At 35.6% G+C, this 144,179-nt stretch overlaps 1 pseudogene; it reads left to right on the forward strand.

The window, feature by feature from the left end:
* The first annotated feature begins 132,688 nt into the window (after positions 1-132,688).
* Positions 132,689-136,717, forward strand: LOC128052891 (etoposide-induced protein 2.4 homolog; annotated as a pseudogene).
* Positions 136,718-144,179: the final 7,462 nt, after the last annotated feature.

Here is a 144,179-nt window from a genome sequence, read left to right on the forward strand (position 1 = left end):
TAAAGCCTTTGACCATGTGAGTCACAACAAACTGTGGAAAATTCTTCAAGAGATGGGAATACCAGACCACCTTACTTGCCTCCAGAGAAAATTATATGCAGGTCAAGAAGCAACAGTTAGAACTAGATATGGAACAACGGACTGGTTCATAATTGGGACAGGAATAAGACAAAGCTTATATAACTTCTATACAGAGTAAATCATATAAAATGCCAGGCTGGATGAATCACAAGCTGGAATCAAAATTGCTAGAAGAAATAGCAACAACCTCAGATATGCAGCTGACACCATCTTTATGGTAGAAAGCTAACAAGAACTAAAGAAATTCTTGATGAAGGTGAAAGAGAAGAGTAAAAAAAAAAAAACTGGCTTGAAACCCAGCATTCAAAAATCTAAGATCATGGCATCTGGTCCCATCACTTCATGGCAAATAAATGGGCAAACAATGGTAACAGTGACAGACTTTATTTTCTTGGGCTGCCAAACCACTGCAGATAGTGACTGCAGCCATGAAATTAAAAGACACCTGCTCCTTGGAAGAAAACCTATGATCAACCAAAACAGCATATTATAAAGCAGAAACATTACTTTGCCAACACAGGTCTGGCTAGTCAAAGCTATGATTTTTGCAGTATTCATGCATGGATGGGAGAGTTGGACCATAAAGAATGCTGAGCATCAAAGAATTGATACTTTTGAACTGTGATTTTGGAGAAGACTCTTGAGAGTCTCCTGGCCAACAAAGAGGTAAAAGCAGTCAATCCTGAAGGAAATCAGTCCTGAATATCATTTGAAGAACTGATGCTGAAGCTAAAGCTAAAATACTTTGGCCACCTGATGCGAAGAGCTGACTCATTGGAAAAGACCTTGATGCTGGGAAAAATTGAAGGCACGATGAGAAGGAGAGGACAGAGGATGAGATGGTTGGATGGCATTACTGACTCAATGGACATGAGTTTGACCAAGCACTGGGAGATGGTGAAAGACAGGGAAGCCTGGTGTGCAGTCCATGGAGTCGCAAAGAGTTGTACCCAACTGAGCAACTGAACAACACATTGAAAATAGTTAAGCTGCTTCCCCACCTTACTGAATTCAATCTTAGGTATGTGACTTGCTTTCATCAGTGGAATATGGAGAGTAGTCACAATGTGCTATTTCTAAGCCTAGATCTGAAGAGACATCATGTGGTCTATCAATTTTGTATTATTTCAATATAAGAACAGGATTTGGGTAGACTCTTGAACTGGAAGAATGAAAGATATTAAAGCAGACATGTACTTAATCCTCAACTCAGAGCAAAGCTCAGCCAAGTCAGCTTCAATCATGTACACTTCACCCAATCTGTAGTTGGGTAAGTGAGAAACACATATTTCATGTTGTTTTCCTTTCAGCTTTGAGTAATTTATTATAAAGCTTTTTGTAGCTACCAAAATTACTACAATCTTCCTTTTTAGTTTGGACATTTTGAAAAATGTCTGTTGATTCTTATCTGTCCAGTCATATTTATGAACCAGGCAACACATGTTGTTTAGGATCTGTATTTCTGTTTTGGGTAGAAAGGTTGAAGGACCTAACCTTGTGGATTTCACTGTCAGGTCATAAAGCTATTGATGATTTTTTCTTTGTTATTCAAGTTTCTCCAACATGAGTACTTTATCAGGTCTTTTCTTTTTGTGAAGTAATTTTAACAAATGAAAATTGCTTTACAATGTTGTGTTGGTTTCTGCCATACAACAACTTGAATCAATAACAATTTTATATCCTTTCCTTCTTGAGCTTCCCTCCCCCTAACCCACCCCTCTGGGCTCCCTGTGTTATAAAGCAACTTCCCACTAACTATCTGTTTTACATATGATAGTGTATATATGTGAATGCTTCTTTCTCAGTTCATTACACTTTCCCCTTCCCATACTGTATCCACAAATCTGTTTTTTCCTAGGTTCATCAGTACCATTTTTCTAGATTCCACATATATGTGTTAAGATACAATACTTATTTTTCTCTTTCTGACTTACTTCACTCTGCATAAGAGGCTCTAGGTTCATCCATCTCACTTTATCTGACTCAAATGCATTCCTTTCTATATATGAGTTGCATTGTGTATATATATATATATATAATATCTTATCAATTCATATGCTGATGGGCACATAGGTTGATTACATGTCCTTGCTATTGTAAATAGTGCTGCAGTGACACATGTTTTCAGTTCAGTTCAGTTCAGTCATTTAGTCGTGTCCGACTCTTTGTTACCCCATGAATCACAGCATGCCAGACCTCCCTGTCCATCCCCAACTCCCGGAGTTCACTCAAACTCATGTAAATCAAGTCAGTGATGCAATCCACCCATCACATCTTCTGTCGTTCCCTTCTCCTCCTGCCCCTAATCCCTCCCAGCATCAGAGTCTTTACCAATGCGTCAACTCTTCCCATGAGGTTTCCAAAGTATTGGAGATTCAGCTTCAGCATCAGTCCTTCCAATGAACACCCAGGACAGATTTCCATCAGAATGGACTGGTTGGATCTCCATGCAGTCCAAGGGACTCTCAAGAGTCTTCCCCAAAACCACAGTTCAAAAGCATCAATTATTCGGCACTCAGCTTTCTTCACAATCCAACTCTCACATCTATACATGACCACCGGAAAAACCATAGCCTTGACTAGATGGACCTTTGTTGAAAAGTAATGTCTCTGCTTTTGAATACACTATCTAGGTTGGTCATAACTTTTCTTCCAAGGAGTAAGCATCTTTTAATTTCTTGGCTGCAATCCCCATCTGCAGTGATTTTGGAGCCCCAAAAAATAAAGTCTGACACTGTTTCCACTGTTTCCCCATCTATTTCCCATGAAGCGATGGGACCAGATGCCATGATCTTCGTTTTTTGAGCTTTAAGCCAACTTTTTCAATATCCTCTTTCACTTTCATCAAGAGACTTTTTAGTTCCTCTTCACTTTCTGCCATAAGGGTGGTGTCATCTACATGTCTGCTAAGTCGCTTCAGTCGTGTCCGACTCTGTGTGACCCCATAGACGGCAGCCCACCAGGCTCCCCCATCCCTGGGATTCTCCAGGCAAGAACACTGGAGTGGGTTGCCATTTCCTTCTCCAATGCATGAAAGTGAAAAGTGAAAGTGAAGTCGCTCAGTCGTGTCCGACTCTTCTGCGAACCCATGAACTGCAGCCTACCAGGCTCCTTTGTCCATGGGGTTTTCCAGGCAAGAGTAGTGGAGTGGGGTGCCATCGCCTTCTCCGCTACATATCTGAGGTTATTGATATTTCTCCCAGCAATCTTGATTCCAGCTTGTGTTTCTCCCAGCCGAGCGTTTCTCATGATGTACTCTGCATATAAGTTAAATAAGCAGGGTGACAATATACAGCCTTGACGTACTCCTTTTCCTATTTGGAATCAGTCTGCTGTTCCATGTCCAGTTCTAACTGTTGCCTCCTGACCTGCTTATATGTTTCTCAAGAGGTAAGTCAGGTGGTCTGGTATTCCCATCTCTTTCAGAATTTTTAGAGTTTATTGTGATCCACCCAGTCAAAGGCTTTGGCATAGTCAATAAAGCAGAAGTAGATGTTTTTGTGGAACTCTCTTGCTTTTTCCATGATCCAGCAGATGTTGGCAATTTGATCTCTGGTTCTTCTGCCTTTTCTAAAACCAACTTGAACATCTTGAAGTTCATGGTTCACGTATTGCAAGCCATTGCTATATGTATAAAATAGTCTCCCATCATATGTAGTCTGTTCCACTGTTTATATTGTCCAGTGCAATATACAGTAATGGTTACTAAATCATATCTTGCACTTCAACCATTGTCTTTTGGTTGAAGTGCTATACCATAGCCTATTCATGTTCTATATATACATGTCCTCCCTCATACAAGTGAGCAGGTATGCCTCGTCTATGGGGCATTAGTATGCAATCCGAAAATGACTCTACTGATTATGTACTCATTAGTAAGTGCCTAAAAGTTTGCCTGATACAATCTTTTGTCAGTACAAATGGAAACAGAAGAAATTTCACATATGCTTTAAGAAACTAAGAAATATATAATTCTTGTTATTGTTATTGTTTAGCTTCTAAGTGTTGCCCAGCTTTTTTGTGATCCCATCGACTATAGCCCACCAGGCTACTTTGTTCATGGAATTTCCCAGGCAAGGATACAGGAGTTGGTTGCCATTTCCTTCTCTAGATGATCTTCCTGACCCAGGTATTAAACCCGAGTCTCCTGCATTGGCATGTGGATTCTTTAGCACAGAGCCACCTGTGTGTGTGTATATATATATATATATATATATATGTAAAATAAATAAAACATGGATATAGTTCACTTAATTTTAAAATGAAAAAGAGCAAATATGAAGGGAGGAAAAGCTAGAATTTTAAAAATCAATTTTATTATATCATAATCAAAATTCATAAAATGCAATATACACCTAGAATAGTTGTTGTTTAGTTGCTAAGTTGTGTCCAGCTCTTTGTGACCTCATGGACTGCCAGGTTCCTCTGTCCATGGGATTTCCCAGGCAAGAATACTGGAGTGGGTTGCCATTTCCTTCTATAGGGGATGTTCCTGACCCCGGGATTTAACCCACATCTCCTGCATTGCAGGCAGATAATTTTTTGCTGAACCACCAGGGGGAAAGGTGGCAAACCTGGAATAATTCAGTATATCTAAATTTTTCTTCCTGTCTTCTTATATAGAAATAATACCTGGGGTTTTCATTAGTACATCTCTAGATACACACACACACACACACACACACACACACACACACACACACACATATATATCCATGCAAAATACCAATAAGAATAGCAACTTGAAATAAACAGAAATACTGTATCTTAGCATTTTTGTTCAACATCATAAATATTTCTTACCAATTCTTCCCAATTTGCAATGTCACTTTGTCCCACAGAATTAACACACATATGCTACAGGGTTGTTGTTTTTTTTGTTTTAAACTAAACTTGTATTTTAATAAGTAGCCTGAATCTTTTGATATAGTTTCTTCTCTTTGGAGAAATTATGTTTTGCTGTGAATACAAATATTGAAAAATATTGAGGAAATCACAAATTATTAATTAAGATCTTCAATTTACTGTATTAGAGAAGTGTTCAGCAATCAAAGTATCTGTACTTGATAAATACTTTATTAATATGTAGCATGCAAAAAATTTTGTATAAGATGAGAGTTGATTGTGAATTGAATTGGTTCATATAAGCACACCTGTTATGTTAGCATTTTACTGAAGTTTTAGTTCAGCAAAGCTGTATTAACTACTTAAGGTATCTTCCAATTTACTATCAGAATAATCTCCTGGAAAGCTTTCCAAATATACTATTCAGCAATAGCTAACTGAAACCAAATAGCATTCAACATAATTTTTTAATCCTAAATCAATCTGATTACTTCTTGAAAGGCCTTTACAATGTTCCCTGATAAATTTAGCAGTTAAAAAAAAGTTACTATCAGGGACATGAAGCTTGCCTGGAAAACATTCATCACCCTTTTTTAGAAGGAATAATAGGAATGTCTGTCATGACCTTAAAATATATTTAAGAGAGAGAAATACATTTTCTAGAGTTATAAGGAGTCATTAATGAATTATAAAAAGGAAGATTATAAGATTTTTCTAAAAAATTCTTACGTGAAGACCCATTCTACTTTAGCAAGGAGAAAGTAGAAAGAGTGTGAAAAACATTCAATATAAATGAGGACAATCAATAACATCAATTACTTGCTGCTTCTGCAGATGTATATATTAGAAACACCAGGCCAGACAGATTTCACTAAAACAAGACAAACCTCTTTATCATATAGCCATGAAGAGCAAGCTATATGATGGAACCAGTTAAAACGGACTTTTATCACCTTAAGATAGACATACAACTGAATCAAAATGCAAATTATGCAATCAGTGCTGCATTTTTAGACAGCACTGTTCAGAGGAGAGCTGCTTTATGTACAAAGAGGAAGTGGCAGATGTGAAGTCTGTGAAACATTCCGTGCATTTCGGAAACACATCCAGAGAATAATGCTGTTAGTGATGATTCACATACTTAAGTAACTAAACATTTTGTACTTTATCCCCTTCAAGATCTTGTATATAACAGATTTTAAGAATGCCTTTTAATATTCTTCCTAACTTATATGCTACCAAAATCAACCATTTTTGTTGTTGAATTCATTGTGAATATAAGGTGGTAATATTTTACTCTGTTGATTTAGACTTAGAGAAATACATCCAGGTTAGTTAGTTACTATATTTATCTAATAATATCACAATTAAAGAGAGATATATCTGTCCCCTCATGCAAGAAGATAAGCATAAAGCAAATAATATTTAAAAACATGATAACATCACATTTTTTGAAGCTGCAGAGAAGATGAATAATCAGTTGCTGCATGAGGAGACCACCAACAGTGAAACATATTTTTGCCTCAGTTTCCTCACCAATAAACAGGAGTATTAATAATACATAATACACATGTTGTTGGGATACTTAAATAAATTAGTAAACATATATAGCTGTCAAAATAGTGACAAATAGTTGTTGCTACATAAATGTTTGTTGATATTACTTTGACTGCTAAAAGTTATATCAAAAACATTTAAATAATTGCTAGATTCCATTCTTTACTCCTGTACCATCAGGACGACTACACTGCATGGCATGTGTATGTGTATATGTGTGTACTCAGTCGCTCAGTTTTCTCAGATTCTTTGTAGCCCTCTGGACTGTAGCCCATCAGGCTCCTCTGTCCAAGGAATTTTCCAAGCAAGAATACCGAGAAGCCACTGAAATAGAAAATGCAAGAAGACCCAACCAGTCCATTCTAAAGGAGATTAGTCCTGGGTGTTCATTGGAAGGACTGATGCTAAAGCTGAAACTCCAATACTTTGGCCACCTCATTCAAAGAGCTGACTCATTGAAAAAGACCCTGATGCTGGGAGGGATTGGGGGCAGGAGGAGAAGGGGAAGACAGAGGATGAGATGGCTGGATGGCATCACTGACTCGATGGACATGAGTTTGAGTGAACTCTGGGAGTTGGTGATGGACAATGAAGCCTGGCATGCTGCAATTCCTGGGGTCACAAAGAGTCGGACATGACTGAGCAACTGAACTGAACTGAATGGTGGTTATCCATAATGGTAACAACAACATAAGAGGAAAGAGATGGAACAGAGAGTGTTAGAATATTTGGAAGTGAGGTGTGAGAAATGGAATGGACCAGGGCCATTGTTTTAAAGACATGATGGCTTTTGTTTTGCTCTTTATGGTATGTAACATTTTTCAGTTATAGTAAGAGATGTTGCTGTTTTATTATTGTTACTCATGTTGATTTTGCATGTGCTAGCATTTCTATTTATCAGTTCTTATTAGTTTCATACAAATATTACCTACTCTGTTCACCTTACCTGATAAGTGAATTTTAGCAGGTATATTTTCACAAAAATATTTAATAAAATCACATCTTACTGAATGGATGCTAAGTTGCTAAATACAAATTGAGACATTTCTGGATGAGTTAATAAATACAACATATGTTTTGGAAAGATCATTTTTTGATAACTTTAGGGAGATCAAACTGAAGAATCAAGAGTAGAAATACCAAGCTCAAATACCAACTGGTGTGAGGAAATTAATATGAGGGTTATTTCTTATAAGAACACATTGAAGAGATAGGTTGTACTTCTTGGTAAAAGATAGTTGTAAGAATTTATATTGAGAAAATTCCCAGTGAAATTTCTACTTCATTTCTACTATGGTGGTTCTGTTTGTTATTTTGTTTTGTTTTACTTCTTTGTTTGTCTTACATCCATAAACCTTGCAAAATAGGATAATCCTGTCAACTTATTTTTTTTTCTTAACATAATGACTACCTTTGCTCCATATGAATTCCAAAATTTATGACTGGACTTAAAGGTGGATTCAATTGACTTCTTTATTTTTTAGTTTTTCTCTTGCTTTATTATGGAAAGAGTTGATATACATCACTGTATAAGTTTAAGGCATACAGTATGGTGGTTTGATTATATACATTGTTAAATGATTATTACAATAGGTTCAACTATCATGCATCTGCTCATACACATATGATTAAAAGAAAAAAGAATAAGAAAAGAATAAAGGGATTTTTTTTTCTCCTTCTAATAATACAGGGTTCACTCTCTTAACTTTTCTAACTATCATACAGCAGTTTTAGCTATTGTTATCATAATGTACCTTATATCCCTAGTACTTGCTTACCTTATAACTAGAAGTTGTAGCCTCTGACAACCTTCTTCCAATTCCCTTCCTCCTACTCCCCACTTTTGGGAATCAAAAGACTAATATCTTTTTTTCTGTGAGCTTGTTTTTATTTTGACTGTTATTACTAATACTGCATATTAAGAATTTATTAATCACCTTTTCTAAATTGAGCTATAGTTGATGTACAATTTTAGCATCAGGTACAATACACAGTGAATTGACCTTGCCATAAATAATGAAATGATCACTATCAGAAGTCTAGTAACAATCCATCTCATTATGAAGTTATTACAATATTATTGACCCTATTCTTTATGCTGTATATTACATCCCAATGGCTTATGTACTTTGTAACTTGATGTTTGTACCTTGTAACCCTTTTCATCTGTTTTGCTCCTTCAACAACTTTCCCTCTGGAAATCATCCACTTGTTTCCTCTATCCATGAGCCTGTTTTCATTGTGCTTTCTTTGTTTTGTCTTTATGATTTCATAAGAGAGATCAATAGACAGAGGCACCTAGTGGGCTAGAGTTCTTGGGGTCACAAAGAGTCAGACACATCAGTGACTAAGCATGCATGTATACAAGTGAGATCAAACAGTATTTGTATTTCTCTGACTTATTTCACTTAGATTAATACCCTCGAGATCCAATTGAGTCATTGAAAATGGCAAGATTTTATCTTTAATGACTGAGCAGTAGTCCACTGCACATGTATATACACAACTTATTTATCCATTCATTTATAAATGGACACAGGTTGCTTTCATATCTTGGATATTGTCAATAGTGCCACAATGAACACTGATGTGCACATAACTTTTTGTAGTAGTGTTTTTTTCTTTTTTTTCTTTGTTTTATTTTCAGGTAAATACAAAGATGTGAAATTGCTGGACCATACGGGCTTCCTTGGTAGCTCAGTGGCTTGGGAGCCAAAAAACGTAGTTTGTCACTGTTTTCATTTTTTCCCCATCTACTTGCTATCAAGTAATGGGACCCAATGCCATGATCTTTGTTTTCTGAATGCTGAGTTTTAAGCCAACTTTTCCGAGAAGGCAATGGCACCCCACTCCAGTACTCTTGCCTGGAAAATCCCATGGTTGGAGGAGCCTGGTGGGCTGCAGTCCATGGGGTCGCTAAGAGTCGGACATGACTGAGCTACTTCACTTTCACTTTTCATTTTCATGCATTGGAGAAGGAAATGGCAACCCACTCCAGTGTTCTTGCTTGGAGAATCTTAGGGATGGGGGAGCCTGGTGGGCTGCTGTCTCTGGGTTAGTACAGAGTTGGACACAGCTGACATGACTTAGCAACAGCAGCAGCAGCAGTAAGCCAACTTTTTCACTCTTTCACTTTCATCAAGAGGCTCTTTAGTTCTTCACTTTCTGCAATGAAGGTGGTGTCATCTGCACATCTGGTGTTACTGACATTTCTCCTGGCAATCTGGATTTCAGCTTGTGCTTCATTCAGCCAAGCATTTAACATGAGGTACTCTGCATATAAGCTAAATAAGCAGGGTGACAATATACAGCCTTGATGTACTCGCCTGATTTGGAACCAGTCTGTTGTTCCATGTCCAGTTCTAACTGTTGCTTCTCGACTTGCATACAGATTTCTCAGGAGGCAGGTAAGGTGATCTGGTATTGCTATCACTTTAAGAATTTTCCACTGTTTGTTGTGATCCACAGAGTCAAAGGCTTTGGTGTAGTCATTAAGCAGAAGTAGATGTTCCTCTGGAACTCTCTTCTTTTTTGATGATCCAACAAATGCTTGCCATTTGATCTCTGGTACCTTCTCTTTTTCTAAATTCAGCTTGAACATTTGAAAATTCATGGTTCATGTATTGTTGAAGCCTGGCTGGAGGATTTTGAGCATTAGTTTGCTAGCGTGTAAGATGAGTATAATTGTGTGGTAGTTTGAACATTCTTGGGCATTGCTTTTATTTGAGACTGGAATGAAAACACTTTTTTCCAGTCCTGTGGCCACTGATGAGTTTCCTAGATTTGCTGGCATATTTAGTGCAGCCCTTTCCCAGCATCATCTTTTAGGATTTGAAATAGCTCGACTGGAATTCCATCACCTCCAATAGCTTTGTTCGTAGTGACGCTTCCTAAGATCCACTTGACCTCACATTCCAGGATGTCTGGCTCTAAGTGAGTGATCACACCATTGTGGTTATCTGGGTCATGAAGATCTTTTCTACATAGTTCTTCTGTGTTTTCTTGCCACCTCTTCTTAATACGTTCTGCTTCTGTTAGGTCCATACCATTTCTGTCCTTTATTGTGCTCAGCTTTCCATTTTCCCTTGATATCTCTAATTTTCTTGAAGAGATCTCTAGTCCTTCTCATTCTATTGTTTTCCTCTATTTCTTTGCATTGATCACCGAGGAAGGCTTTCTTATCTCTCCTTGCTTTCTTTGGAACTCTGCATTCAAATGGATATATCTTTCCTTTTCTCCTTTAGCTGAAGCTTTTCTTCCTTTCTCAGCTATTTGTAAGGCCTCCTAGGACAACCATTCTGCCTTTTTGAATTTCTTTTTCTTGGATATGGTCTTGATCCCTGCCTCCTGTACAATGTCATGAACCTCTGTCCACAGTTCATTAGGCACTCTGTCTATCTGAGCTAAACCCTTGAATCTATTTGTCACTTCCACTGTATAATCGTAAGCAATTTGATGTAGGTCATACCTAAATGGTGTAGTGGTTTTCCCTACTTTCTGCAATTTATGTCTGAATTTGGCAATAAGTAGTTCATGATCTGAGCCACAGGCAGTTTCCGGTCTTGTTTTTCCTGACTGTATAGGGTTTCTTCATCTTTGGCTGAAAAGAATATAATCAATATGATTTTGGTATTGACCATCTGGTTTTGTACATGTGTAGAATCTTCTCTTGTGTTGTTGGAAGAGTGTGTTTGCTATAACCAGTGTGTTCTCTTGGCAAAACTCTATTAGCTTTGGCCTGCTTCATTCTGGACTCCAAGGCCAAATTTGCCTGTTACTCCAGGTGTTTCTTGACTTACTACTTTTTCATTCCAGTCCTCTGTAATGAAAAGGGCATCTTTTTTGGGTGTTAGTTCTAGAAGGTCCTGTAGGTCTTCCTAGAAACGTCCAAATTCAGCTTCTTCAGCATTACTGGTCGGTGCACAGAGTTGGATTACCATGATATTGAATGGTTTGCCCTGGAAACTAACAGAGATCATTCTGTTGTTTTAAAGATTGCATCCAAGCACTGAATTTCAGACTCCTTTGTTGATTATGATGGCTATTAAATTTATTCTAAGGGATTCCTGCCCACAGTAGTAGATATAATGGTCATCTGAGTTAAACTCACCCATTCCAGTCCATTTAGTTCACTGATTCCTAGAATGTCAACATTCATTCTTGTCATCACCTATTTGACCACTTCCAATTTGCCTTGATTCGGGGACCTAACATTCCAGGTTCCTATGTAGTATTGCTCTTTATCGCATTGGACCTTGCTTCTATCACCAGTCACACCCACAACTGGGTGTTGTTTTTGCTTTGGCTCTATCCCCTCATTCTTTCTGGAGATATTTCTCCAGTGATCTCCAGTAGCATATTGGGCACCTACTGACCTGGGGAGTTCATCTTTCAGTGTCCTATCTTTTTGCCTTTTCAAACAGTTCATGGGATTCTCAAGGCAAGAATACTGAAGTGCTTTGCCATTCCCTTCTCCAGTGGACTACATTCTGTCAGACCTCTCCACCATGACCCATCCATCTTGGGTGGCCCCACATGGCATGGTTTAGTTTCATTAAGCTAGACAAGGCTATGGTCCAAGTGTCAGATTGACTAGTTTTCTCTGATTGTGGTTTCAGTCTGTCTGTCCTCTGATGCCCTCTCTCAGCACCAACGGTCTTACTTGAGCTTCTCTTATCTTGGACGTGAAGTAGCTCTTCATGGCTGCTCCAGCAAAGCACAGCCACCACTCCTGACCTTGGACATGGGGTATCTCCTCTCAGCTGCCCTTGGGCCATGAAGCCATGGCTCCTGAATACCAGCAAATTCGGAAAAGTCAGCAGTGGCCACAGGACTGGAAAAGGTCAGTTTTCAATCCGATCCCAAAGAAAGGAAATGTCAAGGGATGCTCAAACTACTGGACAATTGCATTCATCTCACACGCTAGTAAAGTAATGCTCAAAGTTCTCCAAGTCAGGCTTCAGCAATACGTGAACCATGAACTTCCAGATGTTCAAGCTGGTTTTAGAAAAGGCAGAGGAACCAGACATCAAATTGTCAACAACCTCTGGATTATTTAAAAATCAAGAGAGTTCCAGAAAAACATCTATTTCTACTTTATTGACTATGCCAAAGCCTTTAATTGTGTGGATCACAATAAACTGTGGAAAATTCTGAAAGAGATGGGAATACCAGAACACCTGACCTGCCTCTTAAGAAATCTGTGTGCAGGTCAGGAAGCAACAGTTAAAACTGGACATGGAACAACAGACTGGTTCCAAATAAGAAAAGGAGTACGTCAAGGCTGTATATCATCACCCTACTTATTTAACTTATATGCAGAGTATATCCTGAGAAATGGTGGGCTGGAAGAAACACAAGCTGGAATCAAGATTTCTGGAAGAAATATCAATACCCTCAGATATGCAGATGACACCACCCTTATGGCAGAAAGTGAAGAGGAACTAAAGAGCCTCTTGATGAAAGTGAAAGAGGAGAGCAAAAAAGTTGGCTTAAAGCTCCACATTCAGAAAATGAAGATCATGGCATCTAGTCCCATCACTTCATGGGAAATAGATGGGGAAACAGAGTCTGACTTTATTTTTTGGAGCACCAAAATCACTGCAGATGGTGATTGCAGCCATGAAATTAAAAGATGCTTACTCTTTGGAAGGAAAGTTATGACCAACATAGACAGCATATTCAAAAACAGAGATATTACTTTGCCAAAAAAGATCCATCTAGTCAAGGCTATGGTATTTCCAGTGGTCATGTATTGATGTGAGAGTTGGATTGTGAAGAAAGCTGAGCACCGAAGAACTGATGCTTTTGAACTGTGGTGTTTGGGAAGACTCTTGAGAGTCCCTTGGACTGCAGAGAGATCCAACCAGTCCATTCTGAAGGAGATCAGCCCTGGGATTTCTTTGGAAGGACTGATGCTGAAGCTGAAACTCCAATACTTTACCACCTCATGAGAAGAGTTGAATCATTGGAAAAGACTCTGATGCTGGGAGGGATTGGGGGCAGGAGGATAAGGGGACAACAGAGAATGAGATGGCTGGATGGCATCACTGACTCGATGGACATGAGTCTGAGTGAACTCTGGGAGTTGGTGATGGACAGGGAGGCCTGGCATGCTGCAATTCATGAGGTCGCAAAGAATCGGACACAACTGAGGGACTGAACAGAATTGAACTGATAAGAGGATGTGGGTCCTTATGGAACGTCCCTTCCATCAGTTTTGTTTGATTCCTTCTTAATGTTTTTAGTTGTGGAAAATATGTTTTGTGAGTCTTCAGTTTGTTCTCATGGATAGTTCTGGTGTAACTAGTTGTAATTTCTGTGTACCGGGGAGGAGGTGAGTTCAGGGTCTTCCTATTCCATCATCTTGGCCACATTTTTTCTTAATCATATTCTGATAGTAAGAGTAAAAATGTTTGGGTTAATAAAAACTTTGTCAAAATATATCTGTGTCTTTTGTATACCTTAATTTCATAAGTTATATACAGCTGATTTTTGAACAAGCTGGATTTGAATACACAGGCCCACTTATATGTGAATTATTTTAAATGAATACATTTAATACTACATGATCCATGATCAGTTGTATCCAGATATGCAGAACTTGGGCTTCCCTGGTGGCTCAGAGGTTAAAGCGTCTGCCTCTAATACGGGAGACATGGGTTCGATCCCTGGGTTGGGAAGATCCCCTGGAGAAGGAAATGGCAACCCACTCCAGTATTCTTGCCTGGAGAATCCCACGGACGGAGGAGCCTGGTGGGCTACAGTCCATGGGGTCACAAAGAGTCGGACATGACTGAGCAACTTAACTTATGCAGAACTAGGGTCTTATGCAGACCCTCATACAGAGGATCACCTATGATACTTAGGAATCCTTTGGTTTTGTTATCTGGAGCAGGTCCCGAAACCAATCCCCCACAGATACAGAGAGATATGTCTGTGTTCATTAAAACAATCAGCAAAATGGTAAAAGCAACATAGAAAACATCCAAAAAAAATTTTTAATCTGTAAAAATTCTCCAACATTTTTCTCCCTCTCTCATCTGAGACATAGAGAGAATTGCCATCCACTGCTATAAATCAACATTTATTATGTATAGCTGAGAAAAAAACTATCCCCAAAAGTGAACCGCTTTAAATAGCAAACATTTATTACATCACAGTTTCTATACATCAGGACCCCTTGTACAACTTAGCTGAGTCCTTCAGTTCAGGGTTGCTTAGAGAACTACAGTCAGACTTTTGAATAAGGCTGTGATCATCTAAAAAGCTCACTTCAGGGAAGATTGACTTCTAATTTCTCTCATGTGGTTATTGGCCAGAGATGATATCAGTTCCTTGATACATGGGTCACTCCCTAGAACAATTTACAGAATGGAAGCTTACTTTCTTCAGAGCTGGCAGTCAATAGAATGAGATAGAGTGCCCATGATGGAAGCTATCATCTTTTTGTAGTTTCTGATAACTGTTTATTTTATTTTTATAAATCTAAAATTTATGAGTATAACTTAACATTGGAAGTGATAGCCACAATTCTTGCCATATGCTATTCATTAGTAGAGATTTAATCCTTATTTGAGGGAAGCCATTATACAGTGGCACTGAATAGGAGATAACTATTGCTGTTACCTCCATGAGAGGTAATTATTGTGGTCCATTTTGGAGATCTTTCTCTCCCTCACTAAGTATATCAGATTATGTAAATTGGATTAACAAACATCAATTCCCAAGTCACCTGTTCCCACAACTTTTATGAAAATTACAAAAGTTATGTATTTCCAGTTAGATGTGTCAATGTCACAATTTTAGTCAATGACATATGGGCAGGATTCTGCTTGTGTTTTCTGAGAAAATTTTGCATTTTTTATACAAGGAGAGATATATAGATATAATTATCTCTGTTTCCTCTTTTTTTTTTTTTTTTTGAAAGTGGACATAATATGTGGCACTTTAGAAATCACCTCAAGGTGAAGAAAATAAACATGATGAAAAATTTTCACACACTAAAGAAGGTGGAGCAGAAGGACTGAAGCAACCAATGCCTCTGATGATGATCATCCTTGATACATTGGAACAAGTCAATAACTACGTCCTTGTTAAGTAAAAAACACCTCTATATTTAAGCAGCTCAGCCATGTTTTTATCATTACTTCTGGATAGACTTTCCAATTAATGGAATATATCTTAGGGAATGGCTACCCATGCCAGTATTCTTACCACAGAGGACCCTTGCAGGCTATAGTGCATGGGGTCACAAAGGGTTGGACATGACTGACTTTCTCTTCACTCTTCATCTTACATTAAATGGGATTATATGACAGAAAATATTTTCCAAGATCTTTTGTTTTAACTCAACCGCATTCCTACTATCTCCAAATTCACTTTAATGAATTTATACATTTTAATCAAAGAGATATACCATGTTTTATGATCTGATTGCTCATTGTGTGACACCAACTTTCTGCTAATAAAAACAATGCTATAATAAAATCCCAGTAGCTTACTTATGAATAATATCCTTAAGGGCTTACCTGGGATAAAATTTTAGAAGTATTTCTGGATCAAAAGATAGGAATATTTTAAAGTTTATTTAGGACTGTTTCTTGGTTTGTTTTTTGATCAACACCTTGATAGATGGGGAAACAAATTGTATGCATGTTTCTACTCACAATTTAGTATATAAAAGAACCATTTAAAAGTACCTTTTAGTATGAAGTGAAGTGAAAGTGGCTTAGTTGCACCTGGCTCTTTGTGACCCTATGGACTATACAGTTCATGAAATGCTCCAGGCCAGAATTCTGGAGTGGGTTGGCATTCCCTTCTCCAGGGAATCTTCCCAACCCAGGGATCAAACCCAGGTCTTCTGCATTGCAGGCGGATTCTTTACCAGCTGGGCTACAAGGGAAGCCTTTGACTTTATTATATGTGTCTATGTAAAAAATTATATTAGTTTAGAACTATTTTGATACAATGTATGAGGCAGGGGGTCTATTTTTATTTTCAAAAAGGTTAACAAATAATATGTTATCATAAAATAAGTATATAAACACATCCAACTATCTACACACACATGAAGTTGATCTAAAATACAACTAAAGATATTTTTTCCATGTTATTCTTTCAGACCAGTGCTATTAATTTGATGTATGTCTTTATGAAGCTTGTAGCAAAGTATTCATTTCACTAGTTTAAAATTATTAAAAAATTGTTGCATCTAGTCAGAAATCAGGTATAATGTTCCACCTATTCATAGATTATGTGTTGTCTCACACTTTATAGAATAAGTTCTTATAATTTTATTTCCAAATAAAGTTAATGGCTTGTGAATATGCTCTCTTACTGAACATTCAAGAATAATAATTATTTTTTCTAGTTGGCTTAACTGGATTTTTATTGTTATAAAATAAAACAACCTGCACATAATTAAAATATTATCACATTGTTCTAGTAGATAATTGTAACATATATTTGTTGTTATTACAATGGCTTGAACATAGCATCCTATATATTATGTCCTTATATGTTATCATCTTCTGACTTTTAATGACAATTACTTTTTTTTTTTTAATCATGAAAGCAAAAAGTTTATTCATGTTTGAAACTACATATAACTACCACGAGGAAGACTTTTTCAATCCAGGGTGTAATCCAGTTAGGAAGGAACACGACACGTTTTTAATACATTAGAATCACCGCCACAAATTATTTTCATGACTCAATCAGTTTCAGAATTGCATACAATACAAAAAGAGAGAAAGGAGAGGGGGCCCTGTTACACAGGGTGAAATATACAGTACTGAATACTGAAATCTGAATGCATCACAATTAGTCATCGCTTTTTTTTTTCTTTTTCTTTTTTGCATGGATTAGTAACAAGATGAAGAACATTCAAAATGCTTCTCAGTATTTACAACAGTTTTACTGATCCTGTGTTAATTTAAGACCCAATGTTTCCACTCTCAGTTTTTTAAAAGTTGCGAATGCAACCCTGATTTTTCTTTTAAAAGATTATAATGTACATTACATTTTATGAAGAGAAACAAAGAGTTAATTACAAGATGCAAAAAGATAAGGAAGAGACAAACTACAGCGTGAGTATTGTTCAGAGGTAGTAAGTGAGCACTCTAAGCTACAGAACATGTTGAAATTCTGTTGGTTCGTATGAGTTCGCATGAGGTAATAAAGCTGTGTTTTGATTGGTGAGATGTATAAATACTCTTTTGCTACACTGTATACAACACTCCAGAGAGCAGGGCCTTTGTGTGGATGCCCAGAGGATGTAGCAAACCTTGACAAGTCTGTGCAGCACCCAGCGCACACCGTAAAACCCCCAGATGGATCTCGTGGTCACCTGTATCAGCAGCAAGGATCTTCATCTCTCAGAACAATCTGGATCCATAATGTCATTACCGAGCAGACTCTGGGCACTGGTGCTTTCAGAGAGAGAAAAGATGCTACCGGTCTCTGATCTAATTATAACATAAGAAATCGAAACACAAGTGTGACGAGGAAGATTCTTAAACACAACCATCATTAACAGTTAGCCAAACAGCTCCTTTATTCCAACTCCATTAGTGATATGAAAGAAGGACAATCCAAGTCTGCGATGGAAATATGCAAGAAGTTCAATTTAGGTGAGGTGAGTCTTTGTATCTGCTTTAACGATTGAGGTTTAGCATATATGGTACTTTTTTACCCTTAAGGCCAAGTAATTGGCAAGTGAGAAACCATTCATGTAAAATATTGATAATAAATTATGATAAAATAGCTACAGGACTGTCAACAGTGTTAAACCTTGGCCTAATTGGATAAAGTGCTTTTTTAACATTGTGTGTTTTTTAAGTATAAATACAAATGATTATGATTCCTTAAAAAACAGATTTACCAAGTTCTCTAATAAGACAAGGTTTTACAGTGAAGCTGTAGATGGTGGGTTACAAAAAGCGCTTTCCTTTTCCTCCTATTGCTCTGAATGCACGGATCAAGGCATGTCAGCTCAGGGAAAAGTGTTGCCAGAGATTAGTTAGAGGTATCGGAGTGAACACTTCCTGGGCCTTCGGTAGGAGAAGTCACAGAAGATGGAGTTGTTGCGTCCTGCCAGCCTCCATTAGCATTTAAATTATGTGGATTGTACAGTGAGTTTCCTCCAAGGCCGTCACTGTAGCCTCCCGTCTGATTGATAACATGACGGAGGGTATCCACCAGAATTCGGCGTGGTGGGAGAGTTGGTCTGGTTGTTCTGCACGGCTGCGGCCACTGCGTGCGCGGCTGTCACGGCTGTCTTTGCGGCATAGAGGTTGGCTTCTTCCTGAAACTTGCCAATATTCTTCTTGTACCTGATTCGTTTGTTGCCAAACCAGTTGGATACTCTTTTGGCAAACCTCTCAACACTCTTGGAATAAGACCATTTCTTGGAGTTACTAAAATGGCTGGAAGTGTTGTTCATCAAAAATATTCAGTTGGTATATACCAATTCATATATAAATGATTAGTCCTCCCCCCATCCCCAAAGGAGCTGAAAAACGAAAGGGAACGTTTGTTAAGTTAGGTAAATAATAAGAAACACTTGTGAAAGAATGACTTGTTCTTTTGGGGTCTGGAATAATTTTGGCAGCTGTAGAGTAGAATCATGCTGAAAAGAGTAACATCAATTAAAAATGGATGAAAAACCCCTTTGTCTCCCGCCTTAGAAGATCGACAATTACTTTAATAATCAGCAATTAAGTTTGAGAGTTTCTGTTGATTACTACTATATTAGTACATATCAAAGATATGTGTTTAAAATATCCTATTATAGCATTATCTATTTTAATTAGCTTCAAGCAGGGCTGTAAATTAATTAATTAAATTAATTTTTATTATCTACTAACTTTATGTGTAACTGGTTGACATTTCACCTTTTTCTATTGCTCTTAATGTAATATATTTGGTAGTAAATTTTCTAACCTTGATCTATTTTGCTATTGAAATGCATTTCACTTCTTTATTTTACCTTTCTAAAGGGCTATATTTTGCTGAATTTCATTACAATATTTAGCTATATTTCATAACCCAAAGTGCTCTATTTATGACTTTTTTGCCTGAGTCATATGTTATGTAGGCCTTATGCAGAACACTTTTTATAACCTGGTATTCTTTATATACTGTTGATAAAATGAGTTTTATCTAAGGCATATAAGGAACGCTTCATATTAGAAAACATACTGGTGTAATTCCCACATTAATAAATTAAACAAAAAACGCATGTAAATATCTCAGACATGCAGATAAAAGAATAAGATACAACAGTGAGCCAAGGAAGTACCAGAGGGGGTTTACAAGAGAATCCCAGGATTCTCTCCTGTCAATAGCCAGAATGACATATCATACTGTGGTTTAGGGCAGAGAAATCCATCTCCCTTTTCTGTGGGTCAGCCACCCTTAAAGCATGAAGAGATTGCAACCTCTGTGCTAAGATGCTCTCCCTACTTGGATCAAAGGATAAGTGAGAGGGTACCTCTAGAAGAATCTTCCACCAAAACTGTGACACTGGTAGCCTAGGGCAGCAAAAAGTACCCATACTGGGACTTTCATCCTTCTCTGTGCCAGAGTCCAGGCCCTGGCTGGGGATATCTGGTGACCACAGTATCCATACCTCCTCTTACTGGTACAATTCAGTTGCTGCCCCTGAAGGATGGTGGCAGGCATCTTGGGGCATGGCCTTTAGTGTTAGTCAAGCTACAACTAAAGAATGTGAGTGGATGAGGGCTGATGTGCAGAAGGACAGGGAGCAGGAAACGAAGAACTCATCCCAAGGAGAGGAGATAGGAGGGTGGTGGAATACAGGGTGGCAAATGAAACTAGGCTTCAAGCCACTCTCTGCTCCGTTCCCCCAAATCCCTGAAAATTTAATCCATAAACTCCATTGGAAAAATCATAATTCAAAGATAAAATGAAGAATTTCAATATAACAGCCACAGAGAATTCAAATTCCAGTTGCAGAGATGTGACACTGCACTGGTTTTAACATGAAACCAGTGCTGTATGTCTTTTCAACAGGGTGACAATGAAATCACAGTTTACTTTCACTCACCAATATGTTCGACTTTAAAAAGTAAAGCATATGGCCAATCTATCTAAAACTGAACAATTCTACTCCTATTAGACATGCAAAAGAGATTTAACACATGCATTTCTACAAGAATCCATGTTCAAGGTATTCATTGCACCATTATTATATATTACAAGATGCTTTCATGTACATCAATGCAAAAATGAATAGGAAAAACATAGCGATGTACTCTCTGGAGTTTTAAATGACAGATTATAGCTGCCATAAAAACATGAGTAGATCATAAAATCATAATGGAGAAATATTAAAAATATAATAAGGTATATAAGACAATATTGAGCATGCAAGTTTAAAATTAGGTATATATAATACAAAAATACATATTTTTCAGGCATGCAAGAAAGGAGTATATTGATGTAAATTACAACAGTTACCTCTATGGCATAAGCATATAAAGAATATTGTACAGATTTAAAATGATCTGGAAAGGAAAAATAGGGGAAAGGAAGAGAACTCAATCTAAAATTGCAGGAAAGACTACAGAGGTAAGATACCATTCTCATTATATCATATCAAGTGTATATACCGTTAACATTTCTGACTGTTACTGATATTGACCTTGATCCCCTGGCTGAGGCAGTATTTGTCAAGTATATCCTCTGTAAGTCACTCTCTTTTGTCCCACCCTACACACACACACACACACACACACGCACACACACACATATCCACACACACATATATACAGTCTTTGGAAGGAAAGTCATTATGTGTGGTCCAACTCAAGTAGTCGTGCTCCACTATATTCGAGGCCAAGGTAAGCTACGTAAACTTTTTGAAATTTTTCTGTATGAGATAATTACCTATTCTCCCCCTATCTACCTATTTACTTATTTTATCTGTAAAAAGAATAGATTCAGGAACATTTATTCTATATGTAATTACAATCTCTCATTATATTATTTTTTGCTCAAATTGTTTCAGTATTGACAATTGAGAGCTCCTTTAGTTTGTTCCTATATGCCATTAATATACAGCAATAACCATGATTTAGGTGTCTTTTGCTTTTTTCCCTCTTTCCTTTCCATTTTTCTTTTCTTTTTCTTTTTTTTAAAGCTATTTTTGAGAACCTCTTTACTTTCTTGCACTGCAAGAAACCCAGATTCATCCCTTGTCTTTCCTAGAATCAGCCATTTCTCCAAGCAGACCTGGTTGCTTTTATTGGAAAACCATAATAGAAAACCAAGATCTGAAAACCAGACACACTTACAGCTACCAGGATATCATTGCATCTAGGTCTTCTCTAATGACAAGAAAGAAAGAAAGATAGTGCCAAGTTGTGTTGACTCTTGTGACCCCATGGACTATAGACTCCCAGGCTTCTCTGTCCATGGAATTCTCCAGGCAAGAATAATGGAGTGGGTTGCCATTTTCTTCTCCAGGGGATCTTCCCGACCCAGAAACTGAACCTAGGCCTTCAGCATTGCAAGCTGATTCTTTACCAACTGCACTGCGATGTAAGCCCCTTAATGACAAGGGAGGGAAATAAATATATATACACTAAGCCATGTGTGTGCACATATCTGTAATTACTTCTATACATAATTGTGTACATCATACTGAGCTAAATATAATTCATACATATGTCTCCAACTTTAATCCATTACTATATTATTCATTTTAACCTTTTTTCTTGCCTATCTACAACATTTCACTCTATCAGTGAAAAGCATGGCTCTCAATATCTGCCATATACTTACTTAATTGCACGGTTCCAGTATGCAGATAGTTTCAGAATCATGAACTCACAATCCCAATTGAAACCTCTTTTATCAATTTGAGAGAGTGCCTGTGGGCTTCCCAGGTGGTGTAGTGGTAAAGAATCTGTCTGCCAATGTAAGAGATGCAAGAGAAGGGGATTTGTTTCCTTGGTTGTTAAAATCCCGTAGGGGAGGAAATGGCAACCCACTCCAGTATTCTTGCCTGGACAATCCCATGGACAGAGGAGTTTGACAGGCTATAGTTCAAAGGGTTATAAAGAGTAGGACATGACTGCTGCTGCTACGTTGCTTCAGTCGTGTCTGAACCTGTACGACCCCATAGATGGCAGCCCACCAGGCTCCCCCATGCCTGGTATTCTCCAGGCAAGAACACTGGAGTGGGTTGCCATTTCCTTCTCCAATGCATGAAAGTGAAAAGTGAAAGTGAAGTCGCTCAGTCGTGTCCGACCCTCAGCGAACCCATGGACTGCAGACTACCAGGCTCCTCCGTCCATGGGATTTTCCAGGCAAGAGTACTGGAGTGGGGTGCCACTGCCTTAGGTCACAAAGAAGGAACTAGAGTGGTTATATCCAATCCTTTGTATATTCAGTTCCATTTGCCTTTAGACACACAGACCACTCAATTCAATGTGGTAATTACTTAGGTCAGCACTCTGTCCCCTATCCCATCAATGCATGTGCTTCCATCTGTAATTCAATTAGATTTCTTTTGTTACAATTTGAATTTCATCCTAGGGGTCATCAGCCCTTTAAGTTACATTTAAAATTTTTCATAAATTAAGGTAAAATCTGCATGCAGTAGAGTTCTATGGGTTTTTACATCATATATAGTGTAATGTATACATTGCTACAGTATAATACAGAATAACTCCCCTGGCTTAAAATTTTTTCCTATGCTTCACATATCCAACACTCAGTTTTTTACTACCCTGAATCCCTGACAACCACAGATTTATTTAGCAACTCTACAGAACTGCATTATCTACAGTGTCATATAAATGTAATCATATAATGGGTAGCCTTTTCAGACTAGCTTCTTTCATTTACCAACAGTTACTCAAGATCCAACTATGTCTTTGCACATTTTACAGCTTATTATTTGATTTTGCTGAATAGTATTCCATTATATGAGTATACCTAAAGTTATTTATTTAGTCATCTTAGTGAACACCTTCAATGTTTCCAATTTTGATGATAAAGCTGCTGAAAACACTCACATGAAGATTTGTGTTTGGACATAAATTTTTTTTAAGGTGTTAAGCTTGAATTTTTTAAAATAAATTTATTTATTTTAATTGAAGTATTGGACATAAATTTTTAAATCATTTGAATATATAAGACAGTAGGATTGCAGTTAAAGTGAAAGTGAAAGTGAAGTCACTCAGTCGTGTCCAACTCTTTGTGACTCCATGGACTGTAGCCTACCAGGCTTCTCCATCCATGGGATTTCCCAGGCAAGAGTACTGGAGTGGGTTGCCATTTCCTTCTCCAGAGGATCTTCCTGACCCAGGGATTGAACCCAGGTCTCCCGCATTGTAGGCAGATGCTTTACTGTCTGAGCCACCAGGGAAGTCTTTGCCACCCCATGGACTGTAGCCTACCAGGCTCCTCTGTCCATGAGATTCTCCAGGCAAGAACACTGGAATGGGTTGCCATTTCCTTTTCCAAGGAATATTCCTGACCCAGGGATCGAATCAGGGTCTCCCGCATTGGAGGCAGATGCTTTAAGAAATAGACAAACTGAAAAAAAAAGAAAGAAAGAAAGAAAAAAAGAAATAGACAAACTGTATACTAAAATGTTTGCAGCATTTTTCATTTCCACTAACAATATGTTAGAGTTCTGTAGCCTTGCATCCTTGCCAGGAACTGTCTACACTTGAATACTCTGCTTGAAATTATACTGCAATATGATTTATTTTCCCCATCCAACATCTAACTCTAGAAAGAATTGTTCTGTTTATAACAAATGTATGAGTACTGATCAACTGAGTAAAGTATATACACATTGTGATTCTTAAAGATTTTTATGTATTTCTGCTACAATACAATGGTTTGTTAATGCACAAAACTCAAATCTAAATATGGTAGTGAAAGAAAGTGAAAATGAAAGTCGCTCATTCATGTCAGACTCTTTGCAACCCCATATGGTCCATAGAATTCTCTAGGCCAGAATACATGAGTGGGTAGTCTTTCCCTTCTCCAGGGGATCTTCCCAACCCAGGAATCAAACCCAGGTCTTCCTTATTGCAGGTGGATTCTTTACCAGCTGAGCCACAAGGAAGCCCAAGAATACTGCAGTGCATAGCCTATCCCTTCTCCAGTGGATTTTCCTGACCCAGGAACCAAACTGAGGTCTCCTGCATTGAAGGCAGATTCTTTACGAACTGAGTTATCAGGAAAGCCCATAAACATGCTAGTGTTAATTGATAAATATTGCTATCACCCCTGCATTATTAAAAGGTGCACTCAAAGGTATAAAACACTGCTAGAGATAGAAGTGTCATTTGAAGCTAGGGGTAATAGTTACCAGATAAAAATCATTCCATTTTCTCAGTGCTTGGATTTGTGATACAATTACCATTTGTTCCAAACATTCATTCAGTTCAGTCTCTCGGTAGTGTCCGACTCTTTGCAACCCCATGGACGGCGGCACACAAGCTTCCATGTGCATTGTCAACTCCCAGAGCTTGCTTAAACTCAAGTCTATCAAGTTGGTAATGCCATCCAACCATCTCACCTCTGTTGTCCCTTTCTCCTCCTGCTTTGAATCTTTCCCAGCATCAGGGACTTTTGGAAGGGGTCAGTTATTCACATCAGATGGCCAAAGTATTGGACCTTCAGCTTCAGCATCAGTCCTTCCAATGAACATTCAGGACTGATTTCCTCTAGGATTGATTGGTTTGATCTCCTTGCAGTCCAGGGGACTCTCAAGAGTTTTCTCCAACAAAACAGTTCTAAAGCATCGATTCTTCAGCACTCAACTTTCTTTATGGTCCAACTCTCACATCCATATATGACTACTGGAAAAACCATAACTTTGACTAGAAGGACCTTTGTTGGCAAAGCAATGTCTTTGCTTCCTAATACATTGTTTAGGTTTATCATAACTTTTCTTCCTAGGAACAACTGTCTTTTAATTTCATGATTGCAATCGCTATCTGCAGTGACTTTGGAGCCTAGGAAAATAAAGTCTGTCACTGTTTCCATTGTTTCCCCAGCTGTTTGACATGAAGTGATGGGACCAGATGCCATGATCTTGTTTTTTTTGAATGTTGACTTTTAAGCCAGATTTTTCACTGTCCTCTTTCACCTTCATCAAGAGCCTCTTTAGTTCTTCTTTGCTTTCTGCCATAAAGGTGGTGTCATCTGCATATCTGAGGTTATAAATATTTCTCCCAACAATCTTGATTCCAACTGCACTTCATCCAGCACAGCATTTCGCATGATGTACTCTGCATATAAGTTAAATAAGCAGGGTGACAAAACACAGACTTGATCTACTCCTATCCCAATTTGGAACCAGTCTGTGTTCCATGTCCAGTTCTAACAGTTGCCTTTTGACCTGCCTGAGATTTTTCAGGAGGCAGGTAAGTAGTCTGCCTCTCATTAAGAATTGACAGTTTGTTGTGATCCACATAGTCAAAGTCTTTGGCAGAGTCAATAAAGCAGAAGTAGATGTTGTTGTTGTTGTTGTTGTTTTTCTGGAAATCTCTTGCTTTTTCTATGATCCAATAGATGTTGGCAACTTGATCTCTGGTTTCTCTGACTTTTCAAAATCCAGCTTAAACGTCTGGAATTTCTCAGTTCATGTACTGTTGAAGCCTAGCTTGGAGAATTCTGAGCATTACTTTCCTAGCATGTGAAATGAGTGCAATTGTGAGGTAGTTTGAACATTCTTTAGTACTGCCTTTCTTTGGGATTGTAATGAAATTTGACCTTTTCCAGTCCTTTGGCCACTGCTAAGTTTTCCAAATTTGCTGTCACATTAAGTACAGTAGTTTAACAGCATCATCTTTAAGGATTTGAAATAGCTAAGCTGAAATTCCATCATCCCCACTAGCTTTCTAAGGCCCAGTAGACTTCACATTCTAGGATATCTGGCTCTAGGCGAGTGATCACACCATCATGGTTATCTAGGTCATGAAGATCTTTTTTGTATAGTTCTTCTGTGTTTTCTTGCCACCTCTTCTTAATATCTTCTGCTTCTGTTAGGTCTATACCATCTCTGTTTTTTATTGTGCCCATCTTTGCATGAAATGTTCTCTGGGTATCTAATTTTCTTGAAGCGATCTCTAGTCTTTCCCATTCTATTTTTTTTCCTCTATTTCTTTGCATTGATCACTTAGGAAGGATTTCTTATCTCTCCTTGGTATTCTTTGGAACTCTACATTCAGATTGATTCATCCTCCCTTTTCTCCTTTACCTTTCACTTCTCTTTGTTTTTGAAGCTATTTTTAAAGCCATCTCAGGCAACCATTTTGCCTTTTTGCATTCATTTTTCTTGGAGATGATTTTGACCACCACATTCTATACAATGTCATGAACCCATATACCATTCAGTTCAGTTCAGTTTAGTTCATTTCAGTCACTCAGTTGTGTCCAACTCTTTGCTAACCCATGAATTGCAGCACGCCAGGCCTCCCTGTTCATCACCATCTCCCGGAGTTCACTCAGATTCACATCCATCGAGTCAGTGATGCCATCCAGCCATCTTATCCTCTGTCGTCCCCTTCTCCTCCTGCCCCCAGTCCCTCCCAGCATCAGAGTCTTTTCCAACGAGTCAACTCTTTGCATGAGGTGGCCAAAGTACTGGAGTTTCAGCTTTAGCATCATTCCTTCCAAAGAAATCCCAGGGTTGATCTCCTTCAGAATGGACTGGTTGGATCTCCTTGCAGTCCAAGGGACTCTCAAGTCTTCTCCAACACCACAGTTCAAAAGCATCAATTCTTCGGCGCTCAGCCTTCTTCACAGTCCAACTCTCAGGTATGACCTAAATCAAATCCCTTATGATTATACAGTGGAATTTCCAAACACTGTCAATAGGCATTATCTCATATAATGACACAACCAACACTTAGAAGTTATGCACTAACTCATCCCATGGAATTATTTTATTTTATAAATGAAATAAGGAATCCAAACTTCTGGCCCAACTCAGTAACAAATACATGTTATTCTGATGGAAGATATAATTAAAACACTTTGATTATCTTTGTTTCTAAGAAAAATAGATTAAATTAAATGCATCTGTTCCTAGTATATCAAGTAAAAAGGAAGTAAAATGAAATATCTATAAAATTGTTCATTGCAATCTTTCTTTTAAATTATGAACATTAAATTTGACATATCTAAAACAATAATTAGTTTATATAAATACATATAAAATTAATAATAGCAATAATAGGAAACTCATTGTGTCAAAAGATAAGAAAATTGTAATTGACTTTTCAATTAACAAAGAGTTTCTGTGATAATGTAGACAAAGTGGTAAAATAGTTTTTTTTCTTTAGATTTGGAATGAGTTGTATTTGACTGATAGTGGACAATTTTTTCTATAAATTTTAACTTGGTCGTAAGAGCTGAATTGGCAATGAGGCCCTGGGCTATTCAGATTATTGAACATTTTGTTATCAAAAAGGCAGGAGTGCTAGTGATAATGGCATGTACAAAAAGTTCATTTAGATTTTTCAATGACATCTTACAGAAAAACCTGAACAAACTTTTTAGGCCAAACAATATCTATGGGGACAAAAATGACAAACACAATGGGCTCGTTTCTAGCTTTGTATGAGTATTTTGGTTAATTATGATCATAAAATATTTAAGTATGGCCATTCTTTAGAAAGGAATACTTAATTTTTGGTTTACAGGATCTGCAGAAAAAATTATTGCAAAAGGTAAACTGATTGGCTAAGGTTAGAGAGTTAGCCATTAATTAAATCCATGTGTTTTTTTGTTGTTGTTGTTGTTGTTGTTGTTTGTTTGTTTGTTTTCTTTTACCAAGAATGAATTTATATATTATGTGCTATTAGGTGAGAAGACATTGCAGTTTTCAGAGTGGAACAAGACATTCAGGTAGACTTGAGTTATAGATAAATTGATCTTTATTTTTATTTTTTATTTTTCAGGCTATCACTAATTTTTAGGGCTCATAGGAAAAATAGGTGCAATTTTTGGCTATGGACAGACAATGATGATTCATGCAAGATAAATAATTGCAGATATGAAGAAAGTTATATAGTGACTGAAATGCAACTTAAGGCCAGAATGATTTAATGATGGAGATAAAACCTAAGAAAATATCCTTATCAGTACTACTTGGTTATATTATTTTGGATCTATTTTCAAATTTTTTTAAAAAAATATGTGAAATTAAATAACATTATATTCAGCTAAGAAGTTCCCCTTGGTGGTAAAAAAATACCTTATAACTTTTGAATGAATTCAGTGCCTTCAAAGGAATGAATTATCAATTTCAACTAGTTATTTTAGAGCATTTAAATTCCAGCATGGGGAGGTTGTTCTAGCCCTGGAGGTCTGAAATGCAGGGCTGTACATGTTTTCTTCACTTAGACAGACATAAATCCCAAAGTGACATCAGCATGTTATCTTTTACTATATTTCCCACTGGAGTGATTCAGACTTTTGACTTAAATAGTTTTCTACAACTGCTGAAAACTGATTTATCCTTATTGATGAGTGAACTTGCTGACCAAACTGCTAAGGGGGAATATTTTTAGAGTAGTAATTCTTAGCAGAGGTTTTTTTTTTGTTGTTTTTTTTTTTTTTTAATTTCTTTGTCTTTGAGTTTTATTAACTTATTTTTTAATGTCTTTATGTCCCTCAAATGATTTGTAAGTTATCAGATACTTATTAGGAAATACATATATATGACAAAATAAATCTCAGTGAGTAAAAAAGGATGTGGGATTTAAAACTAAGTCACTCATCTCCAATTCTCTCAATGCTATAGCTTTTCTTCACAAGGAACCGCTATGACTATCTTATTTAATATATTTCTACATATGTGTGTATATACTTTTTAATATATATAACACCAATGGTAGCATAGTTTCACACTGTTTTACATCTTTCTTTTTTTCCTGTTCTTAACCATGGAGTAGTTAATATATCTATATATTCCATAACAAAATATATAAAGTAGGGAAGATAGATAGCTAGAAAATACACAAATGTGCCTAGTTATATTCAGAAACCAGATAGCATCTATTTTGTGGATACTAAGTCACATCAGTCGTGTTTGACTCTTTGAGATCCTATGGGCTATCTCCTGCCAGGACTCTCTGTCTATGGGATTCTCCAGTCAAGAATACGGGAGTGTGTTGCCATTTTGTCCTCCAGGAGATCTTCCCAACTCAAGGTTTGAACCCGGCTCTCTTAATATCTCCTACATTGGCAGGCAGGTTCTTTACCACTAGCACCACCTTGGAAGCCCTTTGATTGCTATTATAAAACAGATATCAATAGCTAATGATTATTTGCATTCACATATATAAATATGTATGCATATAAGATATAATCAGAAGGGATGCTTATCACATATAATCAGAAAGTATGCTTATCATGGGATTTCCCAGGTGGCACAGTGATAAAAAAAATCCACCTGCCAATGAAGGAGGTGCAAGAAACTCAGGTCCGATCCCTGGGTGAGAAAGATCCTCTGGAGTAGGAAATGGCAACCAGCTCTAATATTCTTGCCTCTTCCCCTCACTCCTATTACGATCAACTACTATTTTTTTTTTTTTACTATTGCCATAGTTTTGCCTTTTTTAGAATGTCATATAGTTGGAATCACGCAATTCATATTAACTTTTCTTACTTAGTAACATTCATTTAAGTGTCCTACATGTATTTTCATGGCTTCTTTCTTTCTTTTTTTTAAAAAGGTATTTGAATGTTTTATTCGAGGGAGGAGGGAGGGGGGTTCAAAATGGAGAACACGTGTATACCTGTGGCAGATTCATTCTGATGTATGGCAAAACCAATACAATATTGTAAAGTAATTAACCTCCAATTAAAATAAATAAATTTATATAAATGTTATGGGCTTATTTCTTTTCATCAATGCATAATAATACATCTTATGCATGTATACCAGTTTAACCATTCATCAAAACTAGAAATTTATAGTCCTGCTTTTAGGTCTGTGATTCATTTAGAATTCATTTTTGTGAAGGGTGTAAGGTCTGTGTCTAAATTCTATTCTGTTCACATGTAAATACACAGTTACTGAAGCATCATTTGTTGAAAGAAAAACCTTGCTCCCTTGTATTGCCTTTTTACTCATTTGTCAAAAAAAAATCTGACTACATTTATGAGTCTATTTCTGGGCTCTCTATTCCATTGATCAACTTGTTTATCTTTTCACTAATACCATACTGTAGCTATAATTAAATTTTAACAATAATCTACTGCAACCAACATATCTAAAATTTATTAGTTTTAATTATACTTATTATACTACATAAGTGGGCTTCCCTGAGAGCTCAGTTGGTAAAGAATCTGTCTGCAATGCAGAAGACCCTGGTTCAATTTCTGGATTGGGAAGATCTGCTGGAGAAGGGATAAGCTACCCATTCCAGTATTCTTGGCTTCCCTGGTGACTCAGCTGATAAAGGAATACACCCGCAATGTGGGATACCTGGGTTCAATCCCTGAGTTGGGAAGATCGCCTGGAGAAGGGAAAGGCTACCTACTCCAGTATTCTGGCCTAGAAAATTCCATGGACTATATAGTCCATGGGGTCACAAAGAGTTGAACACAAGTGAGCAAATTTCACTTTCACACTTTTCATGACACATAAGTAAACTGATGGAATGTCACCAGATGAAAACTCTATCTTCCCATGTAGTTACCAGCAAAAACTACCCAACAATCTAAAGAAAGATTAATGTCTCTTAAGACTGTAAAGCCCCTCAATATGAGTACATACTTCTAAAGTAATTGAAAGCAGCAGTTAGCCCTCCTATGGAGGTGAATGTCCCCCTCACACACACACCGCTGTCTCCTCCTTATCAATTATTCCACAGGTTCACTGAGGTATAGTTAACACACAATAAAGTGCACATATTTCAAGTGTACAATTTGATAAGCTTTGACAGATCCATGCTGCTGCTAAGTCGCTTCAGTCGTGTCCAACTCTGTGCGACCCCATAGACGGCAGTCCACCAGGCTCCCCTGTTCTTGGGATTCTCCAGGCAAGAACACTGAAGTGGGTTGCCATTTCCTTCTCCAATGCATGAAAGTGAAAAGTGAAAGTGAAGTCGCTCAGTCGTGTCCGACTCAGAGACCCCATGGACTGCAGCCTACCAGGCTCCTGTGTCCATGGGATTTTCCAGGCAAGAGTACTGGAGTGAGGTGCCATTGCCTTCTCCAGACAAATCCATAGATGAGTAAAATTATCACCAAAATTGCAATGCTGAACAAATTTTTTACCCCTAAAAGTTTCCTCATGCCCTTTTATACCCATTCCCTTCTGCCCTCCTCAAGGACTTCTTCCTTCAAGCAATGACTGCTTTGCTGTTTGTCATTTAGTTTGCATTTTCTAGAATTTTTTTATGAGTGAGAATGTGATATGTATGCTTTTGTTTAACTCCTTTCATTTAGCTTAATACTTTTTGATACTGGTCCATACTGTTTTGTGTATCAGTAGTTCATTTACTTGATTCCTAAGTAATATTCCATTGTATGACTGTACCACAATTTCTATAACCATTTATCTATTGATGCATATTTATATAGCTTGCATTTTTGGTCATTACAAATAAAGCTGCTATGAGTATTCAAATATAAATATTATAAAGATGAAAAGTTGTTTTTCTCTTACACAAATGCTTATCAGTAGAATGGTTAAATCATATAATTGATATATTTACCCTTTTATGAAATTGTTAATTTTTTAAAGTGGTTATATGAGTTATCATGTCTACCACCAAAGTTTATAAGAATTCTGGTTCTTCTATATCTTTGCCAATACTTGGTATGGTCTAGCATTTTAACTTTAGCCATTTTAACATGTGTATAAGTAAGTTTGCTATCTTCCTTGAATGACTTAGATGTCCATGATGATGGAGTTTCTGGAGAAACTTTTCTCTTATTTTTTTATTTTTCTACTGTTTAATAATGTTGAGCATATACTCATGAGTTTATTTGTCATCCATATATTTTCTATGGTTATTTTAAAAGATATTTTGCCCATATTTAATGGCTGCTTTCTCTCCCTCCCCTTTTGCTTGGTTTAATAGTTCTTCATAGATTAGAGATACAACCCTCATATCAAGTACATGCATTACAATTATTTTTTCACAGTCTCCGAAAAGTGCCTTTTGATGAAGAGATGAAGTTTTAAATTTTGATGATATCCAATTTATCAGTTTTTCTTTCATTGATCATTCTGTTGATGTTATATCAAAGATATCTTTGGGTTAAACCAAAGACACAAATATTTTTTCCCCTGTCATCTTCTAGAATTTTGGTAGCTGTAGATGTTACATTTAGTTCTAGCATCCATTAGTTAATTTTCATATATGGTATGAGGTATGGATGGAAGTTCATTTATTTGTATATGCATATCGAGTTGATCCAACACAAGCTGTTGAAAAGACTACCCTTTCTCCACCAAACTTCCAATGACAGTTTAGTCAAAAATCCATTGCCCATACATGTGTAGATCTATTTTTCAAATCTGTTCCATTGCATTGATATATATTTTCTATCTTTATATCAATACCAGATAGTTTTGGTTAGAATAAATCTTAAAGCATTTTGGTGTTAATTTGCCAAATATCAGTTTTTAACATTATTTTGCTTATTCTAGGTTTTGTGTTTCTTGATAAGTTTTAAAATCAGATTTTCAATTTATTCAAAAAATTTTGGTGAGTTTTTTTTTTTTTACTGAAAAATTTTAATATAAAGATCAAGTTGGACAAAAATTTTGAAGCTTTCTGGAATATTTTTTGGAAATTTTTGGATTTATGGTTGTTTAAACTGTTGATACAGAGAGCTGACTCTATTCTGTCTGTTTCCTTCTCAGCTCATTTTAGACATGAGGAAAACACTGATCCTGTTAAGTCATTTTGGATAGAAGAAGAAATTCACACACTGTTCTTTATTAACAAGTCAAAAATATAACTTTTTAAATGTGTAAATCTATTATAAATTCCAAGTTAGTAAAACCAATACTGAGATAAAATATCAACTCATATTAATAAAATTATAGATTAAATTATATTTTTATTCCTTTTCATGAACCATAATCAATAATATATTAGGGATAAATATTTTTGCCATCAATTGATATAAACTATAAACTCTAGAGCTATGGCTAAGTGTATTACTTTATTTATCAGTTATTAATAACACAAACTAATTTTAATAAGTATTTTCTGATTTTCAGAAATGATTTTTCCCCCAGAATCTAAAGTTTTCCATCTTCCTTTAATGTCCATAGCGATGGAGTTTCTTAAGAAATTTTCCTGTTATTTTTCTTCAGTTTCATCAGATGTTTCTAGGAATATAGTCATAAAAATCTCCAAGAAAGCTGTATAATTTTATAGCATAATAATATATCTCTTATGGATATATAGAGGCTAATGTAAGAAAAAAAAATACTTTTAGGGTAAAATTGGCTGATACTTTTTTAAGCTAGATATCAAGATAGTCCACATAATATTGTTACATTATATTATATTGAGTCAATATGTATTTAAAAATGTATTTTTTCAAATCATATTTCATAATCACCTTGAAGTTTAATAATCTCTTTTTAGCAAGCGAAGTTATCAGAAACCCTATTATGTTTTCATGTTAAAAATATGAAAATGGAAAAAAATCTGAATGAAGATTGCATCACTTTAATGAGAACTAGATTTCTGAGACATAAAGAGCCTTAAAAGTCTTGAGGCATTTTATTAATACCATAATATAAGTAATAATATATCATAATGTAACATTATAGAAATATGTAAAGTTACTGGTGTTTTCATTTAAAATTGAAAGGATATTGAAAGCACAATAAACATGCAACAATATTAAAGGTAAATTCCACATACCCAAACAGTATTCACTGAATACTTCAATATTGTGCAGTCCTTAATATTCAAAAGTTATAAAGCTGTGGGTTTATTTTTTATCTTATTTATCTTATTACATTTCCAATAAGTTGCATAGAGTATAATGCTCCCATTGTATAGAATACCCCATTGTGTAGACTACCATGCTACTACTATATTCCTTTGAAAGATTTTCACTCTGAAGATTATACAATGACATATTATTTTATCATAGTGACTTCAAACATATCAACATATTTCCAGTATAATCTCAATAAATTTTAAGCAATATTAATTGATTTTAAAATTAAATATTTTATGACATCATTTTTTCTTAGAAAATTGATACAATGTGCTGGTCTTTGGAATCAGTCAATTTGCTGTGTCAGATCTATCATTTATGCACTGTCTCCCCAGTTCTAGAGGAGAAAAAACTTTTCTCTGTATCAATACCCTCTGATAAAATAATTTCAAATATTTATACTTTAGCACATCTAACCAAAGCTTTCCTGCCCTAAGAGAGTAGGCATTTCAATTAAATATTGAATTTAAAAGAACCACATATTCCCCAAATGAGAAAGAATGATGAATACTTGGAGATCAGATGAGAAAAAAAATTAGTAAAGAATAAGGAGTTATTTCATCATAAAACATGTCCAGTTAAATTTGCGTAGGAAGAATCATTGTACTTCTCTGCACCTGATATTTAATGATGGCCAATATGTAAGATACTATAGTAATAAAGAAAGAAATGGAGATGTAACACCGAGTGTAACTTTTCCTTAGTTTGGTCTTTTCTAAGGGATTAGAAACATTCCCCTTGTTCCATTTCAAAGATAAATTTTGTTGAATTAAATAAATACACGTTTCATTGGATGGCTCCTTAATTTGGTGTGTTCACAGCAACTACTTTGTATTGGTAACCCTAAACAACAACAACAAGAACATTTTCATGATAACTCTGCTAACTTACACTTGGAAAGATATTGAAAAACAATTCACTATTCAAAGCAATTTTAATTAGTTCCAGTGTTACACGCAGTATAATTCCTTAATGAACTACATAGTATACTGTATTGGTGTTTTTCTTTCTGGCTTACTTCACTCTGTATACTCGGCTCCAGTTTCATCCATCTCATCAGAACTGATTCAAATGAATTCTTTTTAACTGCTGAGTAATACTCCATTGTGTATATGTACCACTGCTTTCTTATCCATTCATCTGCTGATGGACATCTAGGTTGTTTCCATGTCCTGGCTATTATAAACAGTGCTGCGATGAACATTGGGGTACATGTGTCTCTTACAATTCTGGTTTCCTCGGTGTGTATGCCCAGCAGTGGGATTGCTGGGTCATAAGGGAGTTGTATTTGCAATTTTTTAAGGAATCTCCACACTGTTCTCCATAGTGGCTGTACTAGTTTGCATTGCCACCAATAGTGTAGGAGGGTTCCCTTTTCTACACGCCCGCTCCAGCATTTATTGCTTGCAGATTTTTGGATCGCAGCCATTCTGACTGGTGTGAAGTGGTACCTCATTGTGGTCTTGATTTGCATTTCTCTGATAATGAGTGATGTTGAGCATCTTTTCATGTGTTTGTTAGCCATCCATATGTCTTCTTTGGAGAAATGTCTATTTAATTCTTTGGCCCATTTTTTGATTGGGTCGTTTATTTTTCTGGAATTGAGCTGCATAAGTTGCTTGTATATTTTTGAGATTAGTTGTTTGTCAGTTGCTTCATTTGCTATTATTTTCTCCCATTCAGAAGGCTGTCTTTTCACCTTGCTGATATTTTCCTTTGTTGTGCAGAAGCTTTTAATTTTAATTAGATCCCATTTGTTTATTTTTGCTTTTATTTCCAGAATTCTGGGAGGTGGATCATAGAGGATCTTGCTGTGATTTATGTCTGAGAGTGTTTTGCCTATGTTCTCCTCTAGGAGTTTTATAGTTTCTGGTCTTAAATTTAGATCTTTAATCCATTTTGAGTTTATTTTTGTGTGCGGTGTTAGAAAGTGATCTAGTTTCATTCTTTTACAAGTGGTTGACCAGTTTTCCCAGCACCACTTGTTAAAGAGATTGTCTTTACTCCATTGTATATTCTTGCTTCCTTTGTCAAAGATAAGGTGTCCATATGTGTGTGGATTTATCTCTGGGCTTTCTATTTTGTTCCATTGATCTATATGTCTGTCTTTGTGCCAGTACCATACTGTTTTGATGACTGTGGCTTTGTAGTAGAGCCTGAAGTCAGGCAAGTTGATTCCTCCAGTTCCATTCTTCTTTCTCAAAATTGCTTTGGCAATTCGAGGTTTTTTGTATTTCCATACAAATCTTGAAATTATTTGTTCTAGTTCTGTGAAAAATATCGCTGGTAGCTTGATAGGGATTGCATTGAATTTGTAAATTGCTTTGGGTAGTATACTCATTTTCACTATATTGATTCTTCCGATCCATGAACATGGTATATTTCTCCATCTATTAGTGTCCTCTTTGATTTCTTTCATCAGTGTTTTATAGTTTTCTATATATAGGTCTTTAGTTTCTTTGGGTAGATATATTCCTAAGTATTTTATTCTTTTTGTTGCAATGATGAATGGAATTGTTTCCTTAATTTCTTTTTCTATTTTCTCATTATTAGTGTATAGGAATGCAAGGGATTTCTCTGTGTTGATTTTATATCCTGCAACTTTACTATATTCATTGATGAGCTCTAGTAATTTTCTGGTGGAGTCTTTAGGGTTTTCCATGTAGAGGATCACATCATCTGCAAACAGTGAGAGTTTGACTTCTTCTTTTCCAATTTGGATTCCTTTTATTTCTTTTTCTGCTCTGATTGCTGTGGCCAAAACTTCCAGAACTATGTTGAATAGTAGCGGTGAAACTGGGCACCCTTGTCTTGTTCCTGACTTTAGGGGAAATGCTTTCAATTTTTCACCATTGAAGATAATGTTTGCTGTGGGTTTGTCATATATAGCTTTTATTATGTTGAGGTATGTTCCTTCTATTCCTGCTTTCTGGAGAGTTTTTATCATAAATGGATGTTGAATTTTGTCAAAGGCCTTCTCTGCATCTATTGAGATAATCGTATGGTTTTTATTTTTCAATTTGTTAATGTGGTGAATTACATTGATTGATTTGTGGATATTGAAGAATCCTTGCATCCCGGGGATAAAGCCCACTTGGTCATGGTGTATGATCTTTTTAATGTGTTGTTGGATTCTGATTGCTAGAATTTTGTTGAGGATTTTTGCATCTACGTTCATCAGTGATATTGGCCTGTAGTTTTCTTTTTTTGTGACATCTTTGTCAGGTTTTGGTATTAGGGTGATGGTGGCCTCATAGAATGAGTTTGGAAGTTTACCTTCCTCTGCAATTTTCTGGAAGAGTTTGAGTAGGATAGGTGTTAGCTCTTCTCGAAATTTTTGGTAGAATTCAACTGTGAAGCCGTCTGGACCTGGGCTTTTGTTTGCTGGAAGATTTCTGATTACAGTTTCAATTTCCATGCTTGTGATGGGTCTGTTAAGATTTTCTATTTCTTCCTGGTTCAGTTTTGGAAAATTGTACTTTTCTAAGAAATGTCCATTTCTTCCACGTTGTCCATTTTATTGGCATACAACTGCTGATAGTAGTCTCTTATGATCCTTTGTATTTCTGTGTTGTCTGTTGTGATCTCTCCATTTTCATTTCTAATTTTATTGATTTGATTTTTCTCTCTTTGCTTCTTGATGAGTCTGGCTAGTGGTTTGTCAATTTTATTTATCCTTTCAAAGAACCAGCTTTTGGCCTTGTTGATTTTGGCTATGGTCTCTTTTGTTTCTTTAGCATTTATTTCTTCCCTAATTTTTAAGATTTCTTTCCTTCTACTAACTCTGGGGTTCTCCAATTCTTCCTTTTCGAGTTGCTTTAGTTGTACAGTTAGGTTATTTATTTGACTTTTTTCTTGTTTCTTGAGGTATGCCTGTATTGCTATGAACTTTCCTCTTAGCACTGCTTTTATAGTGTCCCACAGGTTTTGGGTTGTTGTGTTTTCATTTTCATTGGTTTCTATGCATATTTTGATTTCTTTTTTGATTTCTTCTGTGATTTGTTGGTTATTCAGAAGTGTGTTGTTCAACCTCCATATGTTGGAATTTTTAATAGTTTTTCTCCTGTAATTGAGATCTAATCTTAATGCATTATGGTCAGAAAAGATGCTTGGAATGATTTCGATTTTTTTGAATTTATCAAGTTTAGATTTATGGCCCAGGATGTGATCTATCCTGGAGAAGTTTCCATGAGCACTTGAAAAAAAGGTGAAATTCATTGTTTTGGGGTGAAATGTCCTATAGATATCAATTAGGTCTAATTGATCTAATGTATCATTTAAAGTTTGCGTTTCTTTGTTAATTTTCTGTTTAGTTGATCTGTCCATAGGTGTGAGTGGGGTATTAAAGTCTCCCACTATTATAATTTAGAAAGATGGCAATGACGACCCTGTATGCAAGACAGGAAAAAAGACACAGCTGTGTAAAGCGGACTTTTGGACTCAGAGGGAGAGGGAGAGGGTGGGATGATTTGGGAGAATGGCATTCTATCATGTATACTATCATGTAAGAATTGAATCGCCAGTCTATGTCTGACGCAGGATACAGCATGCTTGGGGCTGGTGCATGGGGATGACCCACAGAGATGTTATGGGGAGGGAGGTGGGAGGGGGGTTCATGTTTGGGAACAGATGTAAGAATTAAAGATTTTAAAATTTAAAAAAAAAAAAAATGAAAAAAAAAAAAAATACTGGAGCATTGCCCAGATAGAAAGTATCAAGATATTTAAGACTGATATAGCTAACTAAACACTCTTTGAATAATAAAAAGAGGCTTTCCATTAAAAGTAATACATTTTTTCTCTCTATCATTTGGGATGAATTAGAAAGTTGAAAATTAAAATAAAGAAGGCAGATATCTAATATAATATGAGATCATAAAAAATTAAAAAAAAAAGAAACTACATAGGCTGTTTCATTTGCCTTTTAACAGAGTACTGCAGTAACTTCATTCTTTTTTTTTTTTTTTTTTTTTAACTAAGGAATCCTGCCAGCTGAAGTCCCAGTACAATTATTGCTTTAACAAAGTGCTCTATATATGTCAACAAGAAAATACAGGAACTACTGTATAATAAAGCTGTTACGGTGACCCAGTTGTTACATTACAACTGCTACTTCTGGCAGAGATATCTAGACAAACGTGCTGATTAACAGTGTCTTGGTAGCCAACACAATTAGAGTGAACTTTCCTTTTTCTACTATATAATCAGTGATTTTAATGGTTGAAAAATATTTGGTTATGTTTTCATCCAAATTACAGAGATGAAATGTAGGAATACTGTTTTAATAGAAATATGAACAACTTCAGATACTTTAAGCAATAGCAAAAATCTCTATACCTTTCTCTCAATTTTGCTATGAAATTTAAAATTCTCTAAAACAACAGTCTTTGTAAGTAAATCAATCAATTGATGTTTTAAATAACAAAGAGGAAGGGAAATGGCATTTATTGAGTAACTATCATGTATCTAGTCTTTTAGTCACACTATTTCAATACTATCTCAAATGCATTGACAGAAGGTAAAGATTACTTTTTTGAAAAATGAAGAAATGCTATTCTAACAGTTGAGCCCAGGCCACATGATTTTATCTGACAAAACTGGATTCACAATAAATTCAGACTTAATATAAGACTCTTCCTTTACACTTGTTACATATGAATATACACATGTATGCTAAGTCACTTCAGTCTTTCCGACTCTTTGCAAACCAATGGACTGTATAGCCTGTCAGGCTCCTCTGTCCATGGTATTCTCCAGACAAAAATACTGCAGTGGGTTGCTGGGCCCTCCTGCAGGGGATCTTGCCTACCCAGGGATGGAACATGCATCTCTTTTGTCTCCTGCATTGGCAAGTGGATTCTTTACTACTAGTGCCACCTAGGAAGCTGGAATATACACGTATATAACTATAAACCTAAATAGAACATTACACATAGATAAGAAAAGTGAAAGTTGACTTTTTAATTTTTATATCTGATATGTTATTCCTCAAAAATTCCCAACAATCTGAGTAGAGAAAATTAACTTTATCTTAAACTAATCAATTAATTGAATTCAATAGTATAAGAATGGATTAAGCAAACTTTTTATTGAAACATATATTTAAAAAGCATGCACAAATCCTGAACATCCAGCTTGATAAATTTTAAAAAACTGAGTTATATCCATATGATCATCCAGATCAAGGCTAATATGATAGCTTATGCATCGGTGAGTATATGTCATAGATGTCTTGTTCACGCTTAGTCACTCAGTCTTGCCCAACTCTATGTGATCCCATGGACTGTAGCCCACCACGCTCCTCTGCCCATGGAATTCTCCAGGCAAGAATATTATGGATTGCCATTTCCTACTCCAGGGGAATCTTCCCAACCCAGGAGTCAAACCCATGTCTCCTGCTTCTGCTGTGATGAAGAACCCAGAAAAAATAAAAATAAAAAAAAAAAGCTCCTGTGATAGCCAAGATGAACTCCATTCAAAGGCAATCCCAGTTAAAATTCCAGCAAGTTATTTTATGGATATCTTCAAATGATTGTAAAAACTATATGCAGATAACCCAGAATAGTCAACACATTGAAAAACATAGTTGGAGGACTAATGCTACTCAATTTCAAGACTAACTACAAAACAACAGTAGTAAATACACTGTTATACTGACCAAAAAACAAACAGCTCAAAGCAACAGATTAGAGAGCCCAGAAACAGACCCTCATAAATATAGTCAATGGATATTTGACAAAGCAGCAAGGTAGTATGATAGAAAAAATTAATCTTTCAACAAACAATGCTGGAACTGGACATCTACATGCAGGGAGAAAAAAAAAAAAGAAGAAAGGATCTAGACATAGAATTCACTATGAACTCAAAATGGATCCTAGGCCTAGAGGTAAAATGCAAAGCTATAAAACTCCTGGAAGACAATCTAGGAGAAAATCTACATATCCCTGGGTATGATGATAACTTTTTAGATGAAATACCAAAGGTGTTATTTCTGAGAACAATCATTGATAAGCTGGATTTTATTAAAATTAAAAACATTTGTAAAAGAATGAAACTAGATCACTTTCTAACACCACACACAAAAATAAACTCAAAATGGGTTAAAGATCTAAATGTAAGACCAGAAACTACAAAACTCCTAGAGGAGAACATAGGCAAAACACTCTCTGACATAAATCACAGCAGGATCCTCTATGATCCACCTCCCAGAATTCTGGAAATAAAAGCAAAAATAAACAAATGGGATTAAAAGCTTCTGCACAACAAAGGAAAATATAAGCAAGGTGAAAAGACAGCCTTCTGAATGGGAGAAAATAATAGCAAATGAAGCAACTGACAAACAACTAATCTCCAAAATATACAAGCAACTCCTGCAGCTCATTTCCAGAAAAATAAATGACCCAATCAAAAAATGGGCCAAAGAACTAAATAGACATTTCTCCAAAAAAGACATATGGATGGCTAACAAACACATGAAAAGATGCTCAACATCACTCATTATCAGAGAAATGCAAATCAAGACCACAATGAGGTACCACTTCACACCAGTCAGAATGGCTGCGATCCAAAAGTCTGCAAGCAATAAATGCTGAAGAGGGTGTGGAGAAAAGGGAACCCTCCTACACTGTTGGTGGGAATGCAAACTAGTACAGCCACTATGGAGGACAGTGTGGAAATGCCTTAAAAAATTGCAAATAGAATTGCCTTATGACCCAGCAATCCCACTGCTGGGCATACACACTGAGGAAACCAGAATTGAAAGAGACATGTGTACCCCAATGTACATCGCAGCACTGTTTATAATAGCCAGGACATGGAAACAACCTAGATGTCCATCAGCAGATGAATGGATAAGAAAGCAGTGGTACCTATACACAATGGAGTATTACTCAGCCATTAAAAAGAATACATTTGAATCAGTTTTAATGAGGTGGATGAAACTGGAGCCGATTATACAGAGTGAAGTAAGCCAGAAAGAAAAACACCAATACAGTATACTAACACATATATATGGAATTTAGAAAGATGGCAATGATGACCCTGTATGCAAGACAGCAAAAGAGACACAGATGTGTATAGCAGACTTTTGGACTCAGAGGTAGAGGGAGAGGGTGGGATGATTTGGGAGAATGGCATTGAAACATGTATACTATCATGTAAGAAACGAATCGCCAGTCTATGTCCGATGCAGGATACAGCATGCTTGGGGCTGGTGCACGGGGATGACCCACAGAGATGCTATGGGGAGGGAGGTGGGAGGGGGGGTCATGTTTGGGAACGCATGTACACCTGTGGTGGATTCATGTCAATGTATGTCAAAACCAATTCAGTATTGTAAAGTAAAATAAAGTAAAAATAAAAATTAAAAAAAATAAAAATTAAAGAAATGAAAACATTGGCTCTGCAGAAGACAATGTCAAGAGAATGAACAGAAATCCCACAAATGAGAATAAACATTACAAAATATACACTGATTAAAGTCTGTCATCCAAAATATATATTAAAATAAAAAAACCTTAAATCTCAATAATAAAAAAACTTGTATTTAAATATGGGCCAAAACCTTAACAAATATTGTATACTCAATGTGCCCCAACTGTTAGCAGGGTATATAAATAAGTTGTCATTATATTTAGCCTCTGCATACCTATAGGAAAATGGAAAATAAATATGGCTATATTATTTGTATAATTAATTAAATGGCTAGAAATTATGAGTCATATGCTGCTTTATTTTTCCACAATAGGTTGATTATTTTCATCTGTGAAAGAAATATTCTAAATATCTTGTACTTCTGTCTGGAAATTTTAAGGGTTTACACTGTACTCTCCAAGGAGATAGGCCATTTTAATCTGACTAGTTTATGGAAAAACTGATTTTTAAAAGGACTGATGAAGTGGACTGGGAATACATATTATAAAAACTGTAAACATATTCTTTCTGGTTCCTAGCAATAGCACCAGAAATCAACAATGTGTCCTGTGTGGTCCACTGCTCCCTTGGAATCAGACAGAATGTACTTATTAAATTGTGAAATGCTGGGAAGCTTCAATCAGAAAGCTTTTTAAAAGTGTAAGCAGGAATCATTTTTATCAATTTTTTTGAAGCAAGAAAGGTTTTCTGAGTTCAGAATCAGTTTTGGGGTTACTTTTTCTTGAAAAAATTTAGGAATTAACTAGACTTTTGCCACTATAAAAACAAAATATATGAAGCCGAGGAAAAGTCAGAGCAAACAAAAGTTGGACTATTATATAGAAGTAAGTGACCAGTGACACTTTTCTGATTAGCAAGAGAGAAAATAAACTCCTCTTTTAGGAGTTTGAACTAGGAAAATAGAAATTTAAACCTTGCCAATACTTAAATTGGCACTGAGTATACTGAGCGAGTTCATTCTCACTTTTCACTTTCATGCATTGGAGAAGGAAATGGCAACCCACTCCAGCGTTCCTGCCTGGAGAATCCCAGGGATGGGGGAGCCTGGTGGGCTGCCATCTATGGGATCGCACAGAGTCAGACACGACTGAAGTGACTTAGCAGCAGCAGCAGCAGGAGCAATCTAATACTACAACATAAACTCTCAAGCAAAGACTAAAATTTGACATAGAAGAGATTAAAAGAAAAAAGTGCTATAAACTGGGCCATAACAATTACAATATATTGAACAGATTATACATCAAACTGTATACGGGTATTATTCTATAATGCATGCAAATTCGTGCATCTTTACATAAAAATACATGAATGAATTCTCAAGGTAAGATTTCCTTGATTCAATTTATATGAATCTGGTTTTCAAAGATTTGGCAAATTAAATAGCAATGGTTATCTACCGTATTATCTCTTTATTTTTAAAAATAACAACAGAAAAGTGACATTAAGCTATGATACCTGTTTTGTATATACATGAATTGAATACGTATTTTTGTATTTCAGTGCTGAAATCAAAATTTGAGCAGGCAAAACCAAGCTATAAGAAAACAGATTTAGAATTAAAAGAATAAGTGAAAGGGAAGAATTATTAACAATTAAATCAAGAGGTAGATAGTATATTGAGAAATAATTTATAGTGAAGAATATCAAAAGGAAGTGAAGGGAGAAGATCTTACATAGTAAGGAGTCATTTTCTTCTCTTTTTCTCAGACATGATACCATGAATTCTGTTTTCAACACTTTATCTGGGCCCTAAATTTTGAACAACTCCTTGCTTCTGCAAGAAGATTCATATTCCACTGTTGTTATGGGCTGAAGTATATCTCTTTAAAATTCTTATGTTGAAGCCCCCGATACCAAGTACCAAAGAATGTAAGTGTATCTGGAGAGAAGTCATTGTAAAGGAAATTAAAATAAGTTCATTAGGATGAGCCCTAATCCAATCTAAGTATCCTTATGAGAAGAGGAAATTTGGACACAAAATGAAGGCATCAGGGGTACATGCGCACAGAGAGAAGGCAACAGTCTGCAAGCCAAGGAGAGGGGCCTGAGGAAAAATCAAATCTTCTGATACCTTATCGTGGACTTCAAGAATTACGAGAAAAATTTGTTTGTTTAAGTCGCTTCATCTGTGGTATTCTGTTATAGCAGTATGAGCTAACTTCACTGCTAACCTAGGAACAATCAGCTGAGCATTATTTGGCGTACAATCCCTAATCCTAAAAAGACTAAAACTAGGAAGAGGAAAGGGAACAGTTGACAGCCATGTACTCCCCAAAGTTCATTGATTCAAACAAGTAAGAAATTCTCAATATTCCTCGTTATTTGGAATGGTTTAAAATATTCAGATCTCTGTAAAACTTTCTTTTCTCGACCCCTCAGTTGTAATGACTTCCCATTGAATTGAATTTTCTTGCTGAAATGTATCCTTTGAAGCCAGCTTTGATATTGTATTTTGACAACGTTAAAGTTTTTATGTGGAATGCATTCTTACTGATTAAAGGAATGCATATTTTGCCAAAAAATCATCAAGGATGAAACAAATTATTTTGAGTGCTTTTTAATCCCTGAATGTTTTCTTCTTATGTTATCATTTGAAATCTGCATTTCCCTCAAGGCCCAGTTCATGTCCTAAAGTCTTTCACAGCACACTCTGTTCAAGGCTCCTCCAGAGCTCTGTACTTCACAGACAAGGATTTCTCTTTTTACTTGTCTTCCTTCACCACAGGAAAAGCTTCTTAAGATAGGGACCAACATGTCTTATTAATCTTTGGGTCCCAGGTTTAGCTAAGTGACTGGAATGCAGTTAGTGGACAACTGGATTTTATTGAACAAACTTTAGTCTGTTTATTCCACATTACAGAAATATTTGCTTTCTAAAACTACCTATGGCACATTAAGAGAAACTCTACCTAGAAATCTTTTAAGTGAAACTTTAAATATTCTTTATAAGTTTGATATTAAATGTATTTACATATCTAGCAAAGTGTTTGTGAAACCAAGATTAAAAAGCAAATTTATACACACTCACATAATGCATATTTAAATATGTACCATGCACATTCAAATATGTATGTTCTATAACATTTGAAGTGAGTAGTAACATTTTACCTTAGAGAAATTTGAGGGGAAAGTTAATAAATGAATATATCTAAAGTCCACAGAACTAACTTAAACTTTGTGGTCAATGCTGGGCTTCTTATTATGAAGGAGCTATTTCACATGCTGCATTTTAATCAACCTGAGTACTTTAAACATATGTAACTTAACCATCAATAATAACTTGATCATAATTAATGGTACATTATAATACCAATGAGTCTACTTGGTTCCTTTATCAAACACTTTGAGAAAACGTTTTTACATTATTAATAATACATTCCATTAGAGAAAGAAGTGATATAATAAAATGTATACAGAGCCCTTTGAAATTACTATACTCATATACAAAAATGTGACTATATGCATATATAAGATGATATAGTTTGAAAGAAAGATGAAATTAATACTTTTTGCTTATTTAGAACTGTAAAAGCAATGTGTAATATTTTATTCTTCATAATACTGTATTGCTGAGCCCTTTCACTGAGCTGTTAACCAGAATAATAGATGCAGTTACCTGTCTCATACATATAGATTTTATGTAGTTTTCTGTTATCATTGATACTGCCCTGTTGAATATCTTCTTGTGTTTTTTATGTTCATATTAAGTTATTTTATTCATAGTAGGGATACTGTATCTAAATTTAAAAATATAATTCTGATGCTTATAAAACTAGACTGTATCTACTCTGATATGTATCATGTATTTTTAATTCTTGGATAATTAGAAGCAGATTTGTTTTCTCTCTCAGTTCAGTTCAGTCATTCAGTCGTGCCCGACTCTTTGTGACCCCATGAATTGCAGCACGCCAGGCCTCCCTGTCCATCACCAACTCCCAGAGTTCACTCAGACCCCCGTCCATCAAGTCAGTGATGCCATCCAGCCATCTCATCCTCTGTCGTCCCCTTCTCCTCGTGCCCCTAATCCCTCCCAGCATTAGTCTTTTCGAATGAGTCAACTCTTTGCATGAGGTGGCCAAAGTACTGGAGTTGAAGCTTTAGCATCAGTCCTTCCAAAGAACACCCAGGGTTGATCTCCTTCAGAATGGACTGGTTGGATCTCCTTGCAGTCCAAGGGACTCTCAAGAGTCTTCTCCAACACCACAGTTCAAAAGCATCAATTCTTCGGCACTTAGCTTTCTTCACAGTCCAACTCTCACATCCATACATGACCACAGGAAAAACCATAGCCTTGACTAGACGGACCTTAGTTGGCAAAGTAACGTCTCTGCTTTTGAATATGCTATCTAGGTTGGTCATAACTGTTCTTCCAAGGAGTAAGCGTCTTTTAATTTCATGGCTGCAATCACCATCTGCAGTGATTTTGGAGCCCAAAAAAATAAAGTCTGACACTGTTTCCACTATTTCCCCATCTATTTCCCCATTGCTTCTCGGCCTTTTGTCTAAGATCAAGTGTGTGTGTGTGTGTGTTTTCTCTCTAAGTGCAGTTAAATAAATGGAATTCAAATCTTTGAAGAAAGTAGATTGCCCAGGGATCCATTTGTAATGTTTGAGGCTGAAAATTAGTTATCATAGTGTGTTTTCAGGATTATAGGTTGTAGTGAGACAGTGATGTAACTACTGGCATGAGAGGTGGGAGTAGCAGACAGAGATGAGACTCTCTTGACTAATATTCAGTGAGAAGAAGCACAATCTACAACACTAGGGAAATAAACATTCTCTTGGCACACACTTTCTGTATTTTCACTTGTAATAATTATTTATGCATCTTGAGATCCTAAGGTTGGGTTGTTGATGCTCATCAGGACTGGTGACGTTGGCCCACATGACCTAACTGCTGGCACAACTGTCCTTCTTGCATCTAAAATTAGTGTCCAGTTCAATACATAGCGTCTTCACTTAGTACCTTCAAAATTTCCCTACTAGGTATAAAATTTTTGACAAAGGAAAAAGAATCAATATAAATGTCCTTTCTTGAAGTCAACAAAATACACTTTCAATATAAAATAGAGTCTTGAATCAAAAGTAAGGACTAGTGTGATAGGCATCTATTTCCCACAGTAATGTAAAACTGCACACTTGAGCTGGTCCTTCTGCCCATTTTGTGGTAAACTCCACAGGGCTTAGGAACTAAAGAACTGTCATTTCATACTGAGGCACTGAAGACTCCCTGTTAATCACTTTATAGTTCAAATGTTGGCATTTCATTAAGTGATATTTTTTATGCAAATTTATTTTTATGCTATATGCACAATTTAGGCTTACAATTTGTATCAGATAGTTATGTGAAACTTTTTTAAAATATAAATTTATTTATTTTAATTGGAGGTTAATTACTTTACAATATTGTATTGGTTTTGCCATACATCAACATGAATCCGCCACAGGTATACACGTGTTCCCCATCCTGAACCCTGCTCCCTCCTCCCTCCCTGTACCATCCCTCTGGGTCATCTCAGTGCACCAGCCCCAGGCATCCAGTATCATGCATCGAACCTGGACAGGTGATTCGTTTTATATATGATATTAGACATGTTTCAATGCCATTCTCCCAAATCATCCCACCCTCTCCCTCTCCCACAGAGTCCAAAAGACTGTTCTATACATCTGTGTCTCTTTTGCTGACTCTCATACAGGTTTATTGTTACCATCTTTCTAAATTTCATATATATATGTGTTAGTATACTGTATTGGTGTTTTTCTTTCTGGCTTACTTCACTCTGTATAATAGGCTCCAGTTTCATCCACCTATTTAAATTCTTAATTCAGTCAGTTCAGTTGCTAAGTCATGCCCAGCTCTTTGCTACCCCATGAACTGCAGCACGCCAGGCCTCCCTGTCCATCACCAACTCCCAGAGTGTACCCAAACTCATGTTCATTGAGTTGGTGATGGCATTCAACCATCTCATCCTCTGTCGTCCCCTTCTCCTCCTGCCCTCAATCTTTCCCAGCTTCATGGTCTTTCAAATGAGTCAGCTCTTTGCATCAGGTGGCCAGTGTATTGGAGTTTCAGCTTCAACATCAGTCCTTCCAATGAACATATAGGATTGATCTCCTCTAGGATGGACTGGTTGGAGCTCCTTGCAGTCCAAGGGACTGTCAAGAGTATTCTCCAGCACCACAGTTCAAAAGCATCAATTCTTCTGCACTTAGTTTTTTTTTATAGTCCAATTCTCACCACCATACATGACTACTGGAAAACCCATAGCCTTGACTAGACAGACCTTCGTTGACAAAGTAATGTCTCTGCTTTTTAATATGCTGTCTATGTTGGTCATAACTTTCCTTCCAAGGAGTGAGTGTCTTTTAACTTCATGGCTGCAATAACAAATCTGAAGTGATTTTGGAGCCCAGAAAAATAAAGTCTGCCACTGATTCCACTATTTCCCCATCTATTTGCCATGAAGTGATGGGACTGGATGCCATGATCTTTTATGAATGTTGAGCTTTAAGTCAACTTGTTCACTCCCCTCTTTCACTTTCATCAAGAGGCTCATTAGTTCTTCTTCACTTTCTGCCATAAGGGTGGTGTCATCTGTATATCTGAGGTTATTGATATTTCTCCCAGCAATCTTGATTCCAGCTTGTGCCTCTTCCAGCTCAGCGTTTCTCATGATGTACTCTGCATATAAGTTAAATAAGCAGGGTGACAATATAAAGCCTTGACGTACTCCTTTTCCTATCTGGAACCAGTCTGTTGTCCCATGTCCAGTTTTAAATTTTGCTTCCTGACCTGCATACAGATTTCTCAAGAGGCAGGTCAGGCGGTCTTGTATTTCCATCTCTTTAAGAATTTTCCAGAGTTTTAGAAAGTTGAAGATCTCCAGACTGGCTTGATAAAAGTGGGGCATGTTTCATGCTATTTGGGAGTGAGTGAAATTTTCATAAAAAAATGTAGTTCTCATATAGGAGTTTCTCAAAAGTATATTGTAATACTTTTATCTTTTCAAAATAGTAAAAATCATGTTGATATGTTTGAGTCATGCAATAAAAAATGTTTACTCAAAAGCCACTGTATACTTGTAATATATTATAACCTATCAACAAAAATTCACTAGAAAAATATTTCCATCACTTTGACAAAACAGAGCCAAAATTTTAGGCTAAAGAATCCTCCAAAAACATCCAATGGTATTCTTCCATTGAACATCCTCCTGAGAAGGCAAGGAAACAGGTGACCATGTGGCCTGAAAGGCTCATGATGAATTTAATAATGAGCTACTTCTGTGTTTATATTCAAAGGAAACAAATCACTACCCTGAAGTCATATCTGACTCCTTTGTTCATTACAGCATTTTCCCCAGTACCCAAAATAAGGAAACAAGCCAAGCATTCATCAATAGATGAATGGATCTGAAATATGTGGAACATATGTACAACAGAGTATTAGCCTTAAAAATAAAGCAACTGTGCACTTTATAATGTGGGGAACCTGGAGAACATTAGGTTAAATGACATAAGCTATACAGAAAGAAGCAAATATTGTAAGGTATTGTATATATGTGGAACCTTAAAATAAACAGAAAAAAAGTCACACCCATAGAAACAGAAAGTAGAATGGTGATTACCAGAAGTAGTGTCTAAGAAAAAAGAGAGGTTGATTAAAAGTTACAAACTTTCATTAATAAAATGAATAAGGTCTGTGTGTCTAATTATAACATGGTGACTTTCATTGATATTACTGTATTATATATACTTGAAATCTGTTAAGAGAGTAAAATTTAATTATTCTCACACACAAAAAAATGTTTAAAATGTGAGGTGACAGATATATTTTTCAGGTCCCCAAACTCTGAGATTGAAGGCCTGATGATCTGAGGTGGAGCTGATGTAATAATATTAGAAATGAAGTACACAATGAATGTGATGCACTTGAATCATCGTGAAAACATCCCCTCACCCCAGTCCATGGAAAAACGGTCCCTGGAGACCAGTTTCATGGAAGACTGGGGACCACTGTATGGGGGGAATCTTTCCATAAGGTATATGTATCTCAAATCATCAGGTTGTGTACTTTAAATATGTTAAAATATGGTTTGTCAACTATCCCTCAATAAAGCTAAAAACCAGAATACAATTCATACTTCTAGAGCCTAGCTTAAGTACTATACTTTCCTACACATGGATCCTACCTCAAGTCTGAGATTCATGGCATTATGAAATTAGAGTTACAATTTTAAGAAGCTACATATTTTAAGAATACATATTAAAGAATATATTTTAAGAATATGTATACATTTTCATCCTATTTTAGCTTACTTGTTTTGCTATTCTGCATTCTCTTGTAATCCCAAACATACAAAAGTTATCTTATAGGGCAATTTAGAATTTTATAAATAATTAGTTCTGTAAGATCTGATATACTACAGCAGATATTTAAGTCATGTAATATCTTCAGTTCAGTTCAGTCAGTTCTGTCGCTTAGTCATGTCTGACTCTACGACCCCATGAATCGCAGCACGCCAGGTCTCCCTGTCCATCACCAACTCCCGGAGTTCACTCAGACTCATGTCCATCGAGTCCGTGATGCCATCCAGCCATCTCATCCTCTGTCGTCCCCTTCTGCTCCTGCCCTCAATCCCTCCCAGCATCAGAGTCCTTTCCAATGAGTCAACTCTTTGCATGAGGTGGCCAAAGTACTGGAGTTTCAGCTTTAGCATCAGTCCTTCCAAAGAACACCCAGGACTGATCTCCCCTAGAATTGACTGGTTGGATCTCCTTGCAGTCCAAGGGACTCTCAAGAGTCTTCTCCAACACCACAGTTCAAAAGCATCAATTCTTCAGCACTCAGCTTTCTTCACTTAACGACGATAAAAATGATTGGATTTTGTATTTGTTATGGCCTTCTGTCATGCAGCATATTCTCAGCCCTTCCACTCTCCCCAACTGTATTCAGTTGATAGAAAGACTCTGGAATCTGTGTTTTGCAAGCACTTTCCATAGAGTTCTGCTTTAGATCCCACTATTAAGAGTTACTTAGGTGAGATTTGGAAGACAATGGTAGCATAACACCCCTGGATAACCTCATCTTCCTCAGACTCTTCATGTTCCATTCTCATTCTCCAGCTTCAGATATGTAGATAGCTCTGGGCTCATCAGTAGTCACCTAAAGCTTTCTAATTTGTTGAAATTTCTTGACTTCCATTTCTCTAGCATTTGCAACAATTTTCTAAGTACTTATTTCCTTACTGAACTTTGATAAACATGTGCTTTATTTATAATTTTTAAGTATGTCTCAATACAAATGAATTATGTGCAGTGAAGTGGAGTTAGCATAAAGTGCTTTTACAAATGTTTTACTTATTTCCTTTTCTGAGAGCTTGTTTTTAAAGTTACCACCATCCCAGTGGGTATATTTTTTTTTTTTTCCAATTTGGTTGCTCGTGATTTGATTTATATCTTTAACACCTTGTGAAGAATACTTTTGTGGTAAAATCAAAATTCTATTACAATGTTTAAAATGTCATTAATGCGTTACCCAGGAAATCCTACACCAAACTATTTATTTCATAATCAGTTAAAGTTATCTCTTAATCTTCAATACTTTATGCTGGATTATATCTTAATGTTAATATTGCCAGTAAGGCTTCCATGTGGTTGAGTGATGGTTGTAAAGAATCGGCCTGCCAGTTCAGGAGAGGCAGATATGATCCCTGGGTCAGGAAGAGCCCCTGGAGGAGGACATGACAACTCACACCAGCAATCTTACAGGGAAAACCCCTTGGACAAAGGAGCCTGTCAGACTAAGGTCTATTGGATCACGGAATCAGACATGACTGAAGCAACTGAGCACATACAATATGTTAATATTGCTAGTGTGTGTGTGTGTGTGTGTGTGTGTTTATTTTCTATGATAAATGGAACTTTAACTCTTACTTACAGAGGAATAGTTTTATATTTTATTTGGCTTATTAAATTTTAGTGATCTAAGTAAAGCACTGATCAACTCTTACCAGTGTGTTTGAGAAAATACATTATTAATCAAGAACAGATTTTTCAGGTGTAATAAATTGTTCACTAGCAATCTATTTGAAGGTTTTTCACAAGCCACTTTATCCTGTGAATATCTTTTCAAAAATGTCTCCTTGGAAACTTTATATTATTTTCAATCCCCAAAATATGTTAAAATCATAAAACCACAGTTATTTTTTAAATTTAATTTCTAAATAGAAAGGTATCATCCTGTCACATGATTATCCACAAAGCTGTGAAAATAATTAGTTGGAGGACCCATTTCTAATGGACAGAAGTTTGATTATTACAATAAGTTTATATTTCACAGCTACAGAAATATGGTTAAAGTGATTTATATCATTCTTTGTGAAAACTGTGGAACTTTTCCCAAGGTCATACTCATGTGGAATTTATTGATCTGTTATCCAACAGTTCAGTCAATGGCCTGTCTAGTTTCTTCAAGTAGAAAATTTCAAAAATAAGGCAATGTTTATATGAATTAGCAGATTCAGATATATGCAAATATTCCACAATAACTTCTTAGCATACTTTCATTAACAATGTTAATATCACTAACAGTCCTAAGATTATGCTATACTGTGTTACAAAGGAATAATATCCAGCAAATTTTTCTAAAATATCCAATTTATATAAGCTGTTGTAGTGCCATACCCAACAAGCTGAGTAAAAATCAATCATCTAGAATATCTTGAGTTTCTCCTAACATCCTACAGTTTCTGAAGCCTATTTTTTCCATAAATGTTGACCTTTAAAAAGTACACCGCTTTTCTTGTCAAAACTAATTGCAAATATCTTTACCTTAGGATAAGAAATATTTATCAAGACTTTGTTTAGCTCTCTAATGCTTAACACAGTCCCTAGACAAGTAGGTGTCTGTTTTGAAAGATATTACTGTACAACATTGATATGAGAATGGATTCCTAAAGATGCCTTCTTACTTCCCACCTTTATCATGGCTTACATACATCACTTTAGTGCAACAATATTTTTGTTGCTGACATTACTATTTACAGTTCTCCAAGTGATTTTATTAAAAGCGATGCCCTGGATCACTTTTAGCGACACCATCTTTATCCTTCAAATTCTTGCTCTGTTGGTTTAGTCCTGGGGCCTCTACATCCCAGTGAACATCCTGCTAAGAGATTTTCATTTGTGTGTTCATTTTTAAAGATAAATCCATAAAAACTGATATCTGATTGAATGAATGCAACTCAAGGGAAAGGATGATTTTAAGAATGGTGTTCAAGTTTCTGGTATAAGAAACTGGATAGATTGTGATGCCATTTACTGAGGGATTTACCTGTAGATGGTAAGAGATTTGCGTATATGGGAGGAAAGGGAGGTAAGAGGAAAATCCAGAATATATTAATTCCCAGCTTTTGAAAGCCTGTGAGTTTATAGAAATTATGAAATACTGAACTGAAAGACTGACTGAAGGAATTGGAAGGGAATAGTCTTGGGCTATTTGAATTCCATTACAGGTATCTTTGATGAAATACTGCACAATTCCAGATGGCATTATGGCAGAGAGAAAATGAAGTTATATTTTCTTCTGAAACTTGCTTATAATCATTTTGTATTTACTTTGATTATAGATTCAAATAACCAGATATAGGAATTAAAGCATAAGTGTTTGGTTGACCAAAGAGAAAAGAAACAGAATCCATTTTTCCTTTACCAAGTATAATAGAAGCTGAAAATGTCAGCTGTTTTTCACCTCAGCCTTCCTTGTACTGTAGACATTTGACTGAATTCTAATGAATAGAAATCAGGGAGCTTCTAAAATAAAATGTAACTTTGGGCCTTAATAAATGAGACAAACAAGATAATGAACAAGTGGAGAGCTATTTCCCCCATTTCTGCTGTGACCTGGACTTTGACATTAGAAAATGGAGCAGTCACCTGATGCCCACGTAGGTAAAAATAGGAGAATGAAAAATCAACATGATAAGGTGAACAGAGCAAAGGTCATCATCATCATCATCATCATCTTCTAATTAAATTATCTATTATTTTATTCAGTTCTGATCTCTTTAAATCTGACTTTTCTTAAGAATCATAAATGCATTTAAACCAGTGTTGGTTTGTTTCCATGATATTTATAGCTAAAAGAAAGTGAAAGTTGCTGAATCTTGTCCCACTCTTTGCAACCCCATGGACTATACAGTCCATGGAATTCTCTAGGCCAGAATACCAGAGTGGGTAGCCTTTCCCTTCTCCAGGGGATTTTCCCAACCCAGGGATCAAACCCTGGTGTCCTGCATTGCAGGCAGATTCTTTACCAGCTTAACCACAAGGGAAGCCCAAGAATACTGGAGTGGGTAGCCTATCCTTTCTCCAGCATATCTTTCTGACCCAGGAATCACGCTGGGGTTTCCTGCATTGCAGGCGGATTCTATACCAACTGAGTTATCAGGGAAGCCCAATCGAAGAGCTTTATAGCTGAAGGGATTCCTAATGTTTTAACAGAATTTAACTGTAAATAAAAAAATCTTGGGATGAAATTAATTTCAAATTACCATTGTATATATTTTAATTGAGTCCAATTCTAAGCAAGAAAGTATAAATTTTAGATTTTACCCAGAATTGCCAAAATATATTCTTTCATAGTAATATTTTGTAGTCCTTTGACTTAGCACATACTTTGATATAATGTTGTTAAAATAGTTTTCAAGTATGTGTTGATGATAATTATCAGATATACCATTCATTTATATAATTACTTCTTGTACAACCAAAGGAAAGTACGTAAATAATGAATTTCTTGCTCCATAAAGTATAACTGCTGCTGCTGCTGCTAAATAGCTTCAGTTGTGTCCGACTCTGTGTGACCCCATAGATGGCAGCCCACCAGGCTCCTCCGTCCCTGGGATTCTCCAGGCAAGAACACTAGCGTGGGTTGCCGTTCCTTCTCCAATGCATGAAAGTGAAAAGTGAAAGTGAAGTCGCTCAGTCATGTCCGACTCTTAGTGACCCGTTGGACTGCAGCCTACCAGGCTCCTCCATCCATGGGATTCTCCAGGCAAGAGTACTGGAGTGGGGTGTCACTGCCTTCTCTGAAAGTATAACTAAGAATACATAAAAGTATAATGGTAATAAAATTTTTAAATATCTTAAAATTTATAACTTTGTACACACACTGGATTCTTATTAAAAAGAAATATATTTCAAGACTAAGATGGCTCATTGGGCTTATGATTTGATAAATTATTCTTCTTCACCACATGTAAGAGATTAAACCTATAAAGAAGCATTATAAATATATAACTGTGTTCAAATACAACAATGCTACATATTTATCTTTAACCAGAAACTAAGCCAAGCTAAAGACATGTACCTGTTATTCCCTAGAAATGGAACTTGAAGCAGGGGTGGTCTTTCTGTGGAGGTCTGAATGTATCAACTGAGGTTTCAATTCAGGGACTGGCCTCAGCTTAGTGGGTTACAAGGGACTGGGGTATGCCTTTTTACTCCCTGATTTTTCACTTAAGATAAATTCCTAAAATTGAGTCAAGTTATATAAATTAATGTAGTAAATTTCTCTATATTAGTCCCCAGAAAGTTGAGATTTATATCAAATAATGAATCTATACAATTTAGGATATAGTTTAATTTATAATAATACATAAATTATCATTTCCACATGCAAAGCCCATTTAAAAATTATGGAGTTATTAATGAAGTCACTTTAAATGGTGATCAACATATCTCATCATGGTCATCGCAAAAGTCAGCTTATCACCTAAATTAAATCTTTGGTTACGGTCTTTCAGTTCCCATCAAGATGCTACAGCCAACCCTATTCCTGAAGATAAATATCCCCAAACAGAACAAAACAAACTAGCGTTAGAAATCTCAGAGAGGTGGAAAGAAGATGGGCTACCTAGGGACCTTAGGCCTTGAGGAATGACATAATGATACTTCTTTAGATTTCCTTACTGCCTCCCAAATATACCAGACAGATATTTACTGAGCCTTCTAATCCAGAACTGCCAACAAGTACACACAAAAAAAAGTTCCCCAAAAGCCAGCTTCTCTAGTTGAAGGATTTGGAAGTGAATGGTATAACAGAACATGAGATCTTTACTGCAATGCTTTATTCTGCTACTGCTGCTGCTGCTGCTAAGTCATTTTAGTCGTGTCTGACTCTGTGCAACCCCATAGACAGTAGCCCACCAGGCTCCTCTGTCCTTGGGATTCTTCAGGCGAGAACACTGGAGTGGGTTGCCATTTCCTTCTCTAATGCATGAAAGTGAAAAGTGAAAGTGAAGTCAATCAGTCATGTCCGACCCTCAGTGACCCCATGGACTGCAGCCTTCCAGGGTCCACCATCCATGGGATTTTCCAGGCAAGAGTACTGGGGTGGGGTGCCATTGCCTTCTCTAAATGCTTTATTCTACTTCAGCCAATTATCAGTAGAAGCACTTTTCTCCCCTATGATTTCCAATGGGTGCATATAAATTGCTCATCTTTCACCTCACACCCAGCCCACATCCCACTAATTCAGGTGGTGCATCCTGACTCTGACTGGGTGGCATTGGCAGGGCCTTGTGGCAAGATGACTCTCACATCCCTTTGAACCGGGCAGTGCTCTGACTAGTCAGTCTGGGTACTGCCAGAGTCAGCAGGGAACAGTAGCAATAAGATTAAACAAGGCCATGCCAGTTGGGTTAGCACTCCACTGTCCCCTATCTCTTCTATTGGCAGAGTAGAGAGATGTATCTCCAATCTCACTTGGGAGGAAAAAGACTGAACTAGACAGTAAAGAATCTGCCTGCAATGCAGGAGACCCAGGTTCAATGCCTGCATCAAGAAAATCCCTAGAGCAGGGAATGGCTACCAAGTCCAGTATTCTTGCCTGGAGAATTCCATGGACAGAAGAGCCTGGTGGGCTACAGTCTATGGGGTCACAAAAAATCAGGACATCCAGTGACTAACACTTCACTTTCAGTGGGAGGCAGGGTACTTAGCACTCTAGTCTCCTCCCCATGGTGTAAGCAGGGATCAGTGAAACCTTAACCCTCCACTCTCTAAAGTATCAACAGGATTGAGCAAGGGAAGTGGAGATAAGGCTAATTTGTAATTGATTTCTCCCTTTCTCTGGGGCTGGTGATGCTCAGTAAGGGGCCGAGCCTCCACACCTACCTGGAGTCCATAAGGAGGAATTATATGAACTAGATGGCAGTCAGCTTTCCCTCTCCTCTATGCTGATGCCTGAGGATTCCAATGGGCTTTCCCACCCATCTACTGTCATCAATGCTTTGGTATGGCTGACACAGCCCCCACCAACTAGGATACCAACTAGGACACAGTGGGCATAAATGTTTCACTTTCTACAGCAAGGTATCAGCAAGAACCAAACAGGCTGACTGAACTTTCACACCACCAAAGGGAAATGTTTAAGTGAATGAAAACATATAGCACCAATATCTTTGTAAAGAAATTTTACCAATTGGAATATATATTATAAAGATTCAGCCATTATGACCTATTATTTTAAGTCTGGCAATTATAATTTAAAATTCAATTTTTAAAAAGCATTAAGTAATTTTAACTAACCTCTCTACTTAGCTGATATACAGGATTGGAAAATCCATTCTTGTATTTATAAAATTAAATTACTTGGTAATACAAAAATTTTATATGCTTGAAATTTCTGTCAGTCTAATCACTGAAGTTCTTAAAATTTAAATCAATGTTATTAAAATGAAAAATGCAGTTCTAAATGTTTGAATGTACCTTTGAAAGTATTTACTTACCTAAGTTTGTAACGGGGTAATTATTAAAGATCCTTAAAAGTGATTACTCAAATTTGCCAGTACAGAATAAACAATGAGCTTAAAATGATATGGAGGAATTAAATGTTCATATTTCTAAGTAAACTATCAACTTTTTAAATTCAGCATAAATATGATTAGTCTTAATTGAAATCAAGGTCAGCATAGTTTGACACTGCAGGAATGTGTCAGTGAGTCTTCCTAACTTCCTTCACTCTCCCTGTTTGTAGATAATGTACTTGCTGAGAGGCAGAATTTATTTCCAGATTGCATCTGAGTAGTTTGATATGCCCAGAAATCTTCTCCTTAAGTTCTAATAAATCAAGGAAAAGCATGACAAGTACATGTGCATGTTCTACAATGCTACATTTTACATTCTGTCTAGTATTTGCCAGTTTCTTCCTTTAAAAGATAAAATCTAATCCTATGTCTCATTTGTGTCTAATAATATTTTTGTTAATAAGAAAACATTAGCAGTCGCAATCTGTTAAGCCAGCCATGAATATTTCTTTGCATTTATTATACAGTTTTTAATATTTAAAACAACAATGCATGCTACATATTGAGATCCTTTTTATTGACAGAAGAGTAAGAAGATGCATAGAGTAAGAAAATTAAGTTCACATTTCTGATATCGGTGAAGCTAAATTTCAAATGCTAGTTTCTAAAATCTCTGTCCTTTTTGCTGCTTAGCAGCTATCCATCCTTTACAGTCTCATGATGTGTATGTGTTCTGCAGTTATTGCTAATTCTCAGTTACATAGCAAATGGTCAACTTAAAAAAAAAATCCATTAAAATGAAAGACCTAGACAGTTTTAAAATTTCTGAAATCAAGACTTAAACCTTCCCTTAAGTACTAGAAAGATGCCAATCTGAAGATCTTATTTAACAGGATTACTTTTATCCTAGTGTTAAATCTCCACTGGGCCTAGCCTCTCTCCCTCTTTTCCCTTTCTCCAGTAAAGGATTCATTTTAGACTCTACTCTTAGACAGCTGACATGGGAATGAAGCCATTACATCCAAGTTAGGGCCATCTTCTCTGGGAATTTGGCCTAAATCATTATAGACAATGACTCATATAGGGCATAAAGACTTTTAACCCAGAATTAGACATTATCTATAAAATACACCATTAAAGCAAACAGTTCAAACAGCCAGATTTCTTTCTGCTTTCTTATGAAAAGAAATATAGAAATAATTAGGCATTTTGGATGATCTTGAATTTATTTTGTATTGACCTGAAATATTTTAAAGAATCTAATGAAAAATTAGATATAAAGTTAAAGTGATGATGTAGGCTCTGGTTTGCAGATTTTTTCAGTAAGAAGAACACAGAAAGCAACCAAATCTTGCAACTGAAAAATTCAATAATGAAGAAATCTAAAAAATTAGATGAGAATTATTACCATTCTTTCTTTACTAAATTCTCAGAAAATTCTCTTTAACTATTGCCTAAAAATAAATGAAATAAAACAAAGGAACCCAACTCTGTGATTAGAAACAAAGGTGACTCTATAGAGAAAATTTGCTTATCCATAATGATGTTGATATTCAACTTATACTGTTTTATGTCTTGAAAAAATCATTTTTTCTTCTAATTCAAAATTTAAGATATTATATATATTTCACTTCATACATCACAAATAATAAAATAATGTTATATAAATTATATTAATGAATAAAAATAAAACAATTTAATGTGTTCTTCAAATAGGAAGTATATATAACCTACAAGATGCAAAGTCATTCTTACTGCTGAACTGTACCAAATATATGTTTTTTAAACATTGAAACTCACCTCTTTTCCAGGATACAAGAGAAAAAATCAATATATTTCTCACAGCAATCTTTCCCTTTTTCTGAATTAACCTTTTTATTAAGAAATTATGTTTTTACAAAAGGAGAAAGACATGAGACTGAGAAAGAGAATAAGAGAAGTAAAAAATATAAAATACAATGTGATACATCCACCTCTCACATAATTGAAATTAGGCATGTGTATGTGAAAATAATTAATATGTGTGTCCATTTGAACATCAAATATATCACTGCAAATTTCAGTATACCATACACAGTGGGTACGCATTAAAATCTTGAAGAGGTGGATAAAAGTCATATTAAGTGGAATTTGAATGAGAACACTATGATATCAATCTTCTCAAGAGCAGTAATTGATATTAAGAAAATAGCATATTAAGGCTTCACATTTCTGATGATTTTTTTTTCAACTTGCGCAGGTTGATTGCCAAGCTATGAAGGTAGAAATATCTCACTTTTTGTTTACTTTCTGTTTTTCTTTCTCCACTAATGGAAGGTAGGCATTGGTGAAGTAACATAGGAATAAAAGGAAATGGTACACATGGGGAAGAGATGTTACAGCATTAGAATTATGTGCCATGTCTAGACAGCAATCAATAAACCCTGAGGAGAATAAGCTGGGCTGGATGCATGGGAGGTTGCAAGGAAAAACAGAATAAATAGATTTTTGTAAGTGCCTTAAGAATGGAAATGTCATCAGGCATTTCACAGATCTATTGAGCCCTTGAAAAATTAATAATTAAGCATAAAAATTAAGATGATCACTAAGTCTATGAAACACAAAAAGTAAAAATTTATTGTACAAATGATATAAATTTATTTTATCATTTTGTTTTTAGAATGAAAAAATAATGTTCCCCAATTTAGCCAAATAATGTTTTATACCACTTTAAGGAAAGTGAGGAAAGCAAAGTGAGAACAGGGTAGTAAAGTTCCACAAATTTCATAGAATAATCAATAGACACTGCCTTATAAACATATTGAACCATATTCTGCAGTCATAAATATCAGAAGAAATACCCAGCCTAAAACTGTTAAAGCCAGTTTATCTTAGGAGTAGTGATGAGAGCGAGGAAAGAGACTGCAGTTATTATTAATAATTATTAAATTACATAAATATTTAATATATTTCTAGACAACATATTAAAAAGCAGAGACATTACTTTGTCAACAAAGGTCCATCTAGTCAAGGCTATGGTTTTTCCAGTGGTCATGTATGGATGTGAGAGTTGGACGATAAAGAAAGCTGAGCACTGAAGAATTGATGCTTTTGAACTGTGGTGTTGGAGAAGACTCTTGAGAGTCCCTTGGACTGCAAGGAGATCCAACCAGTCCATCCTAAAGGAGACCAGTCCTGGGTGTTCATTGGAAGGACTGATGCTGAAGCTGAAACTCCAATACTTTGACCACCTCATGCAAAGAGTTGACTCATTTGAAAAGACACTGATGATGGGAAAGATTGAGGGCAGGAGGAGAAGGGGACGACAGAGGATGAGATGGTTGAATGGCATCACCGACTCAATGGACATGGGTTTGGGTTGACTCAGGGAGTTGGTGATGGACAGGGAAGCCTGGTGTGCTGTGGTATATGGGGTCTCAAAGAGTCAGACACAATTGAGTGACTGAACTGAACTGAAGATATGTAAACATACTAATTTTATAAATAGATTTTTTTTTAATTTTTAAGAAATAAAACCTAGGTCCTAATATAAGATACGGCATTTCTGAAGAAACTTGTTGTAAGAGTAGTTTAGGACTGTTTTTAGAATGAATGATAATATGTGATTAATTTTCATACCCTTAAGCTGATTTCATTATTCTTAATTAATATTGCTGTTGCCATTATAAATTCTTATTTTAAACTAAAGCAAAAAGAAAAATGCATCTATGCATTGTGGAAGGTGAGAATATTATAACAGCTACAAGCTTGTACTTTTTCCCTTTACAGTGTCTGTGCACTGTAAATAAAGAAAAAAACCCAGGAGGGGAAAAAAAGAAGGAAGAAGTAAAAAAAAAAAAAAAAAGAATAACATGAACTTGTAGAAATGGAAAGAGTGCCATGTCTCAAATGACAACCAAACAAAAATACAACAGGACCAGTAATTCCAAGTATACCCCAACACTGGAGATTGTTTCTATATACCTAGTTTCCTGACGTTATTGATCCTAAAGAAACCAGTCCATCTCAGTTGGTGAATTCTAATATTTATTAATCATTATCTATTCACCATTAGGCAAAATATGTAAGTTCATTAAAGTCATGTAATACTTCATTATAAGTATTTTTTAGTAAGGTACCATTCCCTTACCTCTTTTTTCCTGTTCTCCAAATTTATTTTTTCTGATAAGTTCATTTATACTACTTAACATCTTTATTTCCCCCTTTTAAAAGCACAATGTGGTTTAAAACTTTAAATGAAGATGGTAGAATTATTTCCATTGGTTGCTTAGGTACTTTCATCTCACTGTGACTGGGGTGCTATTACTAAATTATTTACTAGCATTAGAAAGTCAGTGTATAACATGTTGTGGGAGCTTACCAGGTGTCTCACTGGTAAAGAATCCACTTGCCAGTGCCAGAGACACAGGAGACATGGGTTAAATCCCTGGGCTGGGAAGGTCCCCTAGAAGAGCTGGCAACCCACTCCAGTATTCTTCTCTGTAAAATCCCATGGGCAGAGGAGCCTGGCAAGCTAAAGTCCATGGGGGCGCAAAGAGTCAGATAGAAGTGAGCAACTGAACATGCAGCACATAGAACATTTTTTACAAAGTACTTAAATTTCAAAATCAAAACTGCATACACTGTACTTTAACACAATATTGTAAAGTAATTAACCTCCAATTAAAATAAATGAATTTATATTAAAAAATATTGAATGGCATCACCAACTCAATCGACATAAGTTTGGGTAAACTCCAGGAGTTGGTGATGGACAGGTAGGCCTGGCATGCTGCGGTTCATGAGGTCGCAAAGAGTCGGACACGATTGAGTGACTGAATTGAACTGAACTGTAAATATAGTGCATTTTTTTCATTACTATCCTCCTTTACATGAGTATTTTTACGTTTAACTCAAAAGTATACAGTAAATTTCATTCATGAATAAATTTCTATGCTAGGAATGCAGAAACATAGATATTAATAAAACTTTAGCCAGATTGTCTTAAGCATCCTTTAAGATAAGAAAAGCATGAATTGCATACATGGAGATTAAATACTATTAATAAATGTTCTTTATCTTATATTCAAACAGTTGATTGAGAAGTTTTGAGGTTTTTTTTTTTTTAATCATACCTGCCTCTTTATACTATTCTATATATCAAACAGCTTGCATAATTTCAACACCAAAGAAAAAGAAGTATGCAAATAAAACCATGTAGCAAATAGGACAAGGCTGCATGTCATAATTCTTGAGAAAAAACAGGTATAAATGAGCAAAGGCAGTCAAGTAAAACTGAATAAACTGTGCAAAAGTAAATGTGCAAGGAGAGACTATCATGTTGTAAATTAGACCACTGAACAGCAAGTTGATTAAAACATTATTTTGGAAAGCAAAAGGTTGTGAGGAACAAAATGTTGTCACTGAGACTTCATTTTGTTTTTGCGTCAAGACTGGATCTCCTTTGGTATAATAACTATAAAATTAATTCAATCTTTCCAGAGTGCAAAAACGATAACAGATTAAACAGATATTAGACTTTTCTCTTCACCAGTATAGGGTGACTTCAGGTCTTAAAACTTATAATACAACATGAAATTGAGTGCCATAGAGACCAAATTCATCAAATGAAATACAACTTTTTTTTTTTTTTAAATCAAACTCTATCACATGCAGCCCATCTACATGGCTGGGATTAGTAGTTTCTACTCCATATGTGCATGCTCAGTCACGAAGTTATATCTAACACTTTTGTGACTCCACTCACCAGGCTCCTCTGTCCACAGGATTTCCCAGGCAAGAATACTGGAGTGGGTTGCCATTTCATTCTTCAGGGGGTCTTCCTGACTCAGGGATCAAACTTGTGTCTCCTATGTCTCCTGTATTGGCAGCCATTCTTTACCACTTAGCCACCTGGGAAGCATAGTTTCTTCTCCAGATCCCACTAAAACTATAGACCATGAGCTACACCATACCAGACAGTAGCAAAGCTTCTCTTTCCTAGCTCATCTATTAATAATCCTCTGTCCTAAGTGTCTCACAGATAATTCTATGTCCTCTCCACCACAATTCATCTCTGTGGTCTCTCTTCATATCACCTCTGGCATCCACTTCTTCCCAGAAGTTCCTAATTTTATTTGGACAATATATATTACGTGGATTACTGCAGTACCTCCTAAGTTTTCTCCTTGATTACATATTTACCCATTTCAAACTATTCTCCACATTCAGTTCAGTTCAGTTCAGTCACTCAGTCATGTCCGACACTTTGCGACCCCATGAACACAGCACGCCAGGCCTCCCTGTCCATCACCAACTCCCAGAGTTCACTCAGACTCACGTCCATCGAGTCAGTGATGCCATCCAGCCACCTCATCCTCTGTCATCCCCTTCTCCTCCTGCCCCCAACCCCTCCCAGCATCAGAGTCTTTTCCAATGAATCAACTCTTCGCATGAGGTGGCCAAAGTACTGGAGTTTCAGCTTTAGCATTATTCCTTCCAAAGAAATCCCAGGGCTGATCTTCAGAATGGACCAGGTGGATCTCCTTGCAGTCCAAGGGACTCTCAAGAGTCTTCTCCAACACCACAGTTCAAAAGCATCAATTCTTCGGCGCTCAGCTTTCTTCACAGTCCAATTCTCACATCCATACATGACCACTGGAAAAACCATAGCCTTAACTAGATGGACCTTTGTAGGTTGTTGCTAATACACATGCAATCATAACATTGTCATCATCATTACAATGATACTATCTTTTGACTGAGTGACTGAACTGAACTGATCCACTAATGTAAGTACTCTATGTGCTTAGCTTTGGTTTATGTTTTTTTCATACATATTTACTCAGTTTTGCATCATTGTAAGCTCTGTGTTAAATACTATTATAAGATTCATTTTAAAGGTGAAGAGTGAGAAATACACACATATAAATTGTATTGCTATTGTTGCTTAGTAGCTAAGTTGTGTCCGGCTCTTTTGCAACCCTATGGACTATAGCCCAGCAGGTTCCTGAGGATTTCCCAGCAAGAATACTAGAATGAGTTGCCATTTCCTTCTCCAAGAGATCTTCCTGACCCAGGGATGAAGCTTGTTTCATTTGTGGCTCCTGCACTGGCAGGCAAATTCCTTACCACTGAGCCACCAAGGAAGCCCATAAATTGTATACCTATATAATAAGTTTCATATAGTGTATGTGTGTATTCAACTAAAATACAGAGTAGATCTAAGCACTGGTGGATTCATGTTGAAGTATGGCAAAAGCAATACAATATTGTAAAGTAAAAAAATAAAATAAATAAATAAATAATACTTTTTAAAAGTCATAAAAATAAATGGTAATTAAAATGTGTCCGAAAAAGATTCAAAACAGTGCTTAATCTTTCAGTAATATGTGGTGAAGTGTGGCATAGTTCAAAGCATCAAGAAGCTATTATTACAATGGTTTTCAAACTTTTTGAGATTATTATATATGCCTACAGAATGATTTCCCACGTTTAACCTTTTTGTCCTTTGAAGCTATCACTCGATGCCAAGTCTTATATATAAGGTAAGAAATTTACCAATTCAGGTGTTATGAGGACTAGGTCAAGCAATAAAATCGTGTTTAATTATAATGAACTCTCTCTCTCCTCCCATCTCTTCTCCTTCTCCCTCTCTCTGTGTTTTAATACATAAATGGATTTTGACCAAAACTATGATAATGATAATTAAAGTAAATTATATTTGGCAACTACATGACTTTTTATTTTTTAATCTAGAATAAAAATATGAATTCTAGACACATTCAGATTATGTTTGAGTTCAGATTTTGACAATTACCAGCCATGTGACAATGATTAAGCTACTTAATATTTTTGATGATCACTTTCTTGATTCACTAGACTGGGATATTACACATAGAGACACTGCAAGGACTGAATATAAGCAGAGTTCACTATGCCTGGTCAACTTACACAGTCTTAGAATGACTTAGACCCACTGAGGTTAGATACAGAGAACATGTGCTTTCTGGGCAGGATTCACAGTAACATAGGAATTATCACTAGAAATCAACCCTTTACTCAAGAGAAAACTAAAGTTGCACAGTTTTTTTTTTTTTTTTTAATTTTATTTTCTGATTTTTAAATATCTTTTTGAAACAGTTTATTTGAAAAAGAAAATAAAGCCAAACTGATATATCAATTATCAGAATAAATAGACCCCACTGTGGGCTTATTAAATTCAAAGAAATGAACATGTTTTTTGAAAAAATAGTCCAGGTGCATTGAATCAAATATGTGCTATCTTCTGCTATTTCCTTGAAGATCACAAACCCCAAGCTAGGTACACATTTACAGACTGTCAATTCAAAGTTAATATAGCAGTCAAAAGGGTTTAGAGATATCTCATTGCTTTCTCATCTCTTATGGTTTCTTTAATGCACACCTATATTTCTGATTTGAGACTCCCCACAAAAGTAGCATTACTACCTCCTGTAGTACTGGCCTAGTCTTATTTATTCAAGTTTGGATATTTCCTAATATCTTCTGTTATTAAATTACCTCATCTTATTATTTTTCAATGGTCTGTCAATATCTGATAGCATCTTCTAGTTTGTGAAGCTCAGAAATGGCAATCACCAAACTTGGATTACAGTTTTATTGCAAGGGAATTTTAACATGTTTCAATGTTCTAATACATCTCATAGAGAAAACATGAATTCTTAGCAAACCAAAAGAAATGGTCCAAAAAATGAAAAGGCAACATATGGCATGGGAAAAAATATTTGCATAACACATATCTTATAAGGGGTTAATATTCAAAACATATAAGAAAATCAAACAATTCACAGCAAAAACAAGCAAGCAAACAAATAATCCAATTTTTAAATGGGCAAAAATCACAAAAAGATTTTTTAAAGAAGATACTAAAATGGGCAACAAGAAGATAAAGTTTTGTCAACATCACTAATCATTAGGGAAATGCAAATCAAAACCAAAATGAGTTATTACCTCACACATTTTAGAATGGTTACTATCAAAAAGACAAGTGATAACAAGTGTTGGTCAGAATGTGGAGAAAAGGGAACCCTGAACAATGTTGGTGGGCATATGAGTTAATTAATGTAGCCATTATGGAGAACCCTAAAGAGGTTCCTCAAAAAATTAAAAGTAGAACTACCATATTATCCCAAAATTCTAATTTTAGGTATATATCTAAAGGAAATGAAATCTCTATGTTGGAGACCAGACTGTACTTCCATGTTGACTACAGCATTATATTTTTCTTTTTTTAAAATTTTTATTAGTTATTTATTTATTTTTACTTTACAATATTGTATTGGTTTTGCCATACTTCAACATGAATCCGCCACGGGTGTACACGTGTTCCCAATCCTGAACCTCCCTCCCACCGCCCTCCCCATACCATCCCTCTGGGTCATCCCAGGGCACCAGCCCCAAGCGGCATTGAAAGATGTGTAATATCATATAAGAAATGAATTGCCAGTCTAGGTTCAATGCAGGCTACAGCATTATTTACAATAGTCAAGACATGGAAACAATGTAGGTGCTAATCATGGATGAATATACAAAATGTGACATATACAGACACATGAACACAAGAAAACCAGAAAGACCTGCCATTGGTCACAATATGGATAAGCCCTAAGGGCATTAAGTGAAGCGAAATAAGTCAGAAAAAGACAAATACCATATGACCTCACTTATAGTAGAATTTAAAAACTTCAAACTCTTAGAAAGAAAACAGATAAGTGTTTGCTACAGGCAAGGAATGGAGAGTAGGGAAAATGGGCAAAGGTGTTCAAAAGTCAGAAATTTCCAGGTATAAGATAAATAAGTTGTGTGGATATATATATATATATATATATAGTGACTATAGTTAATAATAATGAACTGTACATTTGACAGTTGCTAAGATAATAGTTCTCATCACCAGAAAAGACAATTTTAACTACTTGAGGTGGTGATGTTAACTAAGCAAATTATGGTTATGGTTTTATAATAAATACATATAGAAAATTATTACATTGTATACCTTAAACTTGGGTTTCTCTGGTGGCTCAGATGGCAAAGAATTTGCCTGCAATGCTGGAGACCTGGATTCAATCCCTGGATTGGGAAGCTCTCCTGGAGGAGGGCATGGCAACCCACTCCAGTATACTTGCCTGGAGAATCCCCATGGACAGAAGAGCCTGGTGGGCTACAGTCCATGGGGTTGCAAGAGGCAAACGTAACCAAGAGATTTAGAAGAGCACAGCATAGCACAGCATATACCTTAAACTTATAACATGTAATATGTCAATTATATCTCAGTAAAACTGAGAGGAAAAACAAAGACAGGAAATATTTTTTTAAATGACTTCAAAATGTTGGATCAGTTCTGCCAGACACTTTATTATTTTCTCTGAGTTGCAACTACTGAGTGGATTTATTTTTTGTACCTCATTTAATGTTCAATTAAACTGCACTACTAGATCAAAGACAAATATAGAGGAGTTGAAGAGACAGATATTACTTCTAAGATGTTTCTGAGTCTCATTGATTTTCTTTTTAAAGTGAGCAGAAATGATGCAAACAGGAAAGAACAACTTATTTGGTGACTCAGACCTCTACCTCATTGTTGAGAATGTCACAACAGTCAAGACAACAATTATGCTTTTTCAGTTGCAGAATAATGTTTTTTCACATAATACCTTTCAAATTGTTAGGACTCCATAATGCATTTTGGAAATATTATTATTAATATAAAAGAGAGAGTTCAGATCAGAATAATGCAGAGGTGAAGCATTTGATTTCTGTCTAATGAAATTTAACTCATCACCTGTCCAGGCAAGACATATCAAATTGGACCATATGGTTGGGAACTAGAATAATTATAAGATTCCAGTCTTAAATATCACTTTCTAATGCTGCAGTTCTTTAATCTGTAATTGTTAGTGCATTAATACACTCATTAGTGGGAATTTTAATAACTCACTGACAAACAACATTAATACATATATCTAACAAGTCACAAAAAACTTTCTCTAGACAATAGTTTTTAATATTTTATTTAAAAGTGTTAATAATAAATATATTATAAAGCGGTGAAGTTTATTCACCCTACCTGAGATCAGTTTAGGGAATTTCATCAGACAATTGGTAGCAGAGATGACCAGTCACCTATCCAAGCTTCAGTCTTCCTTTCCTCTTTGCTAACAGAAGTCTTGTTTTATCGAGGGTTACACTGAACCCTGTAAAAAATTGTTTTGTAATATCTCTCATAAGTTGTCACAGGCATGTGACAAGGTGTTCAAGCCAGTGTTTATAGAATGAAGGATATGGAACAGAGATTACTACTGCCATTTTTCCATTCCCGTGTTTCTTATGTTTTATTTTTAGTGAATCCACATGATGGCAGGAACTCCAGAAACTTCATACCCTAAAATGAATAAATCTTATGTAGTATTATTATTTACAGCATCAAAAAGGAAAAAGCCCATGTTTTAATATCCCAGCATCATCACATCTCTACCAATACACAGAGATTTTTAATACTTTAATATAATGTAAATCTTTATGTGTGTTTCAACACTGAAATTTGGGAGTTTCAAACTAAAGAAACCAAATATAGCCCTAATGTATATATGTATATATTAGATGTTCAATCTGAAAAATCAAATAAGTCCTTCTATATGGGCACATAAATTAATTCTCCTCAAAACTGAGATACTTAAAATGAAATATTTATTCTTAATAAGATTACAGAAAACATTAAATATAAGAGGGGGAGAGGTCAGAATAAAGAAGTAATGAAATTTCTCTTTTCCAGTAATAATGAGCTAAATTATGCAGAAAAAAAGAAACAAAAGCCACTCTAATGAAATTTAAAAATGCTTTAAAATGTATTTTAAAAATTTTGGACATGTCAAAAAAAAGATAATAAGGGAATATTTCAGATCGGTTCAGTCGTTCAGTCGTGTCCGACTCTTTGCGATCCCATGAATCGCAGCACGCCAGGCCTCCCTGTCCATCACCAACTTCCAGAGTTCACTCAAACTCATGTCCATCCAGTCGGTGATGCCATCCAGCCATCTCATCCTCTGTCATCCCCTTCTCCCCCCACCCCCAAACCCTCCCAGCATCAGAGTCTTTTCCAATGAGTCAAAACTTCGCATGAAGTGGCCAAAGTATTGGAGTTTCAGCTTTAGCATCAGCCCTTCGAAAGAATACCCAGGACTGATCTCCTTTAGAATGGACTGGTTGGATCTCCTTGCAGACCAAGGGACTTTCAAGAGTCTTCTCCAACACCACATGTCAAAAGCATCAATTCAAAAAAAAAAAAAAAAAAAGCATCAATTCTTTGGCGCTCAGCTTTCCTCACAGTCCAGCTCTCACATCCACACATAACTACTGGAAAAACCAGAGCCTTGACTAGACAGACCTTTGTTGGCCAAGTAATGTCTCTGCTTTTGAATATGCTATCTAGGTTGCTCATAACTTTCCTTCCAAAGAGTAAGCATCTTTTAATTTCATGGCTGCAATCACCATTTAGCCAATAATTAAAGAAAATAAACCCAGAGTTGAATAAAGTATTTACAGCTTTTGATTTCAATGCATTTGCCATTACTGTCAATTTTAAATTCATTTTGAAAGTCTCATCAATACAAAGAGATTAGAAAACAAAGTATAAAACCTTTCAAGGTATGGAACTATAATAAAGCACCCTCCTTCAAAACTGAAATGAGAACACTAAGTTCTATAAACTAAGCAACAGATAGACCATATGCAAAACAGTTGTTCTGAGAAACTTTCCCACAAATTACCCATTGGCAGGATGACCCATGCTACATTAAAATTTGAACTTAGTCTCAGGTAGTCCTAAGTTTCTAAGAGGAGCAAAAGCAAATATCCTCTGAATGAAAATATTTGCATGCTAGGTTTCATATTATTTCTTCAAAAGCATAATAACTAATACATTTTCAAAGGTAACTTTACATATAAGAGTGTAAGTTAAAAATGAACCATCACAAAAACAAACAACATAATATCTGCAACATTTTTTATACCATTCATCAAAAACAATAAAAAATTATACTGACAATGCTTAAAACACTAAAGTCTATTTGAAATATATGATTTGAAGAATAAGAAAATATCAATTATGACACAAAATATTTGGACTATCTGTAGCAATAAATGCAAATAACAATTTTAAACTTAGTTTACATGTTTAACAGCAGATTAGAGACAGCTATAGAAAGTATTAGTGAAACAGGTGATTAAATATATCCTGGAGTGTAGTAAGAAGGTGCAAGAAATATAAAAGACATAAAATTACATTTTCTATAAGACTAGTTAAATTACAAGATGAAACAAGATATTAATGAGTGAGTAGCAATATATATACTGGTTGACATTTTTATATGATGAAAGATATGTTTAAATAAAAAAAAATTAATATAAAATAAAGTAACTTGAAAATATTACAGTGAAACTGCAGAAAAACAGGGAACAGGAGGAAAATTTTTAAGTACTCATATGTGGAAAAAAGATAGATTAGATTAAAAAGACTGGAAATTATGCATACAGCTAAATTATTACTGATAACAATGACAGGAAGGTATAGAATGACACTAATTTCAAAATGAAAACTGATCACTATATTCAGACTGAATATTTTTGTTAAAAATGACGAATTCAGTTCAAATAAAAGAAATTAAAAGAGAATAAGCATAAGAAAGAAGGAGGAGGAGAGCAGATGGAAAAGGAAGAAGAGAAAAAGAAAACAAAATTCAGAGAGTTGATTATGAATATGCATTTATTAAAGCACTCCTATAAGAAGTATTTTAAAATTAAAATTTTCTCAAATATATAAACTCAGAATCAAGACCTTTTAAAAAAGTAAACAGTAAACATAAATTAATACTAATGTATAAAAAATTAACATGCATAGTTAGAAAAGGAAACTAAGCAAACTGCCAAACTGCACTGACATATTCATATGGGGTGCTAATGTTTTATTAATATTAGATTTGGAGGATATAATTAAAAAATGATTTCATTCAAAGCCATAAAATAATTAAAAGTGAGTGTAATTTTCAAAATAGTAATAGGAAAACAAGGATTGGAATAATAAAATAAATGAAGAATAAGGCATAAAGAGTAAGAAAAACATTTCAAAGAACAGGCAGAAAAAATAGAATATACAAAATTGAGTGATAAATTGAATTCCTAAGATAAGTGCCATTGGATTACATGATCTAATTACAAGATAAGAATTGTGAAACTTAATTGAGGAAGAATGGAATTATAATCCATTGTAAAAACACAATATAATAATGTTATAAGGATAAATAAACTTTAAAAGTTTAATGTTCAAATTCAACAAAAACAAAAAAAGTTGAGAAAGCTATGCCACTATCAAATAAAATACTGTAAATTGTTCCTTCATCATGAAAAGGGACAGAAGAAGGAAAAGAGACAAGAGAAACAAAGAGACAGAAATATTTTAGCTGTGTAAGAAAAGAAAAGATTTTAAGAATATAATGACTTCTTTGGAGAAATGTCTATTTAGTTCTTTGGCCCATTTTTTGATTGGGTCGTTTATTTTTCTGGAATTGAGCTGCATAAGTTGCTTGTATATTTTTGAGATTAGTTGTTTGTCAGTTGCTTCATTTGCTATTATTTTCTCCCATTCCGAAGGCTGTCTTTTCACCTTGCTGATATTTTCCTTTGTTGTGCAGAAGCTTTTAATTTTAATTAGATCCCATTTGTTTATTTTTGCTTTTATTTCCAGAATTCTGGGAGGTGGATCATAGAGGATCCTGCTGTGATTTATGTTGGAGAGTGTTTTGCCTATGTTCTCCTCTAGGAGTTTTATAGTTTCTGGTCTTACATTTAGATCTTTAATCCATTTTGAGTTTATTTTTGTGTGCGGTGTTAGAAAGTGATCTAGTTTCATTTTTTTACAAGTGGTTGACCAGTTTTCCCAGCACCACTTGTTAAAGAGATTGTCTTTACTCCATTGTATATTCTTGCCTCCTTTGTCAAAGATAAGGTGTCCATATGTGTGTGGATTTATCTCTGGGCTTTCTATTTTGTTCCATTGATCTATATGTCTGTCTTTGTGCCAGTACCATACAGTTTTGATGACTGTGGCTTTGTAGTAGAGCCTGAAGTCAGGCAAGTTGATTCCTCCAGTTCCATTCTTCTTTCTCAAGATTGCTTTGGCAATTCGAGGTTTTTTGTATTTCCATACAAATCTTGAAATTATTTGTTCTAGTTCTGTGAAAAATATGGCTGGTAGCTTGATAGGGATTGCATTGAATTTGTAAATTGCTTTGGGTAGTATACTCATTTTCACTATATTGATTCTTCCGATCCATGAACATGGTATATTTCTCCATCTATTAGTGTCCTCTTTGATTTCTTTCATCAGTGTTTTATAGTTTTCTATATATAGGTCTTTAGTTTCTTTAGAAGACATACGGATGGCTAACAAACACATGAAAAGATGCTCAACATCACTCATTATTAGAGAAATGCAAATCAAAACCACAATGAGGTACCACTTCACACCAGTCAGAATGGCTGCGATCCAAAAATCTGCAGGCAATAAATGCTGGAGAGGGTGTGGAGAAAAGGGAACCCTCCTACACTGTTGGTGGGAATGCAAACTAGTACAGCCACTATGGAGAAGAGTGTGGAGATTCCTTTAAAAATTGCAAATAGAACTGCCATATGACCCAGCAATCCCTCTGCAGGGCATACACACCGAGGAAACCAGAATTGAAAGAGACACATGTACCCCAATGTTCATCGCAGCACTGTTTATAATAGCCAGGACATGGAAACAACCTAGATGTCCATCAGCAGATGAATGGATAAGAAAGCAGTGGTACCTATACACAATGGAGTATTACTCAGCCATTAAAAAGAATTCATTTGATTCAGTTCTGATGAGATGGATGAAACTGGAGCCGATTATACAGAGTGAAGTAAGCCAGAAATAAAAACACCAATACAGTATACTAACACATATATATGGAATTTAGAAAGATGGCAATGACGACCCTGTATGCAAGACAGGAAAAAAAGACACAGCTGTGTATAACGGACTTTTGGACTCAGAGGGAGAGGGAGAGGGTGGGATGATTTGGGAGAATGGCATTCTATCATGTATACTATCATGTAAGAATTGAATCGCCAGTCTATGTCTGACACAGGATACAGCATGCTTGGGGCTGGTGCATGGTGATGACCCACAGAGATGTTATGGGGAGGGAGGTGGGAGGGGGGTTCATGTTTGGGAACACATGTAAGAATTAAAGATTTTAAAATTAAAAAAAATAAAATAAAATAAAAAATAAATAAAATAAAAGCCAGAAGGCACAAAGTAAATTAAAAAAAAAAAAAGCAAAAAAAAAAAAAATATATAATGAAAAGAATGGCTTAATATCCATGTAAATAACACTAATTTCATTGGAAAATTAATTATTATTTATAAGTAAACAATGTAATATTTACCTTAAAAATATTTAACTTAATTCTCTTAACTTTTGAAAGAACTGACCATAAAGAAATTCTCTAATGCAGATGTAAATAAAATAAATATCAACAACAAAATAATAACTAGAAATATCTCATAATTTCAGAAATTAAGAAATGATTTTAATAATATATAGATTAATAAACAGTAGAAACTAAATATTTTTACTAATAATAGCATTAGTTCAGTTCAGTTGCTCAGTCATGTCTGACTCTTTGGATAATAGCATAGTATATAAAATAATGGTATTATACAAACATATTATAATATGTTGAACTCAATGAAATACTTATAAAAATGATGAGGTTTTTTCAACCAAAGATCAAAAAAAAAATCATCAATAAAAGGAGAATTGAAAAATTAAAGAACTTGCAATAATTAAACCAAAACTAATAAAAAATGAGCAAAAATACATTGTGCAAGATTAAGAAAACTAGAATCAGATTTTTTAAAGTAACAAAAAAATTGAAAAATTGACCATAATAGTGAGAAACACAAATAACTAATATCAGAAATTAGAAAGATAATTCAGACAATGAAAAAACAAGTGATTAAAATAAAATCAGGCAAGTAAATAAAACATGTTTATGAACAGTCTTTTATTCCTATAAAATAATATAATTTGTGAGAATATGCATCCATGATACTATCACCATAATCAGTGTAATATATTCAACACCCCCTGCACAGATTTCTTTTGTATCATGTATGAGAATGGGGGCACAAGAACACTTAACATGAGATATACCCCAAAGTTTTGAACTACACAATACCATTTTGTTAACTATAGTTACTATGTTGTACAGCAATTAACAATTTATTCATCAGGTTATTTCTTAATGGAGCAACCTGTGCATTAATTTGTGACATTCTACCTAAACCTTTCCAGAGGCCAAAAAGGTACTAGTCATATTAATGTAAATATTCTTGTCCACAATGTAGTCATTCTCATAGTAAAATTTTAAACTGACTCTCTGTCTTTATACTTCATTTTGAAATTTTGCTCAAAATGAAAAAAAGAAGGCCATGAAATGAATAAATTTTGAATGTGCCAACACTGTCAGTAAAGTGTAAATATGCTCCTCTGTAAAGACTTGTCTTGGAATAAGTCATCCCGACTTTCCAACTTATCTTTTTACATTGTTAAGTGGGCCTATATTGAAATATGCAAAGAACCACTTGAAATATAAATTCAGGGATTTTAATTAAGAAGTTTCAGAAATTTTTATAAAAAAGATGAATGGAGGGCAAACACAACTACAAAATGTGATCAATATAACTTCCTAAGGATGCAAACAATGGAATAGAGAATATCAGTTCAGTTCAGTTCAGCTGCTCAGCTGTGTCTGATTCATTGAGACCCCTTGGACTGCAGCACGTCAGACTTCCCTGTCCATCACCAACTCCTGGAGCATACTCAAACACATGTCCATCAAGTCGGTGATGCCATCCAACCATCTCATCCTCTGTCGTCCCCTTCTTGTCCTGCCCTCAATCTTTCCCAGCAACAGGGTCTTTTCAAATGAGGCAGTTCTTCGCATCAGGTGGCCAAAGTATTGGAGTTTCTGCTTCAGCATCCGTCCTTCCAATGTATATTCAGGACTGATTTCCTTTAGGATGGACTGGTTGGATCTCCTTGCAGTCCAAGGGAGTCTCAAGAGTCTTCTCCAACAGCACAGTTCAAAAGGATCAGTTCTTTGGCACTCAGCTTTCCTTATACTCCAACTCTCACATCCATACATGACTACTGGAAAAACAAAAGCTTTGACCAGATGGACTTTTGTTGTCGAAGTAATGTCTCTAGTTTTTAATATGCTGTCTAGTCTTCTCATAGCTTTTCTTCCAAGGAGTAAGTGTCTTTTAATTTCATGGCTGCAGTCACTATCTGCAGTGATTTTGGAGCCCAAAAAACAAAATCTCTCACTGCTTCCATTGTTACCCCATTTATTTGCATCAAATGATGGGAGAAGATGCCATAATCTTAGTTTTCTGAATGTCGAGCTTTAAGTCAACTTCTTCACTCTCCTCTTTCACTTTCATCAAGAGGCTTTTTAGTTCTTCTTCACTTTCTGCCATAAGGGTGCTGTCATCTGAATATCTGAGGTTATTGATATTTCTCCCGGCAATCTTGATTCCAGCCTGTGTCTCTTCCAGCCCAACATTTCTCATGATGTACTCTGCATATAAGTTAAATAAGCAGGGTGACAATATACAGCCTTGACGTACTCCTTTTCCTATTTGGTCAATGGCTTTGGCATAGTCAATAAAGCAGAAATAGATGTTTTTTTTCTGGAACTCTCTTGCTTTTTTGATGATTGACAAAACTGAAAGAAAAAAATATCCTTCACTATATGAATGGGTATACATGCTATTGTACATTTAAACTGTGAGATACTATCCAGTTATAAAACAGAACAATCCCTCAATCAAATAAAAAACAGAAAAATCACTTTATATATAGCTAAGTGAAACAAGTCAGTCTGAAAAGGTTACATACTATATCATTACAATTACATGACATTCTGGAAAAGGTAAACTTCTAGAAAAGCAACTACAGGTAGTTAAAGAATCAGTGATTGTCATGGGTTTGAAGTTGGTATAGCCTTTAAATGGGTGAAGCACAAGAAGGTTTAGGGTGGAATTTGGGGGCAATAAACCTACTTTGTATGATACTGGTGTGGTGGATATATAATTTTAAACATTTGTTAAAATTCGAATTTTACAGACCAAATGGTAAACTCTAATGTACACACATTGTTGTTAGTAAGTTATGTCCAACTCTTTTGCAATCCCATGGACTGCAGTCTACCCAGCTCCTCTGTCCATGGGATTTTCCAGGCAAGAATACTGGAGCGGGTTGCCTTTTCCTTCTCCAGGGTGATCTTCCTGATCCAGGGATCAAACTGTTACCTTCTGCATTGGCAGGTGTGTTCTTTACCACTGAGCCACCAAGTAAGCTCAGTTAAGGTTAAATAATTTGAGTTCTGATGATCCTACAATGGAATGAAGAATATGAAACAATCAATCAGAGTTATTAATATATTAAACAACCTCATTAGATGGGATAGAGAAAAAGTATGATGATCTAAGTAACTTTGGAAATAAGTAGATTCATATGAGTAAATGCTAAAAATTAATGCATAAACAGTGTGATCTAGTCAATAAAGTTGTTTTCCATGGGAGTATGTGCCTATAATTCTAATACTATTGTACATGTATACTAGACTTGAACATCCATAGTGGATGATGGAAACCAGGTTTGTCTCTGTTGCAGTACAAGTTTATGGAAAAAGTAATCTGAGGAAATTATATTAATCCATGTAGTAATGAGTCAGAGATGGGGATATTATTATGAGTTCATACTTATCTGAATATAGATACAGATTAGTTACACGTAGAAAATATTTGTAGAAATACATATGTAACCAAGTTAGTATATACATATATACACTGACTTTGTCAGCTGTGAGGGCCTATAAAAATTGACATCTTGACATAACAACCAGGTGTAGCTACCTATAGTTGGTTTACAATACCATTCTCAAATCTAGGAGAAATGGCTGATTTTAGTACTGGGGAAGGTAATATACAAGATTAGTTACTCAAAAATAGCTAAAATGTAAACTGATAAGAGTATGTTGCTGCTGCTGCTAAGTCGCTTCAGTCATGTCCTACTCTGAGTGACCCCGTAGAGGGCAGCCCACCAGGCCCCCGCATCCCTGGGATTCTCCAGGCAAGAGTACTGGAGTTGGTTGCCATTTCCTTCTCAAATGCATGAAAGTAAAAAGTGAAAGTGAAGTCGCTCAGTCTTGTCTGACTCTTTGCGACCCCATGGACTGCAGCCTACCAGGCTCCTCCACCCATGGGATTTTCCAGGCAAGAGTACTGGAGTGGGTTGCCATTGCCTTTTTCAAAGAGTATGTTAAAGGGACACAAAAGCCAACTGAAATTCTCAATGGCCAAAGGTGGAATAATTTATTTAACAAAATAAAGTATAAAGTAGTAGAGGATTATAAATCAAAGCTTCCACATAATTTTTGTAGATCTTTACCTTCAAGAAGATACAGCATAATTTCCTACTGTTTAATTGTAAGTATTGTAAGTGCTTACGAAAAGTATGACTTTTTGTTCAGTGAATATAAATGCCACAAAGGGAAAAAAATTTTTTTAGAGTAGTTGCAATTGACAACCACTGTTTTACAGGTTATCATGGTTAACATCAAAAAAAAATTGACAGCATATTGGCAGCTCATCTAGAGCCAGACATCCTGGAATGTGAAGTCAAGTGGGCCTTAGAAAGAATCACTATGAACAAAGCTAGTGGAGGTGATGGAATTCCAGTTGAGCTATTTCAAATCCTGAAAGATGATGCTGTGAAAGTGCTGCACTCAATATGCCAGCAAATTTGGAAAACTCAGCAGTGGCTACAGGACTGGAAAAGGTCAGTGTTCATTCCAATCCTAAAGAAAGGCTATGTCAAAGAATGCTAAAACTACCGCACAATTGCACTCATCTCACATGCTAGCAAAGTAATGCTCAAAATTCTCCAAGCCAAGCCTCAGCAATACGTGAACTGTGAACTTTCTGATGTTCAAGCTGGTTTTAGAAAAGGCAGAGGAACCAGAGATCAAATTGTCAACATCCACTGGATCATGGAAAAAGCAAGAGAGTTCCAGAAAGACATCTGTTTCTGCTTTATTGACTATGCCAAAGCCTTTGACAGTGTGGATCACAATAAACTGTGGAATATTCTGAGAGAGATGAGAACACCAGACCACCTAACCTGCCTCTTGAGAAATCTGTATGCTGGTCAGGAAGTAACAGTTAGAACCTGACATGGAACAACAGACTGGTTCCAAATAGGAAAAGGAGTACATCAAGGGTGCATATTGTCACCCTGCTTATTTAACTTATATGCAGAGTACATCATGAGAAACGCTGGACTGGAAGAAACACAAGTTGGAATCAAGATTGCCAGGAGAAATATCAATAACCTCAGATATGCAGATGACACCACCCTTATGGCAGAAAGTGAAGACAAACTAAAAAGCCTCTTGATGAAAGTGAAAGAGGAGAGCGAAAAAGTGGCCTTAAAGCTCAACATTCAGAAAACAAAGATGATGGCATCCGGTCCCATCACTTCATGGCAAACAGATGGGGAAACAGTGTCCGACTTTATTTTTGGGGGCTCTAAAATCACTGCAGATGGTGTTTGCAGCCATGAAATTAAAAGATGCTTACTCCTTGGAAGAAATGTTATGACCAACCTAGATAGCATATTCAAAAGCAGAGACATTACTTTATCAACAAAGGTCCATCTAGTCAAGGCTATGGTTTTTCCAGTAGTCATGTATGGATGTGAGAGTTGGACTGTGAAGAAGGCTGAGCACCGAAGAATTGATTCTTTTGAACTGTGGTGTTGAACAAGATTCTTGAGAGTTCCTTGGACTGCAGGGAGATCCAACTAGTCCATTCTAAAGGAGATCATCCCTGGGATTTCTTTGGAAGGAATGATGCTAAAGCTGAAACTCCAGTACTTTGGCCACCTCATGCAAAGATTTGACTCATTGGAAAAGACTCTGATGCTGGGAGGGATTGGGGGGAGGAGGAGAAGGGGATGACAGAGGATGAGATGGCTGGATGGCATCACTGACTCGATGGACGTGAATCTTTGTGAACTCCAGGAGTTGGTGATGGACAGGGAGGCCTGGCGTGCTGTGATTCACGGGGTCGCAAAGAGTTGGACATGACTGAGTGACTGAACTGAACTGAACACCGACAAAATATAATTTAAAATGTCATTTTACTTCTTTAGTCTACCACACAAAAAAAGAAAAACAAATAAATAACTCTAGTCTCAACCTGGGAAATATGATTCAAAAATTCAGATAAATTCTAGTTAAGGAACATTCTGCAGAAAACCTGATGTGTACTTACTTTCAAAGCTGCCAAAATCATCAAAAGCAAGGAAAGTCTGAGAAACTGTCACAATCAGGAAGAGCTAAAGAAAACATCACAAAGAACTTCTTCAGTATTCTCATGGTGTTGTTATTTTCTATCACAAATCTTACATACTATTGCTATATCTGTGTTAATGTATATCCTCTCCCCTTTGTTTGCCATTAGTCTGCACTCTCTTTAATGAGAAAAAGCACTATTTTATTATGTCATCACCTACACACAACTGTTAGTCTGTGTAATAATAGAAAAAATATTTTTACAGAGGGAAGGAGGAGAATGGAGGATGGTAGATGGGATGAAAAAGTCATGATATAAAAATTGTATTCTTGTGACTCTGGGCAAAATCTAGTTCATTAAAAAAAAAAAAAAAGCCAGTCTGAAGAGAAAGCTATTTTATTGAAATTAATTCTTTATTGTGTGCCCATTTCTATAGGCCATAAGTTTACCTTGTCAATATATACCTTTCCTATGGAAAAGCTAACATAAGACTTAATACGTCTTATTATTAAATTCTTGAGATCACTTTGAATGAGAATTCAACAAATCTGGAGACAAGTGAAACTCATCCGTCAAACAGGCTAAGACAAACCAAATTTCAAAGATCTATTTATAAGTTTCATTGTATTGAGTTGAATTGTGTCTTTCCACAAGATATTATAGTCCTAATTCTCAGTGTCTGTTAATATGACCTTATATGGACATAGGATCTTTGCAAATGTAACCAAGTTAAGATGATACTATACTGAACTATCAGGAGTTAAATCCAGTGACTGCAATCTTTATACAATGAGAGAAGTTTCTACACAGATACACCAACACAGGGAAGAACACCATATGAGGACAGAGACACAAGTTGGAGTGATGGAATAACTAGCCAAGAAATGCAAATGTCAGCAAGACAGAGTGAGAAAGAGGCAAAGAAGTCTTCTTTCTTAGTGCCTGCAGAGAGAATATGGTCCTGCTGACAGCTTGATTTCAGACTTCTGTCCTCCAGAATTGTGTGAGAATAAATGTCCATTGTTTTAAGTCACCCATTTTGTGATACTTTATTAAGAAATTCTTAAGAAACTGTTATATCAGGTTAAACATTTTTTCCTATAGCATGTGACATCCATATTTGATTCCTACATTTATATCATTAATTTCACCTCTGAAAACTGTACAACTATGAAACTATGACATATAAAATACATGTGTGTCTGTTTCTAATATGTTTTGTTTTAGATTTAGTCATTAAGAGTTAATGAATACTGTGATTTATTTCTAATCCTCTGTTCATTCATATGTAAGAACAATAAATGTTTGTAAATTGAACTGTTATCATTGATTCTATAACAGATGTTGAAACAGATTGTGCACACTTGAACAACTAAAATAGTGAGGAATATTATTGTGAAAATATTGCATATTGTAAAGTATATAACAGAGGTCTGATGTTAACAATAAGTAAAACTCTTATAATTATATTTACTTATAATTCTTTTACTCAAACTCTGAAAGAACTTTCTATCAAAATCAACTCATATATAGTTTTAGTATCTGTATGACCTTTATTTTCTTTTACTTTAAGGGTTTCACATGAAACCTTTAGGCCTTTCCAACTTTTTTTGTCTTTAGATGTTTCCCTTTAAGCTATATCTCTAACCCCAAATAGATTCTGTACTTTCTCATAAGCCATTTCTTACTCTGTAGGGAACTGATATAGCAATGCTGACCTTAGTTTCAAAGAAAATTGAAAGAATAAAAAGAAGTGGAAACTAAGTGTAAAGCAATAGGAAGACTCGTACAATTCAAGGTCAGAGAAAATCAGAACACAACTGATTTTAGAGAAGAAATAGGCTTAATTTGTAGTTTTCTTTAAACTATTTGAGAAGCAATTTGTGCCTTTTAACATTTTGTATTGGAAAATAATTATTGGTGTTTTGTGTCTGGGAGATTCAAATATGAACTTATAAAAGTATGAGTATAAAAATACCACAAGCAATATTATAACTCATTTCCTTCAGTTAATAAAATGGGTCAAAAAGTCATTTATAACGCCTAAAACAGGGGTAATATAATATGAACTTAATGATATGGTTATATTTTGGTGTCAGACTCATAATAAATTATGTATTTCTAAAATCTATTATAATTCTGTTAAGTTCAATATTTTAAGCATCATGCTTATTTCATGTGGAATTCTGATAAAACTCTCCAACATTATATTTGAATGGCAATGTCACAGGACACTGACAAAAGCAAGAAATAATTCATCCTGCATTAGTGTTTCTTTCTGAACCCCCCAAAAAATTAAGGATAAGAAAAAAATCATATTTAAATGCAATATTATATTGTGTAACTTGATTAACTTGCCAAAATTTCATCAAAATATTCTATACCTTATTTTGTAAGTAAAATCACTAAATTTATTTACACATTGTAGAATACAGTTAATTAATCCCTAAAAATAGATGTATATTAATATTTCCTCTTCCTTTTGTCAAAAGTGCTCTAAAGATGGCCACAGTGAGATTTAAGATATAGATGACAATTTTGACTTTGTAATGTGCTTTCAGATACATTATTTAATTTCAGATTTGTATTCCAATCAGTCTCCTACAACACATACAATTACAGAATCTTTATCTATTAAGCATTTTTATGCCACATAATGCTAATGTTAATAGACATTAGGGACCAAATATGAATAAGTTCTTGTCTTCAGAAACATTCAAATTCTGGGAGAATCAAAGAAATCAATATGTTACACATGAAAAAATATATATAAAATGCAAAGTGATAGAAAATTATAGAAGGCACTTATTCTCAGATGATAGTCATCTACTTGACCTGGTGTCATCTATTAAAGCTAGCAGAATGAACAGACATGGAAAGTTTTTTAAAAGAATAGCAAGATAGCATGAATAAAATTTCAAATGTATAAAATGAAGAAAAATTTACAGCAAACCACAACCAGACTGGGGATCTAAAAACCAAAAGACAGAGCATAGAGGTCACTGAAGATTATGTTGAGACATGGTAGGGCTTTATCCTCTACCAAAGAGAAGAATCATCATCCTGAAGAGATGATAGCAAGCTACTGAAGATATCTCAGAAGAGAAAGTCATTATCAAATTTGCCTTTCTAAATAATTTAGCTTATAGGTGGTGTAGGAGAAAGATTTGAGATATAAAAACTTGATGCATAAAGATGATATACAATGTTATTTTGATAGTCTTAGTGACAGTTTAACTAGGCAGTGCCATAAGGATATATTGATATATAATGGTAACATTAATAAGGAGCATGTTTGAAAGAGAAGGTTTTGAATTATATTTGTATTTCTTGATCTTGACATACATGAAGGTGAAACTTTTGAGGTTTCAAAAGTTGAGAATGTATGAGACAATTTCAGAATTTTGTCTTTTTGCTATGTATTCGGGCTTCCCAGGTGGTGCTAGTGGTAAATAACCTGCCGGCCAATTCAGGAGACTTAAGGGATGAGGGTTTGATCCCTGGTTCAGGAAGATCCCCTGGAGGAAGTCATGGCAAGTCACTCTAGTGTTACTGCCTGGAGAGTCCCATGGACAGAAAAGCCTGGCAGGCTACAGTCCATAGCGTTTGAAAGTCAGACACAAACGAAGGAACTTAGCACAGCATAGCCCCATGTAGTCAGTCCTAAACCCCACCCCAACCCTATTTTCCCTTCATTTTTGTGAATATTTGTCAGAGTTCCTACTTGTAAACAATAGAGGATGACTCATTATTATGATCAGAAAAAGAATAATTTTGCATAGGTAATGGAAACAACAGAGATGCTGAAGAATTAGCTGCAAGGATAAGTGTCCAAAACCATGCCATAGTGTAATTCTTGAGCCATCCTTGAGCATTCACTACACTTTGCAAGACAAATTATTTACCAACGATTTGATCTAACAGCAACTTGTAACTTAATTTTTAAGTCTTTTACCTTTTATTTCAAGCCTTTTAACCTTTTTATTAATTCTGTTTCTCTCTTGAATCATTTTAGAAAGCACCTTACTAGTTTATGACTTCCAATCTTTCTCATTTACAAATAATCCTATACAATTCTGACAGAAATACATTTTAAAATCTATCTTCAAAAATGAAAAAAAAAATTAGAAATAACTTTATAGAATAATATGGATGGTCTATTTTTATGAAAAGAGCTTTATTACATTCTCAAGAGAAATAAAAATGCTTGAACAATTAAAAACAATATCATGGTCATGGAGTTAAAGTTTTATAAAATGTCAGTTCACTTTAACTTCATCTGTATATTTAATAAAGGCTTTCCTTGCCCATACAGTAAAGAATCTGCCTTCAGTGCAGTAGACCAGGGTTCAATCCCTGGGTTTGGAAGATCCCCTGGAAAATGGCAATCCACTCATAAATTCTTGCTAGAGAATTCCATGGACAGAGGAGCCTGGTGGGCTACATGTAGTCCATAGGGTTGCCCCAACACAAATATAAGCAACACTTGGGTAAGAATATTGGCCAGCTGAAGGAAAAATTCCAATGTAAAATTTTTTAAAAATAGGAAAAGGTAGATAAATCTGACAGGTTAAAATGAAAGGTTTATGTAGTAATACTAACATACAAAAAGAGAAAGTTGAAATACTGGGAAAATTCACAATTTCAATCCAAAGAGAGGTTTTCTCTGGAGAAGCAGGGTTCTTGGAATTTCAAAGCAGCAGAATAAACTGTGCACAGGCTTTGTGCCAAATTTACTGGCATTCCTCCACCATCATTTTCTCCTTTGGTATTCTTCACAAGTTGACTGTACCTCTCAGAATTACATCTCATTATAATTATATAGCTGCAATATAATGGGGGCCTTTGAGATCCAATGTTTAAGCAGTGTTATATAAAAGAATATAACCCTAATAATAACTGAAATGTAAAATCACAATCATTTGACCTAGGAAGTGAGGTTAGAATAATTGTACAGAAAATATTTTAAAATAAATTTAAAACAGCTCTGACACATATAGAGTAGTTCCTTTCCTTCCAGCAGCTGCTCCTGACAATCTTTTTGTACTTCTCTTTCAAGTTTTCATTAAATTCAACATATATGTCTCTTCTGTACATCTTGCCTTTATCTTTCTTTATGCCTTTGACTAGTACTCTTTTGTCTCATTTCTCTTTCAGGCAGAACAAACACACAAACACATATACTGCTTCTTGGGTACTACAGACTGGTCTCCCAGTTGCATTTCTTTTCTCTCAAAAATTAGCCATTATCTAGTTCTTTTTTCTGCAAGATAAAATAGATAACTCAGCAAGTAGATCATTTTCTTCAAGAAAATGCATATTTATCTGTGTGTGTGTGTGTGTGTGTGTGTGTATGTTAGTTTTGGCAGGAAGTGATACTGAGAAGCAAAGATAATGAATATTTTGCATCAATAAATTTTCCCATGTTACAATTTATGTGTTTATGCTTTGCAGTAGATTAAATTACAAAGGAACTGGTATTAGGGTCCTCTAGAAAAATAGTACCAATAGTTTGTGTGTCAGTCAATTCAGTTCAGTCGCTCAGTTGGGTCCAACTCTTTGTGACCCTATGAATCGCAGCACGCCAGGCCTCCCTGTCCATCACCAATTCCTGGAGTTCACAAAGATTCACGTTCATCGAGTCAGTGATGTCATCCAGCCATCTCATCCTCTGTCGTCCCCTTCTCCTCCTGCCCCCAAACCCTCCCAGCATCAGAGACTTTTCCAATGAGTCAAATCTTTGCATGAGGTGGCCAAAGTACTGGAGTTTCAGCTTTAGCATCATTCCTTCCAAAGAAATCCCAGGGCTGATCTCCTTCAGAGTGGACTGGTTGGATCTCCTTACAGTCCAAGGGACTCTCAAGAGTCTTCTCCAACACCACAGTTCAAAAGCATCAGTTCTATGGCACTCAGCTTTCTTCACAGTCCAACTCTCACATCCATACATGACCACAGGAAAAACCATAGCCTTGAATAGACCGACCTTTGTTGGCAAAGTAATGTCTCTGCTTTTGAATATGCTATCTAGGTTGGTCATAACTTTTCTTCCAAGGAGTAAAAGTCTTAATTTCATGGCTGCAGTTACCATCTGCAGTGATTTTGGAGCCCCCCAAAATAAAGTCTGACACTGTTTCCACTGTTTCCCCATCTATTTCCCACGAAGTGATGGGGCCAGATACCATGATCTTTGTTTTCTGAATGTTGAGCTTTAAGCCAACTTTTTTGCTCTCCTCTTTCACTTTCATCAAGAGGCTCTTTAGTTCCTCTTCACTTTCTGCCATAAAGGTGGTGTCATCTGCATATCTGAGGTTATTGATATTTCTCCCAGCAATCTTGATTCCAGCCTGTGCTTCCTTCAGCCCAGCGTTTCTCATGATGTACTCTGCATAGAAGTTAAATAAGCAGGGTGACAATATACAGCCTTGATGTACTCCTTTTCCTATTTGGAACCAGTCTGTTGTTCCATGTCCAGTTCTAACTGTTGCTTCCTGATCTGCAAACAGATCTCTCAAGAGGCAGGTCAGGTGGTCTGGTATTCCCATCTCTTTCAGAATATTCCACAGTTTATTGTGATCCACACTGTCAAAGGCTTTGGCATAGTCAATAAAGCAGAAATAGATGTTTTTCTGCAACTTTTTTACTTTTTCAATGATCCAGTGGATGTTGGCAATTTGATCTCTGGTTCCTCTGCCTTTCTAAAACCAGCTTGAACATCTGGGAGTTCACGGCTCATGTATTGCTGAAGCCTGGCTTGGGGTTTTTGGTGTGGTTGTATATAAAAAATTTTATTAAAGGTATTAGATCGCATGATCATCAAGTCTGAGAAGTCCCATAGTCTGCCATCTGCAAGATGGAAACACAGGAAGGCTAGCGGTGTATTTGAAATACCTGAGAGCAGAGCGTCAATTCTATAAATTCCAGTTTGAGTCTACCGACTTGAGAACAAAGAAGGATAAGGAGAGGAAGACATCCATGCTCCAGTTCTTGCAGTCAGGCCCAAAGAGAGGGCAAATTCAGCCTTCCTCCATTTTTGGGTTCTATTCAGACACTAACTGAATTAATACCATAAGGCTCACCTACATTGAGGAAGATAATCTGCTTTATTAGGTCTATTAATTAAAATGCTAATCTCTTCCAGGATCACTTTCAGATACACTGGAAACAGTGAGAGACTTTATTTTGGTGGGCTCCAAAATCACTGCAGATGATGACTGCAGCCATGAAATTAAAAGATGCTTACTCCTTGGAAGAAAAGATATAACCAATCTAGACACCATATTCAAAAGCAGAGACATTACTTTGTCAACAATGGCCATTCTAGTTTTTTCAGTAGTCATGTATGGATGTGAGAGTTGGACTATAAAGAAAGCTGAGCGCCAAAGAATTGATGGTTTTGAACTGTGGTGCTGGGGAAGACTCTTGAGAGTCCTTTGGACTCCAAGGAGATCAAACCAGTCCATCCTAAAGGAAATCAGCCCTGAATATTCATTGGAAGGACTGAAGCTGAAGTTTCCTGAAACTGCAATACTTTGGTCACCTGATGCAAAGAACTAACTCATTGGTAAAGACCCTGATTCTGGGAATGACTGAAGGTGGGAGGAGAAGGAGATGACAGAGGATAGCATCACCAACTCGATGAACATGAGTTTGAGTAAGTTCTGGGAGTTGCTGATGGACGGGGAAGCCTGGCATGCTTCAATCCATGGGGTTGAAAGATTCAGATGTGACTGAGTCAGTGAACTGAACTATGTTGTCTAGGTTGGTAAGCAGCTTTTCTTCCAAGGAGCAAGCATTTTTTAATTTCATGGCTGCAGTCAACACCTGAAGTGATTTTGGAGCCCAAGAAAATAACGTCTGACACAGTTTCCATTTTTTTCCCCATCTATTTGCCATGAAGTGATGGGACCAGATGCCACCATCTTTGTTTCTTGATTGTTGAGTTTTAAGCCATCTTTCTCACCCTAGTCTTTCACTTTCTTCAAGAGGCTCTTTAGTTCATCTTCACTTTCTGCCATAAGAGTGCTATCATCAACATATCTGAGGTTATTGATATTTCTCCCAGCAATCATGATTCCAGCTTGTGCTTCATCTAGTATGGCATTTTAAATGATGTACTGTGCATATAAATTAAATAAGCAAGGTGACAATATACAGCCTTGATGTACTCCTTTCCCAGTTTAGAACCAGTGTGTTTTCCATGTCCATTTCTAACTGTTGCTTCTTGACTTGCATACAGATTCCTCAGGAGGCGGTTAAGGTGGCCTGATAATCACATCTCTAAGAAGTTTCCACAGTTTGTTGTGATCCACACAGTCAAAGGTTTTAGTGTAGTCAACAAAGCAGAAGTAGATGTTTTTTCTTGGAATTATTTTGCTTTTTCTTTGATCCAGAAAATATCGGCAATTTGATCTCTGGTTCCTCTACCTTTTCTAAATCCAGCTTGAACATCTGGAAGTTCTTGGTTCACACAGTGCTGAAGTGTGGCTTGTAGAATTTTCAGCATGAGTTTGCAAGCATGTGATGTGAGTGCAACTGTGCAGTAGTCTAAACAACTTTTGGCATTTCTTTTTTTTGGTATTGGAATGAAAACTGACTTTTTCCAGTCTTGTGGCCACTGCTGAGTTTTCCAGATTTGCTGGCATATTGAGTGCAGCACTTTAATAGCACCATCTTTTAGGATTTGAAACAACTCAACTTGAATTTCATCACTTCCACTAGCCTTGTTCATAGTGATGCTTCCCAAGGCCCACTTAACTTCACATTCCAGGATGTCTGGCCCTAGGTGGGTGATCACACCATCATGGTTATCTCAGTCATTAAGATCTTATGCCACCTTTTCTTAAAATATCTTCTGCTTCTGTTAGGTTCATACCACTTCTGTCTTTTATTGTGCCCATCTTTGCATGTAATGTTCCCTTGGTATCTCTAATTTTCTTGAAGAGGTCTCTAGTCTTTCCCATTCTATTGTTTTCGTCTATTTATTTCCATTGATCACATAGATTTTCTTATGTCTCCTTGATATTCTTTGGAACCTTGCATTCAGATAGACATATGTTCTCTTATCTCCTTTGCCTTTCCCTTCGCTTCTTTGCTCATCTATTTGTAATGCCTCCTCAGACAACCATTTTTCCTTTTGGCATTTCTTTTTCCTGGTTTAGATCACCTCCTGCTATACAATGTTATGCACCTCCATCCATAGTTCTTCAGGCATTCTATCAAGCAGATCTAATATTTTGAATCTGTCATTTCCACTGTATACTCATAAGGGATTTGATTTAGGTCATTATAACATCTGACTTGCAGTGTATGTGGGAAATCATTCTATGATTACCTTAAATCATACAATGTTGTAGGACTATTTCTATATTTCAGCAATCAGTGAGAGCTTAGTAAATGTTTTTTAGTACTATTATTAACATATTTTTACATGAGCCTTTCTTGATAGCTCAGTTGGTAGCTAAAGAATCCACCTGCAATGCAGGAGACCCCAGTGGATTCCTGAGTCAGGAAGATCTGCTGGAAAAGGGATAGGCTACCCACTCCAGTATTCTTGGGTTCCCCTTGTGGGTCAGCTAGTAAATAATCCACCTGCAATGTGGGAGACCTGGGTTCAATCCCTAGGTTGGGAAAATCCCCTGGAGACGAGAAAGGCTACAGACTCCAGTATTCTGGCCTGGAGAATTCCATGGACTATATAGTCCCTGGGGTAACAAACAGTTGGACACAACTAAGCAACTTTCACTTTCACATAAGCCTTGGCTTCCCAGGGATCAGAGTGGAAAAACCCAACTGCCAATGCAGGAGATGCAAGAGATGTGGGTTCAGTTTGGGTCAGGAAGATCCCCTGAAGAAGGAAATGGCAACCCACTCCAGTATTCTTGCCTAGAAAATCTCATGTATAGAGAGGGGCCTTCTGGGCTGGAGTCTAGGGGTTCATGAAGAGTTGGATACAACTGAGCATGCAGGCATGCATAATAAACCACAATCTCTATATTTATCAAATGAATTATTTACATTAAGAGAGTATGGAGAAAGATATGCTACGTAATAATGAAAGGCTAATTTATCAGGACACTGAAGTTTAAATGTAATCAACAAAGCTTTAATGGGAATACTGAAAATTTTAACTACAGGGAAAAATTAATTCCACCAACACAGTAGAGATTTCAATGTATTCACTCAATTATTATTTGGCATACAGTTAATATGCTGATCTATTTGGCATATATTCTTCATTCATTAACTGATTTAAAGACCTTCTGATGCACTTACTAAATATATCAGTAAATATGTTTTCAGCAATAAGGCAAAACTCAATAAATGTTATTTATTATCTAATTTTAATGCTTTGTGATATCTATAGCTTTCCAGCAGAGTCAAAAATCTGCTTCTGAGATCCGTATTGCAGTTCAGATATCTATTCTCTCACAGTCACACCAGTACTACAGTATTCTAGTTATTACTTTATAATAAGCTTGGTAGGAGCAAGTTTCCTCTTCATATTCATAATTGCCTTAGTTATTTCAAATAAATATTAGGGACACTTTGACTACCACCACAAAAACTATATTGGAATTAAAATAAGAATGACATAGTATTTAGAAATTAATTAAAGGAATGTATATATTTTTATGAACATTGTACATCTTTATACTTACTCAGTCATTTTATATCTTTCAGTAGTTTTTTTTTTTTTTTTTTTCCCAGCAAAGGATTTGCTGAAGTAGGTTGGAAATATTCTTAGGAACTTAATGTATTTCATTGCCACTTTGAAAGGGATAATCTTTGTCATAACTATCCTTTCTCCATAGGATTGCTGCTGGCTGACACATGGTCCCAGAAAACTTCAGCTTCTTATGCTGATTTGATTTAAGCAAACCTACTAAACTCTCTCATTAATTTTTAGTTTGTCTGCAATTTTTCTCAGATATCACATGCAAAAAATATATGAGTTACAAAAATATTGCAACTTTATTTTCTTTCATTACAACATATTTTTTGCACATTTCATTTCTATGACTCATTACTTTGTAACTGGAGTTTTGAAGCTCTTCATTACCCTTCTTTTACAATGCTACAGAAAGAAATGCTGATAGAAATTACCTGCTATTTCTGACTTCAATAGAAATATTTTTAAATCACCACCATTTTAAGGATGCAGTTTGGTTTTGGTTTTTGTGTACCCTGTCAGCTTAACAGCATTTCTTCCTACCATTAGTTCTTTAAGAGAAATTTTGTAAATGACTGTTATATTTCAGTGAATTTTTATACATATATTAAGATAAAATGTGTAGGCTGTTTTCTGTTTTAAATGAGTTAAAATACTTTAAATTTTAAAACTCACTTTTTCTCTTGGGGAAATTCTAATTTTACCATAATATTTTATGATTATACATAAAATAATTGCTAATTTTGTAAAACTGTTTTGAAAAATGTCTTCCTTTTTTTCAAATTTAATAGTTAATATAATTATTTTGTTATCTTGCCATCATTTGATCTGGAAAAAATGTTCACATAAGAAAAACGTGCTCAAATAATTCAATATTATTGGTGCTTTCTCCTCTTTTTTAGATTTCTACTTCCTATTGAGTGATTTTAGCTATTTGTATTTTCCATAAACTTTACCAGTTCATGTATCTTTTCAAATATTTTGGAACAAAGCTTATCATTCACTTCATTACCTGTATCCCTGCACCATTTTTCATTAATATTCATTTATGTGTGACTGTGTGTATAGGGGTATGTGTTTGTGTGCACACATAACTTTGTTCTTGATATATCCATCAGTATTTTGGAAATTTTGCAAATTTACTTTTCCTCAGAGCACTATTTCTTTGCTGTATTGATTCTCTTTGTGAATTTTAAAAATTACATTTTATGAGATCTTTTCTTGAAATGTTTTAATTCAATATATCTAAACTAACAAAAGCCTCATAAAAAGTTTACTTGAGATCTTGAACATTTATTTTCCCTTCTCTCTCTCTCTCTATATATATATAAATATATACAGAGAGTTTTCCTTCACTTTAAAAATAAAGTTTAGGTAGTTTTTCAAAATAAATATTTTTAATATCTATAAACTGAAGATAATAAAATTTTAATTTATTCAGAAGCACTTTGCAGGTTTTCCTTTTTATAGTTTTATTTTTACTTGCAACATTATATGATGCCCATTATCTCTTTGTTTCATAGATTATGTATTTAGAAATGTGTTTTTAATTTCCAAATATATGTGCTTAAAAATTTACCATATTTTTATCTCTATTATACTCTGATAACAGAATTTGGCCTGGATGATATCATTTTATTCATTTTATTATGAATAATAATAAGGCATATTATGATGTCATTTTTAAAATATTTCACGTATGCCATACTGACCATTTGTTTCTAAGAATTGTGGCGATAAGCCTTTCCAAAACATGCTTTGTAATTTCCTGGAGTATGTGGTCTGTTTTTTCATTCTTTCAATGATGTCTCTCCAAGAGTAAAAGATTTTTAAATGTATAATTTTTGAGTTGATTATACTTTTAAAAACCTGGCATAATGAGATCTGATCACAAATAAAAATTATATATATATTTGATATATATATATATTTTGAAGTGATCACCACAAAATTTACTGTGCTATCCACTTCATTTAGTGTCTAAAAACTGATTTCTCAAAGTTTACCAAGATTCACTCCTACATTGTCTTCTAGGTATTTTATATTGTACAACTATGTCTTGTCAAGGCTTTGGAGGGTCAGCAATATTACACTACTTGCAAGCTAACAAGTTAGCATTCTGTAGATTCATTTTGATAACAGAAATAGTTAGAAAAGAAAGATGCATCAATCCTTATTTTGAACTTTCTTTTTTTTTTTTTTGTAACATCAGAAATATAGTTCATACATTGAATGTTTAAGGTTATTTGAGTTGTCATGATTATGAAATGTTAAAATATGTCTCATGGGGAAAAGTCAACTGTGTCCCTTTTAAAACTGAAAGAAAAAAATAATTCTCAAATTTATTTATTGACGAGAACAATATAAGATCTCAAGCATCAAACCGAAGCACAAAATCAGAACAGAAGAAGCTACATACCATTTTAACCAAAGACTGGAATATTGACTTCCAAAATCTTTTTTTTTTTTAATTTTATTATTTTAATTTTATTTTTTTACTTTACAATATTGTATTGATTTTGCCATACATCAACTGCTTGATATGAGGTAAGTTCTAGTTCTTGGGTATTAGTTAAATGGGAGTATGATGTGGTTATTGGAGAGTGCAGAATTATTCAAGTCTTACTGGGAACTAGGACATCAAATATAGGCAAAACACACCCATCAGTGAAATACACCTCAGAATAAAAACTGCATACATCTATTTTAAAAATTCTTAGTAAATACTATTAACTCTGACTTGATACATGGGCACACACACAATTTAGTAAAATTATAGATGATAAGAGAGAATCACTTTGTTGTTATCATTTATTCACTAAGTCTTATCTGGTATACTGAGATATACCACTTCTTTGTGACACCATGGACTATAGCCTGTCAGGCTCCTCTATCCATAAGTTTTTCCAGGTAAGAATACTGGAATGGGTTGCCATTTCCTTCTCCAGGAGATCTTCCCATGCCAGGGATCTAACCGACCCCTCCTGATTGGCAAATGGATTCTTTACTGATGAGCCACCAGGGAAGTATATATATATGATATGACACACATTTCAGGTTAAGTTGCCTTATAATGGGCCTTAATGGATCTTTGGTTCTACGTCCTTTAATTTTAAAAACATAAATTGTACAGTCTCTCATCTTTCAGGGAAAAACGCTTAATGGAATCTAAACACATTTCATCATATGGATTTGCAACAATAGTTTTTACGGAATTAGAGTCCAGCATGAAATAAAGAGAGGCAATGGCATCCCACTCCACTACTCTTGCCTGGAAAATCCCATGAATGGAGGAGCCTGGTAGGCTGAAGTTCATGGGGTCACTAAGAGTCAGACATGACTGAGCAATTTCCTTTTCACTTTTCACTTTCATGCATTGGAGAAGGAAATAGCAACCCACTCCAGTGTTCTTGCCTGGAGAATCCCAGGGACGGGGGAGCCTGGTGGACTGCCGTCTGTGGGGTCGCACAGAGTCGGGCACGACTGAAGTGACTTAGCAGCAGCATGAAACCAAGAATATCCTGCTATTGTAGAAATACATGGGTTAACTTGTCATATATATCACATTATGGAAAGTGGAAATACATATTAACACTTGAGAATGACAGACCTTCAAACACGTTTGTCCTTACCTAATGTACCAAAATGAAATTTAAGTATCTCCTATTTTAACCTGCAAATATTGTTTTCTACTTTAGTGATAATTTTCTGGATGCATAACCATTAAGGTTTGCATAACATAATATTAGAAAAGAAAGCATAACAAAGGTGGTTCAAACGACATAGATGTCCATCAGCAGATTAATGGATAAGACAGCTGTGGTACATATACACAATGGAGTATTACTTAGCCATTAAAAACAATACATTTGGATCAATTCTGATGAGGTGGATGAAACTGAAGCCTATTATACAGAGTGAGGTAAGCCAGAAAGAAAAACACCAACACAATATACTAACGCATATATATGGAATTTAGAAAGATGATAATGATAACCCTGTATGTGAGACAGCAAGAGACACAGATGTATAGAACAGTCTTTTGGACTCTGTGGGAGAGGGAAAGGGTGGGATGATTTTGGAGAATGGCATTGAAACATGTATAATATCATATAAGAAACTAATCGCCAGTCCAGGTCTGATGCATGATACTGGATGCTTGGGGTTAGTGCACTGAGATGACCCAGAGGGATGGTACAGGGAAGGAGGAGGGAGGGGGGGGTTCAAGTTGGGGAACAGGTGCATACCTGTGGCGGATTCATGTTGATGTATGGCAAAACCAATATAATATTGTAAAGTAATTAACCTCCAATTAAAATAAATAAATTTATATTAAAAAAAACATTTTCATAATCCAAAGGAGTTTCTGGGTTTTACAAATACATCAATTTTTATAACTTATGTTAAAATATACTCAAGTTGCTGTTAACAATACAGTCTCTTGACCTCCTTAATAAAATTATAAAAACTGACTTGTATGTATTATTTGCTTTTTAAGTATGCTATAGCTTGCACAACAGAACACTAACTACATTGTACATAATCTAGTATTACAATCATATGCAATTTTAGATGATGACAGATCACTAAATCACATCACATTAATTTTTTTCTCTGTGAGTACCTAGAGGTAAATCATAAGTCAATCCTTTTAGAATTCTGGAGGCATTATTTTCTCAAGTCCACATATCTTGGGTCAAATAAGATTTCTTCTCTTGTTAAGCTGATTGATCTTGATTGTTATTACTTGATAGGACTATGAGAGAAGTATATAAAGTATGAATGAAATCCCATGAAGCATTGCTTAATACAACCAAGTCATGTAATAAAAATCGATATGCAATTGGAACCCCTCAATACAGAAAAGGAAAGGGACTGCAGTAGACAGATGCTTTAGGAGAATGGCTTCCCTCGTAGCTCAGCTGATAAAGAATTCTCCTGTAAATACAGGAAACCCCAGCTCAATTTCTGGGATGGGAAGATCCCATGGTGAATGGATAGGCTACCCACTCCAATATTCTTTCGCTTCTCTGGTGGCTCAGATAGTAAAGAATCCATGTACAATGCAGGATACCTGGGTTTTATCCCTGAATTAGGAAGATACCCTGGAGAGGGGATGGTTACTCACTCCAGTATTCAGGCCTGGAGAATTCCATGGACAGAGGAGCCCGGCAGGCTACAATCCATGGAGTCGCAAAGAGTCAAACATGACTTAGCAACTTTCACTTTCACTTTAGGAGAATACCTTTGGAACCAAGACCCAAGCAAGGAACCAAGACCAGACAAGGTATTGGCCAAAAACTAAAAGAATATAAAATGAGTAATGGAAGAAGGAAATTATAAATACTAGCTACAATGTGACAAATTGCACCAATAATAATGTAAGCGTTATGGGTATATATTCTTGATTTTGATACATACACACCTGTATGTATTAGATTATTTTCTAATTTTGTGCTTCTCTGTCACACTCCATCCAGTAATAGAAATATGTTAAAATATAGTAGCTTCAAGCAACTTCAAACAATATCTTAAACCTATAAGAAAGCCTAGCACTATGAAATTATTCATTGTTAATCTAAGACTGTATTTTCCTCATTTCTTTTTTCTCATAAGGTTGTTCCTAAAACAAATAGCTTAGAGTCTTCTCTGTTATACATTCCTTACAATGTAGAAATCAGCATAATACATTCAGAGTTTTAAAAAATAGTTATTTGAGAAATTATATATAAATAGCGATAGAATATTTTAATGTGTAAACATTTATAGATAGAGCTTAAAATTGAAAATAAATGACTTTGATATTAGCATCATTATCTCAGTGATAGAATTAAGAAACTCTCTAGTTTCAAGTAGGTTTATGATAGAGAGACAGTCATGGTGTGTTTAAAGAAAATCTAGGAAAAATAATCTGAGGGTTAAGAAAAAATACATACAAGGAGGTCCAAAAGAATAGCCAATAGATGACACATTAGATGCTATCTAACAAAGAGATACTCTAGGACAATACATTATACTAATATTTGGTAGACAACTGGAATTATAGACGACTGGCTGTAAATAACAAAACTGAGTACCCCTTTGGTGGAACTCAATAAAATTTCCAACAGGGAACAACTTCCTACTGCTGTCATCTTGGAGTAATGGAACCACTACCTGGGTCTGGCACTTATTTACATGGATAGTCCATGATTCCAGTTTATGAAACTAGGGCTCAAGTATATATTTTAAAAGACTCCATACTTTAAAAAAATGATAACTCTTGTTATATCTGATGTTTGATAGGAACTTCATTGACATGATTCTTCCAAATTAAAAATAATAATAATTTTTTCAATTAAATACTAATTTACACTTAGTACAAACACACTTTTGTAATCAGTCATCTCATAATCTGTGCTTTGTTTAAATTTTCAATCACAACTTAAATGTATTAGTCTGTGGCAATTGAAGAAATCAGGAATCACAAAGGTAGGGCAATTTAGGAAGTAGGACAGGAAAAATAGGAAACAGCTTCTTGGAGAGAAAAAAAAAAAAAGAGCATTTTCTCCGGTTTTCTGAATAGAATATATTCACCTTAATTTTCTTTACTTTGTAATGATTTTTTTCAATTGAGTTTTCAGAATATAGTGTGTTAGTTTTTGCAAAAAATTCTAACTCTATTATAAAACAAAGATATATTGTAAAGCACATTAGTTTTCTCATTGTTAAGTACTATGCTTATGATAATGTACAGTTCTAATATATATTTTTATTACAATAACTCTCTGATACAATAATGTAAATAACCTCATTCAAAGATAAATACTAAGAAAAAACACTTTAAACTCTCCACTTTTGCTTACCTTGATATCTATCCCTTCCTGTCATTTAGATGAGGGATATTGTGCATCTTAGTAAAATTATGAAACTCTTAGTTTGATCTCTCAGGGATAGTGCCTTATTAAATATAATTCCCAAATATGAAATCTTTGGGCTGACATTTTCTTTGCAGAAGGATTTTGTCCAAGACATAATTCTCAAGATATGTAAGTCACAGCAATAATCTTTTGGTTAAATAAGCCAGCAAAGATATGATAAAAGAAATTTACCAATATAATGTTCTATTTTCTGTTGCTTTCTGAGTTAGAATATTTTATACCATTGAACAATGTATATAACTGTGTTAAATGTGAAAAACTACTTAACTTTTATTTTTATAAAGTCCGTTGAATGTGAAGGGTCTTTAATGCTAGACCCAGGTTATTTTAGACTATAAACTATATTCTTCCCTAATGATTACTTAATTGACAATTATTATTGATGAAAATGACAGCAGGAGCAAAAGGAAGATTATCTGTCAATAGATGACTTCATATGCTATGGAGAAGCTTATTTAATCTCAGTGACAATTTTTCTGAAATGAAGGTCAAGTCATTTCTGCCACAAATTAAGTGGTACAGAGTGATTGACAGCAATTAATAAGACAGTTTCTAAGCTACAGTGCTTTATATGGTGAGGAATTAAGACCTTTGGGGACTCTGCTGTTGGAGACCACACATTCATCAAGGAAGATTCTTACAACTGTTGGTCCAAGACATTTTTCTACATCTATCTGAATCTTAATGTGTTTGGGTACAAATGGCATTTTGAGGGACATATTTATCTTTCAATATTAATGACCATGGATATTTCATGTCATTACTCTGTTTACTTATTCTTTCAAATGATAATGTCTATCATCTTAAGTTGGGTCTTTGTTTGCTTATTTGTTTCTTCTTTTACAATCTTATATTGTTAATGTACAGTTATATTTTTAAAAAGCATAAAAAGTTAGGTATATGGAGAAAGAAGAGTGGGGTTGTGTATATAACAAGGCAGCAAGAACAACCAGAGGCTCCATGTCTTAATATTTAAAAATAAAATGTCATATATATGCATAAATCTATTTTTATTTTTTTTCTCTTTCTGACTTACTTCACTCTGTATAATAGGCTCCTGGTTCATCCACCTCATAGAACTGGGGAAGGAGAGGATGGGATGAATAGAGAGGAGCATTGAAATATATACATTACTATATGCAAAAAAAGATAGCCGATGGTAATTTGCTATATGATGCAAGGGACTCAAACCTAGTGTTCTGTGGTAACCTAGAGGGGTAGAGTGAGGTGGGATGTGAAAGTGAGATTCCGGAAGGAGGGTACATATATTTGCCTATGGCTGATTCATGTTGATTATGACAGAAACCAACATAATATTGCAAAGCTGCTTCTGCTGCTAGGTTACTTCAGTTGTGTCCGACTCTGTGCGACCCCACAGACTGCAGCCCACCAGGCTCCCCCATCCCTGGGATTCTCCAGGCAAGAACACTGGAGTGGGTTGCCATTGCCTTATCTGATTGTAAACCTAGTATCCTCCAGTTAAAAATAAATAGTATTTTTTTAAAAGCAAATATCATTACAAATTAGTCAGCAAAGATATAATTCAAGTGAGATTGTATATCTAATATTATAAGCTATTAATTAAATTATACAGGATTCAAATGTTAAAAGTTTGGGGACTAGCCTGGTGGCTTTTTTTTTTTTTTTTTTGCATTTGTTTTCCATGCGGATGGTCTTACTCCCTGTCTCCTGTACAATGTCATGAACCTCCGTCCATAATTCATCAGGCACTCTATCTATCAGATCTAGTCCCTTAAGTCTATTTTTCACTTCCACTGTATAATCATAAGAGATTTGACTTAGGTCATACCTGAGAAAAGCTGTGAAAAGAAGAGAAGCAAAAAGGAAAGGAGAAAAGGAAAGATATAAGCATCTGAATACAGAGTTCCAAAGAATAGCAAGAAAAGATAAGAAAGCCTTTCTCAGTGATCAATGCAAAGAAATAGAGGCAAACAACAGGATGGGAAAGACTAGAGATCTCTTCAAGAAAGTTAGAGATACCATGGGAACATTTCATGCAAAGATGGGCTCGATAAAGAACAGAAATGGTATGGACCTAATAGAAACAGAAGATTTTAAGAAGAGGGTGGCAAGAATACACAGAAGAACTGTACAAAAAAAGACCTTCATGACGAAGATAATCATGATGGTGTGATCACTCACCTAGAGCCAGACATCCTAGAATGTTAAGTCAAGTGGGCCTTAGAAAGCATCACTACGAACAAAGCTAGTGGAGGTGATGAAATTCCAGTAGAGCTATTTCAAGTCCTGAAAGATGATGCTGTGAAAGTGCTGCATTCAATATGCCAGCAAATTTGGAAAACTCAGCAGTGGCCACAGGACTGGAAAAGGTCAGTTTTCATTCCAATCCCAAAGAAAGGCAATGCCAAAGAATGGTCAAACAACCACACAATAGCACTCATCTCACACGCTAGTAAATTAATACTCAAAATTCTCCAAGCCAAGCTATAGCAATATGTGAACTGTGAACTTCCTGATGTTCAAGCTGGTTTTAGAAAAGGCAGAGGAACCAGAGATCAAATTGCCAACATCCACTGGATCATCAAAAAAGCAAGAGAGTTCAAGAAAAATATCTATTTCTGCTTTATTGACTATGCCAAAGCTTTTAACTGTGTGGATCACAATCAACTCTGGAAAATTCTGAAAGAGACTGGAATTCCAGATCACCTGACCTGCCTCTTGAGAAATCTGTATGCAGGTCAGGAAGCAACAGTTAGAACTGGCCATGGAAAAACAGACTGGTTCCAAATAGGAAAAGGAGTACGTCAAGGCTGTATATTGTCACCATGCTTATTTAACGTCTATGCAGATTACATCATGAGAAACGCTGGGCTGGAAGAAGCACAAGCTGGAATCAAGATTGCTGGAAGAAATATCAATAACCTCAGATATGCAGATGACACCACCCTTATGGCAGAAAGTGAAGAGGAATTAAAAAGCCGCTTGATGAAAGTGAAAGTGGAGAGTGAAAAAGCTGGCTTAAAGCTCAAGATTCAGAAAACGAAGATCATGGCATCTGGTTCCATCTCTTCATGGGAAATAGATGGGGAAACACTGGAAATAGTGTCAGACTTTGTGTGTGTGTGTGTGTGTGTGTGTGGGAGTCGTGCTCCCAAATCACTGCAGATGGTGACTGCAGCCATGAAATTAAAAGATGCTTAGTCCTTGGAAGATAAGTTATGACCAACCTAGATCAGTTCAGTTCAGTCACTCAGTTGTGTCCGACTCTTAGCATGTTGAAAAGCAGAGACATCACTTTGCCAACAAAGGTCCGTCTAGTCAAGGTTATGGTTTTTCCAGTGGTCATGTATGGATGTGAGAGTTGGACTGTGAAGAAAGCTGAGTGCCGAAGAATTGATGCTTTTGAACTGTGGTGTTGGAGAAGACTCTTGAAAATCCCTTGGACTGCAAGGAGATCCAACCAGTCCATTCTGAACGAGATCATCCCTGGGATTTCTTTGGAAGGAATGATGCTAAAGCTGAAACTCCAGTACTTAGGCCACCTCATGTGAAGAGTTGACTCATTGGAAAAGACTCTAATGCTGGGAGGGATTGGGGGAAGGAGGAGAAGGGGATGACAGAGGATGTGATGGCTGGATGGCATCACTGACTAGATTGATGTGAGTCTGAGTGAACTCTGGGAGTTGGTGATGGACAAGAAGGCCTGGCATGCTGCGATTTATGGGGTCGCAAAGAGTCAGACACGACTGAGCAACTGAACTGAACTGGCGGCTTAGGCCATAGAGAGTCTGCCTACAACGCAGGAGACCCAGGTTCAGTCCCTCGTCAGGAAAAGCCCCTGGAGGAGGGGATGGCAACCCACTCCAGTATTCTTGCCAGGAGACTTCCATGGACAGTGGAGCCTCCGGGCTACAGTACATGAGGTCACAAAGAATCAGACACAGATGCCACTGAGTGATTAGAAGTTTAGAAAATCCTAGGAAAATAGCCCAAAATATGCTTCATAGTTTTACACATTGGATTCATTTATAACGGAACTGTGTCTCTGTTTACCATTGTAGTTTAATCTTAAGGCAATGAGACAGCATGATAACTTAGTTTAATAGGAAAAAACTTTTAAGTAATTTCATTAACTTTATCCTGGAAACATCTATTATCTTTTACTTACATTGGTGCATTACTTTTCAGTTTCTTGTTGATTTGAATTCATAAGCTTGCTAAGACAGGTTAAAATCTGTAAGTCTTTCTAAAAGAAATGATTTTTAAAAATTTGGAATCAACTGATTGACAGTAGATAACAAATTTTTGAGAAATTTAGTTCATGCATAAAATTTTGTCTCAAGAAAGAAAATATATTAAATATGGAACACAAGAAAATATAATTTGTATTTTGAATATATTTTAACAAATCTAATTTTTCCAAAGAAAGAGTTTAAAATAAAATAAGCAGGCAATAACTTTTTAAATACAATTCCATAAAGAAAGAATCAATAATTTGGATTTCATTAAAGTTAAAAACTTATCCCCTGCAAAAGACAATGTCAAGAACATGAAAAGACAAGCCACAAACTGGAAGAAAATACTTTTAAAAGTTATATTTCATAAAAGTATTATTCAAAATATACAAAACCCTTAAAACTTAGTAATAAGAATATAAATAGCAATTAAAAGTTGAGCCAAAGGCCTGAATAGAGATCTCAAAAAGAATATACAGATGGCAAATAAGCTTATGAAAACATGCTTCACATCATATGCCATTAGGAAAATCCAAATTAAAACAACAAAGAAAGATAACACCTCACACTTAGTAAACTGGACAAAATTCATAACACAGACAACACCAAATGCAGTGAGGATGTCAAACAACAAGACTTCTCATAGATTACTGGTGAAAATACAAAATACTACAGCCACTATAGAAGACAGTTGACAAATTCTTACAAAAATAAATATACTCTTATTGTATGATCCAATACAATGTTCCTTGTTACCTCCCCAAATAGTTGAAAGCTTATATCCATATGAAAATTTACACATAGATGTTTACAGCATCTTTGTTCACTATTGCCAAAACATGAAAGCAACAAAGATGTCCTTCAATAAGTGAACTGATAAATAAACTGTGGTGCACCCAGTCAGTGGAATATTATTCAGTGCTAAAAGGAAGTAATGAAAGTGAAAAAGGGAGTGAAAAAGTTGGCTAAAAGCTCAGAAAACTAATATCATGGCATCCAGTCCTATCACTTCACAGAAAATAGATGGGGAAACAGTGGAAACAGTGGCTGACTTTATGTTTTGGGGCTCCACAATCAATGCAGAAGGTGACTGCAGCCATGTAATTAAAAGATGCTTACTCCTTGGAAAGACAGTTATGACCAACCTAGTGAGTGAAGTGAACTTGCTCAGTCGCGTCCGACTCCTTGCGACCCCATGAACTGTAGCTTATCAGTCTCCTCCGTCCTTCAGATTTTCCAGGCAAGAGTGCTGAAGTGGATTGCCATTTCCTCCTCCAGGGGATTTTCCCAACCCCGGAATCGAACCCGGGTCTCCTGCATTGCAAGCAGACGCTTTACCGTCTGAACCACCAGGGAAACCAGCCTATGACCAACCTAGACAGCATATTAAAAAGTAGAGACATTACTTTGCCAACAGAGGTCCATCTAATCAAGACTATAGTTTTTCCAGTAGTCATGTATGGTTGTGAGATTTGGACTACAAAGAAAGCTGAGTGCCGAAGAATTGATGCTTTTGAACTGTGGTGTTGAAGAAGACTTTTTAAAGAGTCCCTTGGACTGCAAGGAGATCCAACTAGTCAGTCCTAAAGGAAATCAGTCCCGAATATTCATTGGAAGGATTGATACTGAAACTGCAACTCCAATACTTTGGCCACATGATGAGAAGAACTGACTCATTTGAAAAGACCCTGATGCTGGGAAAGATTGAAGGCAGGAGGAGAAGGGGAGGACAAAGAAGGAGAGATGGTTGAATCGCATCACTGACTCAATGGACTTGAGTTTGAGCAAGCTCTGGGAGTTGGTGATGGACAGAGAAACCTGGTGTGCTGCAGTCCATGGGTTCATAAAGAGTCTGACACAACTGAGCAACTGAACTGAACTGAAAAGGAAGTGAACTATCAAAGCATGAACAGATATAGAGAAAACTTGAAACATGTATAGCTAAGTTAAAGAAGCCATTCTGAAAAGGTTACATACTATATGATTCTACCAACATGACATTCTGGAATTCTATGGAGATAGTAAATAGATATATGTTTTTAAGGATTTAAGCGGTGATAAGGAGAGATGGTTAGGTGTAGCACACAGTAGTTTTATAGTAGTGAATTTGTGATACTATAACGATGAATAAATTCATGCTATTATATATTTGTCAAACGAAATGTTCAAATCAATAATGGCATGTAATGTAAGCTTCAACTTTGGTTCATAATGACTTTTCAATGTAGGTTTATCAATTTTAATAAATTCATTACTCTGGTGGGGGATGTTGACAATTGGAGAGACTATGAATGTTTGGAGTCAGGGGGTTTTAGAAAATCTCTGCACCTTTTGATTAATATTGCTGTGGACCTAAAATTTCTCTTGTAAAAAGTCTATAAAAATATACCCATTGCCAAGAACCCAAGTATTTCTAAATGGTAAGGAGTAAAACTCTTATCACCTAGAAAGAGTAAATACTATCAATATTTTAGGGTAGATTATATCACTATTCTTAGTGACAAGATTATGTTTTGTTATTTTGATGTAGCATAATTTAAATATATCTAAAGTACATTTTGATGTTTTAGGGTTGTTTTCTTTCTATTGTGAATAATTATAGCCATGTGTGATTATTGAGAAATATTCTTTAAAAATATGAATGGCTCCTAAATGTTACCTATATAGTTTTAAAATTTGATACATATTTCCTAATTTCCATAGAGAAATATATATCAATTAATATTCAAGTATATGCTAATACCTTGACTTTCAGCCACATCAGTAATATAATTTTTTTAAAAAGCATATCAAACTGATTATGATAAAACACAGGGTAGGGAAAAAATAACCAGGAACATTAATTTCAATTTATCTCAGAGTAAATATAATAGTAATAGATCTGAAATATAATTAATTTATTTTTGGTAAAATGATCTTCATTTTCTTTTTTTTTTATTTAAGTGGTGTGAAATAAACTGAATAAATTTAAATGAACTAAAAGAAATTCAGATCTGATAATTTTCAGGTAAATTTTTATGTCAACAAATGTCTTCATTTCTAAAACACCTCTCTAATATATATTTGAAAGTATTTATGCACATATACACATACCCATGAGTTCATTCATCCATTCAAAATTTTATGACTATCTAGGATATCAAGAAAATATTATATAGAAGAAATTCAATATTACACTAGTTTTAGGTCACTAATTCTGTTTTAAGTGATCTTATCTTTTGTACTGTTCAGTTTTGTAAGAAGATTTTTAATTTTTATCGATTATTTTTACTTTTGATGTGTTAATTACACTTAATTCACTACTTCTAACAACATGTTAGACTTTTCTTTATTTGATATACATCCAATTTTCTGTCAGACTAATTAGAAATATTTTATTCTCTTCATTTTTGGCTGTGTTAGTGTTTTAGCATTTAGGATCAGTTTTTAAAATAGTTTATTCACACCTAATAGTTCTAAATGATTTTGGGTGATATTTCTCTCCATTCCCATTTAATACTAAAGGAACTCCTTTCAGTTTTCAATCTAATACCCAAATTTCTCCAATAATAATATTATTTAAAGGGCTTCCCTGGTGGCTCTGATGGTAAAGTATCGACTACAATGCAGGAGAACTCGGTTCGATCGCTGGGTTGAGAATATTCCCTGGAGGAGGGCAAGGCAACCCACTCCAGTATTCTTACCTGGAGAAGAACTTGGAGATTACAGTCCATAGGGTAACAAAGAGTTGGACACGACTGAGTGACTAAGCACAATATTGTTTAATTTTGTCAAACATATTTATTTATTCAGCATTTATACTTTTTTTTGTTTTTTAATTTTGTTTACTTTACAATACTGTATTGGTTTTGCCATACATTGACATAAATTCACCACAGGTGTACATGAGTTCCCAACCCTGAGCCCCCCTCCCACCACCCTCCCCCGTATCATCTCTCTGGGTCATCCCAGTGCACCAGCTCCAAGCATCCTGTATCCTGTATTGAACCTAGACTAGAGATTTGTTTCTTACATGATAGTATACATGTTTCAATGCCATTCTCCCATCATCCCACCCTCTCCCTCTCCCACAGAGTCCAAAAGTCTGTTCTTTCTTTTGCTGTCTCACATATAGGGTTATTATTACTATCTTTCTAAATTCCATATATATGTGTTAGTATACTGTATTGGTGTTTTTCTTTCTGGCTTACTTCACTCTGTATAATCGGGTCCAGTTTTATCCACCTCATTAAAACTGATTCAAATGTATTCTTTTTAATGTCTGAGTAATACTCCATTGTGTATATGTACCACTGCTTTCTTATCCATTCATCTGCTGATGGACATCTAGGTTGCTTCCATGTCCTGGCTATTATAAACAGTGTTGTGATGAAATTTAGGGTACCCATGTCTCTTTCAATTCTGGTTTCCTCAGTGTGTATGCCCAGCAGTGGGATTGCTGGGTCATAAGGCAGTTCTATTTCCAGTTTTTTTAAGGAATCTCCACACTGTTGTCCATAGTGGCTGTACTAGTTTGCATTCTCACCAACAGTGTAACAGGGTTCCCTTTTCTCCACACCCTCTCCAGCATTTATTGCTTGTGGACTTTTGGATCGCTGCCATTCTGACTGGTGTGAAATGGTACCTCATTGTGGTTTTGATTTGCATTTCTCTAATAATGAGTGATGTTGAGCATCTTTCCATGTGTTTGTTGGCCGTCCGTATGTCTTCTTTGGAGAAATGTCTATTTAGTTCTTTGGCCCATTTTTTGATTGGGTCGTTTATTTTTCTGGAATTGAGCTTCATAAGTTGCTTGTATATTTTTGAGATTAATTGTCAGTTGCTTCATTTGCTATTATTTTCTCCCATTCCGAAGGCTGTCTTTTCACCTTGCTGATATTTTCCTTTGTTGTGCAGAAGTTTTTAATTTTAATTAGATCTCATTTGTTTATTTTTGCTTTTATTTCCAGAATTCTAGGAGGTGGATCATAGAGGATCCTACTGATTTATGTCGGAGAGTGTTTTGCCTATGTTCTCCTCTAGGAGTTTTATAGTTTCTGGTCTTACATTTAGATCTTTAATCCATTTTGAGTTTATTTTTGTGTGTGGTGTTAGAAAGTGATCTAGTTTTATTCTTTTACAAGTGGTTGACCAGTTTTCCCAGCACCACTTGTTAAAGAGATTGTCTTTAACCCACTGTACATTCTTGCCTCCTTTGTCAAAGATAAGGTGTCCATAGGTGTGTGGATTTATCTCTGAGCTTTCTATTTTGTTCCATTGATCTATATTTCTGTCTTTGTGCCAGTGCCATACTGTCTTGATGACTGTGGCTTTGTAGTAGAGCCTGAAGTCAGGCAGGTTGATTCCTCCAGTTCCATTCTTCTTCCTCAAGATTGCTTTGCCTATTCGAGGTTTTCTGTATTTCCATACAAATTGTAAAATTATTTGTTCTAGTTCTGTGAAAAATACCGCTGGTAGCTTGATAGGGATTGCATTGAATCTGTAGATTGCTTTGGGTAGTATCCTCATTTTCACTAATTGATTCTTCCAATCCATGAACATGGTATATTTCTCCATCTATTAGTGTCCTCTTTGATTTCTTTCATCAGTGTTTTATAGTTTTCTATATATAGGTCTTTAGTTTCTTTAGGTAGATATATTCCTAAGTATTTTATTCTTTTCATTGCAATGGTGAATGGAATTGTTTCCTTAATTTCTTTTTCTGCTTTCTCATTATTAGTGTATAGGAATGCAAGGGACTTCTGTGTGTTGATTTTATATCCTGCAACTTTACTATATTCATTGATTAGTTCTAGTAATTTTCTGGTGGAGTCTTTAGGGTTTTCTATGTAGAGGATCATGTCATCTGCAAACAGAGTTTTACTTCTTTTCCAATTTGGATTCCTTTTATTTCTTTTTCTGCTCTGACTGCTGTGACCAAAACTTCCAGAACTATGTTGAACATAGTTGGGCACCCTTGTCTTGTTCCTGACTTTAGGGGAAATGCTTTCAATTTTTCACCATTGAGGATAATGTTTGCTGTGGGTCTGTCATATATAGCTTTTATTATGTTGAGGTATGTTCCTTCTATTCCTGCTTTCTAGAGAGTTTTTATCATAAATGGATGTTGAATTTTTTTCAAAAGCTTTCTCTGCATCTGTTGAGATAATCATATGGCTTTTATTTTTCAACTTGTTAATGGGGTGAATTACATTGATTGATTTGCAGATATTGAAGAATCCTTGCATCCCTTGGATAAGTACTTTTAACTGAATTTCAGGGAAAAGAGAAATTAGATATAACTGTGCAATTCCTCATAATTAAATGTAATTCATTGTCTTATATTGATACTATAAGTAATATTCCCTGACTGTTGAAGTTCTATCACTTAATTTTTCTTACTTCATTTCTAATAAACATTAATAGTTTTGAAAAGTAATATTAATAATAAAATAAGTTAAAGATAAATAGAAGGCATATTATGTATCAGGCAGTGTTTCAAATGTTATATATATTCACACATACACACATACTTTATATATAGTGTAGGTGTGCATATTTGTAATATTTGTTACATATTATATTTGTTACATAATATGTTATATTATAGTATATATGATATTTATGCATTTTTATACATATATATTTTTGTAAATCCCCAATATTTACAATTTCTCTATGAGAAGATACTATCAAAACCATTTTAGGAATAGGGAAACGGAGGCACAGAGACTAGCCATAATTTTCCTAAGATCACACAACCTACACATAGAAAATTCACCTTTGAAAACCAGATTATCTGATCCCAGATCCTGGCCTCCTAACTCTCATAACATGACATCTTAAACAGAAAGCTATTTCTTGAAAGCACATATTTTAACCATATCTAGAACACTCAAAAGATACTTTCTTTAATATGTTGCACTCTGAAAACTCCATAACATATTGTGAATGCTCTAAAAACAATGGTGCAAAAAAGTCATTTTTTCTCTAACAGTGTTACATGACTATCTTATATGTAAAGAATAAGATAAAAATAGCCTATGTTCCCTTGAAGATTAAAATTGAAAGGATATAAATTAATATAATATGTATAAGAATAAAGATAATCCATATTAGGTTGCAAGTTTAATAAAACAAATAATTATGTGAGTAATACATTTCTATTATGTATAAACTACTCATAAGCTATGTTACATAAACTCTGCTAATTTGTTATAACAGCCAGAACAAGCTATATCATATTTTATTCATCCATGTTTGTGATGAAAATTTGGTTAATTTCCAATTTTAAGCTACCATAAATAAAGTACACTACATTTTTTTATTGAAATTTTTTTGAGATAAAATTTGAGGTATTATTAGCTTGGTAGTTTTTATTTTTTTGTAGTTATTGGGGGGATTGTCCACATGAATAATCACATAATCTGCAAAAAAGAATGGTATTTTATGATTTTCTTTCTTTATACATTTTTAATCTTTTTCTGTCCTATTGAAACAATGAGGGCCTTAAGGACAATACTGAATAAAAACAATACAAACAAGCTTCTCTGATACATTCCAGATGTGGGGGGCAATGTATAGTCTCTCACCATTAACCTGTCTTAGCTCATTCTGGCTATTATAACAAAATACCAGAGATTGGGTGGCTTAAAAGTAATAGAAATATATTTCTTACATTTCTGCAGGCTGGGAAGTCTAAGATCAAGGCACCAGAAGATTTGTGTCTGATGAAAAGTATATTTCTAATTCACAGATTGAACCTTCTAACTGTAATCTTAATGGCAGAAGGAAGGGGCTAGAGTTGGGGAGCTTTGTGTAGTCTTTTTTATTAGAATATTAATAAAATTCAGAAGGGCTCCACTCTCATGATCTAATGACCTACCAAATTCCCTATATCCTAATATATCACATTGGCATTAGGTTTCAACGTATGAATTTGGAAGGACAAAATATTCAAACTATAGCAAAATATATATGTATACATTAGTTTTATTAACATTACCATTTTTATTTTTTGGTAGAATACCATTTACTAGATTGAAGTTTCCTACTAGTCTTCTAGTTTGGTAAGAATTTTTATTTTGAAAAACTTGTTTTCTTTCACATGCTTTTTCCTTCCAGTGGAGATGATGATGTTTTTTCTTTATTCTCTTAAGATGAATTCCACTGATTAATTTAAAATGATAAATCAATCTCACATTACTGATATGAAGCCTGCTTCTTCATGGTATATTCTCTTTTTCACATATATAGCTGTGCTCAATTCACTTATATCTTGTTAAGCATGTTTATCTATGTTCAACAGAGATACTTTCCAGAATTCTTTCTGATATAGCTGCAATATTTAAATATTAAGACTTGTGGTGGTTTACTTACTAAGGCATATCCAACTATTGTGACCCCATTGACTATAGCCCACCAGACTCCTCTGTCCATATGATTTCCCAGGCAAGCATCCTGGAGTGGGTTGCTACTTCCTTCTCCAGGGTATCTTCCCAACCCAAGCACCAAAGCTGGGTCTCCTGCATTACAGGCAGATTCTTTAACATCTCAACCACCAGGGAAGCCCTATTAAGATTTGTCTGGCTTCTCCATAAATAAGTTGGGTAGTAGTCTTTTCTGCATGTAAATTTGTTAATTTTTCTTTCTTGAAAATCTGATAAAACTCACCAGTGAAAGCATCTGGGCCTGGAGTTTTCTTTATGTGAATTTTGCTTGTTTGTTATGAATTCCATTCCCTTAATAGAACTATTAAGATATTCTATTTATTCTCTTGTCAATTTTGTTCAATTGTATTTTTAAAAGAATTTGTTATTTAATTAAATTGTCAATTAACTTCTGAAATAAGTTACTCATATTATTCTATAGTTATTTTTAATTCTGTAGGATTTGTAGTGAAAAATTCTCTTTCTCTACTGATGTCAAAAATTTGTGATCTCATTTTTCTTTATCATCCTATCTAAAATACTATTTTGTTGACATCTAAAAAACACCAACTATTATTTGTTCATTTTGGCAGTATATATAAAAAGTGTAGAGTTATTACCTCCCTCTAAATATATTTCCCCCTTTCCTCTACAAATAGATAAAGAGATGGCTAATTACCTGAATTCAATCTGAAGAGGGGCAGTGTAGCACCCTAGTAACAATCAATGCACTCTTCCTCTTTTAAGGGTTTTCGCTTGAGAACCCTGTATATACTTTGATTCTTTCCTCTGGCCTGACTAACTCTAATCCTGTTCTCCTTAAGCAAAGAGAGATCTACTCTGAGTTTCAGAGTTTCGTGATTATGTTTACTGCTTTCTGCCCAGTTCACTCCTAGTATTCAACTACATTTCTTGGGTAAAAATTCATGGCAAAAACTGCTTGAGGTCTGCCACATGTTCTTTTAATTTCTCTCATCTCTGCACCCTGCCTTTAATTGGTTTTAAAACTGCTGTCATATGAAAAGCAGCAACAGAGAAGCTGTATCTCTCTCAAAAGTCTTACTTCTTTGCTTTAGCTCCTTTAGTAAGCTTTAACTCATTAATCTTCCCCACCTTCCAGCAAAAAAATGTCAATAATTTGGTTTATGTTAGTCTATGTGTCATAACAGTTGATATTTAGCTACTAAAATAAATCCAGAACAAGGGGATTAAAAATGTCTACATTTTTAACAAACTGGATTTTTTTTTTTTTTTTTTTTGCCATTTTGCATTGGCTAAAACAGGAAAATAAATATAAAACTAACATATATATTCTTTTTTAACTAATTTCATCTGTAAATATTTCAATGTTTGAAATCCTTATCTCCAGGCATAAAAGAACCACTTTTAAAATTGATTTTAAGTACTCTTTGTTACTTCAATTTATTTTTACTTTTGGTAAGTACATGAGACAGTAAGTACATTTAGTTTTATCACTATTTTCTAAATAATTTTTAAGTCAATTCTCACAATTTTTGGATTACTATGTGTCTCTGCTTTTTGTTATACTTTTTCATTTAGACAAGAACACTAATTTTTGTCCTACTTTTACCTAATTTAATTTTTACTTTTGGAAGTCCAATATTTTTTATTTTAAATGATAGTAATTTAATCTGTTGCCTAACTCAAGCACAACTTTGAATTCTACCCAGATTTACTCTGACATAGGAAGTCTCCAAGAGTTCTGGTTTTAATTAAGGGTACTTTTAAATTAAAGAACACAGCTGTGTAGTTGGACATACACTGTTATGGATCAACAGATGTATTTGTGTTTTTATATGCACATATATTTTTCTTTAAAAAAATCCCAAAACAACATTTTAAGTTAATTTTGAGTACATATTGAGCCAAAAAAAAAAAGAAAATGAAAGCAAATTAGTAATTTAATTGTCAAGTATCATTAATTATTTAAAACTACTTTAGCATATGAATACATTCTAAATCTAAATATCATTGAGTATTTAAAGTCTATATATACAAACATATACTGTTTGAAGCTACTTCCATTAAATCACAAGTAAGTACTTGAAAAAACATTCCTAATTTTAAAACATTATCTCAGGAAAAATAAAAGAGGTATACAGCTTAAATGTATGACTAATATATTCAATCTACCACAATTATACATTTAAAAATTAAGGAAAATAAGACTAGAGAAATATATTAGCAAGTCAAATATTTTAGTTTTCTATTCTTCCAAAGTAACTGCATTCTGTAACTGGTAATTTGAATTGGCGTTTTGTCACACCCAAAGTTACCAAAAAACAAATAAATAAGACAAAATAATACAAAATATATTGTATGTAATGCATGTGATGAGGTTCAAGGCTACTTCAAAAATATTGCAACTTGGTATATTGAATAATTCAGACTACAGGAATTTGGGAAACAGCAGGTAAGGTAGGATTTTCTGACTTTGCCCTGAAGCAGGTTATAAAACCATCAGATGAGAGATCGCTCCCTATTCCTGGGGAAAGGAGCAAACTCCTAAAGAGACAGGGAGAGGGCTCTGAACTTATAAGCCATGTTGTTTCTCCCAAACTGCAACACTCAGTTCACACTCGTAGAATACTTTCTTTCTTTTTTTTTTTTTTTCTTTCTGCTTTTCCATGACTTTTCATTCTTCGTTAAATCTAGAATACAAACTTTCCAGTTCAACTGCTTCTTCAGGTCTAATTTCCTCATGAAGACTCCGCATCACCAAAAAAGCATGCAATAAATTTGTATGCCTTTCTTTTTTATTCTGATTTTTGGTACAGACACCAGCCAAAAACTACCAAAAACAGTTAAGGCTTTTTTTTTCAATTGTGTGTTGGAATAATAAAATGATTCTGAAAACCAAGTACAGTTACTAATACTGTTATTTTTTAGTGTGCTCCTACAATTCTTCTCATAGGTTAGCAGAGTGCATCTTTGTAAGTCTGGCCTCTATAATTCCACGTCTTACCTGAGGCAAAGATGGCATTTAATCATGGTCATTCTGATATTCAGCACTACTGTACTCTGAGGAGTAAATTTAGAACTCAATTAGGGAAAAGATATAGAAGGCTATTTTCTGAATTGCATTAGTCTCCCTAGGAATCACTTTTACTGAATTTCTTTGGCTTGATGCCATTAGTCTACCAGAAGGAGACCTATGAAACGCATTGCTGAACTTACTGTAACAATTCAGTTCAGATTGTTTACTATATTACGCAGTGTTCACTACAAGAGGTCTCAGGAGAAATTTCTCTCTTGTCTGAGGCCAGGCGTATTATTCTTCTATAGAACATCTGGTTTGCTTTCATCTTAAGTGTACTATAAATAAACAGAGTGATAATGTTCTTCTGTTTGCATTGGTTGCTGAAAAGCCTAGTGCTAAAATTTGTTACAGTGCTCCAGCAAGTGTACTGGAATTAATAGCATATATTTAATGGTCCAATCTCCCTCCTAGCTCACTTTGACTTTACTTAAAAATATTTGCTCACTGTAAAAATACAGTTTTTTGAAAATAATCTTAAACATTATATTGTGAATTCCACGAGGTACTACATGAGGAGCCTTATAATTAAAGGTTTGAAAATCAGAGAAAAGAGAAATGCAGATTGTAGGCTAATTTTCATAATCTTTTGTTCATAGTCATCTAAAGCTTTAAAAGACAATGAATGTTGAATTTTTCTCAAGAAAAAAGTTTAATTGAATAGTTGGCTTCAAATGGCTGCTTTTATATTGCAACTTGAACATTAAAAAAAAAAAAAAAAAAATCTGCCAGCAGCAGAGCAAAGCAGCCTGGTACAAATACAATGTTGTATTTTTTGTTTGTTTATTTTAATTTAGTATAATATTCCTCATAAAGCTTTCACCACATGTGTATCTAGCATATGGACTAGAGAATTTATCTGTGCCTCAGGCCAAAAGGAAAAAGAGGAAGACTGCTGTGAAGTTTAGTACAAACAGTAATAATGAAAGTTAGATGTGAACTAAGGTTAAAATGAAAGAGATTATAGCATCAGATTATTTTTTAGTCTTATGGGCTTCAAAGGCCCTCAGGTTTTGAGACATATTGCTTCAGCTCTCAAATATGTCCTGAGTTTTCTCATATGTGAAGTAGAATATAAACAGATAAACATCTAACACAATGCTAAACACACAACACTTAAGTATTATTCTCATCCCTCCCTTTTTTGTTCTTATAATTGATTCACAAGACTCTCTAAACAAGTTCTCTAGAGATTTTTAAAAGTTATCAATGTATGTCCCTATATGAAGCCTAGTTGAACATCTCTCTTGGTGGAGTCAAGAAATCCGTGATTTTCAAGCTTTCCATGCAATTCTATTTCTATCCAGTCATTACTTTCTCAAATGACCTTCTGAAACATCCAGAATAGTGTTTATCATTTGGTAGAACTTTTGAGTTTGACTATTGATTGAATAAATCTGTGGATCTGACAATATCAGTTTATTTAGCTCACAACACAGTTCAGAAAGAGTGACTATCATAATTTCAGCAGCAGGATACAGGATGATTCAATGGCTGTTTTGAATAGGTCAGGTCCTCTTGGGGATATATAGGATCTTCTGGGGAGAATGTAAGCCCCTTCTCATCCATTTCTTTTCCTTTCAGGTTTCCACACCTATAATTTTCCTAAACCAATGTACTTGAATATTACTGATGATTTCATTGCTGATAAATTAAAAGCTTTTTCTTGTTTTCTTGATCTTAGAATCACTTGAAACAATCAATCATTCTTTCCTTTTGTAAGGATTTTTCTACTTTTCCTTCTGGAAAAACCTCACATGAGTCAATGATTACATATATATATACATATATATATGTGTGTGTGTGTGTGTGTGTGCATATATATATATATATATATTTAAAGCATTTTGAGAATACTTTACTAAGTGTGATTTTAGTTCCAATATTTCCTTCATCCTGGTTTTTGCTTCAAATTATATTGCTAAGATTGGTCACCTAATCAAATGAAATGATCCTCTGACTCATTTTTCTGTTTTCACTGGATTCAATGAATCCATATTCCACATAGTATGTCAAATAATCCTTTTGTTTTACTTCCAGGAACTCAATGATGTTCTCATAGTAAATATCTGAGGCAAATGCCCTTGTGATTCTCTTAGTTTTTCTCTGATTTCATGGGCTGTTTTCCTGATTCACCTTTGCTGGAATGTTCCTGATCACCAACATGGTGGGTGCACCTGGTATGCACCAGGGCTTAATGCTCTCCGACTTCTTCTCTTCCTTATTTTAACATACTCTATACAGGATCCCTGCAAGGAGATCAACCAGTCCATTCTGAAGGAGATCAGTCAGGTGTTCATTGGAAAGAATGATGCTAAAGCTGAAACTCCAATACTTTGGCCACCTCATGCGAGGAGTTGGCTCATTGGAAAAGACCCTGATGCTGGGAAGGATTGGGGGAGGGAGGAGAAAGGGACGACAGAGGATGAGATGGCTGGATGGCATCACCAACTCAATGGACATGAGTTTGAGTGAACTCCGGGAGTTGGTGATGAACAGAGAGGCCTGGCGTGCAGTGATTCATGGGGTCGCAAAAAGTTGGACATGAGCGAGTGAACTGCTACAGGATCACATGTAGGTACGTGACCTTAAATGTCTATTCTGATGACTCCAAAATAGTTATCCTTAGCCATGACATTTTCCCTATATTCTGACTCACATTTCAATGTCTCATTATCCCCTCTTTAATGTCCCAAAGGCATTTCACACCTAACATTGTCCAAAACCAAATTCTTTATCTCTTCCTTCAAACTTGATGATTCTCATGTTTATTAAATTAGTGATTATCGAGATCAGTTTCCTCAGGTCAGAAAACTTGGAGCCACTCTGGAATCCTTTCACCCACACACCATATATAAAACATTATCAAATAGTGTCAGAGCTATTTCCAAATTAATTCCAGAATTAGACTATTTTTAATTACTTCCATCTTAGACCAAAGCACCATTATACTTCATTTGAACTAAAACTCTAAGCTCCCAATAAAAGTTTTCTTGTATATTTTTAGGCTGTATCCTGTGATCATAATGAGTGTAAATTAATTCATGCTCTCCCCCTTAAACACAGACATTTTTCTCTTGGGTTTCTTCTACACAAATATTATGATCATGGAACTCCAAATGATCTGCCCCTCTGCCATCCATTAATATTTCTCAAATATTTATCCAAATTTGGTATCTAATATTTTCATTGCCCAAAACACTTCTCACATATGTATCTGTAAGACTGCTCATTCACTTCCGTTGTATCTCTGCTCAGAAACCACTTTTTTAGAGAGATCTTTGATTCCCTAATTGCATTATATCTTCTTATCCTATTTACTATAACTTTATAGCACTTATTTAGATGGAATTTTGTTATGTAAGAATCCTTTTTCATTTATTGATTTTTCTTTTGCATTTGACCTACCAACTAGAATGTAGGAGGCCAAAAACCAGAGAATGTGTCTGTCTGTTCTTTGTTTTATGCCAAGTATTAAGAATAGTTCTTTCCATAAGGTAGGCATTCAGAAAACATTTAATTTGGTGAATTCCAACTGAACTATTTCAAATCCTAAAAGATGATCCTGCACTCAATATGCCAGCAAATTTGGAAAACTCAGCAGTGGTCACAGGACTGGAAAAAGTTACTTTTCATTTCAGTCCCAAGGACAATGGCAAAGAACGTTCAAACTACTGCACAACTGCACTCATATCACATGCTAGCAAGGTAACGCTCAAAAATCCTTCAAATGAGGCTTTAATGGTACATGAACAGAGAACTTTCAGATGTACAAGCTGGATTTAGAAAAGGCAGAGGAACCAGAGATTAAATTGCCAACATCTGTTGGGTCATAGAAAAAGCAAGAGAGTTCCAGAAAAACATCTACTTCTGCTTTATAGACTACGCCAAAGCTTTTGACTGTGTGGATCACAGCAAATTGTGGAAAATTCTAAAAGAGATGGGAACACCAGATCACCTTACCTGCCTCTGTGAAACCTGTATGCAGGTCAACAAGCAACAGTTAGAACTGGACATGGAACAACAGACTGGTTCCAAACTGGGAAAGGAGGATGTCAAGGCTATATATTGTCATCCTACAAAATGCTGAGCTGGATGAAGCACAAGCTGGAATCAAGATTGCTGGGAGAAATTATCAACAACCTCAGATATGCAGGTGACTTATGGGAGAAAGTGAAGAGGAACTAAAAAGCCTCTTGATGATGGGGAAAGAGGAGAGTGTAAAGGCTGGCTTAAAACCCGACATCCAAAATGCTAAGATCTTGGAATCCAGTCCTATCAGTTCATAGCAAATGGGTGTGGAAGCAATGCACAAAGTGAGAGACTTTTTTTTTTTTTTTTTGACTTCAAAATCACTGCAGATGGTGACTGCAGTCATGAAATTAAAAGACACTTGTTCCTTGGAAGAAAAGCTGTGACCAACCTAGACAGCATATTAAAAAAACAGAGGTGTTACCTTGATGACAAAGGTCTGTATCATCAAAGCTATGATTTTTTCAGTAGTCATGGATGGATGTGAGAGCTGGACCATAAAGAAGGCTGAGTGCTGAAGAACTGATGCTTTTGAACTGTGGTGTTGGAGAAGACTCTTGAGTGTCCCTTGGACTGAAGAGAGATCAAACCAGTCAAACCTAAAGAAAATCAACCCTGAATATTCATTGGAAGGACTAATGCTGAAGTTCCAATACTTTGGCCATCTGATGGCAAGAGCCAGCTCATTAGAAAGCCAACCTCATTGAGGTTGGGAAAGATTAAAGGTAGGAGGAGAAGTGGATGACAGAGGACAAGATGGTTGGATGACATATTCAACTCAATGGAAATGAGTATGAACAAACTGGGAAATGCTGAAGGATAGGGAAACCTAGCTTTTCAGTACAATGGGTCGCAGAGTCAGACAACGACTGAGCGATTGAACAACAACGACAATTTGATGACAGACCATATGTTCGATTGACCTCTATTTTCTGATTCTTCCATAGTTGAAACAATCCATCCATTAGGATTTCATACTATTTGCTCTGCCCCTCTCTTTGAAAGTTGTCACATAGTTATCTCACAGAACACTTTCGACCTCTATATGAAGCAACTGGCTTTGACAATATATGTTGGCCTTTTCAAGTTTATTAAGCTTTCAGTTAAATTTTTGCCCATTGCTTGGCTTCCTTGGACTGAAAGGAGATCCAACCAGTCCATTCTGAAGGAGATCAGCCCTGGGATTTCTTTGGAGGGAATGATGCTGAAGCTACTCCAGTCCTTTGGCCACCTCATGCGAAGAGTTGACTCATTGGAAAAGACTCTGATGCTGGGAGGGATTGGAGGCAGGAGGAGAAGGGGACAACAGAGAATGAGATGGCTGGATGGCATCACTGACTCGATGGATGTGAGTCTGAGTGAACTCCAGGAGTTGGTGATAGACAGCGAGGCCTGGCCTGCGATTCATGGCGTCACAAAGAGTCGGACACAACTGAGCGACTGAACTGAACTGGCTTCCTTTATATTTGCTGTCCTTGTTCCTTTAATTATTGAATTTATATTTTATTTTATAAATTTATTTTATCTAATAAAGAAATATTATTTATATCAATGTGTGTGTGTGTGTGTGTGAGTATTCACCTTATGCCATGGGATGGCCATGTCCCAATGTTTGAGATGGCATGAGGAATGTAGTGTTTCTTTTGGTAGGAAATTGTTTACAAGAACACAATAAAGCTCAATTTAACTATTACAGAGGTCACATTTTTATTGACTTAAAAAAATGTTTGTTTGTCTAAAGCTGTTAAATTAAATTCAGGGTACATTTAACTTTGTAATACAACAAAGCCTTTATGAGACATTTTTCTGTTCTTGTTGAATGTTTATGAGCTGTCAAACATGGTTGTAATTTAAAGTGATTTTTATTTTTGGTAATACAAATATAAGCTTATGCTGAGAATATTCCAATGCTTTCTTCTGAATATAATTAACATGAACTATATTTAAAATAAAAACAATTTAGAAGTTGTAAAACTAAGTAATCAGAAAACTCTCCAGTACTGTCTGAATTAGCATTTTTTGATGGTCAAGTCTCTTGGAATACAAACAATTTTATTTTAGCTATTCATATTTTAAGAGTATTATACAAATTAAGATTAGAATAATCATGTTTTACTCCTCCATCTAATAATACACAGACACTTCCTTGGCTGCAGTGAAAGAATTTTCCTGGTAGAATGTTACGTTAGCATAGCTATGACAAATATCAAGCCAACGAATCATTTTCACATCAATTATGTTTTTCTTTCATAAGATTAGAGAAATAAAATATGAGTGGTAAGTTTTCTTTCCAACTTTTCACTAATAAATCCATTCCCTGGAATACCACATGTCACAGTTGATATTCAGATGCCATCTTTCTCTCAGTAGAAAGCAGTTTTAGCATGCTAAGTTTATGGTTCTCATTCCACTTTGTCTATAGCCATGTCCTAACTCTTTCCTGCCTCCTAACATCCAACAAATAGTTTACGACAAATAATCGCTGTACTGTGAAATTCATTCAAAGTATAATAAATAATAGCACTCTGTTGTCATTAATGATTAATTTACATATTTTTTCAACACTGGGATATGTTTAAAAATATGTTTTTAAATTAAAAATGAGAAAAATTATATCTTTCTAACACCATTTCTTTTGTTTTTATTTTATTATTATTTCTATTTTTTGATATACAAGTCTGGCATCTGAATTCCAATTATAGTGGCCCAGCAAATTGACATCTCAAGTCTATACTTAATTATCACCTTTGTTTCTCTAGTCTCTGGAGATTCATAGAATAGGTAGACAGTCAAGTGACTTTCAAATCTGATCACTTTGTTAAAATCATTTGCTTTACTTAAGCAGGAATGCTGCCCATTTATATTTAACCATTCATGCAGAGTCGGACACGGCTGAAGTGACTTAGCAGCAGCAGCAGCAGCAGGAACAGCAGCATGAACATAATATTAGAGTTTAAGCTAGAATTCTAGCTGATAAATGGCTATTCTTCTAGAAGAAGGAAATTGTTATATTCCAGGACAGCTTTTTCCACCAATGAGTAGCCCTATTCATCAAAAAGATCTATGGTAAATGCAAGTATGTCTTTAGTTTCAACTTATTTGTCCTAGCCTTGTGCAGGGGAAACAAGCATTCTCTGTTACCACATTTTTACAATGATCCTACAAACATACATAGACCTACCTTATGTTTCTTCTCATTCTTCTTTTCTCCAAAGTTCACACAGACAGACTTTCAACTTCTTTCCATATAACAATCTTTCTGTCATTTTGATCTCACCAATTTTTCATATCTTCCCCCAAATCAAAGCAAAAAAAACTGAAAACAACTCTGACATGCAATTAATAAACATTACTCTTAATCTGGGTCAAAGTATTCAGTATCTAGTTAGTGCTTCTTGAATACATGATGCTCAGTCTTTCCTAGTTTCTATATTAACATTATTATATATTATTTTATATTCTAAAATAATTAATATTTAATATAAACAGTCTATATTTCACATGATGTATAAGTTAAATAAGCAGGGTGACATTTTATACAGCCTTGAAGTACTCCTTTTCCTATTTGGAACCAGTCTGCTGTTCCATGTACAGTTATAACTGCTCTTTCTTGACCTGTATACAGATTTCTAAGCAGGCAAGTCAGCTGGTCTGGCATTCCTATCTCTTTAAGTATTTTCCAGAGTTTGTTGTGATCCACATAGTCAATGGCTTTGGCATGGTCAATAAAGCAGATGTTTTTCTGTAACTTTCTTGGTTTTTCTATGATCCTGTGGATGTTGGCAACTAGATCTCTGGTTCCTCTGCCTTTTCTAAATCCAGCTTGAACATCTGGAATTTCATGGTTCACATACTTTTTAAGCTTGGCTTGGAGGATTTTGAACATTATTTTGCTAGCATGTGAGATGAGTGCAATTGTGCAGTAGCTTGAACATTTTTTGGCATTGTCTTCCTTGGGATTGGAAAGAAAACTGACCTTTTGCAGTCCAGTGAACACTGCTGAGTTTTCCAGATTTTCTGGCATGTTTAGTGCAGCACTTTCACAGCATCATATCTTAAGATTTGATATAGCTCAACTGGGATTCCATCACCTTCACTAGCTTTGTTCATAGTGACACTTCCTAAGGCCCACTTGACTTCACATTCCAGGATGCCTGGCTCTAGTTGAGTGATCATATCATCATGATTATCTGGGTCATGAAGGTCTTTTTTGTATAGTTCTTCTATGTATTCTTGCCACCTCTTCTTAATTATATCTTCTGCTTTTTGTTAGGTCCATACCATTTCTGCCCTTTATTGTGCCCATCTTTATATTAAAAGTTTCATTAGTATCTCTAATTTTCTTGAAGGGATCTATAGTCTTTCCCATTCTATTGTTTTCCTCTATTTCTTTGCATTGATCACTGAGGAAGGCTTTCTTATCTCTCCTCGCTATACCTTGGAACTCGGCATTCAAATGGATATATCTTTCCTTTTCTCCTTTGCATTTCACTTCTCTTCTTTTCACAGCTATTTATAAGGCCTCCTCAAACAACCATTTTGCCTTTTTGCACTTTTTTTTTTTTTTTGGCGGAGGGGAAAAAATGCAAAACACAAGAGAAGACTCCATGTGGACATCACCAGATGGTCAACACCGAAATCAGAGTGATTATATTCTTTGCAGCCAAAGATGGAGAAGCTCTATACAGTTAAGAAAAACAAAACCAGGCACTGACTGTGGCTCAGATCATGATCTTAAGCTTATTTTACAGTTATTTCAACACCTATCCTATTTGTGTTTCTGTCTTCATATACTGATCTTTTGATTCTGGATTACACTTTCTCTTTATTCTCACCCTGTTAAATTTTAATATTAAACTGGGTGATATATGATGATATGATATTTTGATTCTGTAACTCTTCTCTGAAAATTGAGTTTTATGGTTAATGGGCTCTGAAATATCCAGGAGATTTCCTTGACTTAGTAGATATTCGATTGCATACTTTGTATGGTGGATCTATATAAATTCTGTGCATAGGAAACAACTTTATATTTTAGTTTTCTAGCAATCCCATTCATGGTCATATATCTGGAGAAACCATAATTCAAAAAGATATATGCGTCCAAGTATTTATAGTAGCACTATTTATAATAGCCAAGACAAGGAAGCAACCTAAATGTCTACCAACAGAGTAATGGATAAAGATGTGATACATATATACAGTGGAATATTACTTAGCCATAAAAACAATTAAATAATGCCATTTGCAGCAACATGGATGGACCTAGAAATTATCATCATAAATGAAGCAATTCAGAGCAAGACAAATATCATATGATATAACTTATATGTGAAATCTAAAACAATGATACAAATGAACTTATCTATGAAATTGCAACAGACTCATAGACTTCAAAAACAAACTTATGGTTACCAAGGAGGAATGGTGGGGGTGGGGGGACAGAAAAATCTGAACATTTTGATTAACAAATACACACTTCTATATATAAAATGATGAACAAGGTCCTACTATATAGAACAGGAAACTCTATTCAATATTTTATAATAACCTAAATGGAAAATAATCTATAAAAAATAGTTATGTGTGCAAGAATAACTGAATCACTTTGTTGTACACCTGAAACACAACAGTGTATATCAACTATAATTAAAAATAAAATTTCAAAAAATAGTATTTAGTGCTAAGGATAATGCCTCAGTCATAATGCAGTGCAGCCCTCCTGGAACAACAAAGGAAAACTAAAGGTATTTGGCACATTTCTCTATGTTATCAAGTCAACTCCAAACTGCATCGAGAAGTGGCTGAGACCTCTGCTCAGGTATTTTAGCTTTCCAAGTGAAGTTTTTTCCCTCTCTTCTTTGAATCTTAACTTCAGTTCTGAGGTCAATAGAAAATCTGTGGGAATTTATGTGCATATTTTTGGCTTATAAATTTATGGCTCTCTCATATCCCAACATTCCTCTCACTTTCCAGTCTCTCTTAATGTCACTTATTCCTCAGGCCAGTAAGAGTGTAACTTTCTATTGTGTTCTGCTCAATGAGCCTAAGAAATGACCTTAGGAGAAAGCTGTGTAAATGAAGATCTCACCCAAATTAAGCCCTTCCATTCAGGAGTTAAAATTCCTTCACATATTTGTAAGCCTCTGTTCACACTTCAGTACCTTTAACTATGATATTTTATATTTGCCCACCAGTTGGTAAGGTTTCCTGCAGGAGGGTTAATTTGATATAAGCGACTCTGCTATTACTGGAACAAGCTTTGTAATTTCTAGCTGTGTGATTATGGGAAAGCTTTTATTTTATTTTTTAATTTTAATGTGGTTTTCCCTCATCTTTAAATTAGGAATGCTAAGGATATATACTCCCTAAGGTTGTTGTGACATTCAATTGTGAACATTAATGCAAAGGACTGAAAAGAAGTTTTGTACTTCATAAGCACACAAATGTTTTACTATTATGTTAAGTGGAAATAACTTTCACAAAAATCTCAGGACTAATAGGCTTAGGTTAGCAATAAAATAAACCTATTTTTATTGATTTTGGGGCTACTGTCTTGATTGCAAGCTTTCTAAAATTTATCCTCATGTGATAATGAGAAATATTTCATTCCTGTCACCAAAATGTTCTACTTAAAGAGATGAATAAAATAATTTCCACACAATAGGTTTATCATTTTTGTATTTGGAGGTGCTCTTTCTACAGCAGTTGCAGGGATGATTTTTTAATTAATTTACCTGGAGATCATCAGCTTCTTCCATTTTGGACTTTGTCAGTTTGGCACTGATACTTATATATTAGCTTATACTGCACGCTCGGACTACTAAATACTGATAGTGATACTTAAAGTAAACATTCATGTGATACTTATAATGGGAACAGTTTTGCCTTAAGATCTCTTCATGCATCAATTCATTGAATCTCCCGAACCATTTTATCAGATGGACACTTATTATTATTTCCACAAACAACAGAGATTATGATTTATCCACATATTGAATTATAAACTCAGGAAATATAGCTTCAGAGAATGTGCTCCTATTTTTCATATCCTACCTCTCTATTAAAAGAAATTAAAAACACATCAAAAGTAAATTTAATAAGCTGATTTAAACTTAAAACAAAACAAAAAATGTTACAACTATTATCCTGACAAGATTATATGCCTATAAGCCCTCATTGACTTTCTTGATGTACACAAATCATTCATCTTTTAAAAAGTTTCCTCCAGGAAAGATTCTCTATCACTATGCTTTCTTTCAGACTATTTCTTATGACATTTCCTCAATAGCTAGTTTCTATAATTCTAAAACTTATCTCAACCCTTGGAATTCTAATTTTGCTGATAAGAAATCTGCTAATAAGATCTTTTCAGATATTCAGAATAAGAGATCTTGTAATTTTAAGTATTGCATCACTGTCATTTAAGGCTGAAGTTATATTGTTACAGAACCAAATGTGGGTCAATTTGCCTGACACACAGCAAAGGCAGTCTACTGACACCAGATTGTAGCAAAGGCAAGTACAGTTTTATCATAAGCCCAAACAAGAAGTGCATGCTCAGAACTGCCTGATGGCTTTCAGGGAAGAATTTTTAAAGACAGTGTGAGAGAGAGTGTGTGGTCAGCTTGTGTAGAATCCTCTGATTGGTTATTGTTATGTGCTCAGTCACTAAGTCATGTCCAACTCTTTGCCACCCCATGGACTGCAACATGACAAGCTTCCCTATTCTTCACCATCTCCCGCAGTTTGCTCAAACTCATGTCCATTGAGTTACTGATGCTATCTAACCATTTCATCTTCTGCAGCCCACTTTCCCTCTTGCCTTCAATCTTTCCCAGCATCAGAGTCTTTTCCATTGAATGGTTTCTTCACATCTGGTGGCCAAAGTACTGGAGCTTCAGCATCAGTCCTTCCACTGAATATTTTGGATCAATATTTTTTAGGATTGACTGGTTTGATCTCCTTGCTGTCCAAAGGACTCTCATTTGATTGGTTGATGGTGAAGTAACAAAGTGATGTTTCGGGAATCTCAGTCATCAACCTTCTGCTGATCTGGGGCCTACCTGCTGGTGGTCAGCATGCAGTTAACTTATTCTACCTGGCGAGGGCTTTAGTGCCTGCAAAACTCAAGGATATAGCTCAGGAAATTATCTATAGCCCTCAAGGAGGAATTAACTATGGTTCAGATCAAGAACTCCTTATTACCAAATTCAGACTCAAATTGAAGAAAGTAGGGAAAACTGCTAGACCATTGAGGTATGACCTAAATCAAATCCCTTATGATTATACAGTGGAAGTGAGAAATAGATTTAAGGAGCTAGATCTGATAGATAGAGTGCCTGATAAACTATGGAATGAGGTTTGTGACACTGTACAGGAGACAGGGATCAAGACAGGGATTAAGACCTTATGGAAAAGAAATGCAAAAAAGCAAAACGGCTGTCTGGGGAGGCCTTACAAATAGTGTGAAAAGAAGAGAGGTGAAAACCAAAGGAGAAAAGGAAAGATATAAGCATCTGAATGCAGAGTTCCAAAGAATAGCAACAAGAGATATGAAAGCCTTCTTCAGCAATCAATGCAAACAAATAGAGGAAAAGAACACAATGGGAAAGACTAGAGATCCCTTCAAGAAAATTAGAGATACCAAGGGAACGTTTCATGCAAAGATGGGCTCGATAAAGGACAGAAATAGTATGGACCTAACAGAAGCAGAAGATATTAAGAAGAGGTGGCAAGAATACATAGAAGAACTGTACAAAAAAGATCTTCACGACCCAGATAATCACGATGGTGTGATCACTCATCTAGAGCCAGACATCTTGGAATGTGAAGTCAAGTGGGCCTTAGAAAGCATCATTATGAACAAAGCTAGTGGAGGTGATGGAATTCCAGTTGAGCTGTTTCAAATCCTGAAAGATGATGCTGTGAAAATGCTGCACTCAATATGCCAGCAAATTTGGAAAACTCAGCAGTGGCCACAGGACTGGAAAAGGTCAGTTTTCATTCCAATCCCAAAGAAAAGCAATACCAAAGAATGCTCAAACTACCACACAATTGCGCTCATCTCACATGCTAGTAAAGTAATGCTCAAAATTCTCCAAGCCAGGCTTCAGCAGTACTTGAACCGTGAACTTCCTGATGTTCAAGCTGATTTTTAAAAAGGCAGAGGAATCAGATATCAAATTGCCAACATCCTCTGGATCACGGAAAAAGAAGAGAGTTCCAGAAAAACATCTATTTCTACTTTATTGACTATGCTAAAGCCTTTGACTGTGTGGATCACAATAAACTGTGGAAAATTCTGAGAGAGATGGGAATACAAGACCACCTGACCTGCCTCTTGAGAAACATATGCAGGTCAGGAAGCAACAGTTAGAACTGGCCATGGAACAACAGGCTGGTTCCAAATAGGAAAAGGAGAACGTCAAGGCTGTATACTGTCACCCTGCTTATTTAACTTATATGCAGAGTACATCATGAGAAATGATGGACTGGAAGAAACACAAGCTGGAATCAAGATTGCTGGGAGAAATATCAATAATGTCAGATATGCAGATGACACCACCTTTATGGAAGAAAGTGAAAAGGAACTAAAAAGCCTCTTGATGAAAGTGAAAGAGGAGAGTAAAAAAGTTGGCTTAAAGCTCAACATTCAGAAAACGAAGATCATGGCATCTGGTCACATCACTTCATGGGAAATAGATGGGGAAACAGTGGAAACAGTGTCAGACTTTATTTTTGGGGGCTCCAAAATCACTGCAGATGGGGATTGCAGCCATGAAATTAAAAGATGCTTACTCCTTGGAAGAAAAGTTATGACCAACCTAGATAGCATATTCAAAAGCAGAGACTTTACTTTGCTGACTAAGGTCCGTCTAGTCAAGGCTATGGTTTTTCCAGTGGTCATGTTATGGATGTGAGAGTTGGACTGTGAAGAAGGCTGAGCACTGAAGAATTGATGCTCTTGAACTGTGGTGTTGGAGAAGACTCTTGAGAGTCCCTTGGACTGTAAGGAGATCCAACCAGTCCATTCTGAAGGAGATCAGCCCTGGGATTTCCTTGGAAAGAATGATGCTAAAGCTAAAACTCCAGTACTTTGGCCACCTCATGCGAAGAGTTGACTCATTGGAAAAGACTCTGATGCTGGGAGGGATTGGGGGCAGGAGGAGAAGGGGACAACAGAGGATGAGATGGCTGGATGGCATCAGTGACTCAATGGACATGAGTCTGAGTGAACTCCGGGAGTTGGTGATGGACAGGGAGGCTTGGCGTGCTGTGATTCATGGGGTCACAAAGAGTTGGACACGACTGAGCGACTGAACTGAACTGAACTGACTGTGTTTTATGAATAAATTGTTATTATTTTGCCTTGTTTGACTGTTTTCTTTCATTTCTGTTCTTTTTGTATGCTTGTTTCTCTCACTTAATTTGTTCTTCATAAATTAGTAAAGGTCCAGAAGTCCAAAGATTTTTTTACAAACAAGAGGCAAGGGAGAGGGGTGGAGAAGGATCTGTCCCTGGGAAGCCCCTACATGTTCCTGCTTGGTTTCAATATCCTATGAAATATGTCCTGATTTTTGCCTTGAAATGTTATCTCGCTTTCTTAAAATGGTTGTGGAACTGTGCTCTTTGATACATATCCTGTTTAATGCAATCATTAGGTTCTGTGTCTGAGTTTTACTGAGCCCGAGTTTACTGAGCCCTATATCTCTATTCTCCTATACCTACCAACCCAAACAACTATAGTTTCTTTCTTTTTTTCTTTATTTTTGACCACAATGTTCAGCTTGTAGAAACTTGGTTCCCTGATCAGGGATTGAATCTGGGCCCTCGCAATGAAAACACAGAGTCTTAACCCCTGGACTGCCAGGTAATTCCCTATACTTCCTTTAAATTTATATGTTTTATTCAAGGGCAAACTGCTTGAAATACAGTGCATCAAATGCTCACAGAGAATATACCAATATTACAGAATCAGCTGGGCAACATTTCAGTGCCAAAGTCAGTATGAGAAAGACAAATACCATATAATATCCCTTACATGTGAAATCTAAAATATGACACAAGTGAATGTATCTATGAATCAGAAACAGACCTCGCAGACACAGAGAACAGACTTGTGATTGCTAAGAGAGAGGGTGTTGGGGGAGGGATGAACTGGGAGGTTGGGGTTAGCAGATATGAGCTATTATATATGAATAAACAGCAAGGTCCTAGACTTAGCATAGAGAAATACATTCAGTACCCTATGATAAACCATAATGGAAAAGAGTATTTTAAAAAATAAGACATATATACACATATATATGAATCACTTTGCTGTCCTGCAGAAATTAACATTGTTAATCAACTATATTTTAATTAAAAACTTTTTTTTTAAAGAAAGTTGTGTGTATGCACTTTGGAAATAAATATGGAAAGAATTTTGACAATCCCGGGGAGTTCACTAAAATAAAAATAATAAAGTAGAACAATAATAGTGAACTTAGGAAAATGGACAAGCTGACATTTTGCCTTTTAAGTTTTATTACACAGAAAACTCAATTAAAACTCTATTCTACATCTTTTACACGATGATTTTCATTTACTTTAAATTGATGAAAACTACACGTAATCCCAGCCGGTTTTTGAATGCTGAAACTTTCCCCTACAGAGCACCACATTTATATACTCCTTTTTCATCCTAACGAAGTTGCACAGAGAATCAATAGCAGTTGTAAGCTGCTGTGACCCAGATATTTTATATCTGCCTGTCCTGTAGATCTCTAATAAACCTTTGAAACTGTAGAAGCAGAAAGATTACATGGGTGATGATTAGCAATCTCAAAATATGAAATTGCTACAAAATGTCTTATTTGCACCCTTTTTTGTCACTGAATTTGAAACTTAGCACTATGAAAATGTTTCCATTTGATCATCAGCTGAGCTAAAGCACAGATAATTTGTTCAGATTCCAAAGACAATAATTAAGGTTATTATAATGATAACCCCAAGCAGCATATCTATAGACTTACTAGGCAAGAATAATAACCAGCCCCTCTTTTTTAAATTAAAATGGTAGTCATTTTGTTTTCTAAAAATAAAATTGGATTTCATTTCATTTTCAGTTCAATAATATATTTACTATAGTAAACATTTATTTCAGTTTTCATTTGACATTAAGATACTTTTTGTCTTACATGACCCATATTATCAAACTAAATGTAAAATAATATTATGCCTATAGTAACCATTAAAACATAGTAATGTACTTTCAAGGAAGCATCTGGCTTTTTAAATATAATCATGACTACTGCAATTTTATGTTCTTCATAAACAGAAAAAGTACAGATATTACTCTCTTGCAAATTTTAAACAAGTAAATGGATCTATAAAATTCAATCAAGGCAATGCTCTAAGTGGATAATTTTGTGTTTATAATAATACCTTTTCTTTCTCACTAGTATCATTATAAATTGCAAATTAGATTTTTATGCATTTAAAGGAAGCCTAAAGAGAAGGGGACGACAGAGGATGAGATGGCTGGATGGCATCACCGACTCGATGGACATGAGTTTGAGTGAACTCCAGGAGTTGGTGATGGACAGGGAGGCCTGGCGTGCTGCGATTCACGGGGTCGCAAAGAGTTGGACACGACTGAGTGAGTGAACTGAACTGAACTGAACCGAAAGACTAATAGATACTTAAGTAACTTCATAGGTGAGGAAAAGATTGCTGGATCATGATTAATAAACCCAAGATTTGCTTAGGATATATGAAATAGAGAAGATTAGGGGTATTCTTTGAACTACAAACTGTAGTTTGATTTGAATAGATTAGATTTTGTCCATTAAATGTTTTGCTTCCTTGACAAAATTTCTTGATGATTAGAACAGTTTCATATTGTTTCTCTTTTTTTTTTTACATTATTATTCAAACCAAGTGTGTGACTGTAATCACTCTTCATTTTCTCTTTAACAATTGAAGTGGTAAAGGTTTGAAATCACCATTAAATTTATTCTTCTTAATACTTCATTTCAAACTAACAGTATTCTTTGTACCTTCATTTTTACATTCAAAATATTGGATAGAAAGTGGCAGACTTCATGAAAGAGAAATGGCAATTTGGGGCAAACTATTTTTTTTAATATTTAATATCCTATTATTCTTAGAGTCATTTAAATGGGCAATTGTTGAAATTTAGTTTTGTTCTATTGTGTGACTTGAAATTAAGTTGCATTAATTTCTATTTGTTTCTCTAACTACAAAATAAAAGACTTGAGGTAAATGATGTTATAAGGCAATAGTTTATATTTACCTTTTGGAATACATTTTCAATACTTTGCGTGCATGCTAAGTCACTTCATTTGTGTCCAGTTCTTTCCAACACTAAGGACCATAGCCCACCAGGCTCCACTGTCCATGGGATTCTCCAGGCAAGAATATTGGAGTGGGCTGCCATGCTCTTCTCCAGGGGATCTTCCAAACCCAGGGATGGAACCCGTATCTCATAAGTCTCCTGCATTGGCAGGCAGGTTCTTTACCACTAGACAACTGGGAACCTCTGTATTACTTAACTCTGTAGTTAATTATTAATGCAAACAAAAGTATCATTTTATATGCCTGCTATCAGTAGAATGTGAATGAAAGGGATGTTGTTTCTCTCTTCCTTCTATATGAGCAGAAGTGTCAGTTCGTGAGATGAAAGAGCTAAAGAAGAGAAGGATCCCCAATGTGTATTTATATATATGCTTGTGTTCATGTATATGTGTTTATGCACATGTACGTCTACAAACATGCACACATATATATAAATACACATACAATATACAGTATACCTATGATAACAGGTACTGATGTACTGAGTACAATTATAGCGGTGCACACATGTGCTGAGATGAGAACAGAGCCCTGTGAATATCTGCTAAACTAGAGTTTTGGGAACATGTCTGAGTGAGGAATTATCTTGGCATTTATAAGAAAAAAAAAAAGATGTGGCTGGAACAAAGTAAGCAAGGATGGGGAGAGGAAGAGAAGGTTGATTGGCTTGGGAGGACTAGATAATATATAGCTAAGTTACCATGTTGAAAGGGGGATGAGTTTGCTACCTTTGAAACAAAAGAAATAAACATAAAGAAAAACAAAACCTTTTCTTTTTTTTCTTTTTCTAGAACTTTAACTAGGGAAGCGGTGAAACAAAAATTGTCTTACAAAAAGTTCACTATGGTTCCTGGGAACAAGGTGAGCCAAAGTGGAAGCAGATTGATTATCATGAACCCACTGATAGAAGTCCAGGGTGAGGCCATGGTGTCTCTGGTGGATGGTCACACTTAAGTCTGAGGAATGTATGTAGGTAGTAATTAAGGTTCAGTGAATGCAGGGGATAAAAACCTCCAGGACATGAAATACTAGTAATTACATTTTCAATAGCAAGTGTTTTATTTCCACCTTAGATTTTTATAATTTTTTTCCTAAATCAGATTTTCTCAGTCAGAGAGGGACTGAAAGAGGATCATGATCCTACTCTATTAAAGTTTTCTCCCATGAATGGACTCTTCAACTTGTAGTATAGCAAATACAGCAGGGCAGGAATAGAGACAGAGATATAGAGAAAGGACTTGTGAACACAGCAGGGCAGGAGAGGGTGGGACAAACAGAGAGTAGCATAGACATAAATACACTATCATGTGTAAAAAAGGAGTGGGAAGCTTCTGTTAATATATAACATGGGTGGCTCTGCTCTGTGATGACCTAGAGGGGTGGGATGGGGGTTGGGAGGGAGGCTCCTCTGGAAGGGGATATATATATAGTTATGGCTGATTTACATTGTTGTACAGTGGAAACCAACACAATATTGTAAAGCAATTATCCTCCAATTAAAAATAAATTTTAAAAATTAATATTATTATATATCATGTTATTTTCTTTTTGATACACAGCAGTACTCAAGCTCTCAGTTCTCAGGGCTTTTTTAATAATGTTGCTGAGTTACTTCAATCATGTCTGACTCTGCAACCCTGTGGATTGTAGCCCGCCAGGCTCCTCTATCCATGGGATTTTCCAGGCAAGGATAATGGAGTGGGTTGCCATTTCCTTCTCCAGGGTTTTTAATAATAGTCTTAAAAATATTTACAACCCCAGAGAATTTTTATTCTCTTTTAGGTGTTATATCTATTTATATTTCCCTGTTAAAAATGAAAATGAGGAATTTAAAAATATTATTTTATAGAAAATAAAAATAAACCCATGTTATCACAAAAACATTTAAATAAACATCAAATATTCTAAAACCAAACTAGAGAATAGAGACATTGTTTTACAGTTTTGCAAATGTTTTATAGACTTGCCTACTACAAGATAACTGGATTCTCATATTTCTACTTTCAGTCAACTCTGATACATTACTTTAGTTGAAGTACGTGAGGAAAAGCCAACCACACACACAAATAAGTGGATATACATGTTTGAAACCATAAAGAATTTGACAGTAGTAGTTTTGTCATGGGGCAAAGCCTATTAAAAACTCCCAGGAAATAAAAATAGAATTTGTGTAATAATATAAAGTCTAACCTTTTTTTTTTCTTTCTCCTTTGTGCTTAGTCAGATTTCACTTGCTTATAGGGTGCCATGTACAGAAGATTTGTCCTCAGCTTCAAACAACAGATCCTGGAATGAAAGGCTGCATCAGCTCACAGAAACGCCCTGGAAAAACTGAAATTCAAGATGGTGGGCGCCGCTTGCTGAGAGGCTGTGCCTGCACTGAAATCACGAGCTGGAGCAGCATAGCCGTGCCCAGTCCACAGCGCTCTGCCCTCTGTATTTTAAAAAACCCCATACAGCCCCGCCCATGACCTGATGGGAGTGGGTTGTACAGCTGCAGTCCATCCGCAACCTTTTTAGCCCCAGGGACTGCTTTTGTGGAAGGCTATTTTTCCACGGCCAGGGAGCAAGAGATGGTTTGGGGATGATTCAAGTGCATTACGTTTATTGTGCACTTTATTTTTATTAATATTACATCAGCTCCACCTCAGGTCATCAGGCATCAGATCCTGGAGGCTTGGGACCCTTGCTGTAGAGCTAGCTAACTCACATCTGTTCTTTCCTTGATCAGAAACTAAACCTTTCCATGGCTTTTGAGCTGAAATAGGAATGCTTCATTGGCTCAAAGGACACTGGGCCAGAAAGACCCTTGTTGGAACCTGACAGGAACAGGTAGGTAACAGTTTCTCTAAAACTAGATGCATATGGAATATGAAACCATATCAATTAACTTTTTACACTTCCTTATGTTACAATCCATTGATTTATCTTGTCCTTTGTCTGCATCCCTATCCATTTGTGATGTTACATTATGGTCATTAAAGAAATATTGGTTCACTGAGTTATGTAGATATGCCAAATGCTGATATACATTTTTAAATGAAATCAAGTAATGTTAGTATCAGCTTTGCTGGTGGCTTGGCTGGTAAAGAATCTGCCTACAATGCAGGAGACCTGGGTTGGGAAGATGCCCTGGAGAAGGGAACAACTACCCACTCTAGCATTCTGGCCTCCAGAATTCCATGCACCATAGTCCATGGGGTCACAAAGAGTCAGACACAACTGAGCAACTTTCACTTTTCAAGGTTACTATCAGGCTTATTAGCAAAAACTTTACTGGAAAGCTGTAAAGATTTCAGAGATACCTTTTCCAAAATTCTAATATTTGGTTGAAAACTTGAGTGTTACCATTCACAACAAAAGTATTTGCTTTCCTTGAAAAAGCAAATCCATTTCTTTACATTTTAAGACAATCTGTAAAATACTCAAGTCTGAATAAACATTGTTTACCTGCCAGAAATTCTCTCTAGTGAAAATGATTTCATTAAGAACACCTGGACTTCCCAAGGGACATGCTACCCCAGCTCCATGGGACCTGGGTGTGCCAGGTGTTGTGGCCCCGCCTTGAGAACATGTGTTGTGGGAGACATAGGCAAGGGCAAGGTGCTCAAAGGAGCCTGTCTGGTTGACAGTAGGCAGGGAGTCAGAGCCACAGCAGCAAAGCTGCGCAGCCTTCATAGTGACAGATTTGGGGATGCTTCTCCCTCCTCTGTGTAATTGGTAGTTTGAGTGGTGAAGAGATTGCTGACAGTGTCAAAACCTTTCTGCAGTACCTTTCTAGGAGAATCAAGAACACCATTTCTGGAAGTTGTACCATCTCATAGCTAGATGCTCAAATTCAGCGAAAGAAAGAGGAACAGCATCTAAGAAGGCTAGTAGAGTGTTTGAGAGGACATGTAAAGCCCAGGGTATACAAGAGGAAGCAAGATTGAGCCATTCACACCTAATAGAATTTCTCAGTGCTGTACATGACGTGGCAGACTATTCTGCTTCATTCTCTTCCCGGTTTTATGAAGTGTGTATTCCTGTGTTTTAGTCAGTAATGGCCCAAATGATTGGTTATCCATTTCTACATAGAGATGTTTGATTCTGGCTGAAATATTTATTCCCATCAATTTTCAGTGCTCCTCCTCTTTGTGCTTAGCAAAGTTGTGAATGTGATATGATTTTAGAATATAGCTGATCTGGCACTTATGGTATCAGGGAGGAAGCCTCACCCATTTCTTACTGATATGGTCTTCAACATGTCAATTGCAGGCTATTTTCTGTACCTAGGAAATATTTGTGGGTCTCTTTCTCATCCATCTTGTTGGTCAACTGGTTAATCTCCAATCTTTTTTTCTACTCACTATGGTGGACTTTCCAGCAGGCACCCCACCTCCTACATTATCACTAGCTGCCTTTGCTCTGTTCTCTTCCCTTTGTTTTTTATGAACACCAATGAAGCAAAAGGTGAAAGTGTTAGTCACTCAGTCATGTCTGACTCTTTTCCACCACATGGACTATACCCCACCAGGCTCCTCTGTCCATGGAATTCTACTGAAAAGGGTAACCATTCCCTTCTTTGGAGGATCTTCCCGACCCAGGGATTGAACCCAGGTCTCCTGCATTACTGGCAGATTCTTTACCATGTGAGCCACTACTGAAGCCCAATGAAGTAAATACCCCTGGCAAAACCTGCCTTCCCACCTGTAACCTCTTTTCCATGGTGATTTCCTTAAGCAACAGAACCTTCCAGAAAATGGTTTACTGCAGTCTGCCCTTAGTAGCTCAACCTCTGCAGAGAAGCTCCCTTCACAGCACCAGTCTCCTACCAAGCAAGACTGTGGCAGTTCACTGTGTTGGCCATCGAGAAGGGATGGACGGGAATAGGGGGACCCTGTGGCAGCTCTTTTCCTTGTCCACCTTCCCTACTATGAAAAGCAGGATCCACCATGCAAGTGTCCTCTGCATATTCCCTTCTTTCTGAGGAAACTGGGACTTTTGTCTGGTGCACCTAAGGCAGAATCTTCCTGACACTGGCACGTTGATTTCTAACACTGGTGAATCTGAAAGAATCACAGGTTTTTCTGCAGCTCTTTTTCAGCATCTCTTCAGCCCCCCTACTGGAACAGATGGGAATAGATTCCCCCTCCACCAACCGTGCCATTTACCCTGCCTTCCACCACCCTTGGATGAACAGAATTTTGTAATCCTAGCTGTTGTGGAACTGTTATTTTTGCTGTTTTTCTGTGAACCACATATATTGGATGTTGGAGATAAAGGAGAATCTCAGTTCCTCTTGGTCACTTCTTTTATAGCCATCATTGTTACATTTCTTGTAACTCAGATTTGATTTTGTTCCCTCTTGCTCTACTGCAAAAAACAAGCCTGGAGAGAATGGATGGGAGGAAGTACCTTATAGCCAGATCTGCCAGATTTTGAGGGGTGATTTTTTTTCCTTCCCCTTGAAGGGGAAAAAGCTCTTTTTCACTGGTACATTTAAAGTCTGCCAGCTTTGGAGAAATACCAGTGCAAGTGCCACTGCAAAACAAAATGCTAGACAACCTGAACTGTTAAATTCTGGAGGTCAGAAGTACTGTTGGTCACTGCCAGATTTGTCTGGTATTTCAAAGGATTATTGGGTGCTGCAAATAGGGACTGAATGGCAAAATCTTATTAAATTCATAAACCTGTGGTGTGGAAAAAAAACAACTAAGTCACCTTGCAACTGAAACAATTACTAACACCTCCCTTCACACAGGTGCTTTTCCTAACAGCAACCATCATACTCAGGCAGCAGAAGTGCTTTATGACTAAGTTCCATTTCCTTACACAGAATATTGAAAAATATGTACTATGGGGTCAAAATTGAATCAAAGCAATAATTTGCACTGCTTCATCAAGAACCTTGTTAAGTGAAACCTGTATGTCTTTACTGTAAGTTCAGAATGGCAAGAATATAATGAACATGAGAATAGCTTAGTGCCACTGCTTTAATTCATGTCAAAGTGCCATAAATTTTATGCAGAATTGCTTTTGTAACATCAGTGCAGATTTCATTTCAGGAAAACTCTTTAATATTATTATGAAAAAATATTTTTAATTTTTTTTAGTTCCTAAAATGGTCTTAAGGACACCCAGAAGTTCATAGAAGGAACTGTAAAGACTACTGTGATACATAATTAAAGTACATTATGCATTTTATATAAATAATTTTGTTACTGTGTTTGGAATTTACACAGATTGTAAATTTTTTTTTTTTTCTGTATCATATTGGGGTCTTCCCAGGTAACAGAGTGGTAAAATACCTGCCTGCCAATGCAGGAGATGCAAGAGACACAGGTTCAGTCCCTGGATTGAGAAGATACTCTAGAGGAGGGCATGGCAACCCACTTCAGTATTCTTGCCTGGAGAATCTGATTGACAGAGGAGCCTGTTAGGTTACAGTCAATAGGGTTGCAAAGACTTGGACATGACTGAAGTGACTTAGCATGCATGCATGGCAGGAGGGATAGGATAGATACAGGAAAAAAAAAAAAAAAAAGGAGTGGCCTATGGCCATAGTTCCTACAGTCCATGTGTAGAACAAAGTGGTAACCTTGACTGGAATAGATGCCATTAGTGTAGAAGACAAGAAAGATTTAGAAGACAACACTGGTAGTTTGATGATTGATTTGTAAGAGAGAGAGTAAATCTAGATTATTGTCTAGTATGTTTGGATGGTTGGTAGTCTATAAAATCAATACTAGCAAAAGATAAATCAGGAATGTGAAGGTAGGGATTATGAATTTGGTATTGGACACATTGAGCTAGAATTACTTTTTAGAAATCTAAGAAAATGTGATAAGGAGCCAGTTGAAAATGAGTTTAGATAGAAAATACACACTATTCATGGAAGAGGTAATAATGTACCCGTAATTAACCTCACAGTTAACTGTTTATGACTTCGCTATTCTCCAGGTTAATTCTCTTTTCTATGGCAAAGATTGATCATCTTAGTCCAAAGTGAACAGGTAAATGCTGGGCTGCTCTGAAAGAACTCCTTCTCCAGGCAGATCCTAAAATCAATTCTTGTCTCCTAAGTCCCTGAGAATCCCAGGAGTTGCAGTCTGCTTTTCAAAAAACTTTTGCTTTGTTCTTCCCTGGTGGCTCAGTCAGTAAAGAATCCACTGGCAATGCAGGGAACCACCTGCAATGCAAGAGAACTGGGTTCGATCCCTAGGTTGGGAAGATCCCCTGGAGAAGGAAATGGCAACCCACTCCAGTATTCTTGCCTGGGAAATCCCATGAACAGAGGAGCTTGGTAGGCTATAGTCCCTGGGGTCACAGGAGTTGGACACAATTTAGTGACTAAACTACCACTACTTCAGGGTACAGTTTCAGCATTTGGCAAGTCAGGTTTAGTTCCCGCCCCATCCTGTTCACTGGAAACTGGCAAGTTACTAATTGTTGTCTCTCCAGATCCGTGAGACTGCCAAAACTCTGCTGACTTCTCTTCTTTTTAGTTATTAAGAGTCCTTGCATCAGTTCTTGGTCCATATCCATGGCTTGTGTGTTGTGGAACAGAAAAGGCCCTGCTTGAAAATGGAAATATACAATTTTATTGCCCTTCTCCCTATGGTTTTCCTTTCTTTGAGATTACTTTTATCCCTTTGATTGGTTACCATAACAGTTCTTGTATCCTGTCAGTTTTTGAGCACTTCTTGAATTTCTGATGAAACAAAATGCTTCAGGTCCATCTTGTATTTTCCCTGCCCCAGTAAAAGAGTTAATATACACAAAAACTTCTGTTTTCTTATTGATACTCTTGTCTCATCATTTTTAGGCCATTTTAGTGGGTAATTATATATGCACATATATGTTTAATATTTATAAATAAATAATTTATATTCATAATTGCATGTTGATATCTACAATTCCAATCCTTTGCCACAGAGTTCTCCCTCTCTTCCTTCATTTTATGTTTGCATTTCCCTCATACCTGTGGCGGATTCATGTTGGTGTATGGCAAAACCAATACAATATTGCAAAGTAATTAACCTCCAATTAAAATAAATAAATTTATATTAAAAAAATTTTAAAGAATAAAAAAACCTGCTTCCTAACACTTTATGTTATAGAGTTTAAGGAACAGCAAATAGCATTTCCTAGGAATGCATAGTATTTTTTACTCTAAAGGCTACAGGCTTTATGAGCAGTATAAGCCACTTAAAGTTCATTTCTCAGTGCTTCTGAAATGTATTCATTTAAAAACTCTAATGCTCACTGAGCTCAGCATCTAATCCATATAAAGGCAATATGGAACCACGTTTGCATTTATAGCCTATCTATGGGAAACTCTCTTATAAAAGGATTTAAATATCTCTTCAGGGGAGTACCATAAATGTGAATGTGTGAAGATGATGTTAAAATATGGCTGCCGATCCTTTCTGAAAGTATAAAATCTTTTCACTATAAATAATATAATAATATTTACTCAAAAATTTATTCTTAAGAGTCACAGGGCTATATTGGAACACTGAGATACTGTCAAGACTATTTTCTAACCTTCAAGCATGAACACAATTAAACTTCCATTGATGTGGAAATCTCTTTTCCTGTAAAAGATATCTTCCCTTGGGTAGCCCATTCTTATGCTTAAATATTCTTAACTGTGAAGAAACCCTTCATTATACTTAGCTTATACCCTCCATGCTGGCTTTTAATTTCCTTTCTTGTCTTCCATTTTAGATAATGAAATAAGTTTGTCATGATTTATTGAATAATATCCCTACTATTACTATATAGACTAGAAATATATATATATATATATATATATATATATATATATATATATATATATATCTCTTATATGTCTCAGCATCATTTCTGCTGTGCTTAGTTGTGTTCGACTCTGCAACCCCCTGGACTGTAGCCTGCCAGGTTCTGCTGTCCATGGGAATTCTCCAGGAAAGAATACTGGAGTGGATAGCCATGCCATCCTCCAGGGGATCTTCCCAACCTAGGACTCAAACCCAGGTCTCCCACACTGTAGACGAATTCTTTACCATTTAAGCCACCAGGGAAGCCCCTTTCTTTATATATGCCTTTATATATGTGTATTATATATATGTGTATATATATATATATATATATATATATATATATATATATATATAATTTGAATCTTACTCCATGATATCTATTTATAAATCTTACTATCTGCTATAATCTCTTCAAATTAAGTCCAGTTTCAAACAGTATTGTAGTCATGAAGTGGCTGAATTCTAACTATAGGATAAGAGATAAGAACTTACACCGATTATTTGTTTTTTTGTTTGTTTACCCAAAGGTAAAAGATTTATGCAATCTGAAGAGAAACAGGAGTACATTCTGTTATATGTTTGTAAAGTGACTCTACATTTCTGAATCATTATTTTATTTTTCTCCATTAGATACCAGAGATATTTCTCTGTTCAGTTATATTTAGATATGTAAGCTGAATTTTCATAGAAAGCCAATTATTTGATGCAAAAGCATTAGGAATTCTAGAATGGTGCTGATGTTGTATCTCAACCTGCCAGTTCCTGAACAAGTGAGTAACAGTAACATTATAGGGACAACCATTATTTACTGAGTACTTAACATATGCTACTACTACTTACAAGTTAGATAACTGAAATAACATGGCAACCTGTATCAATGTAAGATACTATTATAAGATGCTATAGAATGAGAATAGAGACAGGATAGATTTAACTGAGGAAAGAGCAACTTTGTTGGAAAATTAGAGATGACTCAAGGGAGTCTATTTCAGGTTGATGTATTTTTACATCCTGTGGAATACAGGATGCCTTGAATTTCTTAGTAAATGGAAAAATAGTTTTGGAGGAAAGTGATTTCAAAATGAAATTATAAATCTAAGGTGTGATATAATCTTGGCTCCAAAATGGATAGCTGCCACTGTGGGCCTAACCTAGTACCAAGATTCACAAGGCAGCAGATCATAAATATGAGAAATTATTTCATCAGGCAGAGGATCTACATTAGTGTAAGTCAAGTAAGAGGTAAAGCTGAGAAGGCTCACAGCGACAGGAGACAGTAAGTTTGATCCAAGGAGTGCTATAAGCATGCTGCTGCTGCTGCTGCTAAATCACTTCAGCTGTGCCCGACTCTGTGCAACCCCATAGAAGGCAGCCCACCAGGCTCCCCCATCCCTGGGATTCTCCAGGCAAGGACACTGGAGTGGGTTACCATTTCCTTCTCCAGTGCATGAAAGTGAAAAGTGAAAGTGAAGTCACTCAGTCATGTCCGACTCTTCGCAACCCCATGGACTGCAGCCCACCAGGCTCCTCCGCCCATGGGATTTTCCAGGCAAGAGTACTGGAGTGGGTTGCCATTGCAAGCATAGGGTAGAGGAAAATCAGAACAAATATGTTATTTACCACCACTTACTAACCATCGTAATTTTGTAAGTAACTGATCATAATTAAACATAGAGGTCTGGGGATAGCGATTTCTCAGTGAGAATCTGTGAAGTTTGCTTCCATGGATACAGGAAAAGGAAGATCTATTTACACTCTGTTTCTATTCTTCCTTCCAAACAGGTTGGCTCATTTAGAAATAAATATTATAAATCATAGCATATCAGCACAGGAAAGCTTTTTAAAATAATCTAGTGAAGAATTAAGACAAAGGAATGAAACGAAATATTTTCAGCTTTAAGGGCAACTATTTAACTCTGCCACCTAGTGCAAAAGCAAACACAGTGTGTAAAAAAACGGGGTGTGACTGTGCTCCAATAACAAGCCTCATTTAGCCATAGGTAGTAGTTTCTGACCTCTGATCTAGTCTAAACCTGTCATTTTTTTTTATTAGGAAAAGAAGTCTAAGTGTGATGATATGAAATAAATGTTAAGAAGCTGTAATCCACACAGCAGAAGTAAAATTCAAATTTTCAGAATCCTAGATAGATATACTGACCTCATCACTCATCATACATAAATCCTATAACAGGTAACACTAATGTTTTGTGAAAGTAAATATTATTGGTTGAAATAAGAATCCTAATAAGTAATTACTGAATGTTTTCTACATAATAGGAAATTTACTAACTGCTTTATTAAAACTATTTTATTGAATCCCACTAATCATCCTTATGAAGATCACATATAATTATCCTTAATATATAGATGAGAAACAAGAGAGAAAGACAGAAACACACTCAGTAAATTATCCAGGGTCATACCTCAAGTAAGTGGTAGAGACAAATTTGACCCCAGACAGATGTATTAAGAATTCAAAGATTAAATTTTAACACATATTATATTTTCAGTATTGATTCTCTAGAGATAAAATTGACAAAAGTCAAGTATAAAATGTTAAAAGAAATATATAAAGCATGCATAAACTGTTGGTTAATAAAATAGGGTGTGAATATATATGGATTAAATAGTTTTAATAAGAAAATTCATAAGAAAATATATAACTAAGTTTAAAGTAATGAAGATGAATTTTTTTTCTCAAAATATAAATTATTTAGGCTACCATGAGGATTCTCATACACATATGTAGCATGAATATAAACATATATGTACTTCACACACTTTTATATGCTATTCTAAAGATAGATTTGAAACCAGTTGAAATTTTTAAAAACATAGCTTAAATCTACTAAAAAATAAACAAAATGCAAGCAGCAATTCAGATATTATTAAAATATTTTTATAAAGCATTCAAAGAAGATAATGTAATCTATAGCCTTTATAAACTCTTCTGAAGAACAGAAAAAGTTGGGAATATTTCACCCTCCATCATTTGATTAGGTTGGCATATTTTTGATACTAAAATCAAGATGCTTAATCACTTAGTCATGCATGACTCTTTGTGACCCTTGTATTATAGCTGATGAGATTCTCCAGGCAAGAATACTAGATTGGTTAGTCATACTCTTCTCCAGGGGTTTTCCCAACCCAGGGGTGGAACCAGCATCTCTTTCATTGTGCTAGGTAGTTAGAATAGAAAACAGGAGTCCAGAATAACGGTGGCTAAAAGATAAGGAAGGGAAAAGCCCATGAAAACAGAACAAAGGAAGGTCCGAGGACCAGAGTGAGGATCTCAGGTAAAACAAACAACACTCCTGGCTAGCCCAATTTACATAGGGCAGGCCCAGGGGGAGGAAAAGACATATAAAAAGGGAGCCAAAGGGCCAGGTGTCTCTCTCTCTCTCTCTCCTCCACGTGCTGGGGTGCTCTTCTCTGTCTTTGGGTCAACATGCGCTCACACCTCGAGGATGGATTTTCCTGCTATTTTCTAAATAAAATAGAGCTGTAACATGGAACTGTAACACTGATTTATCTAAGAGCTATAACAC

Source organism: Budorcas taxicolor, chromosome 1 (genome assembly GCF_023091745.1).
Source record: "Budorcas taxicolor isolate Tak-1 chromosome 1, Takin1.1, whole genome shotgun sequence".
Lineage (NCBI taxonomy): Eukaryota > Metazoa > Chordata > Mammalia > Artiodactyla > Bovidae > Budorcas > Budorcas taxicolor.